Source organism: Panicum virgatum, chromosome 2N (assembly GCF_016808335.1).
Source record: "Panicum virgatum strain AP13 chromosome 2N, P.virgatum_v5, whole genome shotgun sequence".
Lineage (NCBI taxonomy): Eukaryota > Viridiplantae > Streptophyta > Magnoliopsida > Poales > Poaceae > Panicum > Panicum virgatum.
Genome location: NC_053146.1, coordinates 21,191,351 through 21,313,794, shown reverse-complemented (window position 1 = coordinate 21,313,794; position 122,444 = coordinate 21,191,351). Strand labels below are relative to the sequence as shown.

Below are 122,444 nucleotides of genomic sequence, written 5' to 3'. Positions count from 1 at the left end.
GACTGCTCGCTCCCTGAACGACTCCTTCGTCTACTTCCCGGCGTAACCGCTCGTGCGAACGACTACTTCGTCTACTTCCCGGCGTAACCGTTCGTGGGACTGCACTGCGAACATCTTCCTGCATCGACATAGTTCGGCTACTTCGAGCAAGACCAGTCGAATAGCATGTCTATTCCAGCTGGTAACGGCGCAACCGGTGCCTCCAGCACTGGTCCCGCCTTGGGGTACTTACTAAACCTACTCTGGTTTAATTCTTTGTTCATGCTTATTAGTGAGAATAACATGAACACATGCACATATCTTGTACACACATTATCACTCATCTATATCATGAAATTGATATTAATATTTGGAATTAAAATATACCAAAAATTGCCTAGATATCTAACAATCCAAAAACCTAATTGTGTTAATAGGCTTTCGGTATCTAGCTTTGCTGCATCAATCAAACCACCACCTTTTGATGGTTCAAATTACAAATGTTGGCAAGAGCGGCTTATACTGTGGTTAACACTATCGAGAGTGATCCATGTGAAAGAGGGTAAGTCTGAACAATTCTCTCCAGAGGAAGGGAGTGCGTTCGATGAGGCTGATATTCTCTTTCGAGGCTTGATCATTAGTGTTCTCGGTGATAACCTGGTGGATTCTTATATCCGGCTGCCAACTGGCAAAGCATTGTGGGATGCTCTTGAGGCTCAATATGGAGTATCTGACGCCGGGAGTGAGTTGTATATCATGGAGCAGTTCCTTGAGTACAGGATGGTCGAAGACCGTTCTGTAGTGGAACAAGCTCATGAAATACATACTCTGGCAAAAGATCTCAAATTGCAGCAAAGAGTCCCCATGTGTGTTACCCAATAAGTTTGTGGCCGGAGGTATAATCTCTAAGCTGCCACCTTCTTGGAGGGACTTTGCTACTTCTCTAAAAGACAAGAGACAGGAGTTCACAATAGATGGACTCATAGGGACTCTTGATGTTGAGGAGAAGGCGAGAGCAAAGGACATACGTGGGAAAGGAGTTGTTGGTGCTTCAAGTGCCAATCTTGTTCAGAAGAACAACTCCCACAAGAACAAGAAAAAGCCACCGCAGAACCAACCAAAGACTAAGAAGACAACCACTTTTAAGAAGAAGAAGAAGACGGGAGCTTGCTATGTGTGCGCTAGTACGGATCACTTTGCTGCAAAGTGTCCGAACCGCAAAGGCAACGACTCCGCCAACATGGTTATTAGCGAGCCTGGAGGAACTTCGGGGTACGGTAATTTATTACCTACTGTTCTTTCAGTCTTTGGTTCACCCGAGTGGTGGGTTGACACTGGTGCTAATATTCATGTTTGTGCTGATGCTTCTTTGTTCTCTTCTTACCAGATCGGCGGGACTTCCTCCTTGCTGATGGGGAACGGATCACATGCGCGTGTTCTTGGTGTTGGTACGGTAAATCTGAAGTTTACTTCGGGGAAGACCGTGCAGCTGAAGAACGTGCAGCATGTCCCCACCATCAAGAAGAATTTAGTCAAGCGGCTCTCTACTGTGTAGAGATGGTTTCAAATTAGTCTTTGAGTCTAATAAATGTATCTTGTCTAAGTTTGGTACTTTTGTTGGAAAAGGTTATGAAAGCGGAGGCTTGTTCCGTCTTTCTTTGTCAGATGTTTGTAATAAAATTGCATACAATGTTATTAACGTTGATGAAACAAATGTTTGGCATTCGAGGCTTTGTCACGTTAATTTTGGTTGTATGATGCGCTTAGCTAATTTGAGCTTAATTCCAAAGTTCACTTTTGTCAAAAATTCTAAGTGTCATGTATGTGTTGAATCAAAACAAACTCGTAAGCCTCATAAGACCGCGGAGGCAAGGAGCTTGGCACCCTTAGAATTAATTCATTCCGATTTGTGCGAAATGAATGGAGTGTTGACAAAAGGTGGTAAAAAATATTTCATGACTTTGATTGATGATAGTACTAGATTTTGTTACATCTATTTGTTGAAGTCAAAAGATGAAGCTTTACACTACTTTAAAATCTATAAAGCTGAAGTAGAAAACCAACTTGAGAGAAAGATCAAAAGAGTTAGGTCAGATCGTGGTGGCGAGTATTTCTCAAATTAATTTACTTTATTCTGCGAGGAATATGGTATTATTCATGAAAGGACGCCTCCCTATTCACCTCAGTCAAATGGGGTTGCCGAAAGAAAGAACCGCACTCTAACGGATTTGGTTAACGCCATGTTAGATACAGCGGGACTTTCCAAGGAATGGTGGGGTGAGGCTATATTGACTGCATGTCATGTCCTAAACCGTGTTCCTACAAAGAATAAAGAGATAACTCCATTCGAGGAATGGGAGAAGAAAAGGCCAACACTGTCATACTTACGTACATGGGGTTGTTTGGCAAAAGTGAGTGTGCCAATAACTAAGAAACGTAAGCTTGGACCTAAAACTGTGGATTGTATCTTTCTAGGTTATGCTATTCACAGCGTTGGATATAGATTTTTAATAGTGAAATCTGGAGTACCTGACATGCATGTTGGTACTATAATGGAGTCCAGAGATGCTACATTTTTTTGAAAACATTTTTCCCATGAGAGATGAAATAAGTTCATCTAGGCAAGAGTTCATCGAGGATGATGGCTCTGCTGAGCCGATAGAACACAATGAACATACACTTGTAGAAAATCCTGAGGAGGATAACAATGATGCTCCGAGAAAGAGCAAGAGACAAAGGACTGTAAAGTCTTTTGGTGATGATTTCATTGTATACCTCATAGATGATACACCCAGAACCATTGAAGAGGCATATTCATCTCCTGATGCTGACTATTGGAAGGAAGCAGTAAGGAGTGAGATGGATTCTATTATGTCTAATGGAACCTGGGAGGTCGTTGAACGTCCTTATGGATGTAAACCGGTTGGATGCAAGTGGGTGTTCAAGAAAAAACTTAGGCCAGATGGTACTATTGAAAAGTACAAGGCTAGGCTTGTGGCCAAGGGTTATACCCAAAAAGAAGGAGAAGATTTCTTTGACACTTATTCACCAGTTGCCCGATTGACCACAATTCGAGTGTTACTTTCCCTGGCAGCCTCATATGGTCTTCTCGTTCATCAGATGGACGTTAAGACGGTTTTCCTCAATGGAGAGTTAGAAGAGGAGATCTATATGGATCAGCCGGATGGGTTTGTATCAAAGGGTCAAGAAGGAATGGTTTGTAAGTTGTTAAAATCTTTATATAGTCTCAAGCAAGCGCCTAAGCAGTGGCATGAAAAGTTTGATAGAACTTTGACCTCTGCCGGCTTTGTTGTGAACGAAGCTGACAGATGTGTGTACTATCGCTATGGTGGGGCTGAAGGAGTGATTTTGTGCTTGTATGTGAATGACATACTGATCTTTGGCACTAGCCTTAATGTGATTAAGGAAGTCAAAGAGTTTTTATCTCAAAATTTTGAGATGAAGGATCTGGGAGAAGCTGATGTTATCCTTAATATAAAACTGGTAAAAGAGATCAATGGTGGGGTGATTCTTACACAGTCTCACTATGTGGAGAAGGTGTTAAGTCGCTTTGGTTATAGCGACTATAAACCTGTCTCAACACCATATGATGTCAGTTTAATTCTTAGAAAGAACAAAAGGATAATGCGAGATCAGCTGAGATATTCTCAGATCATTGGTTCATTAATGTATTTACCGAGCGCTACAAGACCTGACATCTTGTTTGCTGTAAGCAAACTGAGCTGGTTTGTTTCAAACCCGGGAGATGATCATTGGAAGGCTCTTGAAAGAGTAATGCGCTATCTGAAGGGGACAATGAACTATAGAATTCACTACACCGGGTACCCAAGGGTACTAGAAGGGTATAGTGATTCAAATTGGATTTCTGATGCTGATGAGATAAAGGCCACAAGTGGATATGTGTTTACACTTGATGGTGGAGCTGTTTCCTGGAAGTCTTGCAAGCAGACCATCTTAACGAGGTCAACTATGGAAGCAGAACTCACAGCATTAGATACCGCCACTGTTGAGGCTGAGTGGCTTCGTGAGCTCCTTATGGACTTGCCGATAGTTGAAAAACCGTTACCGGCAATCCTAATGAACTGTGACAATCAAACGGTAATTGTCAAGGTGAATAGTTCAAAGGATAATATGAAGTCATCTAGACATGTGAAAAGGCGGTTGAAATCTGTCAGAAAATTGAGAAACTCCGGAGTTATAGCCCTGGACTATGTTCAGACGGCTAAAAATCTAGCAGATCAGTTTACAAAGGGTCTTTCACGAAATGTGATAGACAATGCATCTATGGAATTGGGCTTGAGACCCACGTGAGTCATTCTATAGTGGAAACCTGTCCTATGTGATCGGAGATCCCGTGAATTAGGATGGTGAAACAAACTAAAGTCTGACTGTGAGAAGAGAACCTTTGTGAAAAGGGCTCATTCCGTGTATAAGGTGCATTTCTCTTCTAATCTGTATGGCAGGTTGGTCTATACCTTAATGTGTGCCAGGTGGTTTCTTTTAAACAAATGAGTTGTTTTCTTGAAACAAAGATGTTGTCCTACAGAACATCTGAAAGGAACACACCTATATGAGTTTGACCACTGGTCATGGTCTATGAGAATTGGGTATTCTCTAGAAACTCATGAAGGGCCTGGAGTATGACTTATAAGCTCCAAACCGCGGGGATGCTTTTGCAGCCTAGTACCAGTGTAGGGCTCTGGTCAAACTTGTTTGCATAAAACTGGCAATTCAAGGCATAGTCCATTGCACAGTTGTGAATAAGTGTAGCCTTTGTCCTAGATGGAAGTTCAACTTAACAGTCTCTGTCGAATACTGGTATATCAATGAGGGAATGAGGGTATTTCTAGTGTGGCTTGAATTTCTTGGTGGGGATTCTTGGAGTAATGGGCTTGGCCCATTACTTCTAAAGCATTAAAAGAATTTAAAGCCCACTATTAATGCTAGGGAATCAATGCTTAATTCCGTACCGGGAATTGAGGAGGATCTCAACCGACTTAAAAGGTGGACTTCGTGTACACCACTTGTGAAGCCGGTAAGAGGAGGACGGTGAACCACACGCGTGCGCGCGCTCGCTCACCTCGCCGAGCCGGGCCGGGCCGGGCCGTGGCCGTGGCCGAGGCCGAGGCCGAGGCTGAGACGCGGCGCGGCGCGGCGCGGGCGGACGGACGGTGCGGTGCGCGTGCACGTGCACGGCCGGACGTGACGTGCAGGTGCCGGTGCGGTGCGGTGCGGTGCGACGTGATGTGCTGAGATGAGAAGGATGTTTTGCAGTAAAGAGTATTAAAACAGAGGGTTAATGTCGTCACTAATGACCGGACATTGAAGGCTCTTTACGACGTCCAGGTTCGTTGAACCTGAGGCACATTAACTGCCGCTCATCAAAGCCATTCATGATGTCCAGGTTCATTGAACCTGAGGCATATCGTGCCTATATAAACCAGCACCCTCTCCTCTCATCCTCACTCATCTCAAGCACTCATCCAGGTACTCCTCTTCAGGAGACCTCTCCCTTCTCCCTCAGCTGCTTTCTGCCTTCCCCACCGCTAGCACTGCGCGCACAGGTCTAGCGAGAGCAGGGCCTCCGGAACCTCTGCTCGCTGAAGGTCCTGCACGGGACGCGGGCAATTAGGTTTTTGGGGAGCGTCTTGACGCGACTGCTCGCTCCCTGAACGACTCCTTCGTCTACTTCCCGGCGTAACCGCTCGTGCGAACGACTACTTCGTCTACTTCCCGGCGTAACCGTTCGTGGGACTGCACTGCGAACATCTTTCTGCATCGACATAGTTCGGCTACTTCGAGCAAGACCAGTCGAATAGCATGTCTATTCCAGCTGGTAACGGCGCAACCGGTGCCTCCGGCATTGGTCCCGCCTTGGGGTACTTACTAAACCTACTCTGGTTTAATTCTTTGTTCATGCTTATTAGTGAGAATAACATGAACACATGCACATATCTTGTACACACATTATCACTCATCTATATCATGAAATTGATATTAATATTTGGAATTAAAATATACCGAAAATTGCCTAGATATATAACACAATAGCTATCTGTTGTGCTGCTGGAAATGAAAGAAACCTAAGGTTGAGGGTATACAGCTTTGAGTGGATCAGATTTTATAGAAGAAAAAACTTAAGGTAAAGTTTTTTCCTGGTTTCTGCTTGATCGAGATAGAAGATGGTAGCAGTAAGCAGTGTGCTACTGGATAAGAACAGAGCCAAGCAAAGAGCCAGGTTGCTTCTTGCTAAGTGCTACATGGGTCTCTTAGAAAATATCATAATAATGCTTTGGCAGAGTAGGGCAGGTGCATTCTCTTATGGGAGTGACCATCTGTGAGCTAGATATTAGTTGCATCTCTACTTTTGATTGCATAATGACCTGTTTTGCTTCCGAGGCCTATTAGAAGGGAGGCGATTATAAATAAATATTTAAATATATGCCTCTGATCTGATGTAATAACTAAGACATGGTCTAATCATCGATCCCAGGGGTTACGTCTCCCAGTGTCAGGGCGGGGCCAGGGTTCGGGGATTTTCTCGGTCGGGGAAGTCGAGGCTTCTTCTTAAGCTAATACTGGTGGGGCGGTCTTTCCCCACCCGGCCGAGTTTTTTTTAATCATCGATGCTCATATAAGTCCAATGTTCTTTTGCGGATCATGAATTTCATATATAACTCCAATGTTCTTTTGCGGATCATGAATTTCTTTGCAACAGCTGAACATGTCTGGCCATGCCGAGAGAAACACACGCTGCGAGATCTGTTCCTTATCCATTGCTACAAGTAATGGATAACTAGACCCATTTATAAATAGCAGTTTAAATTGATCATCCATGGCTGGTTTGCACTCTGATAGTGCAACCACCTGGATCAAAGATTGATAACTAGACCCATTTATAATAGCAGTTTAAATTGATCAAAGTTGCCTATATTTTTTATGGATATTTTGTTGTGCACTCACGTAGTTTTTCTTACCTTTTTCTTAAAAGCATTTTGCATATCACTATTCAACTTACTGTCTGCTAATTATGGCATAAAAATTAAAATTTTACCTCATGGTAACAAATGGGAAATTTCTGGAAGAATTCAATGCATGCTGCTTGTTTGTATGCTTTTGATAAGTTCTTTTGATTAGTTATTGATTATGTAATAATTGTTTATTTTTTTAATAGAATTATGTGGTGCTGCACTTAAATATATTTATTTTTTTAACCCATAGCGTTAGCACTTAAATAATAAATGCATAGTTTTGTGTGTTTAATAATAACTTATGCCTATTTATAGTTTTTGAAGACGCTTGATAAATATAAAATTATTCTTTACTAAGTTTTTAGTAACACGTGTGTGCTGCACCCTACTAGAAAAATTCAATTTTTTTTTTAGATTTTGATGATATGTGGAGATAATTGTACAAGATTTTGAAAGCTTAAGGATTTTAGTTACCATCCCCCTCCTCTGTATTCAGGTGTTGCTAACAGGCCACTTAAAAATAACCCCACTGTCATTCTTTTCTATATCTACAAATCTGCTATGGCACAGCTTGATGGTCGATGTTGTATCTGTAGTAATTTAGATTGGTCCAGCGGATTACAGGTTGCTTAATCTGTGTGGAACAATAGAATAAGGATACCAAGTTCGTTTTTTGTTTTTTCCACTGATATCATAATTTTTGCTTTTCTATAACACAATACTCTTCATGTATCATAGAGCCCTAGCACCTTGTACCCATTATGAAGATGAGAGATGTAAACTATTCATCGAGCGGACACCCATGACCATATTATTATGTCAACTAATTTCATTGCTGACTAGTACAATTTTATCAAATATTAATCATTTATTTGTTTACTCGTATATATATGCAATATGTATTTTTTTTCAAATCATACACTTACTGGATGATTGGCGGCATCTGAACAAACTTCAATCTCTTTGATCAATGCTGGAGGATACCTATAGGGTCAGCACTAGATGGTGATTTAGTATTATTATTGATTATTGATATTTGTTTAAAAATATTCATGCTACGTCATCAACACTTATAGTTTTTTTATTGCAGATGTTAGATTAGCATACACACAGATATTGTCTTGCATGATGGCATCAAATTTGCGGTTGGGGCTCGAGCTGAGGAGCTAAACAGAGTTATATGATGTACCACACTCAAGTTCTGAAGATTAAAATTCTACAGCAAAATATATGCACGAGTTCATAACTAGCAGCTCGAGTCTTTTAGGAATATAAAAACTAAGGAATATTTGTAAAAGTCCATTTAGTTTATATAGAGTGATTGGTCCAGTATCAATAAACAAGGTTAATTTCTTTAGTAGTCATTTCTTGTAATGAAATTATTTTTAAAAATAATTTTCTACGTGCTTGTTACTACCTTATACATATCATTTACCTATTTTTTTATAATTATATGCTTTTTCCATATTTTGAATATTTTATCTATTTTCACCACTACTGAGACCTCGTTACTTGTTGTCACCAAATATAGTTTCTAAAAATATTTGTGGTAGCTAAAATTTAGTGTGGTTATTTTTTTTCGCAACATTGTTTTTTGAACACGTGCGGCACGCACGTGCACCCTACTAGTCCATAAAATATTCCTCTACCAAAGCATCCGTTGTGCTTTCTCTACTTAAGAATATCTCAAAGCCTCAACATGTGCAATTTGGAGACAGTGGTCTATCCAGTGTGTACAATCAAGCCGAGAGAAATACTTCGGTTTGAGCAATCACATATCACTAGACCATTCGTCATTAAGAAATTTTCCTAGACTTTTCCAATTCAAACTTCCTTATGTTTATGCCATCATGAAGCCGTTACTATAAAAGTTTATGAAATAGGAGCTATATAACTTTTTCATAGAAAGATAATGATTTAGAGGAGAAAAGTGGAAACATTAGTCATTGACATTGTTGCCTTATAGTACTAACATTTACCAATACTGGCTAAAATTAAATAAATTAGGGAGACCGAATATAGTTTGTGTAAGGTTCCACTTCAAGTGAGATAGCTTTCAAATTGGCAGTGAGCTCATAAAACCTTCACACAGATAGCTTTGATAGTTCCTATTACTTGTACTAGATGATAATTTATTATAGGCATATAATCAGACCACATCAGCAAGCACAAGGTATCCTAATCTATACTATAAAGATCCAAAAAAATTGAAATTAGCATTACCAAGACTAACATACTTTTACCCCTCACAAACCACTTCTTTAGACCCACGTATCAGCAAAAAAAAAAGTTCGACCAAGGCTAAGGCTTGCTCCAACCATTCCCCCGTCCAACTCTCCCTATATGTACTTTCTACTATATTTTACTACCTCACTCCAAAAGATTCCTCCCACTATAACTCCTTCTCTCCAACCATTCCCCCATATCTATTCCCCCTATATACTATCACTCATTAACTAACTATTTATTTAACATTTTTGAATTTTAAAAAATCATACAGTATTTATACTGTCATAATACACATTATCATCATGTTATGGGGCTCAAACAGAATTAATATCGCGAAAAAACGGTGTGATTAGAGATATAGGGGGAGTTGGAACTCACCCTACATACGGGGGGAGTTTCAACTCCCCCCGTATATAGGGGGAGCTTTGGGGGGAACCGTTGGATCGGATTTCCCCCCAAACCTCCCCTATGTGGGGTGGGGGACGCATAGGTGGCTCCGTTGGAGCTAGCCTAAGACTACCTCCAACGGTTCTCTGTAAGAGTCCCCCCACCCTACGTAGGGGGAGTTTTAGGGGGAAATCCGCTCCAACGGTTCCCCCCAAAGCTCCCCCTATATACGGGGGGAGTTGAAACTCCCTCTATATATAGGGTGAGTTCCAACTCCCCCTATATCTCTAATCACATTGTTTCTTCGTGATATTAATCCGTTTGAGCCCCGTAACATGATGATAATGTGTAGTATGACAATATAAATATTGCATGATTTTTTTAAATTCAAAAACGTTAAATAAATAGTTAGTTAATGAGTGATAGTATATAGGGGGAATGGATATAGGGGGAATGGTTGGAGAGAAGGAGTTATAGGGAGAGGAATCTTTTGGAGGAAAATAGTAAAATATAGTAAATAGTATGTTTGGGGAGGAGTTGGATGGGGGAAATGGTCGGAGATAGCCTAACAACGGACACATTTCGTCCGGCCCGCCAGTTAATTTCTACTCCGTGCGCCTAATTTTTTTTTGCACCGCGCCGTCCTGTACCCTCCCTCCGTACCCGCCCGCTCATTGGTTGTCCAGCCCAAACGCGGCGCCCAAATTTCAGCGTGATTGCCGCCCAAACGCGTTGCTGGACGCCCCGCCAATCACGCGATGACGCGCTGCTCCCCTCCCTTCCCCTACACGGCGCCCCTCCTCTCTCCTTCCCCGATTCCCCTCCCTTCCCCTTCCCCGCAGCTGCTCCCCTCCCCAGGCGCCCATACCCTCCCCCGGCGCTCCTCCCCCGCCGGCGGCATCACGGAGGCCCACGACGAGCGGCGGCATGCCGCGCGGGGGGAAGCGGCGCGAGGGGCCGGGGGGTCGCGGCACGAGGGAAGGTGGGGCGCCCGTGGCGGCGGTGCGCCCCGGCGGCGAGCGGCGAGGCCGCTGCGCGAGGAGAGGCGCGAGGCCGCAGTGTGTGCGGCGCGAGGAGAGGCGACACGGCGGCGAGCGTTGGGCCGCTGCGCGAGGGCCTCTAAGGTCCACTCCTTCCCCGCGCCGCCATCGACGTCCGCTCCCGCCAATGGGTGCCTGTCCTCCGACCCCGAGACGCCGGTGCGAGCGTTTCTCGACGGCGGGTGCGTGCGGGTGCTGCCGTGCTGGCCATCAACGGCTACAGTGCGGGCGCCGAGGACGCTCTCCTGGCGGTTGCAGCGCTCACGAGGCTCGAGCCCGGGCGGTAGCAAGCCGGGACCCCGTCACGCGCGTCACCGTCTTCTTCGACTTCGCCACGGCGCCGGCGCGGGGGGCTTGCTGGCCGTGATGCTGTCCTTAGAGGCCCCACGGGCGGCCGCGGTATTCAGCCCATGAGGCGCTCGCGTTCGTGGCCGTGAGCATTGGGAGGAAGTGCTGGGGCGGCCGGCGCGGGCGGTGGGCGAAGCTGCTCCGCGGCGAGCGGACGCTCCGGCGCGTGTTCAACGATGTGATGCTCAGGGACACCATGGCGTCACTTCTCGTGCCCTGCTACGACCTCGCCACAGCCGCGCCCTCCGACGCTGCACCGGCCAGGCGTCACGGTGCCCATATCTCAGGTCCGACCCTGCCCCCTACTAATTGTGCTGGATTAGCTCATGAAATTGCCCCAAAATTAATAGTAGTAGGTTCGTGTGTTGTTTAATTTTAGTTTACAAATACTCCATTCTTGACTTCACTAATCTTTGTGCTTCTCCCACTGTGATTATGAGATTGTGATCAGATGAGTGGAGGTTCTTCAATTCCACACCTTACAGTATCAAACACAACTAAATCTGTCTTGCTTCGTTTGTCAATCTCAGAGGATGGAGAGAATGCCATGAAGAAGGTGCGCTACACAACAACGAGCAGTTGGATCTGGTGAAGGAGGAGATTGGTGTGTCGTCATTGTTCAGTCACCCCAACCTATTGCCGCTTCTTGATAATGCCTCAATAGCCGAGGTAATCTGTTCTGCTTTTTTTTTTTTACTTTGCATAGAAGTGAACTTTGTTTCAATATTGTGCACCATTCTTTTCTCCTCCGATGCATATGCTTGATATTATGTTAGAAATGGATTACAAATAACTGCTGCTGTACCCCCCAAGTGGCTAATTGCATCTCTTTGTGGTTCTGTATTTGTTCATATAAATTTCAGCCCATGCTTCTCCAAGGTCACTCTCTTGATATTTAGTGTGGAGAGGAGGACACCGGGGTACCCCTCTCCACGCGCCACCTCTCCGCCCCCAGGTCTGCGCGTAGTGCCTAGCTGCGCCCTGCTTGAGATATGTTCATCTCCGATGTCCTCCTCTGCTTGCTTTCTTAGATCACTAAGTAATCTATGCCAAGATATGGATTGATTCTAACATGCACACTAGATGTTTTACAGAATGTTTATGAGAGATGGGAGATTATTTTTCCCCTAATATGCCTTATTTCTTTCAACCTAGAAACTGTTGACATATTTTATTCGTGGACAGTGAGGTTGCCTATGCATGATAAGAAAAAGGAGGTCAGTTGAGTTTGAGCTTTATTTCTATTTGCCTAATGTTCTTGGTAATTTGAGCTCACCTGATAGCCAATTTTTATTTTAGAAGAATCAATAGGCTCGTCTCTCACTGTGCTCGTAAAAGCTTACATATAATCTTCTCTTGCACATATTGTTCTGTTTCATTGGATATATAGAATCAATAACAACTATTCAATATATGAGATATTTAGTTTATTGACTCGTGATTGATCTTTATGTGTTAAAAGCTTACATATGCAAACTCACTCTCTTGATATATTACTGCCTCTGGCTTTACTATTTATATCTTACATTAGCATATACTGAATTTTCTCATAGGTTAAAGAAATGCCAGAACCAAGATCTCGAGGAGCAAGTAACTCAAACAGTCGAGGCACTAGAAGTGGCGCCGACCGTGCTGGACGAAACAGTTCAATTCAGTCCGGATCCAGTGGCACTGGTAAGATTTTTTTCTCCCAAAATTCATGAGCTTTTAAATTTGGTCACTCAGTTTATTGTTTTCCATTTTCAGCACAACCAGACTATATGGCTTCAAGATCATCGATATTGGGGCCTGCTGTGGCAGCATCCAATTCAACTCGGAAGCAAACGGTTCCAAGGTAACAAATATTCAGGAACTTGAGGTTTCAGGTTCATATGGTTGTTTTCTAAGTATTACAGATAGCTAATCTGTATGCGTTTCATTTTTGTAGTTTGTCTGCAAACAAAGATGGGGTTCCTAATGGATCAGTTGAACCAGCACAATCATCATCTGGATTTCAGCACACTTGGTGTGGGGTGCCAGGTCTTCTGGCAAGATGGCAACAACAAACATATCATATGTGGTCAAACCCCATCTTTGTCTAGCTCTGTAAACCGGAACTCAATCTGCAAGCACAGCCCTACCAACAGCATTTGACTAGGGATTTCTTGCTCTCCCAGACCCTATTGTACAGCTACCGGTAGCATTCTAACCATGTTTAAGCTCTTTTCAGATCATCATCCGTATTGAACATACAGCCATACACAGCAATTATGCACTATTTCAGTTCAGTAGCCTATTAACTTCTTTCTGTACAGTTCAATCGTCCTCTTCATGAAGATATACCAATCCCTTCTGTGTACAGTTCAATCGTCCTCTTCATGAAGATATACCAATAACTGGAAACAAGTTGAATTAATCTGCTGGTAACATGCTTCTCACCATTCTGAGTTCCTTCATTTACACATAGTTCTTAGTATTATATGGCTTATGACTGATATGCTGTCACTTAGATGAACAGACACACCGACGTCAGGACATTCTAGCATGCTGTCACTCGCAGATGCTGAACCTGATTAGGGAGGTGATTTTCGACGCAGATTGCAACTTTGTCATGGCTAGCGGTTGGAAAACTGCAGTGTGCCTACACATTCAGGTACCCTTGATCCCTCTGTTTTGTTTTCCATCAGCAATTAATCTCCATGGGATGATGCATTGAGAAGCAGATTTCTTTTGTAGTTTTGTTTGCTAATTGATTCCCAATGTCATTCTCACCGTCACCTATGACCTAAGTGTAGATAAAAGTTCTTGGATAATGCTATGATAAGTAATTTAAAAATTAGAGAACTAATTTGCAATTGGATCATCATTTGCTTATTGCCCAATAAATCCAGTCTGCAATTTGATAACTAATGAGGTAAGGACCGTGTCTGCACTCTGTAATGCTGTTTTAAATTTCTCAGTCTAATATCTTTTTTTTAACAAACAGACAATAACACATCCACCAATGTGCAAGTGATGAGACAAACCTACTTGAAGGGAACTTGTTCGAAGTGTAAATAACCACCTTCATTCAGTGAAGGTGAGAGATTTGTGCCACTTTAAAAATACGAAGTGTAAATAACCACCTCGAATTAGGACGCCATGGAACTCTCAAAGGATGTCAGGTTACAAAGGATATGCCACTTTAAAAATACGGAGTTGACTAGATTAGTTACCTTTCCTAAAGCAATCAGTGACTGCAGTCTATGTTTTTTTTTATTTCTGTACCCAGTTATGTGTTTCCTTGGGGACTTCCAGAGGGTCAAGAACGTGTAGAATTGAGATAAGGTCTGGAGCTACTGCCAAGACAAAATATTAGATTACAGAATGCTTACTAAGTTACTATTTAATTATAGTTAATGGTGGGATAAGCGTTGGATCCCAGTATTCCAGTATGACCCCTTTATTATGTTTGGCAGCCTGCCAGCTTATGTATGGTGCTTTTTTGTTGCCACTAATAGATGATGGCTGTAATTTGAATTGGAGATGGCACTTCATTGTACTTTCAGCTTCTTTTCAGACTCACTCGAAAATGTTACATATTAGTAGGATTGGATATATATAATCTTTCTGCAAATTACAATGGAAGGAAACACTGGTCTATGAAAGCAAGGAATTTATGGAGTTTTTGAAGTACACTGGGGCGAGAGAGGAGCACGACAAGCACAAAGAGCTGTTCACTAAGCTCTGTACCTAATGAATGACAACTGCATTTGAGTCTTGAGATGTGCGGATTCACCTGTTGCCAAGTTTAAGAGCTGCTAAATTGTGAATGCACTGATTTTTTAATTTATTTCTCCATGTAAAGCTATCAAAATTCTATTCGTATTTGTATTTTAGGAAGAGGATGTTCCTTCAAGATGAAGGTGATGATATATAGAGGGAGGTGACGATGACTATGAGAAAATATAGATGATTGGAATGCCTTTTGCAGCATCTGATGGAGGACAGCATTAGTATGCATGGTGTTGGATAACTATGAAGGAAATATCAATTGCTTCTGGCTACTTTTTTGTGAAAGTATATTAGAATTTCCATATTGTTTGCTACATATAGATACTTGGATATAAACAGAAGATATAAACATGCATGTAGCTTGCTCTCTATGTTTTGGGAAAGAAATAAGATACATGGGAAAAACTCATTTGGTAGTTGATTTAGAGCCTTTTAAGATATGGTAATTGATTGCCTCTATATTTAGGAAATAAATAAAAATAAACAATTTATTAGTAATTGAATAATTGAGCAACTCTATTTTTTATGGGTCAATCAATAGGGCGTTACCATATGAATCATGATTGAGAGGGGCTTAGTTCCGTATGAGATATTGATCGTATTTTAAAAATTCCTTAATTACAATGTGTACATCTTTGCTACAAAAATAAAACTATTATCTATTAACTTTTTATCAATGTAAATTTTGTTTAATGAATTTTTAAAACATGTGCGTGCCACACATGGGCATCTGCTAGTTTATAATATCGTGCATGAATAATGTATTTTTCTAGACAAATACATATAGCCATATGTAATTCATGTTTGCAGAGAAAATTTTCAAAACTGTGACCATCTAAGTTTCAAAAGTTTAATTATTGGATTTTATACAAAGCGTCAAGCAATTGGGTTAACAATGGTTAAGCTAAGTGAGAGTTGTCCGTATGGTAGTGGTGCTAGCATAGTCGCAAGTATCTTGCTACTTGTTCTGAGAAAGTAGCTAGCATACAGGACCACAATTATATTAGCCAAATGGAATCTGATCATTTTTTAACCGGGGGATGGGATTAAAGCTACCTAATTAAGCCCGCCCTGCTTCCGTGTAAGGACCAGTTTGCAGTCCATGAAAGATTTGAAGCGTGTATGATAATAAAGTTGTTTATACTAAAGTGTTCAATTCAAAATGAGAACAAAATGCCTCAAGCAAGTACCATTATTCGGGGATGACCAACTTCAAAATTTCTTGGAGCTCTTGCTGTGTGCCAAACAGGGTCCTCCTTTCCTGCCTCATATTTGGATGGACAAAGCTTTGCGGACAATATATAACCAATATAACCAATAACCATAAACTACAAATGAAAGTAAACCTCTTTTTGTCCGAAACAAATAAACAAAAGTCAGAAATATTATAACTTCTACATGTTGGTAGTAATAGTCAAATTTGAAAGTTCGATCAAAAGAAACACATTTTTAAACAACCAGGATGAGAGTACGTACCGTGCAAAGAGCAAGGTGGAGCAAGAAAGTGGGTGTAAAAAGACAAAGCAAAATGTGTGTGTAAACCCCACCTATAACACCCCTACATCACCATGCAATGCATCAATCCATGCGATCATGCAAGCAGCCCTGATCTCCAACATCCTCCTTCCTACCTTGGGTGCCTATCTAGTTAGAAATTGCTAAGTCAGACGACTCATGTATGTGATACTATATACGTAACGAGTACCAAGTATCGAGTAGTATATCTATGTGATGTATACACAAAAATCAATTGGTTAGACAGATAACATTTAGAGTATTAGTTATTACCATTTGCATTGATTGCAACTTAACTTATTTCTTAAACCTTTCAACTGTATAATAGTGTAACTTGTTCAGCTAAAGAACTGCAGCAGTGGTCCATACCCATACAGGGAGAGAAAAAGTTGAAAGATGCATGCACATGTATAACCAGTCCTTTTAATTTGTCGAAGTTCTACCTCCCCCCTCCCCATCATGCTTTGTATTCACCAAGAGGTAGGGTGTGCCTAGCCATTTATATTTTTTAAGTGTACATGACACATACAACACTGATGCAAGAGCGACGATTTGGTATGCAACAAGTACAACCACACTGTACCCACCCCAAATCTCACCTTCCTATAGCCACTTATATCCTGCTTGCAACTCTAATTCCCTTCCTTTTTCATCACTGATCGACTTCAGCAGCAGCAACCAATTTCGGCTCATCAACAAGATCGAAAAGCTTGGAGATCAAGAGGAGGGGCTGGTCTCTGCTTCTTGCTCCTTTCCCGTTCTACCTCGAATCGGATCGAGTCGATCTGTAGACTCGGATCGTGATTAGGTACGAATTCCCCTATCTTTTCCAAATCTAGTCAAACTTATTCCAGTTCCTCTTTCCCCTCCTACAATTGTTCATGAAATAGATCAAGCACTAACACCGAGCTGGATCGATCTGGCTTACTAGTACATATGCAGATCGAGAGACATGCATGAAATTAACTTGTTTCTCTTAGTTTCTGTGAATGAAGAATAGACCAAGAAGCAACTAATTTTTCATCGGCCTGATTGCGCGCTGCAAGAATTTATCAGGAGAAGGAAGACGAAGAAGCAAGAAATAGCAGTACCTAGAAGCTGGCCAACCAGTGGTGGAACGAAGGGCGGCTGGGCCTCCCTGTACCCACGGAGGTGCCGCCGCTTTCCTCCTCAAGCCTCGACAAGGAGAACCAGCCGAGCAGCCAAGACATGGTGGCGCCCTGCCAGGACGGCGAGCAGAGTCAGAGCGGCACAGGTGGCCACGGCGACGACCGCGAGAACTTCAACGGCGAGCCCAAGGAGGGCGCGGTGGTGCCCGACAACCGGCGCCCACGCGGCCGGCCCCCGGGGTCCAAGAACAAGCCTAAGCCGCCCATCTTCGTCACCCGGGACAGCCCCAACGCGCTGCGCAGCCACGTCATGGAGGTCGCCGGCGGAGCCGACATCGCGGAGTCCATCGCCCACTTCGCGCGCCGCCGGCAGCGCGGTGTCTGCGTGCTCAGCGGCGCGGGGACCGTGGCCGACGTCGCCCTGCGCCAGCCGGCCGCGCCCGGCGCCGTCGTGGCCCTCCGGGGCCGCTTCGAGATTCTCTCCCTCACCGGCACGTTCCTCCCGGGCCCCTCCCCGCCGGGGGCCACCGGCCTAACCGTTTACCTCGCCGGCGGGCAAGGGCAGGTGGTCGGAGGCATCGTGGTCGGCTCGCTCACGGCCGCTGGGCCTGTCATGGTGATGGCGTCCACGTTTGCGAACGCGACCTACGAGAGGCTGCCGCTGGACGAAGGAGCTGAGGAGGCCATAGAAGGCCGGCCTGGCGGCGGTGTCGCTCCAATGATGGGCGGTGGGCTGCCCGATCCATCGGCGATGCCAATGTACGGAGGCGTGGCACACAACCTGCTCCTGCCTGGAGGTGGCCAGCCCGGCCATGGCGCCGAAGGGAGTACATGGCCGCAGGCACGCCCGCTGTACTAGAGGATCGGCAGTGATCGTTGCATCGCCATGGCTGGCTAGCTTCAAGCGATCTATGAAGGCCATGTTTGCAACTTGCAAGCATGGAGCAGCTAGCCCTACATCACAATAAGGTTCAGGACATGCATGTTCAATTTCAGCATATGGCCGGAGTATATGTAGCTAGCTGGTAAGTACTGCATTGTTTGTCATATATCTTGCATGGTAAGAAACTGTCTGATTGTATGGTATATATATATACCTGAACCTTTATCTATCGCATTATGACTTCGATTCAAATCTCTTGCTGATTTGATTTGATCATATATACTTCATTAAAACACTACTAAAAAACAAGCCTTAGGTCCACCCCAAAGTATCAGTATGAAGATGAACCGGTACCTATGCTGGATGGAATTTATGGATGAGCCTTAGGTACCGGTTGGTATTATCAACCGGTACATAAGGCTCACCATAAGTACCGGGTGGTAACTTTTACATTGGTACCGGGTGGTACCACCAACCGGTACTAATAGACGAGCCTTAGGTACCGGTTGATATTACCAACCGGTACCTTAGAAGCCTTAGGTACCAATTTGTATTACCAACCGGTACCTTAGGCTCATACATGAGTTACTTTAAAAGGAAAATATCTCCTTCTCAATCAGAACTGCTGTGTAGTTGAGATGGTAAATGAGCAGCATGTGAGGCTTTTGCGTGATTTAAGAGGCCATAGGTACCGGTTATTTTACCCGGTACCAAAGGCTCGAGCATTTGGTACCACTTTCGGGGTACCGGTTCAAGAATCCGGTACCAAAGGGCATCTCCAACCGGTGCCTATGGCACTTTTTCTAGTAGTGAAAAATTCACTATCCATTTCTTGATTGAATTTTTGTATTCGATTTTTGTTACAAATGCATGATATTCACTTAGTTTTACTCAGTATCAGTGAATGCTTTCGCAACAATGCCATGTGCATTGACGCATTTGAAATATATTAAAAAAGTAATACATGTATTACCAAAATAATGTCCTTGTGTGATTTGTACTCGTCAATTTTTCATCCAAGCAAGCATTCGTGCAGTTTCAGCCAATATTTACTGATCATGTATGCCCTTGATTTGTTCACATGTATTGTTATTTTGTTACGATTTTGTACAGTAGAGTATTGTTCAGCTAGCCGTGTTCCATGGTATATGCCCATGTTCTCTTTGGTAGGCGCAATTTGTCAGGATACGCCAAACCCATACAGGAACATGCTTTTATATATTAGCAGTTCTAAAAAAAAATCAGCGTTTATCAATCTGAATATGTTTGTCAGTTTCTCTAAGTTAGGAGATTGTTTTCCATTTAGAGAGGAGGGGGGGGGGGGGGGGGGGGACTAGACAGCAATGTGAACAGTGCCATGCATGCATGCAAGATCGTACTGATGTTTATCCTATTTTACTGTGTATTTGTTTTGCTATTATGAAGAACATATTCATAGCACATATATGTTTTATACATCAATAATGGTGAAAGTTCTACAGTGTGGAGATCAAACGTACATGAGAACGTAACTATTTATGCATACATGTTAGCTTACAGGATCTAGTGCGGTTCGGTTATTTAGCCTTCTGGATTTGTCAATGCGAATTTAAAGGATTAACATAAAGTTTCTACCTATTATACTGTTAATATATGAAAATTCAATCAGCGCATTTGTTTGCATCAAACACACAAGAACCCCATGTGCCACCAATTTGATACTCTTTCCATGCATGATTTTAAATAGGGAAGCATCTAATTTACACCCTCAAAGTATCACAAAAGTTTGATTTTCAACCTTCAATTATAAAACCAGATAATGAGGGCCATCCAATTGTAGAAATCGGATAAGTTTAGCCTTTACGTGGTTTCAATGGTGGTTTTGTATTTTTTAAAGTCTAACTAGATCTAAAAAATTAAAACTAATTCATTTAATTCAGAAAAAATATGAAATGGGTACAAAGTTTTTTTCCTAAAAATGTAATATATCTATTATTGATCTATTTAAATCTTATTTATTAAAAAACAATAGGCATAACTACAAGCAAACAAATACTAGGAACATAAAAAAATAGATCTGAATACCTGAGTAGTAGAGTGCCAATAAATAGGTTAAATTTTTAGAAACTTTTTGTACTAGTTTCATATTTTCAGATGTAAAATGAATCACTTATGAGTTTTTAGTTTAAATTTGAATATTTTTAAGTTTCATAAAATGAAAAGGCACTTTTGGAACCATCCCAAAGGGCTAAGCTTATCTGGTTTCCCTAGTTGGATGGTCTCCTTTATCCGGTTTTGTTGTTGAAGGTTGAAAATCAAACTTTTTGTGATAGTTTGAAGGTGTAAGCTGGACTTTTTTCCTTTTTAAATATATGAAGTTTAGAATAATTTAATTACTTCAATTTCAAATAATTAGCTTGTCACAAACATCATGTACTTAAAAGCAGAAGGGGTAATATACAGGTGGCAAGGCCATCTGTGTTTGTTCTTGAGACAAGGATTGGGCAGCTTGGAGGCTGACCTCAACCAAAGCCTGACCTACGCCTGCCTTCTCGTACCAGTAACTGACCTATGCCTGCCTTCTCGTACATGAATGTAAGGATAGATCTACTACTCCTTAGTGCATGCTTGAACTAAAAACTAGTACTAGTATGTATATTCCCTTCTTTCTTTCATGGTAGAACAAGTAGCTAATATAATATTGTGTGTGTGTGTGTTCGGGTCGAACAAATTTGGCCCCTCATCCGATCTTGCTAGATCTAGAAGACCGTAACAGTCGGTCAAAATACATCAAATAATGTACAATGGGGTATGGTGGTCCATTCACCATTGTCGATTTCGCCAATCTTTACATTCAATTTATTGACTAGTCTAAAATTTTAGCTAGATGAAAGCATGCGTACGTGCACGCAGAATAAGGTTTAGTTGCACAATCCAAGAACCATCAAAAGCAAAGTTGGTCAGTGGTGCCTAAACGACGACTGCTGCTCGGGCCCAATACAGACCTTATTCGACAACCGGTATATATAACGCTGTATCTAGGCGGGGTTACAGTGAGTGATTCTAGATTGCATTTCGCCAAGAGATTATCTGATATAAACTCAAAAACTGAGAGCTAAATGGCGAAAACATCCAGGTGGGGCTTAGTGGCTAAATTTGCAAGTCCATGAAAATGTTCCACACCTCTTCATTTTCAGGCCCCTTCACATGCCAACAGCCAGGGATATGATCGTTATGAAGGTCCAATTTATTGGCATATCGGCCCCCGAGCCACAGGACAGCAGCACCACCTCATCTGGGCTGGGGCATTGATGGTAGTTTCTATCCCAGGTCAGTTTCAGTAGGAGTTTTATGGGTACAGTTATCTAGACTGAGAACTAGATAACTGTGCCAGATGAGTTTCATGGTAATGAAACTCTCCTCACATCCTATGAAACTTCATTCTTTTCTTTTCTTGCCATATCAGCAAAATTGATGATATTTAATGTCATGAAACTCTCATTAAGACTGGTTTTATAGTGACAACTCAACAGTTTAATGATGTGGCAATGAAGTTATTATAGAGAGAGTATGAAAAGAAGAAATCCTTTCCTCCCTGAGAAACGACATCCTCACGCGATACAAGACACGAGGAAATGACCAAAACGCCATTGGGAGGACTCGACCAGTTTCTATCCTCTTCCTCCTGGATCTTGTGCGTCGCCGCCGCCTCTCCACCCGCGATGGATCCCTCAGCTCCCGCGCGCGCCGCCGCCCATGCCCGTTTCCCACGCGCGCCATTGCCCACGCTGCCGCCCGTGCTTCCTTCCCGCACGGCCACCGCTTCCCGCGCTTGCCCGCCAAACCCTATGCACGCGCAGCTGCGAGCGCATTGGCCCCGTGCTCGCTGCCCTCCTCTATCCAAACCCTCTGCAGCCTGTTCCCAAACCCTACCTCTCTTCAAATCCTCTGCAGCCCTATTCTTCTCCCATGCCTCGGTCTCCTGTCCTCACTTGATTGGTTTTTGCGACCATAAATCCTCTTCGGCCATCCTCCTGACGTTACAGGCTGAAACGAACATGGCACCATTTATGCCATTTCGAGTGATTTTGGTGATCGAATGACAACACAACACTTGGACTAATATGATTGTTAAGATGACCATTCTCAGGCTTTTAGGTTCAAGTGATGACAAAGAGAAAGAGAAGATAGGCGTAGCAAGGCCCGAAGGAGACGATGTCAAGAGCCCAGGAGAAGAATCTTCAGCACCGGTTCAACCGACGGTGCATCGGAGTATTGCGTCGGTGCAATGACGTCAGCGCCCAGGAGAAGATTCTTAAGCACCGGATGAACCGGTGATGCATCGGTACAAAGCATCGGTTCAACCGGTGATCACTGCGTCAGCTGTCAGGAGTTCAACGGCTACTTCGGGTTATGAGTGACCGGAAGAACCGACACTACCTCAGCCAGAGGCATCGGTTCTTCCGGTGATACGCAGATTTTCTGCTGACCATTGGAGCAACGGCTACAAGACTTGGTGGCCTATATATACGCCTCACCCCGGCCATTTGAAGCTTGCTGGAGTTGCTGGACATCCCACACACACCCAAGAACATCTCCAAGCCATACAAAACCATCAAGATCATATCCTTAGCCCTTAGCACACTTTGAGAGTGTTGTGTAAAGGTTAGCTCATAGTGAGTGTGATTGCAAGGCCTTGAGCCTTTGTGCTGTGGTTCTCTAGTGAACCAAAACAAGAGCTTGGTGCGCCGGCACCTTGGAGCGTGAAGCTCGCCGGCAACATCATCGACCCTCCGACTTGGTGTGGAGCGGCGACGACATCTTTGTGCAGGGGACTGTGGAGACCCCCATCCTTTGTGGAGAAGCTCCTTAGTGGAACCCGGGGCCAAGGTGACCGTGATTGTGTTCACGGAAAAGACTTGGTGGCCGAGTAGCAATACTCTTAGTGAGTGCTACAACAACGTGGATGTAGGTGTGTCCTTTGTGGCTAACCGAACCACGGGATAAACACCCGCGTCAAGAGTTTGCTATCTCCTATCCCGTTCTTTAAGCTTCCGCATTTATTACTTGCAACCTTTGTGCCTTTATTTTCATAGAGTAGTTTCTTGTTAGGAAAGGCTATAGGGTGCATAACTCTTTTGGGATAGGGGTTTCACACTAGAACAACCTAGTTACACATCTAGATAGCTTGTTTTAGTTTAAGTTTTGTGAAAACTAGTTGGAGCCATAGGTCTAAGTTTTTATTAGTGCCTAATTCACCCCCTCTCCCCTCTTAGGTTAGAGCACCCGATCCTTACACAGGCAAGGCAGGGCAGGCAAAAGCAGGGGTGCTCTCGCCGCCCTCACTACTCGATCTGCTTCGGCCTTCGTTGTTGCTCCCGCTATCCCTGCTCATGGATCCACTTCAGCTGCCATTAATCCTGACGGCCTGGCTGTAGCATCATCCCCACCAATCAAGCCACTGGTTTTCCAGGAGTGGTGGAAAAGTTCCTCTCAGATGGGCTCCAGTGAAGGGTATGTTTACTTGACATGAGATGTATAATGGAGTATAGAACTAGACAGTACTACTTGTGGTTTTTTAGCTGATTTCCAGTTGAACATAATAATCTGAAGTATAGACGATATGAATTTGGGCATGAGATTTTTGACTTGCTTGTTTACTGTTCTAGTGTTTCAGAAAATGTAGCCTTTCCAGGTGTCGCATATTGCTGTTAATATTGGTAGATAAATGTGTAGTACAGTAGCTAATAAACTTAAAGAATGGAAAACTAGAATTAGTGGCAGTGTGTTTATTGTTCAAAAATATAAGGCTTTGGCAGCGTAACCAATTTTAAAGTTGTAACCACCAGTAACTATTCAAGGCATTAAACATATCTATTTTCTTTAGGACATACCCACTAGGTGGGTTTACCAATTTGCTGCAGTCAAACACCACTCCAGAAAATTTCCATCTACTGGGAAATACAACTAGAAGAACTAGAGTTTCCCAGGTGAATGCAATGATCAAGAGAATGAGACAATAAATATTGATGTGGATGAAACCATCAACCATAGTAGGACTGAGAAGAGATTGAACTGGATGAAAGATGAAGACATTGGATTGGTAAGCATCCTTGCTTAGTTTGATTTTCTACTGTAGAAAAATCTTCTTCTTTATAAACTTGGAGTTGTTGTTTTCTAATTGTAGGCTTCTGCTTGGGTGCATAACTCAAAGGCCCGGTTGATGGAACTGATAGGAAGTCTGATCAATATTGGGCAGATATCACTAAAGAGAACAACAAAACCATAGAAGTCAGTCGTAGGAGAAACCGGAACCAACTCAAAATCCGTTGGGATCGTGTTAAGAAACCTGTAAGTGAGTTCCATGGTTGCTGGGTAAAAACCACCAAAGTATATAGAATTGGTATGAGTGATGACCAATTGATGGAAACGGCTGAAAAGATGTGTGCTTCTGAACATAGTGATAATGATTTCATGCTGAAGCATATATGGAAGGTTGTGCGAGGGGAAAGGAAGTGGTCTACCTATAATACAAAAAATGGAAGGGGAAAAAGAAAAAAAACAAGGGTGTAACTGCAACTAAAAGGTCAGCTGAAGTGGTGAATTTGGATGACACTCCTTTGTTGGTGTTGCTGAATCCAATAATGATATCAACGTGCTCAACTAATCACATTTGTTTGTCGAACAGCTGAGAGGAGAAGCTCCTAAGGTGCAATATTCTATCAATGGAAGTGAATACAATATCTGTTACTACCTAGCAGACGACATATATCCAGAGTGGCCTATTTTCGTGAAGTCTATACGTGAGCCACAGTCGGATAAACATAAACTTTTTGCACAACATCAAGAAGGGGCAAGGAAGGATGTTGAATGCGCCTTTGACATTTTGCAGTCTCGTTTTTGTATTTTGCATCAACCAGCATGTCTATTGGAGCAAGGGGATCTTGAGAATATCATGCTTGCTTGTATAATCCTCCACAATTTGATAATTGAAGATGAGAGGGATATAGAGCATGTTCCACTGATTTGAATGAGGAAGCCAACACATATACTGTTCAAGAAGCTACAATCTGATTTAATTGAACATATTTGGCTAAAGTTTGGGAATTCAAATAGGCAAAATAATTAGGTACATATCTAATAGTAGATTTTATGTACTATTAGATAAAAATGGATTTTAAGTTCGTTTTTTTCTATATTTATCTTTGTTATCTTTTTTTTGTTGAAATTCATTGTTTATTTTCACTTGTAGATTATGTTATCGAACCTGATGGCTTCTGATGGACATTTGCAACCTGATGGCTTTTGGAGGACTTCTGAACCTACCTGAGATGATGTTGTGCAATTGAGATGATGTCGTGCAACCTGATGATGTCACCTTATTATTTCATACTATAATATGTCATGAACTTTAGTTATTTTATTTCCCAACTATATGATCCTACCTTACTTTACTATGCATGTCATGAACTTTAGTTCTTCTGTTATGTTATGAACTATATGTATGAGAGATGATGGATGATGCTACCTATGTATGGTTCTCAAAAGTTTGTTGGGCAGTAGCAATTTGCTATTTCATTTGTTAGTGTGCTTTGCAAACATGTTGGCTACTATCATGCGGTCACGTTGGCTGCAGAAAAATTGCCACAGTTGATCTATCTCCTTTTTTGTGCTGCATTTAAGTTATTCTTTGTATGACCATTAATATAGAAACCATGGGTTGGGGAGGATGGTTTCTATTGACATTAATTACTCCTTTTCTTCTCTTGGAAACCACTCCTAAATACTGGCCATTGGGACTGCCCTTAGAGCAACTCCAACTCCAACAACCTCTGTACCCCTTCCTGGATCGGTAAATGTAGAGCAAAATCGGAAAAAATGAGCTCCAACAGAGCCGCCATCTTCCTCGTTATCTCTTCTAGCCCGCTATCTTGTCCTCGTCACTCTGCATCAATGCCGAGCTCGCGCGGCTTGGCATCGGCTTCTCCTGCACGCGCCCCCCACTTCCCGCCCCTCACCCTGCTGTGCCCCACTTCCCGTCCCACACCTTCCTCCCCCGCCCACAGCCCTCTCCATTCTTGCACCCAAAACTGACCAAATCACCACATCCAGGGTGAAATTTCACCGCCGCCCCTAGTCACCATGAATAAGATGGTTCATCCCCGTGCTACTGTAGGTGGGCGACCTGGATTTTATCAAGAAGCCGTTGCTTGGGGTTCTGCCAGCACTCATTTCGCGCAAGTAATCGAGGAACCGGAGGTGGCAGGAGCGGTTTTGGTCGGGGGTTGGATTGATGTGCCATCGTGTTCTTCCTCCCACAGGCGTCGATGGTTGAATGATGCAGGAGCCGTTGTCACATGAAGATGTGCCCATCGACAACCTGAACTCTGGTGAGTTGCTCGCAGCTTGGTGCCAGGTGCAGGTGTGAAGGTTACTACCATCCTATGCTTATTATCATGAGGTAGCTGTTCAGGATAATACCATGAGGTGTTCATAATCTTGTTTGTTGAGCAACAATTTTGTCTTGGGTTATGACTAGATGAAAGCATCTAGGCCCCTAATTCAAGTTTTGGTAATTAATGACAACGGTTTGTAGATTAACGATTTTATTTGAGATAATGAGCATAGGTTGATCCATGGATGAAAGGGATTTGACTGTGATCGTATGAAGTTTTGGAGATGATGTGCAAAGCTCGGGCTCAAGGCAAAGGTATCAAATAGGGCTTTTGCATTTTACCGGTCATAAGGCAATTAGTGGATGAGAAATGACCGGATTTGTTGGATGGATAGCCGTACTATCTAGAGGGGTCGTGTACTTGTGCTTGACGGGTCTTTAGTGCCATTTTGCTCAAAATGTCTTGATGCATGCATGAGGGCTAACGACACTTCGAAAAGATTTGAAAATGGATTCAAAACTTGTGGTGACTGACTAAGTGCGGACAGTCTGCCCCTAGGGCGCGGACGATCCGCCACACAATTTGAAAATGTACCAGAGAGGCTGTTTGGCTCTGGTGGGAATTAAAATTAGCTGGCGGACAGTCCGGCCCAGGCGGGCGGATGGTCTGCCACACTAATTAAAAGTGTACTAGAGACATGTTTCGTCTCTGGTGGAAAAGAGGGTTGAACGGCGGACGGTCCGCCCCTGGGGCACGGACGGTCCGCCGGTCATTTTAAGTTTTGTACCAGAGGCATTGCATCTCTGGTTGCGCTGAGTGTCTGAACGGCGGACGGTCCGCCTCTAGTGCGCGGACGGTCCGCCGGTCACTTAACATTTGTACCAGAGATGTTTTTCATCTCTGGTGGTGTGGAACATTGAACCGCGGACGATCCGCCCCTAGGGCGCGAATAGTCCGCCAGGGCTCCAACGGCTAGTTCTGACACACAATCAATGCACTCTGACTCACTAATTTATAAGGGCAGACAGTCCGGTTTTTGAACCGCGGTCGGTCTGCGATTTCGCAGAAAAGAGTGTAACTACTAGTTTTTGAGGGGATGTCTATATATACCCAATGCCTGGCCATTGGGAGGCTCTTTTGGCCATTTGGACTACATTCTTGACTCTTTAGAGCTGATCCATCTCTCTCTCACACATTCTTGCTTAGTGATTGCATCTTTGAGAGTGTGAGAGCATCCTAGTGCTTTGCATCTAGTGTTTGAGCTTTGTGGCACTAGGGAAACTTCAAGCAAGCGTCATCGATTTGTTACTCTTAGGAGTTTCCACTCCCTAGACGGCTTGGAGAAGTAGATTTCGCGGAGCACCTCCAAGGAGATTGTTGAGGAGCCCCGATTTCGGTTGTGAGAGGTCTTGTGCTCACCTCACCAGAGTGGTGAAGAGCAACTCTAGTGAAATCGAGGTGTGGAGCGGTTCCTTGATTCAAGCCGGCTCATGATCAAGAGAGTTCTTGATAGAGGATCGGTTGATTCTTGGAATCCACCTCAACATGGATTAGGGGTGACCGGCAAGTCATCGACAGCACGGGATAAATTCTTGTGTCAAGCTCGGTTATTTCTCTTACTCACTTTAATTCTTGCATTTACTTTAAAAAATTTACTTTACTAGAGCTTGAATTGTATCTTGTCACCCTGGGTTGCAAACCCAAATTAGAGATAGTAGTAGCATGACATAGGGCCTTCCTTTGTTACTAATTAAATTTCTCTAGTGTTGGTGTTTTTAGTTTTAAACCGCCTATTCACTCCCCCTCTAGTCGGTGTTCTTGATCCTACAAGTGGTACCAGAGCTAATTACTCCTTAAATTGCGGATTTAACCATTTTGGAGTAGAACAATGACTAGTGATAATAGTATTCATGTTGGAAAGCCACCCTTTTTTATGGGAATAATTATGATTATTGGAAGACTAGGATGTTGGCTCATCTTAAGGCTATGAGTAGAAAGTTGTGGAGAGTTGTGAATGACGGGCATGCCATCCTAGATGCAAAGAATTTGACCCCGGTAGATGAGGAAACTGAGGTGCTAAATGATCAAGGGGTGAATGAACTCTTTAGCGCTCTTGATGTGAGTGAATTCAATAGAGTTAAAAGTCTCACAAATGCAAATGATATATGGAAGAAGCTCATGGAAATTCATGAGGGCATATCAAGTGTGAAGGAGGCTAAATTATATGTGCTCAAGGGCAAGTTTAGTGAATTTGCCATGAAGAAGGATGAGAGTGTAGCCGAGATGTTCAACCGGCTAAATGATATTGTGAATGAGCTCAAGGGGCTTGGATTTGAGGTGCCGGATGCGGATTTCAATCACAAGTTTCTTAGAAGTCTTCCGGAAAGATATGACACCATTGTGACCTTGCTTGTGAGGTCAAATGTGAAGACCGCTACTCCCACACAAATATCGGGAGAAGTGCTTACTCATGACATGTTCAAGAAATCTCAAGATGAAGCTCATGGTGGAGAAATTGATGAGAAAAAGAAAAGTGTGGCTTTCAAGGCTCAAGATAGCAAAAATGAAGAAGAAAGTGGTTGTCAAGAAGAAGAATCAGATGAGGAGATGGCTCTCTTTGTCAAGAGGTTCAATAGAATGACGAGCAAGAAGAACTTTGGCAGGAGAGGACAATCATCAAGAAAAAATTCTTTTGTTGACAAGACATGCTTCCAATGTGGTGAAGTGGGTCATATCATCATAAATTGTCCAAACAAGAAAAATGACAAGAACAAGAAAGACAAGAAAAATAATGAGAATAAAAAGAAGAAGTTCATCAAGAAGAAGAAAAATGGTCAAGCCTATTTTGTTGAGTGGGATTCCGATACAAGCTCCGATGATGATGATGATGATGATGATGACAAGCCATCTAAGGGAGTTGCCGGGATCGCCATCAAGGAGGCTCCATCACTCTTCTCCATACCACATTGTCTTATGGCAAAGGGTGGTGCAAAGGTATTACAAGATGATGAACTTGAAGAATTTTTATATGATGATCTTGTAGATATGCTCAACGATGCCGGTGAACTTGTGATCAAGGAAAAGACAAAGTTGAAGGACTTGGAGTTGAAATATGATTCACTCCAAGCTTCCTATGAGGAGCTAAAGACCTCTCATGAGAATCTTAAGGAAACTCATGAGAAGCTTAAGGACAAGGCTAAGTTGAACATGGGGGCTAGTAGTGAAACTTGCAAATCATATTGTATATCTAGCTCTACTAACTCCTCATGTAGCACAAGTAATAAATCTTCTTGGGATAAGTCACTTGTCTTGGGGAATGAAAAATTGAAGAAAGAAGTGATTTGTTTGACCAATGATTTGAGCAAGTGCTATGATAGTAGAGCCAAATTCAATCATTGTTGGTCAAGCCAAAAGTTCACCTTGAATAGGCAAGGTCTAGGATATATTCCAAAGAAAGGCAAGAAGGCCTTTTATGAAACCAAGACCGTATTTGTGAAGAAAGATGGATGGCCATATTATGAAAAGTGCAAAAAAATGGGCCATAATGAGAAGAATTGCACCAACAATAAAGCCGTATCCTTTTATTCTAGCTATGTTCTTATGAAAGATTCTAAGGGTTGTGTTAGTGCTAAATATATTGGGTTACCTATATATGGTGCTAAAAAGAATGCCATTTGGGTGTCTAAAACTTTGGTCACTAACATCCAAGGACCCAAGAAAATTTGGGTACCTAAAAGAGTTACTTCTCTTTTGTAGGTGAATTATAAGGCCGGAGGAAGACATTGGGTGCTTGATAGTGGATGCACTCAGAGATCTAATGATGTTTTCCTCCCTTGATGATAATGTGGTTGGCTATAGTGATATTATCTTTGGCAATAATAGCCGAGGCAAGGTCAAAGGAATTGGTACAATTGCTATTTCAAGTGATCATTCTCTCTCAAAAGTTTTGCTAGTTGATTCTCTCAAGTTTAATCTCTTGTCGGTCACTCAACTTTGTGATTTTGGTTATAAGTGTAGTTTCACTAAAGATGATGTTGTAGTGACTAGTTTGGATGGAAATGATCATATCTTCACGGAATTTAGACATGAGGATGTTTATCTTGTGGATTTTGCTTCTAGAGAGGCAAATTTGTCTACTTGCTTGTTCTCACAATCATCTTTGGGTTGGTTATGGCATAGAAGACTTGATCATGTTGGTATGAAACAACTCAACCAACTCTTAAAATATGATTTAGTAGTTGTCTTGAAGAATGTGAAATTTGAAAAAGATAAGTTGTGTAGTGCATGTCAAGCCGGAAAGCAAGTTGCAAATGCTCATCCCACTAAGAGTGTTATGTCTACCGAGAGACCATTGGAATTATTGCATATGGATTTATTTGGTCCTACAATATGTAGAAGCATTGGAGGAAATTGCTATTGACTTGTGGTTGTGGATGATTATTCAAGATATGCATGGGTTTTTCTTCTTCATGACAAGGCCGATACATATGACATATTCAAGAAATTCATAGCAAGGGCCGAGAATGAATTTGAGCTCAAGGTGAAGAATGTAAGGAGTGACAATGGAAGTGAATTTAGAAACACAAGAGTTGAGGAATGTTGTGATAAAAAAAGAATCAAGCATGAATTCTCAACCAAGTACACTCCGGAGCAAAATGGTCTTGTTGAGAGGAAGAATAGAACCTCGATTGATATGGCAAGATCAATGCTCTTCGAGTACAATATTTCGGATAGTTTTTGGGCCGAAGCAATCAACACGGCTTGTCATTCTTTTAATAGATTATATTGCCATAGATTTCATAACAAGACCCCCATATGAATTGCTCATTGGAAGAAAGCCAAATATCTCATATTTTATAGTGTTTGGTTGCAAATGCTATATTCTCAAGAAGGGAACTCGGTTATCAAAGTTCTAAAGTAAATGTGATGATGGTTTTTTTCTTGGGTATTCATCTTGTAGCAAGGCTTATTGGGTCTACAACAAAACTCATAGTATTGTTGAAGAAGCATATGATGTGGAGTTTGATGAAACCAATGGGTCTCATAATGAACAAGAAAATCTTAATGATGTGAGAAATGATGGCTTGAGAAATACAATGAAAACTATGTCAATTGGTGATGTTAGACCAAGAGAAGAAGATGAGGATGAAGATGGTCCTTCTATTTCTATTAGAGTAAATCCTTCAACCTCTTTCCCAAATGATCAAGCACAACCAATTGTACAAGATTCAAGTAACAATGATTCTCAAGTACAAGATCAAGTGGGTTCTACTACTTCACCTTCCACATCAACTCAAGAACCTATTGTCCCTCAAAGGATTCATCATGTTCTTGCAAAGGATCACCCCGTGGATCAAATCATGGGTGATATTAGTAAGGGTGTCCAAACTCGATCTCGCATTGCTTCATTTTATGAACACTATTCTTTTGTATCTTTTCTTGAACCTAACCGTGTAGATGAAGCTTTGAGAGATCCGGATTGGGTGAATGCTATGCATGAAGAATTGAATAATTTCACCCGAAATCAAGTTTGGGATTTAGTGGAAAGGCCCAAGAATTACAATGTCATTGGTACTAAATGGGTCTTTAGAAACAAGCAAAATAAAGATAGAATTGTTGTGAGAAACAAGACAAGATTGGTGACTCAAGGCTTCACTCAAGTCGAAGGTTTGGATTTCGGTGAAACTTTTGCTCCCGTTGCTAGATTAGAAGCTATTAGAATTTTATTAGCTTATGCTTGCTCTCATAACATAAAACTTTATCAAATGGATGTGAAAAGTGCTTTCTTGAATGGCAAGATTAGTGAACTCGTATTTGTTGAGCAACTTCCCGGTTTTGAAGATCCTAAGAAGCCAAATCATGTATACAAGCTCTCTAAAGCTCTCTATGGTCTTAAGCAAGCTCCACGGGCTTGGTATGAAAGATTGAGGGATTTTCTTATTTCTAAGGGCTTCAAAATTGATAAGGTTGATACCACTTTGTTCAATAAAGCAATTGGTAAGGATTTATTTGTTTGTCAAATTTATGTTGATGATATTATCTTTGGTTCAACTTACCCAAATTTTTGTAAGGAATTTGGTGAAATGATGTCTAGAGAATTTGAGATGTCCATGATTAGTGAATTGAGTTTCTTTCTTGGACTTCAAATCAAGCAACTCAAGAAAGGCACATTTGTGTGTCAATCTAAAACTTTACGCTTCTATGATTGGTAGTTTGCTTTATTTGACCGCATCTAGGCCCGACATCATGTTTAGTATTTGCATGTGTGCACGATTTCAAGCTGCACCTAGAGAATGTCATTTGACCGCCGTCAAAAGGATCTTGATATACTTGAAATTCACTCCAAATATTGGTTTTATGGTATCCCAAGGGTGCTCATTTTGATTTAGTTTGTTTTTTGGATTTGGATTATGCGGGATGCAAGGTTGATAGAAAAAGCACTTCCGGTGGTTGTCAATTTTTTGGAAGGTCACTTGTTTCTCGGTCTTCAAAGAAGAAAAATTCCGTGGCTCTTTCAATCGCCGAAGCGAAATATATTTCGGTCGGAAGTTGGTGTGCACAATTATTATGGATGAAGCAAACTCTTCTTGATTTTGGTGTGAAGTTTGATGAAATTCTCTTATTGTGTGATAATGAAAGCGCCGTAAAAATTGCAACTAATCCGGTGCAACATTCAAGAACCAAGCATATTGATATGCATCATCATTTTCTTAGAGATCATGTGAACAAGGGTGATATCAAGATTGATGGAATTGGCACAGATGATCAATTAGTGGATATATTCACCAAGCCTTTGGGTGAATCTCGGTTTTGCAAGTTGAGAAATGAGCTAAATATCATTGACTTCTCAAATGTGGTTTGAAAACTAGCACATGTGGCATGTGGTTCTTCTATGCATTCTTTGTTTCAATTTTCTGAATTTTTTGGGAATTTTTGATCCATTTATGAGTTTTCTTGATTTTACTCGATTTATTTTTGATTTCTTGTTGATACACGCTCAATTGAGTCTATGGAAGGTATTTATGCTAGTTTTGAGATTTTTGGATTTTTATATGAGCAATGATCCCAAATTGAAGTTGGATTTGTGAAATGTGGCAAAATTCAGAGCTGTCAGAATTTTGGTAGCGCGGATGGTCCGTGGGTAAGAGGCGGACGGTCCGCCATCTATGAAGTTTGTCACCAGAAGCTCAAATCAACAGAAAAGGGTAAGCGTGGACAGTCCGCGTATGGACCGCGAACGGTCCACCCGGTGCACCGGTTAGCTTCGGATACACTGGTGATGTGCTCACTGAGCAAAGAGCGGACGGTCCGCCAAGGATCCGCGGATGGTCTGCCATTGTTGAGAAATTTTTTACCAGAGACAGTTTCAGTGGAAAATTAAGTCAGAAATTATAAAGGCGGACGGTTCGCCTGGAGGTCGCGGACGGTCCGCGCCTGCGCAGAATGGTGGGACCGGCCACCCGTGGACTTATATGCCCAAGTCCCTTTCCCTCTCCATCAAACCGACCACAAACATCCAAAAGCTCTCTCTCCTTCTCTCTCAAGCACGTGGGGGAGACATCAAGGTCAAGGACGTTTGTCGTGATTCCCGGACGGTCTGAGCGCATTCCCAGACCCTTCTCGTGATTCTCCATCATGTCCTCTCGGTATTTCGTTGATTCCTCTCCTTATGTTCTTGGATTTCATCATGAAAGAGGGGGTTTGGCGTGCTCTGATATGTTTTTGGACCATGGATTTGTGAAATCAATTGGGGGATCTTGTTGCTAGTGTTGAGGAGATGTTGTGGCAAAAATTTGGTTGGTAGATTTGCACTAGAACTCAAATTATGGATGAATCAAATTTTGGGCGATTTTCAGTTACTGTGCTTGAACAGATGGGTCGCGGACGGTCCGCCTGCTGACCGCGGACAGTCCGCGTTGGTATTTGAGTAAACCACGGATGGTCCGCGTCCAGCTAGCGGACGGTCCGCCAGAGACTGTTTCCTGTAGAATTGTGCTGAGTTGTGATGTTTGTTGCTTGGCTGAAGTGTTACACTTGCATAATTGTTTCTTATGATTCACTCTTGATCTCAGGCCGCCCCGGAAGGTTCTCAAAGCAACTACTTCAAAGATCAAGAAGGTTGTGACCTCCAAAAGACAAAGAGATGGTGACGACTCTGATGATGAGGACTATGCTCCTAACCCAAGTGACATGGCAGCTGCATCATCAGTTGGGGTGTTGGTGATGAGTCTTCAGAGGAAGATGTTGAGGGAGAAGAGGATGATGTCACTGATCTGATGGGGCTAGACCTTCCTAGCAGATAGTGGACGGCTGAGTCATATGCAAATGCAAGATCAGTGAATCAGCTCAACGTGCCTCGGGACACCAACATTCTCTACTTCAGAACTGAGGTACAACAAGATCCTTACTTTGGTCATCTAGTTAAGAAAATTGTATTCAAACATCAGACCATAGACTTAGCATATATGAGATCACAGCCACTCATGTCTGCACTTGTTGATAGATTTGAGCACATGGGTCTAGACAATTTCCTTCAGCATAGATGTGATTGGAATGAGACTGTTATTCGTCAGTTTTATGCCACTCTAAAGATTAGCATGGAAGAAGAAAGAATTTGGTGGACAACTGGCAAGAGAACATACTATGCTAGCTTTGCTCAGTTTGCTGCTGCAAATCAGTTGGACTATGATTTTATCACAAATGAGCAAAATATCTACATTGTGTTGGAGAACCCTCTAGATGAGAATGATTATCCTATTTATTATGAGCTTGCAAATGTTGAGATTGCCAGAATGTTTGGGGGCACATAAGGTCTTAGGCATCATCCTGCTGTCATAAACAAAATTGCTAGAGTCACTTTTATGCCTAAGAGTGGAAACAAGGACAAGATTAGAGGCCTCTACTGGAATGTGATCTCTCATATTATGAATGGAAATAGAATCAATATTATTGCTCTTATCATGGATCAGTTGGCAGACCTGAGGCTAAACCTTGAGATGAACCTCTACTTTGCACCTTACATCATGTCCATCATCAAGGCCAAGACCAGTTTCAGAGGGATCTGTGAGTGCAGGCACATTCCTTTTAGGCTTTTCAAGAATGACACAGGTTTTCTCTTGAGGCCCTTGACTCCCTTCCCAGGTGATGACATGGATGAGGAAGAACATGGGCATGATGATGATAATGGTGATGATGATGCTCACATGGGAGCAGCTGCATCACAGCATGCTATGCCACCTCCAGTGCAGCCATAGTGGGCACCTCCAGCTGGGTACTTCGATCCATATATTGCATCAATGCCGCAGGGTATGACTTCTCATATGGATGGTCTTGTGACTCAGATGCAGACTCAGATGAACTTAGGCTTCCAAAACATGCAGCAGCAGATGACACAGCACTTTCAGGAGACTATGTTCCAGCCTATGATGGCTTAAATGCAAGGAGTTCAGGAGAGTCTTCACTCAGACATAGTAGCTCTGGATTCTCGCTTTGAGGATATGCTGTCGTCTGAGCAATTTCAGCAGCTTGAGCAGAGGCAGCAGCAGCTAGAATAGAGATTTGACACTTTCAACACTGCTTTCACAGGCTTCTCAGACCACTTCTACTCAATTTTTCCAGCTGTAGTACCTCCTCCTGAGTTGTATCCTCACCAGCCTTTCTACCCACCGCCACCGCCTCCACCGCCGATGGATTGACCTTTTTGGCAATTGATGCCAAAGAGGGGGATGGACCTTGGAGTGCTTAGATCCAGGGGGAGCTCATGGACTTCGCATGGGGATGGACCGTTTGCTACTCGAGTTTCATTTGTGTTGAACTCTATTTGTCTTGCATTGCATGTTTATGATTTATTGTCTTGCATGGATTTGTGGTATGAACTTGAACTTGGCTTGTAATGTGTGATGAACTTCGTTGGCTTGTAATACTCTTATCGTGTTTATATTCATCCTTGTGGTTTGATGAGGTTGTGCTAATCATGTTAAAATTTCATATCATATATATCTTGTTGTATTGCCTCGATTTCCACTTGTAGATGAAACTCCGTCAAAAATTTTCAAATTTCATAAATATGTGCTCTTGGTATTCATTCAAATTCACAAGCACATATCAAGGGGGAGTTCTCTCTACTCATCGAACTTAGGTGAATTTATTCATATCTAATTCTGAAATTTTCAAGAAAAATGAGTAAGTTCCTTCAAAGTTCAATTCCAAGTCTACCTTATGCCTTTTGTATAAAGTTGACTTGAACTCTTTTTATCACTCCAAAATTAGTGTTGTCATCAATTACCAAAAAGGAGAGATTGAAAGCATCTAGGCCCCTAATTCGAGTTTTGGTAATTAATGACAACAGTTTGTGGATTAACGATTTCATTTGAGATAATGAGCATAGGTTGATCCATGGATGAAAGGGATTTGACTGTGATCGTATGAAGTTTTGGAGATGATGTGCAAAGCTCGGGCTCAAGGCAAAGGTATCAAATAGGGCTTTTGTATTTTACCGGTCATAAGGCGATTATTGGATGAGAAATGACCGGATTTGTAGGATAGATAGCTGTACTATCTAGAGGGGTCGTGTACTCATGCTTGACGGGTCTTTAGTGCCATTTTGCTCAAAATGTCTAGATGCATGCATGAGGGCTAACGACACTTCGAAAAGATTTGAAAATGGATTCAAAACTTGTGGTGACTGACTAAGTGTGGACAGTCCGCCCCTAGGGCGCGGACGGTCCGCCACACAATTTGAAAATGTACCAGAGAGGCTGTTTAGCTCTGGTGGGAGTTAAAATTGGCTGGCGGACAGTCCGACCCAGGCGGGCAGACGGTCCGCCACACTAATTAAAATTGTACCAGAGACATGTTTCGTCTCTGGTGGAAAAGAGGGTTGAACGGCGGACGGTCCACCCCTGGGGCGCGGATGGTCCACCGGTCATTTTAAGTTTTGTACCAGAGGCGTTGCATCTCTAGTTGCGCTGAGAGTCTGAATGGCGGACGGTCCGCCCCTGGGGCGCGGACGGTCCGCCGGTCACGTAACATTTGTACCAGAGACGTTTTTCGTCTCTGGTGGTGTGGAACATTGAACCGCGGACGGTCCGCCCCTAGGGTACGGACAGTCCGCTAGGGCTCCAACGGCTAGTTCTGACACACAATCATTGCACTCTGACTCACTGGTTTATAAGGGTGGACAGTCCGGTTTTTGAACCACGGACGGTCCGTGATTTCGCAGAAAAGAGTGTAACGGCTAGTTTTTTAGGCGATGCATATATATACCCAATGCCCGGCCATTGGGAGGCTCTCTTGGCCATTTGGACTACATTCTTGACTCTTTAGAGCTGAGCCATCCCTCTCTCACTCATTCTTGCATAGTGATTGCATCTTTAAGAGTGTGAGAGCATCCTAGTGCTTTGCATCTAGTGTTTGAGCTTTGTGGCACTAGGGAAACTTCAAGCAAGCGTCATCGATTTGTTACTCTTGGGAGTTGCCGCTCCCTAGATGGCTTGGGGAAGTGGATTTCGTGGAGCACCTCCAAGGAGATTGTTGAGGAGCCCTGATTTCGGTTGTGAGAGGTTTGTGCTCACATCACCAGAGTGTGGAAGAGCAACTCTAGTGGAATCGAGGTGTGGAGCGGTTTCTTGATTCAAGCCGGCTCAAGATTAAGAGAGTTCTTGATAGAGGAGCGGTTGATTCTTGGAATCCACCTCAACGTTGATTAGGGGTGACCGGCAAGTCATCGACACCACGGGATAAATTCTTGTGTCAAGCTCGGTTATTTCTCTTGCTCACTTTAATCCTTGCATTTACTTTGAGTAATTTACTTTACTAGAGCTTGAATTGTATCTTGTCACCCTAGGTTGCAAACTCAAATTAGAGATAGTAGTAGCATGACATAGGGCCTTCCTTTATTACTAATTAAATTTTTCTAGTGTTGGTGTTTTTAGTTTTAAATTGCCTATTCACCCCCTTCTAGTCGGTGTTCATGATCCTACACTAGAGCACCGCTACACCATGAGATAGCAGTTTCTTACTACTGTTAGGTACTTGCATGTCATGTATTGCTTTGTTGGTTCCAATTGTAGATCTTTGAATTTTGTTCATTTAGCAACTACATTATTGACTAGAAACTCTGAAAGTTTGTAGTAATTTCAATAATTTTGCTAGTAATTTTGTTACCATTCAGACACACTGCATTAAGGAAATCATTTAGTAATTTTGCTAGTAACTTTCACTAGTAAATTTGTTACCATTCAAACACATTCAAACTGCTCATTCAATTTGATCCATATCTCATCTCCCAGCATCACTTCAGGACTGATACAATCATTTAAAATTTTATTGTTGCTCTTACTTGGAGTGTTTGTTTCAGATCTCCAACTTGTAGCAACTTGATTATTAGTTTTTTCTATCACAGGTGGTATGTGTTCAAGATCTTTCACTGATGTCGTATTGAATGGTTTTGAAGAATCACAAGATCTCACACCTAATAGTGATCCACTCATCCGTCAAGCTCCTGCAACAGCCAAGATTTCTTAGGGAAGAACAAAAAATTTCAGTTCTGAGGAGGACATCCTTCTTGTTTCATCTTGGCTAAATGTGGGCATGGATGCTATAAGTGGAGTTGATCAATTACAGGGCACCTATTGGAGAAGAATACATGAATATTTCCATGCAAACAAGTCATTCGAGTCAACTCATATCGAAGTTTCTCTAATGAATAGTTGGTCCACTATACAACATGATGTGAATCTATTTTGTGGATATGTGTCCAGGATAGAGGATAGGAACCAGAGTGGTTCCAGAGTTGATGACAACGTATACACATTATCTCAGAGCTATTATCATTTGTCTCAGTTTAGCATTTCATGTTAATTATGGTTTTAATTGTGCAGATAGGAAATGCATGTGCACTGTTCAAGGCTGAAGACAAGAAGAAAAGGAACTTCACATTGATGCATTGCTGGAATATCCTAAAGGACAAGCACAAGTCTATGGACATGAGGAAGGAAATCGGATGTGCCAAAAAAACAAGAAACAAGAAACATAAGACAACACCAATTCAAATCCAAGTTCAGTAGAACCTGCTGCCCCTGATGCTGGTGGTGACATTGCTGAAGCATCATGAAGACCTGACGGAAAGAAGAAGGAGAAACAGAAGCTACGCCAAGGTAGAACCATCGAAGCGGTGGACTACCTACTGGCAAAGAAGAAAGAAGCTGACCTTGAGAAAGAGTTGAAGAAAGAAGAGAGGTGGAACAAAGCCTTTGCTCTGCAGGAAGAGAAGAAAAAATTGGAGAGAGAAAAGTTTGAGTTCCAGAGAGAGCACTAAGAGGACAAAATTATTGCTAGGGATTTGGGCACAATGGACTTTGATCAATGTTGGCGGTCCTTAGCCTAACAGAATAGATCCGCAAGCGTACGGATACCGATGTAGCTTTCACCTTGGAGTATTCCAGGGTATCGAATCCATGAGGAACGAGAAGTGTACTGGTAATGACTCTTGTTTATCTAGGGGGTATGACGGGAGTGAAGATGTCCGGATAAGATAGGTCGAAGTGTTCTAACATCGTCTTACTAACTACTCCTGTCAAGAATACTTGACGTATACTCTAGTTGCTTCGGCGGCCTAAGAGAAGGACTCATACTAGGATGAGAAGGGAGTCCAACATCTGTCGGCAACTTCTGCTATGAAAACACCCGAATGTGGTGGACTACAAAGAACGGATATGGCTATCACCACCTACCGCCTACCACTGCGGTTTGCGGTTCCGTGGGGTGGAACACAACCCAAGGTAACTTACCAAGTCAAGGTACCACACCTAAACTATCGAGTTACTTACTCCTATCTCACGTTAAGATAAAGAGCAACCTCAAATAAGTAGATCTTGCTACTTACGCAGACAAGGGATCCCGAAACTAGAGAGATCAAGTATTCAAGTACTAATAAAGTAAAGAAGAGAAAGAAATACAGATGAAAAAAGAGGAAATTACTCGAATCGAAGCTTCATTCCTCGGAGGCACAAAGTTAGACAGGGACCGACACTCCGGTCCTCTTCGGACTCTCACCTCGCATCTCACTCTATTTTCTAAAGATATGTGGAGTACTACGCTTCACCTTTGTCGGTACCGCAGGACTGGGGTACCCCCTCTTGCTGTGTCTAGGCAAGAGTCTTGTAGTTATCCTTAACTACGCCCTGACGGCCGAGCAGCCGGACCCCTGTGGTCTGGAGCCCTACTCTCCCAACAAACGGCCCCGGACCCGCTCCCCGCTTGGGGAGGGTCCTGTGACGCCACGTGTCCCGGAAGAGGTAGCCAAAATAGCTGGGGGCCCCGGACCACCCCGCTGGGTCCCGGACCCCCATATACTATCCGGACCCCTCAGCGGGATGGAACCGACACCCCGCCTGGGGCTGGTCCGGGGCCGCCACGTGTCCGCAGGTGCGGGCACGCACGCGGGGCCGCGTGACTCCCACTGGAAGACAAGCCTACCTACCGCATTCATTGCGGTAGGCGGAAGTGCGCTGTGCCACAGCAGAGCCCGAGGCGGCAATTGCCAGGTAGCACTGTTGGTCGCGTGTTACCAAGTTGCACAGTGCAGTCGCTGGCGCCGCCCACTCCGCGTATGTCAGTCTACTATGCCAGTTAGACACGACGGCTCGGCTTCGCCCTTTATGACGCCTACATGGTAGCCTCGACAGACTACGTCGCAAGCTACATTGCCCCAACGGGCGCCTCGCCGATGGGACAAATAAAGACTCCCCTCGGTCAGAGAGTCGACAGGGCGATGAAGCGTATCCAAGAAGAGATTCTCAACCGCTGTAGCACCATTAATGCCTTCTGCGCAGTATACTATGCATCCGCGTTGGACCCACCTGTCGGGGTCTCAACGCCTGTGTACGCGTCCCCTTGGGCTATAAAAGGGAGACGCCCGTTAGACTTAGGCAGGGGCTGAAGAAGTCCCGGCAGAGGCCAGTACCCAACCTGGGCAGAGGATAGCTTCATTCATACTAAGAACAATACATCTCACAGTGGATGTAGGGTATTACGCTCCGGCGGCCCGAACCACTCTAAACCCGAGTGTTCTTGCATTCTTGCCCCCAAGCTAGATCAGCCTAATCGCTTAGCGCTTTCCCGAGTACTCCCCCTCTGGAATTAGGCGGGTGCATTCCGCCACCCAGCTGTCGGTACCCTAAAAAGCCCACAACATTTGGCGCCGTCCGTGTGGAGAGGTGCAGGTGTTGGCTAGATCTCCAGGCTTCTGAGGCTGAGCTCATCCTCTGCAATGGCGACGAGAAGATGAAGAGAGGCATGGTGTCACCCATGCCGCATGCCACGGCACCGAGACGACGATGCCCTCGGTGCGGCGGCGCATGGCAGCGGCGCCTGCTGTGCGTCGCCACTGCGACACCTTAGAGCCGGCGCGGCGGCGCGCAACGGAGACACCCGCTGTGCGTCACCCTACAACACCTCTGCGTCGGCTCAAGGTTTTCTCTCAAGCAACCACCAGGGTTCCCCTGCGGCGGTATGGCGTCGGTTCAAGGCTTTCTCTCAATATGAAGCCTGGAGCCAACCGCTATGGCCCGGGGGAAGTTGACCGTCGACTCCTCCCTCGCCAGGACCGAGTCTCTCTCAGTGTTGCTGCAGACAGGACCCCGCCACCAGGCGTGGGGGCCCAACGCCAGCACCTAGGTCAAGCCGGCGAACAACCACCCTTCTCCACGCTCCGTGCTCGTCCAAACGAGCACCCAGCTCGTGATGAGCGGTCATTGGGCTGGCTTCCGACGGCAGACGGCGACGGCTGGGCCACTCCCATTCAAAGCCAAAGAATTTGTCTCCATGCTACCTAGGCATATGACAGTTCTTAGGCAGGGAAGGGCCCCCCGAGCTCCCGAGGTGATGCTGGATGATGCAGTTCAGGCACGTCCAGGATGCCTTCGTCTCCGACGGCTGTGGAGAACACAAAGGTGGTAGTTCCACTCCGACTAGGAATGTGCAGCCCTTACAGAAAACGGCTGTAGATAGGACTAAGAGAGTACATCCTTGTAATAACATGGCGCCTACGTGTGGTCCGGAGTGGTAAAGGTCCGCCCTTGTAAACCCGATCTCTGGCTTCATCGCACAAACAGGCAACGCCAGCAAGTGGTCCAGAGCGGTAGAGGTCCGGCCTCGTAATCCCGACCTCTGATGTACACCACGATAACCACAATAAAGGAGAATTGATTTCTCAGTCTTATCTGAACTTTACCTTGATTACACTTATCCGTTTTGGTTTAACCGTCTCTTTCTCCCAAACGGAGTCTTTTCTTTAGTTACTAACGATCCAAGTTGAGTTGCTGGCTTGTGGTCAGATGGGGACACCCCTTCTAGCTGGAAGGCAATTTGGACCCCTAGGGACCTGCTCAGGAGAAGTGGTGCTCGTATCCTGGGGTAGAGAAGCTCCGCGTAGCTTAGCCTGGTAATGTACCCTAAGCCTACGTACTTCACTACCCTGTTACGAATCCCCTAGTATCCGAGACTGCTGTCCCTAGAGGTCCCGGGCTCCTTTCTAGTATAAGGCCTAGTTTCCTACACCTTGCTGCAAGGTCCGGTGGCGTAATTCATGGGATCATCAATAATGACTCAAGTCCACTCCGGTGGACCGCTCCGGCGGAGACCGCTCGCCACGGTCGACTCAAGTCCACTCCGGTGGCCCGCTCCGGCGGAGACCGATCGCCACGGTCGACTCAAGTCCACTCCGGTGGCCTGCTCCGGCGGAGACCGCTCGCCACGGTCGACTCAAGTCCACTCCGGTGGCCCGCTCTGGCGGAGACCGCTCGATACGGTCGCCCAAGTCCACTCCGGTGGCCCGCTCCGGCGGAGACTGCTCGCTACGGTCGCTCAAAGTCCACTCCGGTGGCCCGCTCCGGCGGAGACCGCTCGCCACGGTCACCAGGAGCTAGGTCCGGGGAAGTGATTCTCGCTCCCTGAGCGGTCCGAGGTCCGTGTAGCCGCTTGGCTTGGTTCCGTACCCCAAACCTACACCTTCACCTCCCTATGGAGAGCGCTCTAGTACCTGAACCTGGCAACAGGTGTTCCGGCTTCCAAGGGGTCCGGAGCACCCGCTCTCGACATGAGCACACTGACACAGCCAAGTTGCGTGGAAACACATCATGATGGTGGCCCCACCCGCGGGTCATACCTCTCCCGAAGTGGGCCCGGGGGCCACTGTCGATACCCCAAGACTGGGGTACCCCCTCTTGCTGTGTCTAGGCAAGAGTCTCGTAGTTATCCTTAACTATGCCCTGACAGCCGAGCAGCCGGACCCCTGTGGTCCGGAGCCCTACTCTCCCGACAAACGGCCCCGAACCCGCTCCGCGCTTGGGGAGGGTCCGGTGACGCCACGTGTCCCGGAAGAGGTAGCCAAAACAGCTGGGGGCCCCGGACCTCCCAGGGAGTATCGGACCCCCCGCTGGGTCACGGACCCCCATATACTATCCGTACCCCTCAGCGGGATGGAACCGACACCCCGCCTGGGGCTGGTCCGGGGCCGCCACGTGTCCGCAGGTGCGGGCACGCGCGCGGGGCCGCATGGCTCCCACTGGAAGACTCGCCTACCTACCGCATTCATTGCGGTAGGCGGAAGTGCGCTGTGCCACAGCAGAGCCCGAGGCGGCAATTGCCAGGTAGCACTGTTGGTCGCGTGTTACCAAGGTGCACAGTGCAGTCGCTGGCGCCGCCCACTCCGCATATGTCATTCTACTACGCCGCAAGCTACATTGCCCCAACGGGCGCCTCGCCGATGGGACAAATAAAGACTCCCCTCGGTCAGAGAGTCGACAGGGCGATGAAGCATATCCGAGAAGAGATTCTCAACCGTTGTAGCACCATTAATGCCTTCTGTGCAGTATACTATACATCCGCGTTGGACCCACCTGTCGGGGTCTCAACGCCTGTGTACGCATCCCCTTGGGCTATAAAAGGGAGACGCCCGTTAGACTTAGGCAGGGGCGGAAGAAGTCCCGGCAGAGGCCAGTACCCAGCCTGGGCAGAGGATAGCTTCATTCATACTAAGAACAATACGTCTCATAGTGGATGTAGGGTATTACGCTCCGGCGGCCCGAACCACTCTAAACCCGAGTGTTCTTGCGTTCTTGCCCCCAAGCTAGATCAGCCTAATCGCTTAGCGCTTTCCCGAGTACTCTCCCTCTGGGATATGTGGGTGCATTCCGCCACCCGGCTGTGGGTACCCTAAAAAGCCCACAACAACCTTGGACTTGCTCCAATTCTTTGTGTCTTGAAGTAAAGGAGGGGGCAGGTATTTATAGCAGTTAGAGGTCAGATCTTGGGTGGTTGCTTAGCTTGGACGCAGGTAGGTCGGTGGACGTAGCATCCACGCGAAGTTGAGCCTGAGACGCAGCAGAGTGGGACCGGCCGCCCTCCCCTAGGCCGGCCGGCCTAGGATCCTCCGATATTCGAATATGCCCCCAAGATTCCTTCTTGCAACATCGGTTGAAGTAATCTCCAACTGGATTTGGTCCAAACGGCCAAAACGTGAGGCCAGTCGGCCTTCCCTAGGCCGGCCGGCCTAGGATTTCAGCAGTTCGGCCACCGCCTTCTCGTGGACGCTCCATGTGTTCCTGATGTCGGTGATGTGGGTAGTTTTCTGAAACACGTGGGCAAAGACCGTGAGGCCTTCACTTGTGTTACCTTCCATCCGATGGTTGGCATTGACTTCCCTTGTGTTTCTTTGCACGTAGGTGCAAATCCAATCCTTGGATGATCAGCCCAACATCGAGTGGTCATATCGGGAGCCCATCGGGAGGACATATGAGGCCTTTCGGTCTTACTTTCACTTCTGGCTTGCCTCCCAAGTGTCTGGGGGTCCATTGGTAAGTCCCCAAGGCTATGATGATGAGTGGCAAGTGTTTTGGGGAGGTGCCCGGCCCGGCAGGGCCGCGTCGGTGATTTTCCCGGAGGCATAACTTTTTCGTCCGGACTCCATATTAGGTGATCCAAGTGTCCATTTTGATCATCTCGAAGAGCTCTTCAACCTGGTGCTGTGCTTTTGCATTTGAGAATGTTTGAAATGGTGTCATATTGTATCCATGTTTCACCATCCTTGCATATGCTTCATTTAGCGTTGTTTCTTGAGTATTTTCAGCATAGTCCTGCAAAACATCCCAAACCACCAAAACTTGTGGAACTCATTAGTTTAAATAAACTCTATATCCCAAATACTTTAAGTTCCTTTATTATTTGCAATGGTTGGCGGCCATAATGGGCGTATAATAGCCGTCAACAATCAATAGCAGTATTATCAATATCTAGGTTTCTTATGCATTTAGTTCAGCATCGATTATGAAATTGTTTAGGTCATGTTTAAGTTCAGTCTATGTTTCTTGGTACTACTAAGTTCAGGTTCAGTTTTAGTTATGAACAAGAGTTGTGCTAAGTAATTTGTCGGTCAGACATGCCCTCAGTTGCTACCTTGTTGTATATGCAATGTCTGGTGACTCTGCATTCAATTTCAGTTGTTGAAGTTTGGGTACAATTTCAGTACTATTTTGTTGCTTGGATTGTAAAATTGATTTGATCTCTGCATGTAATGTTGTTGAATGAAATGGCAATGTCATTCTTTACCCAACTACTATGTCGGGCTGCCTATGTGTTCACATTTGGAGTTGTTGCCTGTCTATTCTCGGTTTGGAGCTGCTGGCTGTGTGTTCATAGTGTGGAGCAAGTTAGCAGTATACATGTTACTGATCATGTTGTACTACAAGTTGACAGTAGACATGTTACTAATCATGAGAAAATGTGCTCAGTATACTGATTATGTTGTACTGCAAGTTGACAATATACTTGTTACTGACATTAGCAAAAAAATGCAGTTGGCAAAAAAAATGCAGGGCAATAGAATAGCATTCCAGTCTAAAGAAAACAGTTGGCTTTCAAACCTGAACCTGAACCTATTATCAGTGGACACACAAAATGCAAAACAAATTCATAGCTCACATATATAGGTTCACATCTCACAAATTGCATAATTATAAGTTCACAGCTCACACATATATGTTCATAGGTCACACAAACTGCGAAATATATTCACAGCTCACACATATAAGTTCGCAGTTCCCTAAATAAACTATTCAATGGAGTATAAATCTAGATGGTTATGCCACAAGTGCTCTATCAGGTCTACCTTCACCTGAGTGTGGGTTTCCTTGTTCTTTATCTTTTTGTAATTCTGAATGAAGGTATCAAGCTCAGGTGTTTCATTATGGGAAACTGACACCCTTTCTCCCATGTCTTTATAGTCGCAAACGTGCCCATGTTGTCAAAGTTGTAATCATATTGTCCCCTATGCTCATCTCGTTCGTCCTCTACAATCATGTTATGCATTATGATGCAAGCCATCATAATATTATGGAGCTTGTCTTCATCCCACAACTGAGCTAGACCACGAACAATTGCAAAGCGAGATTGTAGAACTACAAATGCCCTTTCAACATCCTTTCGACACACTTCTTGTGCCTTTGCAAAATATTTGTTCTTATTACCTTGTGGCTCTGGAATGGTCTTAACAAAGGTTGCCCATGATGGATATATGCCATCTGCTAGATAATAACCCATTGAATAATCATGCCCATTGATGTTATAATTATCTTGTGGACTTCCCCCCCCCCCTCAGTAAGCCTTGCAAATATAGAAGATCTTTGAAGCACATTTTTGTCATTGTGTGAACCAGGCATGCAAAGAGTGCATGCCATATCCATAGATCTTTAGATGCAACTGCTTTCAGTATAATTGTAGGCTCAATTTTATATCCCCTATACATCCCATGCCATGCAGTAGGACAATTTTTTCAACTCCAATGCATACAATCTATGGAACCAAGCATATCAGGAAAGCATCTGCTCACTCCAATTCAAACCTAGTGGTATCCTGTTCATTAGGCATCCTCAAGTACTCAGGTCCAAAAACCTCAACAACAACTACTACATAGTTTCTCAAGGCTTCTGGAGCGGTGCTCTCACCAATACGAATGTACTCGTCCAAAGCATCAGCAAGTACTCCATAAGCTAACATACAAAAAGCTGCAACGACCTTCTACAAACAAGATACTCGTAGCACGCCGGCTGCATTCCTTTTCTGCACGAAATAGTCGTTATGTTCCTCAGCAACCTTCATTATACGAAGAAATACAAGCTGCCTCACCCGAAACCTATGTCACAAGGCAATTAAAAAATTAGCAATTCTATAATAGACGTACCATGATATTTAGATAAAAAATATAGATAATATGCGAATCTCCGTCTAAAAGTCTTTGCTTTGAATGTAGGATTATCTGAGAAATAGTTTTTATAAAGAAGATCATGGTACAATCAATGTTCAAAAAGGCGGAATTCCGCGGCCGACTAAGCGCGCTTACGCACTGGGCGGAGGGGTCCCGCCTGGCCTAGGGGGGTAGGCGGTCCCCTAGGCGCCCCATGGTGGCGGCGGAGGTCAGGATGGGCGGCGCCGGAGGAGGAGGTTGGGGGCAGGTGCGCGGAGGAGGAGGCCTGCGGTGGCGGAGGAGGCAGGGATGTCGCGCAGCGGCGGAGGAGGCAGGGGACGGGCGCGGCGGCGGCGGAGGAGGTTGAGGCAGGTGCGCGGAGGAGGAGGCAGGGGACGAACCTCGGCGGCGGCGGAGGCAGGGCGGCAGGGCAGAGGAGGCAAGGGCGAGCGGAGAGGACGACCGGGAGGTGTCGTCGCGTCGAACCAGGTGACGGGGAGACGACGGGTCACGGGTGGAAGATAAGGTGGGCTGGTGGGCTATTTGGGCTGTTTTGGATCTTTCTTTTCCATTCAAAGCCCACTAGTTCCTTATTTTTTTCTTTTCTTTTAGAGTATATGGTGAAGTATACGTATTATATTGTACTGCCTAGAAAAACGCCTTGAAACGCCTAATTCCGCTTAATCCCTAGGCGGTGGGTCACCACCTAGATACCGCCTAGCGTTTTTTTTAACATTGGGTACAATAGTCTTTCACGTTATTGTGGATACGAGGATGTTATTGTGGATACGAGGATGTAATGCGTGGGCTATGGTCGCTAGCTGGCTGTTTCGGATGAGATGAATGTTGCTGCTACAGCTAAGGGTAAATTAATATTGCCAGCGGAAGACCGCACGCATACAGCCCTAATGACCGTGGAAAGCAAACGAAGATGAGACTGCAGAGCAGAGGCTGCGGACACCTAACGTCTAACGAGGGCAATAATGCCGTCAATAGTCGTCATTCCTTCGTAGCTAAGAAAGAAGGATCGTCCCAAGGCACGACAAGAAAAAACGGACAGCACTCAACGCCCCAGACGAGAGAAGAGAAGACCGCAGGGCGATCTGAGCAAGACGACACAAGAGCGGCGAGGAAGACGACGACCAACGGCCGTGTCCGCTCCCGGTTAGCGCCGTGGAGGTGCAGGTGGGGAGTGACACCAACGCCCGTTGGCGCACGGAGTGGTTGGGTCGCCCTTGGCGTCGGGTGGGCCCACGTTGATTTCTTCAGCTGCTGACGGTGCAGGCAGGCCTCGCCTCGCCTCGCCGCGCAGCCCGTGGAGTCCAATTGTCCAAGCGTTGGAGGCAGGCAGGCACCTTCCCCCCGGCAAGTGGCAGCGCACGCCAGGCCTGGCAGCCGCGTGGCCGTGGACGACCAGCTCCCTACGGCCCTGGCTCCGTTCGGCTGGCACACTTCGGGCGGCAGCTGGGGTTCGGCTGGCCTCGGCAGCCGTTCGGGCTGCTAGCCTGCTACTGCTTGACTGCTTGTACGTTCAGAGCAGCTGGGGTTCGGCTGCTGCTCGGCTGCTTCTGCTGCAGCAGCTCCAGCCAAGAGCAGCTCAATGCAGCCAGCCCTCTTCCCAGCGTCCCCACTCCCCCAGTCATAGCACGGCCAGTTCGGCCACAGGGGGTGACGGTGACGCCGTCCCGTCCCCCACGGCCCGAGGCATCCATCCACCCACCCTCTATTTATAAAGGTCGCCGTCCTCCCCGCGATGCTCCACCAGTCCACCCGGTCACCGAGCCATCGTACCCCAGAAGCTTTCTCTCCCGTCCGCCGAGTGTGCCCGCACCAGCTGATCCGCCCTCGGTCGATCACCGCGAGCGGACCGGCCGGCCGGAGATGGGGTCCCGCTACGAGGTGGAGGTGACCGTGGGCTCGGCCCGGGACCTCAAGAACGTCAACTGGCGCCACGGCGACCTCCGGCCCTACGCCGTGGCCTGGGTCGACTCCGGCACGCGGTGCAGCACCCGCGTCGACCTCGACGGCGGCGAGAACCCCGCCTGGGACGAGAAGGTCCTCGTGCCGCTCCCGCCGGCCTCCCGCCTCGACGACGCCGTGCTCCACGTCGACGTCGTCCACGCCAACGCCGACGAGGGCGTCAAGCCGCTCGTCGGCTCCGCGCGCCTCCCGCTCCGCGACGTCCTCGACGAGGCCGGCCTCGGCGGGAAGGCCGCGCGGAACCTCCGCCTCAAGCGGCCCTCGGGAAGGCCCCAGGGCCGCCTCGACGTCCACGTCGCCGTCAAGGAGCCGGCCAGGTACTACGACCCCTACCCGGCGCCGGGGGGCTACGCGCAGACGGGCACCCGCGACCCCTACGGCCCAGGCCCCGGCGGGTACTACGGCGGCGGCTCCGGCGGCGGCGGCGGCTACGGCGGGGGCTACGGCTCGGGCGCCGCGTACGGCTCGGCCGGCTTCGGCGCCGCGCAGCCGTACGCCGCGGCGCCGCCCGCAGGGTACCCTTCGGCCTACGGCTCCGCGGCGCCGCCCCCGCAGCCGGCGTACGGCGCTCCCCCCGCTGCCTCGGCGGCGTACGGCGCCGCGGCACCGGCAGCGTACGGCGCCGCGGCACCCGCGTACGGCGCTGCCCCTGCCGCCGTCGCTGCCGACGGCAAGAAGAAGGACGGCAAGATGGGGATGGGGACGGGGCTGGCCGTGGGCGCGGCCGCGGGAGTGCTCGGCGGGCTCGCGCTGGCCGGCGGGGCGAGCTTCCTGGAGAACAAGATGGAGGAGCGCGTGGCGGAGAGGGTGGAGGACAACCTGGAGAGGGAGGACTCGTACGGCGGCGGCGGCGGCTACGGGGGCGGCTACGACGACTATGGCGGCGACGAGGACTACTGATCGGATCGGATCGGACCCGATCATCTGGTCGGCGGCTATGCTTACCATCCATCGTCTTGGTTTCCTAAACATGTCTGGATCGGCCAAAACAAACCCTGTTCTTCCATTTTCTTTCCTCCGTTGTGTTCTTTCATGTTGGCGTTGCTGTTCTGTTACTTGAGACTTGAGATTATTCTCCGTGTTGAGCACTGCAAGCAAAATGAATCGATCCGCCGCGCTTGATCAGACCCTTGGAATCATTTGCACGCACACCATTTCTTGACCACGGCGGATTCGCGAGAAGTATCTGTGTTGATCGATCTACCCTCCCCCATTTCTTAATGCCTGCTGGCTGCTGCTGCTGCTGACGAACCGTGGACGAGGAATCGACGACCCACCGGTCGTCTTCCTTCTTTGTGGTGGTGGCGGTGGGCCTCACTCCTCCGATCTCTTGCTATCCATTGGGATGGGATGGAGACATGGAGTGGAATAATAATCAGCGACACCGACCTCTCTCCTCGCCCTCGGCATATGCTTTTTGCTTGCTTCCTCCATGGGTTGGATTGATTGGATGGTACATCTCCAACAACCATGTCCTCATTGCAGGACGACAACCTTCGTATCTTTGCACATTGCTTGCGTTTTCGATCGCCTCTGCCAATGGCGATGAGATGAGAGAGAGGACGAGAAGGCGCGGTGCCGTGCTCATTTCCTCTTCAGTTTCAGACGAGGGGTCGTTGGTGAAAAAGTTTTGAATTTTGGTACTGTATCACATTTTGTTATTATTTGACAAATAATATCCAATCATGAACTGATTAGGCTCAAAATATTTATCTTGTGCTAATCAGTTAGACTGTGTAATTACTTATTTTTTTGAACTACATTTAATATTTTATATATGTGTCGAAAATTCGATGTGACAAGTACTATGCAATTTTTTTTTAAAACTAACCCTTCAGTGCGACGCAGGCAGCGAAGGAGGACAAAATAAATTGACAGACAGGCCAGTCAACGTGCCGCCAGTGCCAGGTAGGCTTTCCTTTCAGTTTTTTTCTTTTAGCATGTATCAGTGATTAATTATATATTTTTGCAAAACATTTGGGGCCAACATTTTATCTGGAAGTATTGAAGCAATATATTTAAACAGTTTAAATAGTTATTCAAAATGTTGAAACAGTATAGGAAAGTGGTGCGGCCGATGCAGTACCGCGGGCCTGACGCTGGTCGGCCAAGCGAGCTTTTTTTTTTTTTTTTGACTTTCAAGCTTGTTCTCTATATTCACCTGATCAATAAGATCACGAACCACAAGGTTCTTTACAAAACTCGGGAGGGGATCAGACCATATCACAGGTTGATCCGGGTCCCTTTGTAAACCAGAACAAGCCAGTTCATGAGCACATCCATTACAAGTACAAGAGACATGTGAGAAACTAAGAGTGACAAAATGCAGAGAAAGAAGCACACGAATCTCCCTAAACAGCACTCCCCCTAGTGCTTGATCAAATCTATCAGACGTAACAGCCACCACCAGGTTAACTGAATCTGTCTCAATGGCGACACGAGAGATCCCCACTTCCATTGCCGCCTTTAGTGCCTCCAAGCAGGCTTCCCCTTCGGCAAACAGTGCATCATGCACCCATTTCAGTCGACCTGAACCTGCCAACACCTCATGACTGTAGAAGACCAGTACATTACAATGGATAGCGCTAGTTGTTCTGTTAGTTTACCGAGTCTTCCTGTAACTACCCGGCTCTCCTGCTCGCGTTCCTAAACTCTAGGATCGGCAACTAGCCTTGAGATATATATGTATCCGGCACCCATGGTGAATAGAAGCTTGAGTATCCTCTCACATGTACTCTTACATGGTATCAGCTTTCTACGATGCCTTCTTCTCTTTGGCTGCTCTCCTCGTGTGTTCCTCATGGTGAGCTCCCACTCCTCCTCCGACACCACTGCCAACAACGGCAATCCATTCGCGCCCCTCTCCCCTGGTGCTCCACCGCCGGCTGCGACCATTGCCCTCCTCAACATCCATGGCCACGTTCCTGTCACCCTCGACATGAACGCGGCCAATTTCCGTCAGTAGCGTACGTTCTTCGACCTCACCTTCAAGAAGTTCACCCTCATGAGCCATATCGACGGCTCCCTCAACGCGATCCTCATGCGCCATGATCCGGAGTGGCTCCAGATTGATGCGTGCATCGTGTCGTGGCTCTACTCCACGGTGGCCAAGCCCATCATGGATCACGTCTACAAGCCGCAGGCCAACGCCTACGACATCTGGACCTCCATCACCAACCTCTACCTCGACAACAGTCTCCATCACGCAGTGCTCGCCCAACAGGAGTTCCACAACCTGTACCAGGGCGACCTTAGCATTGCAGAGTACTGCAGCCAAGTGAAGCAGCTCGCCGACACCCTCTACAACGTTGGCGTCGCCGTCACCGAGCCGGCTCTGGTCGTCAACATGTTGCGTGGCCTCAACCCCAAGTTCGGCCAGGCCATTGCCGTTCTGGGCGCCCAAAAGCCGCCCCCATCCTTCATCGAGACCTGCTCCTATCTCCAGAAGGAGGAGACGCGCATCGCGCACTCGCTGAAGATGGAGGCACAAACTGCCCTCCTTGCGGCTAGCATGACTCCTACCCCCGCCACGCCAACCTCGTCCACGCCGTCCTCTCCTCCTTCCAACGGTGGAGGCCAACGCCGCAAGAAGCACAAGGCCAACGACAAGTCGCGTGCCTCCGGTTCGAGCTCTCAACCGGCGTCGCGCCCTCCGGCTCCGGCAACGCCGACTGCACCGCAGTGGGCGTCCTCCTACAACCCATGGACCGGAGTTGTCCAGGCCTGCCCGCTCAACGCGTGGCGCCCCGGCGTTCCTGGCGTTCTCGGCATGCGTCCTGGCACTCCCCCGCCACAGGCACTGACGGTGCTTGGTGCAGCACCTGACGCCACCTTGCCACAAGTCCCACCAGGCCTGTTCTCTGCGCTCCACTGCATGCTGATGAACCAGGCCCACGGCGGCGAATGGTTCCTGGACACGGGAGCCACATCGCACATGGCCTCCTCCCCTAGTATTCTCTCCTCCTGCACTACTCTTCCTATTCCTCGTCATATGGTTGTCGGCAACGGCCAGACCTTCCCTGCTACATGTTCTGGTTCCACTGCGATTGCCACAGCTGCTTCTCCCGTTCACCTTACTAATGTTCTTATTGCTCCACATCTCATCAAGAACTTGATTTCCGTTCGTGCTTTAACTCGTGATAACCTGGTTTCTGTTGAATTTGATCCATGGGGCTTCTCTATCAAGGATATGCGCACCAGGATGGCTTTGCTCCGATGTGACTCCTCCGGTGAACTATATCCCCTCCACGTCAGGCCCTCCACTGCAAGCTCCAGCGCCCATCAGGCTCTCCTCGCAGCTCCTGACACCGAGCTCTGGCATTCCCGGCTTGGTCATCTGGGCTGTGACTCTTTGCATCTCATTTTGCATTCTTTTGGTTACTCTTGCTCCAAGTCTGCATCCCATACATGTCATGCTTGTCGCCTAGGAAAACATGTTCGGTTGCCTTTCTCTGAGTCCAATAGTGTCACTAGTTTTCCTTTCCAGCTTCTGCATTGTGATGTTTGGACAAGTCCAGTCTTCAGTAATTCAGGCTACAAGTTTATCTTGTGATTTTGGATGACTACTCCCACTATACTTGGACCTTTCCCTTACATCATAAATCAGATGTTCTTCCCATGCTGATCTCGTTTCATGCCTTCGTTCGCACACAATTCAGCCTCCCCATTCAGTGTTTTCAGACTGACAATGGCCGGGAGTTCGACAACTCTGCGTCTCGCGCTTTCTTTGCCACACATGGCATTGCCCCTGCGCCTGACTTGCCCCTATACATCTCAACAGAATGGTCGTGCTGAACGCGTGCTTCGAACCATCAACGATAGCGTGCGCACTCTGCTTTTCCATGCCTGCGTGTCTACGACGTTCTGGCCAGACGCTCTCCCACTGCCACCTATCTGCTGAACCGACGACCATGTCGCCCTCGCCAGCACCTCACCCCCTTCGAGATCCTGTTTGGTTCTACACCTGACTATGCACACCTCCGCATGTTTGGCTGCTTATGCTACCCGAACACCGCTGCGACTGCCGCGCACAAGCTCGCACCGCGTTCCATCGCATGTGTGTTCCTCGGATACCCGGATGATCAAAAGGGATACAAATGCTATGATTCGGTCTCTCGGCGTGTACTAACTCCCCGTTCGACATCGACTCCACCACCCGTGCCGCCGCCGGTGCATTCGCCGATCGTGGTCGAACGTCCCAGCGCACGATGTCATACCTGGTTCGGCCCCGGACTCGCGCTCTCCACCTGAGCCGGTGCAGCAACGCCACCCGATGGTCACCTGTGCACGAGACGACATCCGCGTTCCCAACCCGAAGTACGCCAACGCCGCCATCGCTGCACCACCTGCTCCTCCAACTTCCGTTCGAGCTGCCCTCCGTGACCCCGATTGGCTTGCCGCCATACGGGACGAGTACGACGCCCTGATCTCCAATGGCACTTGGACGTTGGTTCCTCGCCCTCCCGGTGCCAACGTCATTACGGGCAAATGGCTCTTCAAGAACAAGCTGCATCCCGACGGGTCTCTCGAGTGCCGGAAAGCTCGCTGGGTCATCCGTGGGTTCACCCAACGCGCCGGGGTGGACTTTTACCAAACTTTCTCCCCGGTGGTGAAGCCTGCCTCGATTCGCACTGTCCTTCATCTGGCGGCCTCTCGGCAGTGGCCAGTCCATCAGCTCGATGTGAAGAACGCGTTCTTGCACGGCGAGCTGGCGGAGCACGTCTACTGCTACCAGCCTGCTGGCTTCGTCGACGGTGACCAGACTATGTCTGCCAGCTTGTCAAGTCCCTGTACAGCCTCAAGCAGGCACCCCGCACCTGGTTTCAGCGCCTCGGCACACGACTACGCAAGATCGGCTTCACGGCGACCGGCTCGGACTCGTCATTGTTCGTCTACAAGCATGCGGGTGACCTTGTCTGTCTCCTCGTGTATGTGGACGACATCATCATCACGGCGTCCTCCGATGACTTGCTTTGACGCATCATCCAGCAGCTGCAGCATTCCTTTGCCCTCAAGGACCTTGGGACACTACGGTTCTTCCTCGGCGTACAAGTGAAGCGCGACACCTCAGGCTTCTTCTTGACCCAGGCGCAGTACACTGAGGAGATTCTCGAGCGTGCGGGCATGTCCAATTGCAAGCCAGCATCCACTCCAGTGGATACCAAGCCGAAGGTCTCCGCCCAAGATGGTGTTCCTGCCTCTGATGCTCTGTTCTACCTTAGCATGGAGGGTGCGTTGCAATACTTGACACTCACACATCCTGACATAGCATACGATGTGAATCAGGCATGTAGCCGAAGGTCTCTGCCCAAGATGGTGTTCCTGCCTCTGATGCTCTGTTCTATCGTAGCATCGCGGGTGCGTTGCAATACTTGACACTCACGCATCCTGACATAGCATACGCTGTGAATCAGGCGTGTTTGTACATGCACGCACCCAGCGATGCACACTGGGACCTTATCAAGTGGATTCTGCACTATCTATGTGGCACGATCAATGACAGCATCCACATCTCGGCTTCATCTTCATGCAGCCTCACTGCCTACTCGGACGCCGACTGGGCGGGCTGCCCGGACACTAGGCGGTTGACGTCGGGCTACTGCGTGTACCTGGGAGATTCACTGGTCTCGTGGTCGTCCAAAAGACAAACCACCGTGTCTAGGTCGAGTGCCGAAGCCGAATACAGGGCTGTGGCGAATGCTGCGGCCAAATGCTGCTGGATGCGCAATCTACTGCGGGAGCTTCATGTCCTCGTCGACAAGGCCATGGTGAACTACTGTGACAACATCTCGGCTGTGTACCTATCTGAGAATTCAGTTCATCATCGGTGCACAAAACATGTGGAGCTGGACATCCATTTTGTGAGGGAAAAGGTTCAACTTGGGCATATTCGAGTTCTACAGGTGCCGTCGCAACGCCAGTTCGTGGACATCATGACCAAGGGGCTTCCGACGCCGCTCTTCTAGGAGTTCAAGTCCAGTCTGTGCCTCATGCCACATGAAGCTTCGACTGAGGGGGGGTGTAGAAGACCAGTACTCTACAATGGATAGCGCTAGTTGTTCTGTTAGTTTACCGAGTTTTCCTGTAACCGCCCGGCTCTCCTGCTCACGTTCCTAAACTCTAGGATCGGCGGTTAACCTTGAGATGTATATGTATCCGGCACCCATGGTGAATAGAAGCTTGAGCATCATCGCACATACACTCTTACAGTGACCATTACAGTCCCTGATCACATAACCCCAGGCTCCATCCTTTTCTGCTTCTCGAAACGCTGCTTCCGTGTTAATTTTCAGCACATCCGGTGGAGGGGGCATCCACCTGCTTTTTGCTCTCCTGCCCTGATTTGCAGGACATGTTGTATGTTGGAATTTATGGGCCTAGCCCATTTATTTGCAATCAAAGAATTAAAAGCTCACTAATAAATGCTAGGGAATCAAGTGTTTAATACCGTATTGGTATTAGAGGAGGATCTCAACCGACTTAAATAGTGGACCTTGTGTACACACCTTGTGAAACCGGTAAGAGGATATTGGGGAACCACACGCGCGCGCGCTCGCTCACCTCGCTGAGCCGGGCCGTGGCCGTGGCCGTGGCCGTGGCGCGGTGCGATGTGATGGCTATTTTGCCGTTGACAGCAATTAATTGTGCGATTAAACGTGCAATTAAATCTATAATTAATGGCCATAACCGCATCACCTAAATGACTCTGATGGTGTCCAGGTTCAACGATCCTGAGCACCTGAGTCACTATATAAGAAGTTCCATTCCCCTCATCCATTCTGCACCAGAGCACTGAGGCAACTCGGCTCCTCTCTTCTCCCTCTCCAGTTGCAACAACTGAGTTCCCCAACGCTAATTTCTGCGCGCACAGAATTAGCGTGAGCAGGCCTCCGAAACCTTGCTCGCCTTGAGATCCTGCACGGGATAGGCGGGCAATCAGGTTTTTGGGTAACGCTTTAGCGTGACTGCTAAAAAATACGAAGGCTTTGCCCAATTGAACGACTACTTCCTGGTGGACGAGCCGAACGACTACGTCGACTACATTCTGGTGGCCGAACGACTACGTCGACTACATCTTGGTGACCGTTCGCGGGACTGCACTGCGAACTTCTTCCTGCACCGATTTAGTTCGACTACTTCGACTGAGGCCAACCGAGTAGATGTCTACTCCAGTTGGTAACAGCGAAGCCAATGCCTCCGACAACGGCCCCGCTTCAGGGTACTCCCTGAAACTTTGGTTATTTATATTGTTTATGCTTATATGTGTGATAAGTATAAACATGTTCACATGTTTTATTTTACTCCTTAAAGTCTTAGAAATATTGCTAGTTTATACATCTAATTTTGGAATTAAATTGTGCCAGAAATTGCCTAAATTTCTAACATTGTATTATTCTCCAACTGGTAAGAGCAATTGGCAAATAAGACAGCTCGGCGAGTAACTTCTTCTACTGACAGGGACCCTTCTCCAGCATTAGCTTTGTTGCGACACATCCACCAGGACCACAGCATACAGACGATAAGATGTCTTCTTTTCGGATTCTGCTTGAGTATTATTTCCACCACCCCTCAAGCAGAGTGCACAATGAGTAGTGTTTTGACACAGAATTGCGCCAACACACTCGAATGCGCTAGAACGCGCGACGATCGTCAAAACGATCAACACAGCGAGAACCCAGGGCGGACCAGTCTGACCGGTTTCACCGACCGGTCTGACCGGTGCAGGCAGAGAACTTGCGAAGACCTAGAACAGCAAGCTCGGGAGGGACCCCGTCGGAGTTCGTAATCGTAGGGTTGCTCTGAGGTCGGCAGGCCACTCAGAACGTCTTCAAACGCCGCCGGGACGAAGGAAGAAAGCAATCTAGGGTTGGAAAAGGCTAGGGTTTGAGAGATAAAAATAATGTGATTTTTTATATTGATTCGATTGGGAATAACCTCAATCGGCCTTAGCCTTTATATTTATAGGCCGGGGAAGACGTACCCCTTCACGAGTAGGATTATATGAGGACTCTTTACAAAAAAACTAATTCTACTCGGACTGTACAGACCTGACCGGTCCGGCCGGCCGGCCCGACCGGTCAGACCGGTCGGCCTCAGTATATGCCAAATTTGGCTGTCAACATATGCCCACCTGCTTTTTGTTGAGTTTCACAAGCCAAAAAGCAAGAACTATCCTGATGTACATATTTTACACAGAGCATACAAGTCCTAAAACAAAACTAAGGGCGATATATAATATCGGCCGTCTTTGTCTTCATGCACTTTGCCATATGCTAGGATAAAATTTCTTCAAGTACCTCCCATTGATAGCTCTAGGTAGACGCTCACCTTGCACCATCTCCATCATATATGAATTACCGGAGATAACCTTGATAATCTTGTGGGGACCCTCCCAACTTGGCGACCATTTTCTAAACTTGTTGCTTTTCATCCCAAGAGGCAAAATTGTCTTCCAAACTAGATCTCCAACCTAAAAAGATTTAAGTTTTACCTTTTTGTTGTAGGCTCTAGCCACCCGAAGCTTGTCCTTCTCAATTTCCTTCAAAGCCCTCAAACGCTTGTCGGTCACCTCATCAATATTATCCATCATCATATCATGATAATCAACAGCGGAGAGATCATTTTGTTTTGCTAATCTATATGCGTCCAGATTCACCTCAACGGGTAAAATGGCCTCTTGACCATACACAAGCTCAAAAGGAGTAACCTTATTAGCACCATGTCTAGATATACGATGAGCCCATAATGATTCGGATAACACTTCATGCCACCTCCTAGGATTTTCTTCTATCTTCTTCTTGACAAGTTTGATCAAAATCTTATTACTAGACTCGGCCTGCCCATTGGCCTGAGCATAGTATGGAGAGGAATTGAGTAATTTAATCTTGTAAGATTCGGCAAAGGCACGCACCTTTTTTGATATAAATAAAGTACCTTGATCCGTTGTCAAAGTTTGTGGAATGCCGAATCTATGAATAATATGCTCAGTAATAAACTCAATTACCTCTTTATGCGTCATATTCTTCAAAGGAACCGCTTCGGTCCATTTAGTGAAATAATCCGTAGCAACCAACACAAAGCGATGCCCCTTTGAAGATGGAGGATTAATTTGCCCAATGAAATTCAACCCCCAACCTCGGAACGGCCATGGTTTAATAATAGGATGCATCAACGCAGCAGGCACCAATTGCAAATCACCAAACCGCTGACATTCTTCACATCCTTTATAGTACTTGAAACAATCGGATAGCATGGTGGGCCAATAAAAACCGGCTCTTCTAAATATCCACTTCATCTTAGGAGCCGATTGATGAGTACCACAAATACCTTCATGAACCTCACCCATAGCAATCTGGGCCTGATCCGAGTCTAAACATTTGAGGAGCAAATCTTCGGCAGTTCGACGATAAAATTCTTCGTCAATTAAAACATACTTGAAAGCCAAACGACGAATATTTCTCTCTGCGCCACGACCAGGATCTCTCAAATACGACATAAGAGGAACCCTCCAATCCTGGGCTTCGGCCGAAATGATTGAATCATCTTTTTTGGCCGAATCAGAATTAACAGCTGCATCACCGGTCAGACCGGTCTGGGCGGTCAGACCGGTATCACCGACCGGTCGGATCGGTGTGTCCAGAACCAGAAACTCGGCTTTCGTTTGCATCGGCTTGCGAATGTTGAAATATTTTTTCGTAACATTATAACCAGATGCTTGCTGAGACAGAGCATTTGCCTTTTCATTTTCTTCCCTCGGTATATGTTTAATAATAAATTCATCGAAGGAGGAAATAATATCAAGGCATTTATGAAGATATGCATTTAGAGAACCATTATAACACTGGCATACCTTAGATACTTGCTGCACCACCAGAAGAGAATCTCCAAAGGCTTCAACATGCTTCACGCCCATGGATTGCAAGAATTCCAAACCAAATAGAAGAGCCTCATATTCAACTTGGTTATTTGTGCACTCTTCTTCCAATCGGTTTAAAAATTCAAAAACAGCACCATTCGGAGAAATAAGAACAGCACCAATCCCTTGACCATCATCACAAACCGATCCATCAAAGTATAACTTCCACGGTGTGCAAGTAATATAGCCGACCTCTAAACCATGCTTGTCATTAATCCGATGCTCAACAATAAAATCCACTACAATTTGGCCCCTCATAGATTTTAAAGGTTCACAAGCCAAATCATACTCAACCAATGCATAAGCCCACTTACCGATTCTACCACTCAAAATCGGTTTCTGTAACATATGTTTGATCACATCGGTTTGACATACTACTATGCAAGTACTAGATAATAGATAATGTCTCAACTTGGTACAAGCATAATAAAGAGACAAACATAACTTCTCAATAAATGTATACCTTGTCTCCGCATCAATAAGTCGTCGGATTAAATATGTAACAATATATTCCTTCCCTTCGGTCTCTTGAGTCAAAATAGCTCCAATAACCTTGTCTTCAGCAGCCACATAAAGTCTGAAAGGCACTCCTCTCCTAGGCGCTTTGAGTATGGGTGGTGAAGACAAATAAATCTTGATCTTCTGAAATGCTTCTTGTTGTTTTGCCCCCCAAGTAAATTCGGTTTCATATTTTAACCGAAGAATAGGAGTAAAAGCATCGATCTTCCCGGACAAGTTAGATATAAATCTTCTCAAGAAATTTACCTTACCCAAGAACTTCTGTAAATCCTTCTTGCATGTTGGGGCTTCAACCTTTTTCATGGCTTCAACTCTCTTAGGATCAATTTCTATTCCCTTCTCATGAATAATGAAGCCAAGAAACTTTCCAGCCGATACACCAAAAGCACATTTGAGTGGATTCATTTTCAAACCATACCGGCGCATCCTCTCAAGAGCAAGTCTCAAATTGGCTAAATGATGATCTAAACCGGCCGATTTAATGACAATATCATCAATGTACACTTCCAAGATAACACCAATCAAATCATGAAAGATTAAATTCATAGCTCTTTGATAAGTAGCACCCGCATTTTTCAAACCGAAAGTCATAACCACCCACTCAAACAAACCGACAAATCCTGGACATCTAAAGGCCGTTTTAGATATATCTTCTTCGGCCATAAATATTTGATTGTAACCGGCGTTACCATCAAGAAAACTAATGATACGATGTCCAGAAGCTTCATTAATCAACATATCGGCTATAGGCGTAGGATATTCATCCTTGGGAGTAGCTTTATTAAGATCTCTAAAATCAATGCATACTCTATTTTTTCCCGAATCCTTTTTCCCAACGGGCACAATATTAGAGATCCAATCAGCATAACAACAAGACCGAATAAATCCAGCATCAAGTAAACGATTAATTTCAGTTTTAATTCGGTCATAAATAATGGGATTGAAACGCCTAACCGGTTGTTTATAAGGTCTAAAACCGGCTTTAATTGGCAAACGATGCTCAACAAGATCACGACTCAAACCAGGCATTTCATAATACTCCCAAGCAAAACAATCAACATATTTTTTCAATAAATTAACCAAATCGGATTTATATTCAGTCGATAAATTTTTGTTTACAAAAGTCGGCCTAGGAATAGTTCCATCACCAATATCTACCTTCTCTAAAGGATCAGCCGATGTAAACCCTTGGCCCAACTTATCTAGATCACCAGAATCTTCAATGGCTTCACACATATCGTTCATACGTGCACGATATTGATCTAGCCTCTGCTGCAGCCATTCTGCGTTGGACCAGTCTGACCGGTCGGGGTGTCTGGTCTGACCGGTAGGCCCTGTGCGCCGAATGGGACAGGACCGGTCTGACCGGTCGGCACTGGCGGTCTGACCGGTCGCCTCTGGAATTTCTGTTGTACTCATCTGATTTACATTAAATGATTTAGCCGATTATTCATCGGCTTCAGCACAGCAGAAACAAAACCATCCTTAGTGCAACTGATCAAATCATAATCGGACAGATCCACGCCCGATAAACACTTGACGTTGTCGTGTGCACTAATGGAATCCGAATCGGCTAAAGCAACAAAGGATGAAGTGTCCCCATGGACAATCTCAACCTCATCGCCGATCCACTGAACAAGAAACTGATGCAAGGTAGAAGGAACACACTGATTTGCATGAATCCAATCCCTCCCAAGAATCAAATTGTAATTACCTTGCACTTCCGCGACGAAGAAAGCTGTAGCAAGCGTCTTACTTCCAATGGTGAGCTCCATGGAAGCAACACCTTTGGCGCTAAGGGGCTCACTCCCTCCAACACCACTGACGGTCATGTTCGTCTTGATCAGGTCTTCGTCTTGGCCACCGAGCTTCTTGTACAGCGAGTAGGGCATAAGATTTACAATGGCCCCACCATCTATTAGCATGCGAGTCACCGGCTTCCCGTTGATGTGTCCCCTAATATAAAGAGCCTTCAAATGATTGTCCTTTTCGCTTGGCTTCTGGAACACAACTTCACGGGATCCGAACTGAAGATGAGCCAAATCCTCCTCCGGAACCATGAAGTAATCCGAAGATAAGTGCACCACATTGATCTCCATATTGGTGCGCTCTGGAGACACTTCGTAGTCTACCAATTTCTCGTCTTCAGCTGTCGGAGGAACTGTTGGGGCTTCATCAACAGAAGGAACCGAAACGGGCGGCACCGATTTGACTGTTGCCTCTGCACTGGGCTCGACCGGTCTGACCGGTCGGCTATGGCGGTCCGACCGGTCTGTCTGGCTGGTCAACTACCTTAGCTTTCCACACCTTGCTTTGAGGGAACATAGGCCTGTATCTGTTGAATTCCTCATCCCTCATCTTCTCCTTCTCCTGTTCCTTCTTTTCTTTGTTGCGGAGGCGCTGCAATTTCCTTTTTTGAGTATGAGTTAATCCCGAAGGGCACCATCTAGGCTGATAGCACTTATCCGCTGTGCTTTTACTGCTACCAACCTCATGATCATTGGCCATGACCGGCTTTTGCGAAGGAACATCAACTGATGCATCTATCTCCATCGGTTTCTTGCCCGTATCTCTTATGGGCACTTCGATTTCACCGATTTGAATAACATCGGCTTTGGGCTTTTCTGAATCAACCACGGTCTTCTGCTCCCCCCTCTTTTCTTTGATGCGATACTCAAACCTTGGAACAGGAGCTTGACCCGGCTTCTGATGAGACAGGTCTGACCGGTCAGTGTGTACCAGTCTGACCGGTCAGTGTGTACCGGTCTGACCGGTGCAACCTGCTGCCCTGGATCGGATTGGCGTGGTCCCAATCGGTCATGCACTGGCATCCTGGAGTTTTCCCCTTGATAATGTAGAGGATAAGGCATCAGGAAACACTGCATCCATATCCCCCCATGCTCCCATGCCGGATTTGTTGCATTTGAAGCCGGTGGCATCCACGGCATGGTAGCATACATCTTCTGAGGAGGATATAACGTGACAACATCACCTCTGCGCCTGCTGGATTCCCTCCTTGGGGACGCTGGACGATCTTGACGCGGCGGTGAGCGCGGTCTCTTTTTTAACGGCCGATCGTTTTGAACAGCCTTTGTATACTTGTTCAACAACTGGTTGAAGGTGGGCTTTTTATTAGCAGTTCTTCCCTGCACCTTCACTTCGTTGGTCTTCCAAGTACCCACTTCCGGACGTTTCGGCTTGAAGGTCCGGGGACGGTCACCAGGGCAGTCTGACCGGTTGGAAGAACTGGTCTGACCGGTCGGACCGGTCTGACCGGTCGTGCCTGATCAGCAGACCGATTTTTTGATGGAGAACTTCCTTGCCCCCCGAGTCTGGGATTTCTAACAATGATCTTCAGAGTACTCTTGCCATCATCAGTTTTCTCTTTGATAACTTCTCGGGCAAGGATCTTGTCACTTGTGTTCATCGGTCTTGGATCACCGATGACAACATGCTTTCCCTTGGCTCCATCGGCTTGTTCCGGCCGAATGAGCACCTTTGGATTGTTCAATTCCAGCGTATGAACAGGGAAATGAGCTTTGTCAATCTGCATCTCAGAAAGTACCAATCGTCCTTCATTAATGGCCGATTGTCCCTGCCGGCGAAAAACATTACAATCATTAGTAGCATGAGATGTAGAGTTATGCCACTTACAATATGCATGTCGTTTAAGCTCGTCGGGAGATGGAATAGCATGCGATAATCGGATGTTACCATTCTTAAGCAATTCATCAAAAATCCGATCACACTTAGAAACATCAAAAGTAAATTTCGGCTCCTCCTGCCGATTCTTTTGAATCGGCTTGAGAGACGAAACCGAACCGGGTTTGGCCTTTGATGGCCAAACAAATTCGGCGGCATATACTTCCTTACTATCATCGTCCAAACCATCCGAATCATGATCAAGAATGTGTGTGTTGGACCGATGAGGCTTGAAAGTATCTTTGGCATTTTTAAGTTTAAATTCTAAACCCATGACTTTGACTTGCAAGAAATTCACGGTATGATATTCAAAGCCCTCAAGTTTCTCTTTCAAATAAGAACGTAAACCATTAAATGCCAAATCCGCCAAATCTTTTTCGGAAGTTGTCAAACTAAAACACCGATTTTTAATCTCTTTAAATCTTTTGAAATAATCCGAAGAAGATTCATCACGTCCTTGCCTAATCGATGTTAAATCCAACAATTTAGCTTCGGTTTCCCCACTAAAGAAGTGATCATGAAATTTACGCTCCAATTGAGCCCAATTGCGAATAGAGTTAGGAGCAAGTGAAGAAAACCAAGAGAAAGCTGTTCCAGTCAAAGATAAAGAAAATAAACGCACACGTAAAGCATCATTAAAACCAGCTTCCCCTAATTGCAATACATATTGACTAACGTGTTCCCAAGTTGTACGAGAATCATCACCATTAAATTTAGTAAACTCAGGAATACGCCAACCAGCAGGAAAAGGAGTGAAATCAAACTCAACGGGATAAGGTTTTTGATATAAATGTGTAGTACCCATATCCACCCCAAGCTTATTCTTAATCGCATTTGCCAGATCCTCTTTGAACTTAAGAAGATCGGCTTGATAGTGCTGGCTGGTATAGAACTCAGAGAACCGATGTGCATTAGGATTTCCATGCGCCATCGTCTGTAACGAAGTTGGGATCGGTCCTTGATTAGGTCCAGATCCCTGAGATACTCCCGCTACAGCAGTAGTGCGGGGCGGTGTATAAAGTGACAATTCATTAGTTCGGCTAGGGGCAGCCGAACCTGGAATTGTCTTGAGAGGCGTCGGCGACGGCACTGAGTAACCGGTCGTACCGGTCCGACCGGTGCTGTGTGCACGGTCGATGGTGGCGGGGTTTGCCCTGAAAACGAGTTTGGTGGCATACCATAGAGTGGTTCATATGTGAACTCAGGGGTAGCCGAACTCGGATCTGACATAGGTTGTTTACCTTCAAGCGCATCAACATCACTACTCAATTTAACTAACATGTCACCTGTGGCAGCTTGTGCAGCAATAATCTTTTGATCCATTAAAGATGACATCCTATCAAACATATCAGATGGAGAAAGGCTTACATTGGGGATCTCTTCAATCTTATCCTGGTTAAGCTTGAGAGACGGCAGCACGAACTCCTCCACTCTTTTGACGAGGCCACCACGATCCTTCTTGAAGCCCTTCAAGAATTGTGCCTTGACGTGCTCCTCCACAAGAAGGTAGGCCTTGCGTTCCTCCTCGGTGAGCTCCTCCATGGTAGCCGTGATGATGTTCTCCTTGTTGATTTCTGAAGAGCCCATCTTCTTTAGGGAGTAGATCAGATCGGTTTTAAAACCAGATTAATCTTTCCCCAGCGGAGTCGCCAAAAAGTGTGTTGACACATAATTGCGCCAACACACTCGAATGCGCTAGAACGCGCGACGATCGTCAAAACGATCAACACAGCGAGAACCCAGGGCGGACCGGTCTGACCGGTTTCGCCGACCGGTGCAGGCAGAGAACTCGCGAAGACCTAGAACAGCGAGCTCGGGAGGGACCCGTCGGAGCTCGTGATCGTAGGGTTGCTCTGAGGTCGTTAGGCCACTCAGAACGTCTTCAAACGCCGCCGGGGCGAAGGAAGAAAGCAATCTAGAGTTGGAAAATGCTAGGGTTTGAGAGATAAAAATAATGCGATTTTTTGTATTGATTCGATTGGGAATAACCTCAATCGGCCTTAGCCTTTATATTTATAGGCCGGGGAAGACGTACCCCTTCACGAGTAGGATTACATGAGGACTCTTTACAAAAAACCTAATTCTACTCGGACTGTACAGACCTGACCGGTCAGACCGGCCGGCCTCAGCATATGTCAAATTTGGCTGTCAACACAGTTGTAATCTCACATCCTCCAAATTAAGATTTTGCCAACATCTCTTCACCTGCTTGCATTTCAGAAAACAGTGACCCCCGTCCTCATCCAATCAGCCACACACAGGAGATCGTGTATCTATATCCATACCTCTTCTCGCGATATTCATGCGAAGTGGTAGACTGTTATGGGCAAACCGCCAAAAGAATTGTTTTATCTTAGGAATGCAGTCCAGTTTCCAGATCCTCCCCCATAAATTATCTGCTTCTTCAGAATCTGAACCACTTGACGAACCAGCCTGCTTTATCTTTGATTGTTCTCTTTTATCCTCCAGGACATGATAAGCGGATTTCACAGAGAAAATACCTCAATGATCATAATGCCATGCCACCATATCATCATAGTCCGATCTGATTGGAATAGATAGAATGTTCTTCGCATCCTCAGGCCAAAAAATCTCACATATGAGTTCCTCATCCCATGTGCCCGTGGCAGGTGAAATCAGATCAGACTCATAGGTCAGAACAATTCTTCCTCTGGGTGTAATCGGCCTCCTTGTGACCCTGTTTGGAATCCAAGGGTCACTCCAGATATTAATTTTTGTGCCATCTCCCACCCTCCAGATCAGACCTTCCTTCAGTACTGCTTCAATCCCTCATGCTAAACTCCTCCAGGAATATGAAATCCCTGGTTTTTCTTTTGCAGCCAACAAGTCCCCATTTGGGAAGCACTTAGCACGTAGAACCTGTGCACGTAGTTCCATGATCAGGCGCCAACCCTGTCTAGCTAACATAGCCAGGTCAAACAGATGCAGATCTCTGAAGCCCATTCCACCTTTCTTTTTCCTGCTGCACAACCGATCCCATGAGAGCCAATGCATCTTATTTTCATTTTCCTGTTGAGCCCACCAAAATTTGCAGACCATTCTTCCAATGTCATCACACAAAGATTTTGTCAAGTCAAAGCAAGACATAGCATACGATGGAATGGCTTGTGCTACTGCTTTTATCAACACATCCTTCCCTGCCCCGGATATGCATTTCTCCTTCCACCCTTGGATTCTGTTCCAAATTCTTTCCTTTAGATAAGCAAAAGTTTGTGCCTTGGATCTGCCCATGTATACAGGGAGTCCAAGATACTTTTCATTTCTCGCCTCTGATTCAATTTCGAGCTCTGCCATAAAGCGACTTTTTGTTTCAGCAGAAGTATTCTTGCTGAACATGACAGATGACTTGTCTTTGTTTATTGTCGGCCCCGAACAATCCTCATACAAAGAAAGAACATTTCGCACATGATCCACACTCCCGTCATCAATTTTGAAAAGAAGCAAGGAATCATCCGCAAACAATAGATGATTGATACTCGGTGCACCCTGACAAACATGAACAGCAACTGTTTCACCACACCTTTCAGCTTCATTCAGCATGCACGAGAAATCCTCCACACAAATCAAGAAGAGAGGTCTCAAACAAGTTGACTTAATTTGCTGGCCATAAGAAGATTGAATGCAGTTACAAACTAAGTTGACTTAATTCAGCAAATTAATTTACTTGCTCGTAAAAGTTGACTTAAGTTGACTTAAAAATGCTTGAGCATGATATACTTTGACCACAAATTAGAGGTCTCTAACAAAGACAGTTTGCAAAATCAACTTCAAAACCTCTGCGCTAGGAATCCTGACGAATCTTATGAGATCTTTGACCGCGTGATTTGAGGATAGTTATTGTAGCATCACTGTTGCCAATCATTAATTAATTACCGGCATTAGATTCATTGCGAAAAGTTACGTCCATCCCTAAAGAGGTTTTGCAAATAAACTTCATTTAGTACTCCATGCGTGTAAAATTCCTTTCTCGGCTTGCGTGTTCTAGGAATTCCAGAAGATAACCAAACAATGCCCTTGTGATGGAGAGGGCGGAGGAGTAATCGAGGAAGGACTCATATGGATACAGAGGCGGCGACGGCGACGGCGGCTACGAAAACTTTGGCGCCAACACAACTACAGTACTTATCGGATCGCACTACTATAGAGCTACTAGACATTCATCCCGTGCATTGATCCCAACCGCCCAATTGTATTTAGACCGTATTAGTCCCGGGCATATGGGTTAGAGGCTGTAAGAACTTTAGTTTCGATTAAAGCCTCCAATCGGACTAAAGTTCCTTTTTAGTCGAGGTTAATAATACTAACTAGTTGAATACTCCGCACGTTGCTGCAGAATTTTAGAGCAAAAATATTGAAGTTCAGTGTGCTGAAAAGATAGAGTTATGAAATTGCAGCTAAGTTTAGCATTGGAGATATATGACATGGTTGTATATAAGAAATGCTTAAATACTAAAGTTGATGTATATATAAGAAGTTCTAGTTGCTGAAACTGGTAAAAGAGGAACCATAATAGTTACGATAAGAACGCTTTAATGTTGAAATGGAAATGTATGCATTATTTTGTGAAGCAAGAGATTGGACTTTGCATTGACTCTCATGGATAAGTGAAGTTTATGCAAAAAAATTTTAAAAAAATTAAGTGTGGGCAACACAGTTGTGTAAATATGTTGATAATTTGAAAGAATATATTATGTTTAATGGTTTCATTGGACCAATGTAGATATTTGAATTGGTTATGGATTCTCCACCATCGTGATCCACATTACTGTAGTATAATAGAATGTTAGAAATGGGTGTGATAAAAATGAATGAGGGATGTTAGCACATACATTATTTTTTTGACGTTTTGTTGCTAATTCCGTCATATGACAATAATAAAACCAAGTAAAAAGATAAGAACTCTTAGTGGGTTGTGGAAGGTCAGGATATGGGGTTTCATTCAGATCTAATGGTGGAAATAAAATGATGATGTGGCTTCACCACATGCGAGAGAAATAGCTATTAATGACTCTTAGTGAGTTCCACTTACATAAGATATATAGATTTGGACTAAAGTGTTATCATTTACTTCCAGTTAGTGTTAGGATTAACGGGTCCTCAGCATGTTGGTTCAAAAGAAAAGTATTCATAAAAAATCACATGTGTTGTGTTTGAGTAGTTGGAGTTATAATAAAGTTATGTGTGAGGTAAGAGATCTTGGATTCAAATCCTATGAATAGTAGAGTTGGTGTTACTTTGCCCGTTTGCGAATATATTTTACGCCTTTCACCTTTTTAATTTCAGATTTTCAGTTACGGATGCGAATTCTCAGTTCCGAATTCAGGACTTTTATTTACGAGTACTCTGCATGTACATCTCATTAGTGTATCATTCAGTTAATTAATTTTTTAATTTTCAGTGCCTGCACCAAAACTAAGAAAATTAGCATGTATTTTTTACTCCCCTGCCCACCGCAATTGATTTGTTTACAAAACCAGCACCAAAACAAAGAAGATTAGCATGTTTTTATTTTTGTACAAAAGACTCTAGAAGGTCTTACATTTAGGTACAAATTTTAGACCCTTCAATGCCTTATATTTCAGAACAAAAAGAGTAGGCAATCCCAGTGCTGGAAACTATGCACCATTCCATAGCGATTACATAAAAAAAATGATCTATAGAAACTAATCTATACAATAGAGGTTTCTATATGCAATAAATGCTAGTCATTTTCCTCTCCTTGTCTCTTCCATCCTCCGAGCTCTCTCCACTTGTGACCTCAACCAAAGCACGTGCGCGCTGGCTGGCATACGAGCGCGGCGGTCTAGCGACCGCACGCAATGGCCAGTATGCGAGTGTGCGGCGCCAGCAGGCGAGTGCGGCAGCTCCGGCGAGCCCACACGGTGGCCGGCACGCGAGTGCACGGCATGGGTGAGCATCGACGATAAGCACTAGCTTTCCTATGGCGGGCCCTACATAGGTAGAAATGCTGGTTCTCCCCCCCATGCTGAAATGATCGTTTCTTGCTACCTCGGTTCAAGAGTAGAGGTGGTTTCCTTGTGAAGAAACGGTTTCCTCAAGAGTTTATCTCAAATGCTCATAATTTGAGATTTGGGTATTCAATATTTTCAAAGGACAGGAAAAAAATTGGCTGCCATAGTGCATTGCGCAATTCCTAGAGCCGCACGTCGCTCGCATCTCGTCCCAGGCAGTCGTCGCCCACCGTGCCACTAGAATTCGCTGCCGCCGGCCAGAAGCGGAAATGACGTGGCCAAGAGGGAAGGGGGGAATGGAATCGGGGTAGATAGGATGGGGACCTGATGCATGTCGGTGCCGATTGGGAGCCATGGCTGGACCGTCGCAATGAGAGTAGAGCATTTGAGCCCAAGAGGTAATATGAGATGGAAAAGTATATTTTGTGTTGTTAGATCATCTCTAAGATATACCTTAAAAGTTATTCTAGTTACAAAATTAGGATGTTTAGTGAAAAATCGGTTTCGAAAAATTCTCTAAAACCAATCCCTCAAGGTAGCAACATCCTAAATTATTTCTCTCCCTTCTAGATTTGTGAAACAAAAATCCACACCCTATCCCAAATTCTTGCCGTTTTAAAACCAGATCTTAGACCTTCATTCATCGAATTCATGGGTCTCATTTCTTATTGTGTCGTAGCTCAAACAATATGATATCCGTTATAAGGAAACTATTGTGGGAACGATAATAAAGGATATCCGGTATAAAAGACTACCATGGGGGCATGATAATGCATGGAGAAATAATATTTAGAGTGACCCTCTACGTAAGGATAGAGAGTTAGAGACAAGAATCCAATAATTATTTTAGAGATACGTAAGGATACAGAAAGTTAAAGACAAGAATCTAATAATTATTTTATAGATGCTCTTATTTTCTATTTTTTTGATATATATATATGTTGTATACTATGTATATAATTTTTTTGACTAAAAATTTTGGGTATTTAGTTGAATACGCATAAATCAGTACTAGGCCCGTCCCTGACTATGTCAGCATTTTGCCGAGTATTAATGTTCCATTGGGACTTCTGAGCTGCAACGAGGTCAGGAGAAAACAAACCTCTCAAAAACGATAATGGTGAAGAAACCAAGTACAGATAAATATATTTCATGTATTCTTAATATCTCAAGTTTTGCTTACAACATTTCTATATTTGTTTTGGTTTTGTTATACAATCACCTTGTTGGCACGTTCAACCAAACTGCTAAGTTTCTGGAGGCTAGGATCGAACTTATCAAAATCTTTGATTTAGACATGTGTAAAAGTATGTTCTCTCCAAAATGGATCACTATTTTGTTTGCAGTTATGTTTCTGATGGAACGTCTCCAGACAAGAAATTGCTAAAAGGTATGATGTCCTTCACCCTTGGATTGTTCCTACACTATTTAGATTTGCGTATAAATCATCCATAATCAAATCAAAACACTATTTTTTTTTCAGAAACGGAAGGAGAGAGGATGCAAAGAAACAGCTAGATCTGACAGGGGTAGATGAAGTGAGCTGATAATTTCATCGTCAAAGTTTGTTCAGTGTTCTTGTTAAGTTCGTGTTAAGTTCTTCTATTTCTTATTTCTAAAGGAAAATGGTTAATGATGTTTTGCAAATTGAGTAGTTAAGTTTAGAATTTATATGTTCAAAATATCAAATCAAAGAGATACAAGTCACAAAGTTCATTACATCATGCACTAAAGTATGTCTAGACCTTTATTCCCTTATTACATCACTGATGAAATACTAAGTTTTGTTAATGATGGAGTTCAATACTATTGAAAATAACAATGCATACTTGTGAGTAACTACGAGAAGATTAGAGAGTATGCATGAACCATGGTTGCCATGCTTTATGGTAAAGATGTGGAATACTCTAGAAACTATATTTGTATGGTTAGATAAGCATGAGAAATATTTTAGAGTTAGATATTTTGTAGGAAGAGTGTAGAAGATGGATACATTATCGGTGTTTTACCAGCACGCCTACCTAGAGATACCCTATGATAGTAGATTATTCGTAGGGGATCGTTGAGATCAGGAACACGGTAGTGCAAGCAACATGATGGTTTAGATAGGTTCGGACCGCGAGTTGTATAATACCCTACGTCCTGTTTGATGGTTTGTATTGCATGAGGGAATAAAATGAGATGTTTCTCTATCGGAGGGGTCCCGCCCGTGCTTATATTGCCTGAGGGGACAGGGTTACATGGAACCTTAGGTCGGTGTGGCGTCTAAAGTCTTTTCTGAGTACTACTTGAGTGGTTTTTATCTTTACCGACTAGTACAAGATATGTGGAGTAGTTAGATGACTTATGGGTATAGAACATACCCCCATGCTCCCATCCCATATCTCGTACAAGACTGCACCACATTAGGTATCCTGTGACCTGGGTCTGACACGCATGGCAAAACCATATAAGCCGTGGAGTTCTATAAATAGGGGTGCTTCCCTCCCCTTTTGCCATACTGCCGCCAGCATTGACCACTATGCCCTCTTTCTATTTTTTATTCACCTTGTTCGGCGATTGGTGGCTGATACTAATTTATTATGAGAGAAAAGTATTACTGACTGGCTAGTAGTTGCCGCTGATTGTTTGATTTAATATGAGAGAAAAGTATTGGTGGCTAGCCAGCCCAACAAGTTTTTAAATGGTTGCTGCTGATCCATCAAGGACGGTGAGTCGCGACCCACTGCCACTGGGACCGAGGGGGACCCATCCTTTTCTTATGGTGAGGGTGGGTCCCGCCCCTCCTATCGCTTGGTATCCATTGGATGGAATCAGGAAATAGGCAGCGAGACCGACCTCTCAGCACATGCTTGCTTGCTTAATTCCCACCCTCGATGAATCTTGGATGGTACATGTCCATTAACCCTGTCCTCATCAGTGTTAAAAAAAAACTTCATAGCAGAACAGCAGCTTTCATATCTTTGCTTGAGTGCCATTGGGCAATGGCACTGGGATGAGGGAGACGAGAAGGAGGCGCGGTGCCGTGCCCGTTTCCTTTTCAGTTTCAGACGACGGGTAAAAAGGATGAAAGGGAGTCCCTTGACAGCTCCAAAGCAGAACAATGCGCCCCGTCTGGGATCGGGCCGAAGTTGGCCAATCAGGCCCAGAAGATGTATCCTATTTGCCCATTTGGGCAAGCAAGGCCTGATAATCATGAGGTTATTGTCTTGTCTAATTTTTCATGTGTTTCGTATGCTCACGCTTTCCTAAGGATATATCAGAAATGATACGCCTTTTAGTTTGTCTTAATTAAAAAAAGAAAAATCTTAATTGAATGTTGTAGAGGCTGACGGCAGGGCCAACCCGCAAGGACGCAATGTATAGGTGGCGGAGCAAATCCGAGCTTTTTTTTTTTGTGTGAATGTTGCAAGCAGATGAGGCCTAGATGTTCTCCAATTATCCCATTGTCTTCCTCCGTCATAAGCAATAATACCAAAATACTATGACTTAATGAGTTGTATAGCACTTCTAATTGTTTATAGATGATATTGCCACTTTAAATTTAGGGCCGGTTTCACCAAAGCCGGTGAAGCTAAAAAAAACTGGTTTCCTTCGGCTTGTAGTTCACTTTAGCTCACTTGCAAAACAGCTTCAAACTACAGTGCCTCGATTTGCGCAAAATGGGTGAAGCTCAAGCTGAAATAAGCTCTTCCAAACAGACTTTTAGTAATATGATACAGTATACGGAGAGTAATTTAGAGCAAATATAATAAGTGTCCTACATATAGCCCGGTTATGTGGCACTTTTGCCTATATATTGGCTCTCAGTCCCCTTTTATACATGCTCAAAGCAAACAGAGTAAATGCTGATTAAGGAGAAAGAGATAGGATGTCCAATTAAATACTCCATCTGCTATAATAATTGTTGGTCGTTTTGGTAAATTTAAATATATTTTTTTGTTATGTATCTAGACATAACATATATATATATAAGTATATAGTAAAGAGTTTTGTTATTTATCTGTTGATAGATTTTTTCTTTACCAAATATGCTAGATTTCCATACAATTTCAATACGTCTGATTATACTTAGAATTTTTGCTAATAGTAAAAACACTTTATCTAAATTTACCAAAATCATGCTGCACAATTCCAGCTTTAAAATTCCACTGCGACAGGTTCTTTGGTTGGCTCTGCAGTCTGCACAGCTCTGTTCCTGACAACTCGGTCCGGTTTGGTTTCCTAGAATTCTAGGAAAACAACACTTTGACCGATAATTACTGTATTAAATAAAGATATTTTACAAAACTAACTTAGAACCTTGTGCTAGAAATCCTGATGAATTTAATGAGACCGCGTGATTAGATGATGATTACTGTAGGATAACTGTAGCCAATTATCGACTAATTACCGTCATTAGATTCGTCACGAAAAGTTATACTCAATTCTGAAAAGATTTTGCAAATATACTTCATTCTGAATTTTATGTATGGAAGATTTTTTTTCCTCATGTTGCGTGCTCTAAGGATTCCTTACAGAATCCAAACAAGGCCGATGGCTTTTGCCCTGGCCGTGCCCCGACGACGCACGAGGAGCGATCGAGGTCATGCGAGACCGGCGCGACATGGACGTCCGCTCCGCCTGCCGTGACGGATCGTGCGAGCCGGGCACGGAATTTTGGCCGGAGGTGGATCGCATTTGGACACAGATTATTCGCGCTGCTGCTTCACGTGGCGGCGCCCAGGCTGCACGAGCCGCCCGTGGACTCGGAATCGACAGTGACAGATGGGGGAAACTAGTTACCGGCCATCCCGTTCTCGCTGCTCATTGGATGGTCCGTTAGTGAGTGCGTCCGTGCTTGACCGACTCGCTCGCTCGCGCCGCGGTCAACCATGGAGTCAAAGGTTGGATCGGATCGGGTTGGGATTCGATGGGAGGACGGAGAAGCTAGCAAAGATCATCAGCTCAGCTGCCTTCCCACACCACCCATGGCGCGACGCGTCCCGCCGGGCCGGCCGGCCTGCGTCGTCTAGCTTCTCGCTCCATCCAAATCCATCGCCTGAAAATTTTGTTTTTCCTTCAATCCCAACGATTGATTCAACAGAAGGGAGATTAGGAAAAAGATGCAGCGGCAGCGGCAGCGGCAGCAGGATGAAGGCACGGTGAACGCCGCGGCCATCGTCCTGGCGGCCGCCGCGAGAACCACCACCGGCACAGGCCACCTGCACCTCCGCCGGCACCTCGACGACGACGACGACGACCACGCCAGCTGCGCCGACACGGTACGTTACTACGCCTGTTCTGCACTTCTGCTGTCCGCCGTCTTGCTCGTCCGATCGATCAGGGTACCTTCCAGCTACCAGCTGAGTTCCACAAATTTAAACAAGAACGCGTGCACGAGTCGCGACAGTGTAATTAGTGTTGTTTATTTTTTTTGATGGGTAATTAGTGTTGTTTATTGATTAAACAGTAGCATCCTAGCTCATCCATATAACAGAGAGAGGAAGCTAAAACAGAGTGTTCTGATGGAGTTGCCTGTGTGCTTCTGGACCCTGGAATGGATGATGGCATGCAGAGGACGACGCGATGGTGGTCGCGCCTAAGGGCGAAGCTCGCGTGCTTCCGGCCGCACGGCCACCCGCAGCGCATCGCCGACGCGTCGCCGGAGGCTGGCGCAGCCAGCGCCGAGCAGGCGGCGGCCGGTGCTGGCGGCTTATTCCACAACACCCGCCACGCGCCGCAGCCCGCGGTGGCCTTCGTGGCGCCGCCGCCGTCGCCCGCGTCGTCCGCGCTCACCTCCGGTTCGCCGTCGCCCGCGGTGCTCGTGAACGCCAACATCAGCAGCAGCTACAGCTCGCCCACCGCCTCCATCTTCGCCGTCGGCCCGTACGCCCGGGAGCCGCAGCAGCTGGTGTCGCCGCCGGCCTTCTCCGCGGGCCTCACCGAGCCGTCCACCGCGCCGCTCACACCCCCCGCGGAGCTCTCGTGTAGCCCCCACCTGCTGGCCACCGCGCCGTCCTCGCCGGAGGTCCCCTTCGCCCGCTTCCTCTGGCACCCCGTCGCGGCGGCAGACCACCACCAGCAGCACTTCTCGGGCGGCGGCGGCGGCGGCGCGGAGGGCCTCCTCAACGCGTACCAGCTGCAGCCGGGGAGCCCCATCCTCGTGTCGCCGGGATCAACCTCCTCGTCGCCGCCGTCCTGGACGGTGCGGGCGCGCAATGAGGGCGTGTCGCTTCTTGACGGTGGGCGCATCCCCATCACGGAGGAAGGTGGTGGCGACTGTGGCAGCGGCAGCGCGAGCCGGAACGACGACACACATGACGATGAAGCGGCCAAGAGCGGGGGCGAGTTTGTGTTCGGCAGTAATGCCGATGTGGCGGGCGGTGGTGAGGTCGCCGGCGGTGGATCCTTGGCCTTGGGAGACGTGACTGAGCAATGGCCCTTTCACCTTGCTCATTGTTGAACTCTGAATTCGGGTAGTGCAGTAGTACAGTACATTTACATGCTGCCGGCCATGGTGTTGGCGTCGTATTCAGCTGCAGATATGATGCCGTCGTCGCCCTGCACCGTCGGAAGCAGAGGGGGCACCGCCCACTGGCTGCCTCGCGTACGCCACCCTCTGCGCGGCGCCGCCGCCGCTGGCGCCGGGGCCCGTGCAGTCGTACTCGCCGAAGAGCACCGTCTGCTGCCTGGCGGGGTCGTTCCACCCCCCGGGCGCGACGACGCCGGCGAGATACGTCCTGGCGAAGACGACGGTGGCGTAGGCGCCCCACGGCCTGCCGAGCCACACCTGCCCCGTGCCCACGACGCTGCAGCGCACGAACGCGAAGCCCGTCCTGTCGGCGGGCGAGGCGCGGCCCTGCGCCGTGACGCTCCCCGTGACTGCGCCGCCCGCGGCGGCGCTGGCGACGGAGCTGATGGTGCAGCCGAGGTAGAGGGAGCGCGCGTCGCCGAAGATGAAGTCGATGGAGCCCTCGACGGACGTAGCACTCCCGGAACAGGTGGCGGCCCCGCTCGTCCAGCAGCGTGTCCTGCGACCCGTAGAAGCCGCACCAGTAGAAGGCCGCCTGGTCCCCCGCGACGCGCAGCGCCACCGCCTGGCCGCCGGCGTCGCCCGGCTCGGCGGGGCGGGCGGTGTTCTGGACGCTGAGGTTGTAGGCCACGAAGCCGTCGGCGAGGACGGCGAAGGTGGCGCTGGCGGAGGTGCCGCCGCTGGAGTTGGCGGTGCCGTTCCACGCGACGGTGGTCTCGAGGTTGCCGCGGCCCTGCACCGTGACGCCCGTCTTGCTGCTCCACACCGCCACCTTCTCCGCGTAGACGCCCGCGTCGACGGCGATCAGCGTGCGCGCCGCGGCGCCGTCCGGCACGGCGTCCACGGCCTTCTGCAGGCTGGTGAAGTTGGCGCAGCCCCTGCGGTCGACGGTGAGGACCAGGGACGCGTTGTGCAGGGACACGATCTTGGCCACCCACCTGGCGTGGTCGTCGCACGCCCGGCGCCGGTGGTGGTGCCGGCCCTCTTCCGCCGCCCCGGTGGAGGTGTCACTGTCAGGCGGCGGCTGCTGCTGCTGGAGGTAGAAGGATGTGGAGGCGAGCGGCAGGGCGACAAGAGCAGAGCAGATGGCCGAGGCTGCCCATAGCACCACCAATGGCTTAGCAGCAGCCCTTGCTGTTCTTCCTGTACGCCGCCGCCCAGCAAGCCTCATCTTCCTTTCCGATCCGTTCCCCTCCGTAGACTGCTGCAGAGTGGAGTTAGTGTGCTCCCCGATGGTGAGGACGACGGCACGATGACCAGAATGGAAGATGCAGATTGCTGCACACTGAATTGCATATTACCATCGTTTAGGATCAGTAGATCAGATTTCACTCCTTGAACATGAATGCAATGATGAGGCATGCGTAACGTAGGCCCTGTTTGGTTTACCTGTAGTACTACTAGCACACATTTCCCGAGAAAAGAATCTTCAATGCATGGAGTACTAAATGAAATTTATTTGCAAAACCTTTTCATGGATGGGTGTAACTTTTCACGACGAATCTAATGATAGTAATTAATTGATGATTGACTACAGTGATGCTACAGTAACCATCTTCGAATCGTGCGGTCAAAGACCTCATTAGGTTCGTCTCGCGAAGTAGAACACGGCTGTGGAATTAGTTTTATAAATTGTCTTTATTTAGTACCCCTAATTATTGGTCAAAGTTTTTGTGCTACTTGTGCTAGGGCAAACCAAACAGGGCCGTAATGTGAGCGCAAAGCTAAAACAGATTGTGAGGATCGGGTGCTCTGGTCTGGTGCAGACATAGTGCAGACAGACATGATGGACTGGACGGAGAGGAGGACGGTCGGCATTGCCAATCAGCAATAATGATGCATGGTAATTAGGAGTAGATTAACACAATACGCGTCACCCTACACTTGCTTGCTCAAATCATGCCCTGTTTAGTTCCCACCCGTAAACACAAAAACGCAAAATTTTGCGAAAGAATCTTGCTAATTTGAAATACTAACTGAAGTATATTTATAATTTTTTTTGTATGGATGGGCTGTAAATCGCGAGACGAATCTAATGAGCCTACTTAATACATGATTTGCAATAGTGATGCTACAGTAACCATCTGCTAATTATTAATTAATCATGAATTAATTAGCATCATTAGATTCGTCTCTCGGTTTACAACCTATCTGTGCAAAAAAATTTGTAAATAGACTTCATTTAGTATTTCAAATTGGTAAGATCCTTTTGCAAAAAAAAATTGAATTTTTTTGAAAAAGAACTAAACACGGCCTCACATTATGAGATATTCAAATGCTCCCCTCCCCTCCGTCAGAGGGACGGGACGGATCGCACCGGTCACCCTTCGCTATCAGGACTCAGGAGAGGCTCGCACCGGTGCATTTGACGAAGAGAGGCCCACAGGACAAAGCAAATGAGCAATAAGATCTTCGTCATTTCTAATAGGAATAAAAACGATTTAATTTCTTCAAAAGAAAATAAAACGATTGAAAAAAATGTCATTATCGTTTTCTTACTCCGAAACGACAGCATAATGCAAAAAAAGGGTACATTGAATGGAAAAAGTGTCGATATCAATCAATCCCGCGGTAACTCAAATCGAAAAGGGCTCTCCTCTACAAAATAGTGTCACCGAAAACTACGTACTTATCCGCAGTGGCGGATCCAGAAAAAAATTTAGGAGGGGTTGAAAAACACGCTACAACAACTTGTAGCTCTGTTAAAACACCCCACAAAAGAGAAATATAATAGTTTGAAGCAATATGATATTGAAACATCAATGACTGATGGAAATTTAAAAATACATCATGAAAAAATAAAAATGCAGTTTATCCATACCGAAAAGCCAAAGTACGAGACTAATAGACGACGGGCGTGACGGTGACACCCATTATTCATCCGAAGAAGCAATCTACAGAAATAGATACAATTGATTAGTCAAACATATATGAACCTTCAAATTATGAATTTAGAATATGACAGAGGGTACCATCAATTTTTTAGGCATTAACATACGACGGTTTTTCATCTCTTCAAACCTCTTTTTGATCTTTTCATTTTCAATCTTTCTAAATATCTCCTTCTCATTATAGCATATCATCAAGTCATTGAACCATTCATCACCCATTTTACTACGCAAATCTGTCTTTACAAGGGACATGGCTGAAAATATCCTCTCTACTGAAGCAGTTGCCACTGGTAGTATCAATGTTAGCTCAATGAGACGATAAACCAATTGATAAGATGTGTTCATCGTAGTCTTGACCATAATTTCAACAACTTTTCCAAGTTCAGAACATCCAAGGAACTCTTGAGTTCTTCTAGCACGGTTGACGAAGGATTTAAGTTGATTTGGCAAAAGAGTAAGCTCACCAATATCAAAATCCTCAGCATAAATTTCAGCAAGTCTCATAAGTTTATCCACATTGAAATTAGAGAAAGAGTTCCTTGGGTTAAAACAAGCCATATATACTAATAACTCTGAACTGATTTCACTAAATCGATGGTTCAACTCAGTCAAGATGGCATCAATGGCGACAAGAAAAATCTCAACATGATAGTAATGCATGTTTGTTACCTTTTGCTTCCTACGTCTAGATGTCCCTCCGATATTTATTTCCTCATCCATATCTGGCACTTCAATCTCATTCTTCTCACAGAAAGTTTTCACTTTTTTAAGTAATGGCTCCCATCTATTTTCTCTTAAATCCTGCAAACTATCTTTCACATCCGTTATCAAATGCATAGCTTCAACTATGTCTTGGTCTTTCCTTTGCAAAGCACTTGACAAAATATCTGTCATGCCCAACAATTCTATCATCAAATGCATGATGAACACAAAATCAAAGCTCTCCATTTTTCCAATTAAACCTAAAGCTCCTCCAGTACATGCTGGTTTAACAGAATCTTTCTTGACTATCTCAAGGACATCTATGATAGCCTCCCACATCACCAAAATGCGAAGCAAAGTTTTAAGATGTGAACCCCATCTGGTGTCTCCAGGTCTAGCTAGACCACTTTCCTGGTTTAAACCTCTTCCGGTCATAGTCTCACCATTCTCAATCTTTTCTAGCAACACATCATGATGCTTTGCAAGCAAAACATCCTTTCTCATACAAGATGCACCCACAGTGTTGACTATTAAAGGAACATAGTTAAAGAAATCTGCAATATCTGCACTAGAAGTTGAGACAGAAACAACCACTAGTTGCAATTGATGGGCAAAACAATGCACATAGAAAGCATAAGGATTCTCATCGCGAATCAATTTCTGCACCCCATTAAATTCACCTCTCATATTAGAAGCTCCATCATACCCTTGCCCACGAAGCATAGAGATTGATAACTTACGACTTGAAAGCATACGGACCAAAGCTTCTTTCAATGCAATAGCTGTACAACTCTCAACATGCTGAAGTCCAAGAAATCTCTCCATCACTTTTCCTTCATCATTCACAAACCTGCATGCCATATTTCATCGTGTGTTAGTAAAACTATAGAAATAGAGGTAATAACAAAAGCAAGAAAATACAACTACTAACCTTAGAATCACTGCCATTTGCTCCTTTATTGATACATCTCGAGACTCATCAATAAGCACTGAGAATTTTCTACCACGAATCTCATCCATAATGACACTCATGACTTCCTCTGCACAAGCTTTTGTAAGATCTTTCTGCACATAAGGAGATAATATTTGGCAATTTTTGTAACCTTTTTCATATGCCGCCTTCACTATCTCAACCTTATCTTTGTACCAATCAACCATTTCTCTAAATGTACCCTTGTTAAGCGAAGTAGAAGACTCATCATGTCCACAGAAAGCATCCCCTTGCATTATGAGAAATCTTGCAACATCTAAAGAAGTTGTCAAACGAATCTCATAGCGTTTTTCTTCCTCCTTACCCACTTGAACTAATTTTCTACCCACATTTGTCCTTTGGTTCATAAAGTCTTCACACTTTTGCCTAGCTTCTACATGAGTCTTGCAAACATTGTGCTTATTAAAAGTATCCTTAGCTTTCTTCCAATTCACATAACCTTGATGTGCAAAGACCGAACTACCAAATTTTTCAGGCTTTGACGAATTAAAGAAGAGATAGCAATACAAGCAATAAGCTGCACCTTTGTACTCACTATACTCTAGCCAATCAAATTCATCAAACCAAGTCTTCTGAAAAGATCTAAATTCACCACTCATCCATTTACGAGGAAATACAAGATCACGAGGTTGAGTTGGACCATTCAAAGCATATGCCTTCCTTACTTGATCTCTAATTTCAGGTTGATAATCATCAATAGGTTTGCGTTTTCCAGGATCCCCAATTAAATCTGAATGACTAAACTCTGCTCTAGATTTCTTTGGTTCAGATGTGCTCTCATTAGTGTGTGGAGTTGAAGCACTTGAACTTGAAAAATATGATTGTATAGTTCTTTTCGACATTCTGAAATTTGTTATACCAATCAAATTTTGAATCATTGAAAATGAAAATTGAATCATAGGTCTACTGAATCAAAAAAATTGAGAATAGAAACTAAATCATACCTGCCTGTTACCTGGCGCGGTGGCGCCGCCCCTGCCTGCCGCTGGGCGCCTGGGCGCAGGTCCCCGCGCAGCTGCGCGCAGGCAGACTTGCCGCGCGGGCTCTGGCGCCGCCCCTGCCGGCCGCCGCTGACGTAGCGCCGCGTGCCGCGCCGGGCAGTCCTGGCGCCGGGTGCCGCGTGCCGCGCGCGGGCTCGGGCCCCGTGCGGCCGTGCCCGTGGCCCCCCTGCCGCTGGGCGCTGGGCGCTGGGCTACTAGCCGCCGGGTGGCCTGCCGCTCGCCGCTGTGGCCTGTGGCCGCTGCCGCACGGCGCGGGCGCCCTGCGCAGTTGCCCGCCGTCCGCCTCTCCGCGGCTCCGCCTGGATCTGCGTCGCCTCTGCCTGTCGAGCAACGAGCCGCCGGCTGCCTGGACAGCCTGGTGGATGCACGATGTGGTTTAGATTTTTTGCTCTCTCTCGCTGGGCCTTGGGCAGTTGGGCTTAACATTTTAGTGGGCCGCCATAGTGTGTTTCTCCGTCCAATTCGTGAGCAGCGCGACTGCAGCTTGTCTTCCACCTCCAGCCCCCCTTCACATTGCATCCAGCCTCAAAAATTCATGGAGGGGCTCTAGGGGGGCTTCATGGCTCCGGTGGCGGTAGGGGAGGCTCAAGCCCCCCTGACCCACCGTTCCTTCCGCCCCTGCTTATCCGGAAGTACCATTCCATTTACATGTTTTTCACAGAAAACTTCTTCTATCGCAATCGATTTGCGGGTCCAGCCAATGATAACAATTAAAAAAAAACTCAATGTGTGATGCTTGGTGGGCCGTGTTCTCCAAAATGTAAACTTTAAACCAGCTTCAATGAAATTTCATCAAGGATTTCATGATATTAAATATCATTAATTTTGATGATATTGCAAGGAGAAGATAATAGAGTTTTATAGGATATGAAGAGAGTTTTATCACGATAAAATTTATCTGGCACAGTTACCTAATTTTTCGTCTAGCTAACTGTACAGTAAAACTGTGCATTAAGATTGATCTTAGGTTATAATTTAGCTCCCACTGTGCACTGAGATTGATCTTAGATTATAATTTAGCTCCCATTTTCCCCTAATGGATGCTGAAAACTCAATCTGTAACAGCTGTTTGCCTTGCAAAAAGCCCCATCAAATAAAATGACCCCGGTGACCCTAAAAAACAATTTTAAAAAAGAAAGCCCCCCTCTCTATCTCTCTTTCTCCTTTACATCGTCTTCCTCCCACGGCAGGCAGGACACACGCACTATCCTCATTTCTCCTCCACGAAACAGACCCTAGATCCACCGCTGTTTATGGGTTTCCTCGCTGCCTAACTATGACGACCGAAGCCTCTTGGAAGCCTTGACACTATCTCCCCACTCTTCCCTCTTCGATTAAGCGCTCTGTGTTCTCGTCGCCGTCGCGGCGCGTGGGTGGCCGCGATGGACCCGGGCCGCCCGCTGCCGGGGCGCGGGTCCTTCCTCTCCTCCTCCGTTCACGCCGCCGCGGCGCTCCTCCTCCTGCTCGTCCTCCTCGTCACGCTCCTCGGCCTCCCCATCTCCATCTCCCCGCGCGCCGCCCCCGCCCTCACCGACCAGAGGCCTCAGGAACCGACCTGCGACCCCGCCTCCCCGCTCGACTGCGCCGACCCGCGCCTCTTCCACCTCATGATGCGCAGCGCCATCGAGGCCTTCCCGGCCGTCCACTTCGCCCGCTTCGGCCGCCCCGTCCCCGGCGACCCCCCGTCCGCCTCCTGCGACATGGCCTGGCGCGCCCGCTCCGACTCCGACTCCCCCTCCAAGGCCACCACCAAGGACTACCGCCGCTTCGCCATCGCCCGCGACCCCCGCACGTGCGCCTACTCCGTCCTCTCCATCGGCGAGTACCACTCCGGCCCCAACGCCCGCAAGCCTCGTCGCGCCGCCACCAACGCCACCATCGCCCCTCCGCCCCCGCCCGCGCTCTCCCGCTCCCAGTTCGCCAGGGGCTCCTACCTCGCCTACGTCGGGGGCGGCGACCGCTGCAAGCCCATGCCGCACTACCTGCGCAGCCTCCTCTGCGCCCTCGCCGAGGCCCGCTACCTCAATCGCACCCTCGTCCTTGATCTCACCCTCTGCCTCGCTGCCTCCTACGCCGCAACTGGCACGGGAGGAATGCCTGAGGAGGGCAAGCGCCTTGCCTTCTACATCGACATCGACCACCTCCACTCCCAGGTCCCCATCATCGAGGAGGGCCAGTTCTGGGCAGACTGGGATAGGTGGGGAGTGCAGGGCCAGCTCCCGGCACGCCTCGTTGAGGACACCAGGCACGTACCTATCAAGTTCTCCAAGGTCAGGGACACCCTCATCGTCAGGAAATTCGGTGATGTGGAGCCAGGGAACTACTGGTACAATGTTTGCGAGGGCGAGGCCAAGGGCGTGCTCCGCCCAATGCGGCGGGTGGTACGCTGGGCACCGAGCTTGATGCACATTGTCGATGATATTGTCTCAAGGATGCAACCAGACTTTGATTCAGTCCATATTGATGCCAATGGTGAGGACCTTAGATGGAAGGTCGAGGAAGGTCTTGATGCAGGGCGGCAAGTGTATGTCGCAGGGCAGGGGGTCAGCAGTGCACTGGTGGAGGCACTCAAAGCAAAGCTCACTGTGCATCACCTGGATGAGTTTGAGGACCTGTGGGGGACAGACAGCAAGTGGTTCTTGGAGATGAGGAGGCTCAATGGTGGGGTTCCTGTGGAGTTTGATGGGTACATGCGCGAGGTCGTTGATAGGGAGGTCTTCCTTAGGGGGAAGAAGAAGGCAGAGGTGCTCCGGTGATTTGTTTTCTTCTCCCTAATAGATAGTTGCTATTTGTTGATACGTCCTGGATAAGTGGTTGAACATCATATGGCATGCTTTTGTCAAGCAAGTCTTGTAAACGCCATCATGTCTCAATTTAGTTCTCAGACTTGTCCGTAGATGTTTTATTTAGCTAGCCATTGTTATTTCTGTGGAAATTTCGGTAACAGTAAATGTATATAAAGTTTTGAGCTTCTGGCAGCACTGGTTCCATTCAACTGATCAGTTCCTTAAATCGATTCTGTAACAAGGATTTGTAATACTTTATTTTTTGATATTTAGTTCATTTCATAGCATCCTATGTTTAATTGCACAGTACACTTAAACAATGATTACCATTATTGATTCATTTGCATTTGTGTTTTGGCTTTGTGGGTATCTTTTCTTTGAGTTTGAGTGATGCACAGGCACAAGTACAGCTATGAATCCTCCTTCTGAAACATATGTCTTGCTACATATACGGAATATGGGTATCTTTTGGAGCATTTGTTTGCTTGATAAAGTTATATTAATATATGCTTCCTTCTTCATATAGGTTCCATAAAAGCAGGTGTGGACTGTTTTTTGAAAACTATATGCTCCCTTATAATCCGTAAGTGCTGTGGAAATAGAAATGTTTCATTGGAAATTCTGGATTTGATCTGCTTTTGGAGCAGTATCTTAGTTCATGAAGGGATTTTGCTGTTTTGCTTTCGTACAGCTCATATTTAGACCCGTGTTGCAGATCTGCATGCTATGGTACCCCTTACAATCAATGAGCAATTTACGTAGACTGTAAAGAGTAGTGCTCTCTATACATCCTTAAACTTTGATTGCTTAATGATTTTACTAATATTATAATGCTCTGATCAATTATCTGTTTCAGCATTGCAGCACTCGATCATGGAATGTACTCAGATAGTGTACCATGATGCTTTCTTAGGAGAAATACTGCTGCATCAGCAAACTCTTGATATTATTTGGGTTCCTTCGGTTGTCTTGTATTCTTGCCAGAACGCTAATATCCCTGCCAAACCTATCAAGAAGATATCAGAGACTCTTTTTTTCATAAGGATAGGATCAACATTGTGTCCCACAGAGACAATAAGATGATGATCATGTTCACGAATGATGCAGCGGCTCGGATTGCGTATGAGCAGTTAAACTTGCTGGCTGTGAATGGTCTCTCAGGATAGCTTGGATTTTAAGGTATGAACTCCATATGTTGAACTTGGATATGATGTAGCTGATCACTCGATTAAGATCTCAATCAAGGGTCTTCCATTTCATATGTGGAAAAATGATGCTGAGGAGATGTATCCTTATTGTGCTGTTAGTTTATTGCACATGAGACAATAACTAAGACAGATCTGTCAGCTTATAGGTGCTTTGGATGGAGTCAGCTGAGGACTGCAGTGCCAAGAACCACGTCTCTTAAAATCTTAAAGAAAGCAGTAAAAGAGATGTCTCTGTTCCTGCCCAAAATTTCAGAGTGTATTATGTCTATACATTGTTCATCTAGTCAGGTGGCCAGACCAGTGGTTGCAACAAGTTTGCAGATAGCCATGAATGTAATGCAGGAGAGATAAGGGATCTTGCAAACTCATATGAGGTGCATTCTATGAACCTAAGGCAATTCATTTTCTAGTTCCCAACAAAACTGATGCTACAATGATTAATAAAAAAAAGTGACAATGGCATCTCTCAGCACCATCTCCATGGCATTCAATCCGCGTGACTGGAGTATTGAAATATGTCAGCTGCAGAGTAACGCTAAACAATTTACCAACCCATCTATGCACAGAAAGAATTGCGAGCTTCCTACTGTGCCTTTGAGAATCCTGATGAGGCTGCAGAAGAGCATCCAGCAAATGAGAGCTACACATGTGCAGCACGGGGTCCGGCGATCCAAGTGTAAGGAACATACCAAGCAAGATAATGGCAGCTCTTTTTCCTTCGGGAATTGGAAATGTCAATGTAGAAACCAGCCTTGATTCAGTGGAGCTACGAACAAAGCAAATGTTTTAAGCTCTGCTGCCATCCCAGATTCAGAACCGATGGTATGTACAATATTATGTGCTCTAAAAATTCAAACATGATGTTAACTAAAAAGGGCGTACCCAGTGCGAGTGCTCCCACGTTATGTGGGGTCTGGGGAAGGGCCACGGGTGTTATCTAGCAGTCTTACCCTTGCAGTGCAAGGAGGCTGGTTTGAACCCAGGCTGCCAGGCCACAAGTGGAAAGCTCTACCACTGTGCCAGGCACGCCCTTCAAACATGATGTTAACTAAAATTATAAAAAAAACAGTTATGAATTTTGATTTTCATGCAGACAAGAACAGTTGGAAATGAACCACCACCTCTCTGTGATCTTCGACATCAACTTCCTCTAGGACGCAGACCTATTGCCTGGTAAAACTCTAGAAAACACCAACCAAAATGGTTTGGTTGGCTGTATAAAAACAAATAGTGTCTTACCGCTATATTTCACTTTCAGTTACATATCTCAAATGTGAAAACTGATGCATCTATAGCATGTCAGGTCACTAGCTGAATTTATGTGGCCATGCACCTCAGTTTATCCATGAATGACGAATCAATCAGAAATCAGTGATGGCAACATTGACTGAAAATACAGTCAGTCACCTGATGAAAGATGACCTCATTGAGATAAGTTGAGATAGAGATGTTGCAAACAAAATGGAACAATACATGAATGGTGCACATGCTGGTGTTTACTAATTGAGACATGACAGCAAGCAACACACAGCAGATCTAGAATCAAACAGGTACCAGTAGAGCAGGTATAAGTAAAGCAGAGCAAGCTGGAAATTGAAGGCACTCATGTACAAGTACCAAAACGCTGAGATGGATTGCAGGACACACAGACATTACTACCGGCCTGTGGTATGACCCAACTTTAATATGTATGATAGTAGGTGATCCATGCCTCAAACCTATTGTGTGCACAAGGAAACTCTAATTTCTGCCCTTGATACAGTAATGCACAATGCACAGTACAGACACCAAAAGAAATTTGCTTCCCTGCAGGGCCTGTATTGGTTTCGTAGAGTACTCAGTCCTGTTTCTGGTGAAAAAGGTGGCAGTAGTCATGTCCAGGGCATGAATTTCCTCAGCGATGTGCTATTTATTTCACTCTTTTTGCTGTCAAACTCCTAGCCACTGCTGACTGCTTTGGGAAGGGACTATTACGCCAAGCTATTCTTCATGGCAACTGAAAGATAGCTTGCTACTCCTTTGCTATACTAGCATGATTGAAATCTTACAGAAGCAGAAGGAAAAAAAAGTAAGAAAATTGAAAGATTTCTAACTGTCATGCCATTGGAAATATTTTTACCAAGATGAGAGTACATCAGTACAGTGTTATGGTGACAATGGACATTTAATGGTAACTATCCCGAAAGGTACAGAAAACCGTCTGCTCATTACTACACTGGTGAGAAATCTGATAGAATCACACAATTTCAGCTACTGCCAACAACTTCGATTATCAAAAAAAAAAAAAAAACTAGAGTTGAAAAACGAGATGGAAACTCCTCTGTTACATTGCTTTAGCACTGGCATAAGTTTCTTTGAGTAAGGGCGCACACTGGATTATAACACGAGCTCCAGAAGTGAGCCTGCAATTGTGAAATCATAGTTAATTCATCATAAGAAAAAGAAAATCATATACTACCTCACTGGACAAACTGCAAAGATTGGAAGTGTTACCGACCTTTCTTCAATCTTAACAGCTTTCTCTTTTTCGTCATGAAACGATACTACTCTTGAAGATTGTGGTGATTAATCGGTCATTCTTTTGCTTGTACTTGTCAAGATCTTGGATGAAGCTTCATTGCTACATTCTTGTTCACCATTGTTATGCCTGACATCTGTGGTTATGGTTACCAATGTCCCACTTTTGGGTTGCTAACATGGTGCCCTTTTGATTGTTTGTGAGATATTTTGACTTCTGTGCTCCAAATTATTCAAATTCCGTACGGAGGCTTCTTTATCAGAAACACTGCAACATATTTATTCTGTGGTCACAATCTATGCAGATGAGCTGTATGCAGAAAGCTAATTGCGTACAGAGAGCATGGTCAAGAAGACAGCCATTGAAACAGTGATGGGCATGAGGGGATGTGTTCATCTATAAGACTAACATTGTGCTAAACCTCAAGCCTGAATATCAGGTCATAAATGAGAAGAATGGCCATAAGTTTATCTCTTGCATCAGATTGAGCTAGTTCATCGAAAAGGATAGTGAAGGATGAGAAAAGGAACCAGGAAACATACCAGTATTGGTCATAAGATGAAGTGGGCTTAATATTTGTGGACATTACTTTGCCTGCCTCGCATCCCTTGCCTGCAGTTTGGAGCATGCTCCCACTGCAGTGACCGCAGTCTCCTGAGTCTGAAACTACTTTGGCTCCAGCAGCAGTTGCAGGACGCATGATAAGGGCACCAAGGGGAGACAAGACTGGAGATGATGGCAGCAGCTCAACATGTTGACTCAAGTACTGGGGCTTGTGCACTGTTCGCATGAAGCTGCAGGCAGGAAGATGCTGCCTTGCAGACATTGTCGACCCGCAAGCTACAAGCCGCATCAGCAGGTTGGCAGGGTTCAGCTTCGTTCCCAGTGACTGCATTGCTTCTTTGTCATCATCATCATCATCATTCTTTTCTAGGATCCTCTTAGCAGTGGCGCCTCTTCTGCCAAGAGCCTCGGCCCTTATGAGGGACTCCAAGGTCCCGTTCCTACTGGTGCTGGAGGAGAAAGATCTTGTACGTCCTGGATACTTATCGTCGGTAGTCACAGTTGCCTTGGTCGGTGTGCTATCAGTACTACAACCATCCTTCTTGTGAAGGTCCCTCCCTGTTGATGTTCCTTGGGTTTGTGTCACCTCGCTATGTGCTGTGATTACGGATGCCTCCAGCTTGTTGTAAAGCATGAGGCTTGACAGAGGAGTGGGTGAGCTTGTGCTACCTGAAGGAGAAGGTGTGCCTTCTGCTGTTCCTCTTGGCTTATTATGAGAGGAGGGGCTGCCTGAAGAGCTTGATCGTGCTGATGCTGCCTCCTCATCCCTGTCCCCACTGGTGCAAGAAGATGGTGATATAGACGACAGCTCTGGCTGTGGCTCTTGGTGAGGTGGAGGTGATGCTTCAACCTCAACCTCAATCGTGGGAGGAGATGGCAATGATGAATTAGTAGTCCAGTCCTCCCGGGAATGAGTTGTTGTCTCTTCATCAGGAGTTGGCTTGACGCAGTGGACCTTGCGGGTAATGGATGTGCTGACATTTGTGTGGTCATGATCTGAAACAACAAATAACAGGATGGAAGCATGCAATAGGTAAATAAATCCAGGAAGTCGTAGAAGAAGAGTAACTTGGGCCAAATATGCCATAATTGCAATGCATGATTTATAATATACCTGCAGATGGTGGTGCAGCTACAAGTGCAGCAGGTGGTGAGTGGTGGGAGAGCAAGAGGGAGCCCTTGAGGACATACTCGCTGCCCTGCGCGGGGCGCAACACATCGTCCTCCAACACATCATGCCACACAAATCCGGTTTTGTACCTCCTCCAATGACGCAGCACGTCGCGTATGTCAGTTGCCAGAAGCAAGCGAGCAAGGAAGAAAAAGATGATCTGGATGGCCAGTTACCTCTTGCAGGACCAGGAATACATGGCGGCCATGCCCTTCCCTCGCAGTGCATCCAGCCGGCAGATCACGTCTCTGAGGTAGAGGGCTTGGTTTGGGGAGGCGAGGCGCAGCTCCATCAGGTGTGGGTGCTCCAGGTGCCGTCCACTGCGGCACAGGTAGTATACCACGGTCACTGGCACGCCGCTGTGGCCTGGGCTGCCACGGCGCGGTGCCTTTGTTCCTTCCTCCGACGAGGACATGGCAGCTTTCCTGCCCTTCCCTTCACTAGACGATCCAAGCAATCTACAAGACTGCAGACGAGACGATGGCAATTGGCAAGTGCTTACCCGCTGGAACAGAAGAGTGCTAGCTAGCTGCAGCGGGGAAGAATGGCAATGAAGCTTCCCTTGCTTGCGTTTGGAAGAAGCAAGTGGTGATGAAGAACCTAGTGAAAGAGACGAGGTAGACCGAGACCATCCTGGAGCTGATACTTATATATATAAACGTGAGAACCAGCACTTCAGGTTGGCAAATCGTTTATTGATGATTGTTGCTGCCTGCCCGTTTTCTGCTTCCATCTCATAGAGGTGGTTCTGATTTGTTGTTTTCCATGTCCAGGAAGATGATTCGTTGCCCATTTCGTTTGGCGAGGCAGCAGCAGGCATGGATACGGGCGAGCTAGCTGTTGTGTTGCTGGTTGCTACCAGCACTCACATGGATCTCACTCGCATAGTCGCATCACAGCCTGCTGTCCTGTCCTCAGAGGCACGAGAAGGTAATAACAGGAGCAGTGAAGCGGAGCAAGGTACACAGTACAATACAGCTCGGTTGGTTGGGAGGCTACTCCATTGCATTTGCATCGCATACACTGCCTGTCCTGGATTATATTTACTTGCTGGGTGTTGAAAAGCAGGCTCAACGGGTAGACAGTAGCTTACTCCATACTGGGCATCATCCTCCATGCAGTGAGTCACAGCTGCTTTTCTCGAACGCCGCTGCCTTTGCATCCCCCCTCGTGCCTCGCTTTCTTGTTTCTTTTCTTCCTACCTTTTCGTTCACATGATATATGATCCGGTTTAGTATATAATATCAATGGTGCCATCTTATTCTCTCTCTTTTTAGAAGAAATAACCTATGGGCCGTGTTTGGTTTGGGCTGAAAAAAATTTCGCGAAAACTTTTTGCACATTTGATCACTAATTTAGAGTATTAAATAAAGTCTAATTACAAAACCACCCGCAGGATCCCTGGTAAATTTGCGAGACCAATCTAATAAGGCTTTTGACCGCACGATTAGAAGATGGTTACTATAGCATCACTGTAGCAAATCATAGATTAATTACCGTTATTAGATTGGTCTCGAAAAGTTACACCCATCCGTGAAAAAGTTTCGCAAATAAATTTCATTTAGTACTCCATGCATATATTCATATTTTTGTGAAATTTTTTTCCGTCCTCTCAACCAAACACGGCCATGCATTCGCAAGCTAACTTGCTCTTCCTTTGTCCCTGACACACGCAGCTGCGGACGTGGTGTTGAAGGAGCAGGCCTTACCAAAAGTTTTGGGTGTAAAGTATTGTAGCATTTTCGTTTGTATTTGGTAATTATTGTTCCGTCATGGGTTAACTATGCTCAAAAAATTCATCTCATAAATTATAGTTAAACTGGGTAATTAGTTATTTTATTTAGCTACATTTAATATTTTATGTATGTGTTTAAAGATTTGATGTGATGAAAATTTTTGTCAAGTTTTAGAATTTTGAGTGCATCTAAACAAATCAGAACCAAGAGCTGTTGGAATCCGAGCGATCTGAAGGCTGAAGCTGCTGCTACACCTGTCCGACCCTGCATAAAGACATGGCGGTTGGGGTCAGATTCCGACGAGCTCATGAGCTGTGTGATGCGTACGCATGCCGTGCAAGCAAGACGGACACTGATCAACCATACCCGTCGGAGGTTTGGTGCAGCAGCCTGGTACACTGCCACACTGGTGCTGCAAATGTGAGCGTAGGTAGCGAGGAACGTACGCTTTGCTTGCCTTGGATTTCACGTCTCTCTCTCTGTCTTTTTTTTTGAACGGTCTCTCTCTCTGTCTTGGCCGTGCAATGTTCTGCTTCAGTACCTTTATGGGCCTTGGTGGGCCGACTTAATCTTGGCGACCACCCCACAAATACATGGGCTTGGGAAGCGGGAAATGCATCCCTTCACTCTTCACCGAGGGCAATTACATTTGAGCCGTATCTCAAAAAAAAAAACATTTGTGCCGATTTATGGACGGTGGTCTCCTATAATTTTGAGATATTTAATAAATAAAATTTACAGCAAGTTACTTTTTTCCTCGTACTAATACCATATTCCTTATTTTGTGTATTGAAAATAGAAAATTTTGTTAGTTTGTATGGTTGGGAATGGTCTCATAATTCTAAACTTTTGCCCATGTGGCAGTTATTTCACGAAATAACCACTTTTATCTCACCTTCCTCTCTCTCTTCTATATTATTAAAAATTTAAAAACTACACAAAAAGAGCTCTCAATTTAGCTTAATTCGAGAGCCCTTCTGATTTCTGGAAGTACGAGGAGTGTTAGAAGTTGAAAAAGGAAAAGGAAAAAGTCTATATCACCCATAAACCCTAAACTCTAAACCCTAAAAACCCTAAACCATAGGAAAAAGTCTATATCACCCCCTCACCTATGACGGGTGGACTACATAACCCCCCAAACTATGAAACAGTCTATATAACCCCTTGAAGTTTCTAAAACCGGTCAAATTACTCCCTAAATCAGTTTTGAAAAATCATAGTAAATCACAGAAAAATCATAAAATAGAAAATCAAATTGTGTTAGACTCCAAATGAGTAGATCTACACAATGAACATATAATATGGTATGCTATAGTACAATTTTTTACAGCTATGAAGAAAAAACATAGATCTAAAGTTACAACAAAAAAATATACTAAAGTATACCATATTATATATTCATTGTGTAGATCTACTCATTTGGAGTCTAACACAATTGGAATTTCTATTTTATGATTTTTCTATGATTTATTATGATTTTTCAAAACTATTTTAGGGGTAATTTGAACGGTTTTGGAAAGTTCAAGGGGTGATATAGACCATTTCATAGTTTGGGGGTTATGTAGTCCACCCCCATAGGTGAGGGGGTGATATAGACTTTTTTCAAAAGAAAAATAAGTAAGAGAAGTTACAAATCAAAAGACACCTCTTCCTCTCTAGTGATGTATCAACTCTGGCACCTCCTTCTCCAGCGATGATGGATTCAACTCCAGCGAGCTCGCTTTGGTTAGGATTTTGAGTTCGGGTTGTTTTTGGGTAGGCTAGGGGATTGGAGTCTGCCAGGTCTAAAGAGGTGGCCAGGGTGGCCGTTGGACTGGCGGTGGTTGTGGGTTGTGGGTGGTGAGGCCGGCGGCAAAGTCACTGCAGGCGCGGGTGGTGCCGTGGTGGAGGATGGCTGTTGGGTGCTGCCGGCGGTAGGGGCATCTGGTGGAGCGGGAGGGGAAGGAGGTGGGGGAGGGGGAGGGAAGGGTAGGATAGACCGGTCTTTGCTGGCGTTAGATGCGACTCTGGTAAGGTGGGGGCTGGGCGGGGGCTTGTGCAGATTTGATCAAAGGAGAGGAGGGGAAATGGAAGGGTAATGGGTGGGGTGTGCTCTCAGCGTGGGAGGCGATGCCGGCAAGGGGGAAGGTTGGTGAAGGACGGGACGGGTGGCTTGCATAGAAGTCGCGATGGTGGGCGGTGGAAGGACGAGGGCAGAGGAATAAGATAGAAGTGTTTTTTTTTGTTGTAACCATAAAGGGGATGGGAGCGACCATGTTTATTTAGGGAGCCCTCTCCCTCTATCCTCTTTCTATTAAAAATTATATATTAATACGGTTTGAGGTAATCTATGAGATAGTTGATGTGTACCGACAAGATGATGTAGGCCCTTGACTTTGCATGCCGACAAGCTTACCTCTGGAAGCATTTGTACTCGTAACGACTCATTGAATTTAGGCTTTCGATTTCAAATCAGAAAATGGAGAAAACTGCGACTATATTACATTATTAGGTTAGGTTAAAAAAAATGGACAGGGAGACAGACGGGGTCGGGAAAGTCGCACTGAGCAAAGTGAGACTGTTTGGTTGCACACAAAAGTAGAAAAACAAAAGAAAATCTCACCGTCCAACCAATCTTGGCCTGCCGTATGACTTGTTGACTTGTCCACACACAGATCACTTTCTCTCGCAACCTCGGAAATTTGTTGGTTTCCTTTTCCACCCTCCGCCACTGCCAGAAAATGAAGAACAAGAAGGGATCTTTGCTTGGCGTAAGGAATCCATCACCCGAGATTCTGTCCACATCTCTCGTTTCCTCCGCTGCCTCCGCCTCCGCCTCCGCTGTCTGTCCCCGCAGCCGCGGCAGCCCCTCTGAAGATCGCCGCCACCTCTTCCGGCTGCGGGGGAGCGGAGGCTGAGCACAGGATGGGGGTGCCCAGCGACGAGGTGGTGCAAATCCGCCTCGCCGACGCCGCCGGGGACCCCGCCGTCGTCACCGTCAGCTGCCCCGACAAGACGGGCCTCGGCTGCGACCTCTGCCGGGTCGTCCTCCTCTTCGGCCTCAGCGTCGTCAAGGGGGACATGAGCACGGACGGGCGGTGGTGCTACATCGTCCTCTGGGTGCTGCCGCGGCGGGGGTGGCCCGTGCCCGTGCCGTGGGACCTCCTCAAGGACAGGCTGCTTCAGCTCTGCCCCGTCGCGGCGCCGTTCGGGTTCGACACCGCCGACCTCGCCGCTGCTGGCCTCCAGGACGCCGCGCCTCCCGCGCCACGGCTCTTCCTGCTCAAGCTCTACTGCTTCGACCGGATGGGCCTCTTGCATGGTAACAACACCACCTGCTACCGTAGATTCACTAAGATGATTGCCTGCATAATTCAGTAGGCTACCTGATTTTCTATCCTATGGAAAGTGCTACTAGCCTAAATTATTGGGGAAAGTGTTCCCCTCTTCAGCAGTCATCTTATCATTTTTTTTTTCTTTAAGGAACATCAGTCATCTTAGCAGACAACCAAAAATTACATTGACTGCCCGATCTCAGTTCTCAAATATCTTTTGACAAAACTGTCAAGTCTCTCATTGCTCAATAGCATGCATTTCTTTTCCATCTCGTTACTGAATACGTAGGAGATTCTAGGGATCCTTTTTTCTCTCATTATAACTCTGTAGTAAAACTGCTAGCTAAGGTAACTTCATATCCAGCGAATTTTACTTTTTATGTAACCAAGCGACAGCTAGTCTTGAAAGGGATATCTCATCAGTAGCTAGAAGAGGTCTAATTTGAATATTCATGGTGGGAATTCCTGTGTCCACAGATGTAACACGAGTGTTGTGCGACCTAGAGTTCACGATTCGGAGGGTGAAGGTCTCCACCACGCCTGATGGGACTGTCCTGGACCTTTTCTTCATCACAGACGCCAGGTCTCTTGTCTCCTAACACAACCTTCTCAGTGCCTCTGATGATCTTTTGGTTTTTCTGTTTCTTGATTCCAGAAACTATTACTCCATAATAATATGATGAAAATATACATTTTATCATCAAGCATCTTGGCTGAGATATCAAGAACTGTCCATTCCTCTTTTTTTTTCCTTTTCTTTTACATCATAGTGTGGTGCTGCCTTGTTTGTGGTTACTTGTTTCCACCTTGCAGAATATTATTAGCTCCATATCTCCTTTAGAAAGTAAACGAACACTCTGGAATGATTTTAGGGAGCTTCTGCACACAAAGAGCAGAAGAGAAGAAGCGTACGACAAACTTGAGAGTGTCTTAGGCGACTCCTTGGCAAGTTGTGAAATAGATCCTGCAACTGAAGACATGTTGTCTTGCCCCCAAGCATGTGCATCGTTGACGCCTGCTGTAATGGAACAGATGTTTAACACAGATCTCATAGAGGAGCAATCAATCGGCACAAGAGGTGACAATGCCATCTCCGTGACAACAGACAACTCTCTTAGCTCTGTCCACACTCTTATTCAGATTCAGTGTGGTGACCATAAGGGCCTGCTATATGACATCATGAGGACATTCAAGGACTGCAACATTCAGGTAACAATAGTTGAGGACATAATTCTTGCCATTTGTATTTCACCATCTTGAAAATGAAAATGATGGAGAAGCAAGTCCAATTTTCTTCTGTGTCAGATTTCCTATGGCCGATTCTATGCGACCCAAAATGGGCGGTGTGATGTGGATTTGTTCGTGGTTCAATCAGATGGGAAGAAGATCCTTGATCAGCAAAGGCAGAGATTACTTTGCTGTCGCCTAAGGATGGAGCTCCTCCGACCACTGCGTGTAGCATTGGTGAACCGGGGTCCTGACACAGAACTGCTGGTAGCAAACCCCGTTGAGGTTTCTGGCAAGGGTAGGCCATTGGTCTTCTACGACATCACCCTCGCTCTCAAGAATCTTCAAAAACGAATCTTCTTGGTATGGTACTATATGTTAGCTGATGTATCTCTACACATAGATATAGATAGGTGTTTGTTTAGTGTACATGTGCACAACAGGGCCTCCGTGCCTATATATGTACACCGCTACTCATTGGATTAATGAATCTGTTATTCTCCCTAAACTTCTATCTCACACTATATAATGTTTAAACTTCCATCTGACACTATATAATGTTTATAGTTGCACAGCTTTAACTATTATTACAATCATTGATGAATGTTCGTTTTCTGAGAGAGGCAACTATTGACAGCTGATGGAATAACATGATGTTTGTAGGCGGAGATCGGGAGGCATGTTGTGGAAGATAGGGAGTGGGAAGTCTACAGGGTGCACTTTGGTGAGGAGCATGATCTCTCCTCTACGATGCGGAGCAAGATTGTGGGAGGAGTCACCAGTATGCTGATGGGGTTGGAATGACACTGCTGCTGTGACTCTGAAACGTTGTCTTCAGTGATCTGCAGAAACTAACATAACTTGGTGTAGGTAAAATTAACGATCAGTGTACTTATTTCTAAAATGCAGCTTTTCTTAGTAAATCCAGAGATATTGTAGTAATTAAATCGTTGATAATTAAAGTGTTCTCTGTTTGTTGACTGGCACGCATGGTCCTAAACATACAACTTCCTGCGTGCACCAAGCCTCAGTTTGCCCCATCCAGCCATCCCCAATGTATAGACATACACACACACTGAAGCATGATCAAGAATTCTGTGTGAAAATATCACTCTCTGTGTTGGCCATACTTTCAGTTTCTTCTCATACGCTATTTGGAATGTAAACGCATTATCTCTATTCGATTCTATGAAAAATGCTACAACATGGAGCGGTGTATTTTTTATTATTGGAAAATCTGGAACTGTTTTCTTAGGGGTGTAAATTGGTTATCTTAGGAGCACCTGCAACTCTCTTTAGTTCAAATATTTGTACTATTTCTTCAAAATGAGATTTTATTTTAAAAAAGTAGCACAAATATTTAAACTAAGAAGGATTGGAAGTGCACCTAAGAGTCACCAATTCGCACTTCTATTTTCTTATGAAGTATAATGGATTTTTGCTCTTCCTTTCTCAATGGCATAAAGTCTTCCGATGTATCTGCTTGGTTTTATGAGATGGAGAAAGAAACTGTACTACTCCCCTCCGGTCGTAAAGGCTGAGGCTTCACACAACTAATACGAAATCTTGCTTTTGAGCAAATATCTCGATTGTAGATCTAGATCAACCTCTAGGCCCAGTTTGGGAGTCCAAAATCCCGCCGGGATCCCGGCCTTTTTCCCGGGACGGGCTCGCTGTTTTTTCATTTTTATATTTTAAAAAAAAATTAAAATTTCAAAAATATATGGCTGTTCAAAGAAAGTTTAAAAATGGGCCCCTGTCGCCCACGGGGTGGGCGACAGGCCTTTTTTGTAAAAAACAAATTTACGATCCGGTCCTCGGTCAGCGCGGCGCGGGGGCTGGGGGGTGGTCGCCCCCCCTCGGGCGACAGGGCCCCCTTTCTATATAAGCCCCCCACCCCCATTCCCTCCTCATTTGAGTTCAAAAATTCCACAAAAAATCCAGAAAAAAAGAGAGGAACTTCCACCAAAAATCCTGAAAAAAAGACGGGTGAGGAGAAGAGAAGCGGCGAAACCCTGCCGGATTACGCACTTGTGATCAGTAGGTAATTATATTTGAATCCATTGATATTGTATAGCAATTTAATATAATTAGTGCTATAGTAGAATAATTTAAGTACGAGTTCGAGGCTAGAATTAATTTTTGGATAGTGAAATATAGAATTGTAAATTTATAATGACAGTACCTTATTGATATTACAGCATAAGGCAATGGCTGCCTCCAATTCAGGAGGATTTTCATGGACCGAAGAAAAATCTAGTATAATACTTGATATCATGACACATCTTTTAATCAGTAAAAAGTTGGATCCATTAGCGGATGGTACGATAGAGATGGTGTTGTCCAAAATAGTAGAATTTAAAGATTTCACAATGTTTCGAGGTATTACAACGCAAGATTTAAAGGGACACCTGCTAGAACATCGGAATATATACACGAGAATATGTGAACTAGCGAATCATCCTAATATCATTGGATTCTTACAAAGTTCTTGTAAGATATGGATGCGGCCAGAGGTGTATGAGATGCACATTAAGGTAACTCTCATTCAGTTCTAATTCCATCCGTCATTTGGAATATATATTTATAAAATAGTAAAATTGTTTTTTAATTATATGCTAGGATTACCCCGAGGACACGGAGTTGATTAACAAATCGATACCAAATTTCCGTAAATTGGTATGTATCTTCGGTGGACTTATGCCGCAAACTAGGCGAAGGAGGTGGAGAAGATCTTCGGGTGATAGTACTTGGCCTCCACAAGAACAGATGACCGGAGGTTCGTCAAGTCATGCTGCAGCACCTCAAGCACCAAGTTGTGTTAACTGGGATGACGACATGGATGACTTCATGGCCCCCAAACCATGGCCTCAAACACATGATGTGTCCTCCCCCTGTACATAAACCTAGATCCAGAAAAGAGAGAAAGGGAAATGGAAGAGGTTCGTCAAGTCATGCTGCAGCACCTCAAGCACCAACTTGTGTTAACTGGGATGACGATATGGATGACTTTATGCCCCCCAAACCATGGCCTCCAACACATGATGTTCCTCCCCCTGTACATGAACCTAGATCCAGAAAAGAGAGAAAGGGAAAGGCAAGAGGTTCATCGAGCCATACTACACCAACTGCAGCACCACCATCTATCAACTGGGATGACGATCTAGATGATTTTATGCCATGATCTATAACATATGATGTTCATCGGTTTAAGATATATTCGCATTTAGTATTGTTAATATTGTATTATGCTTGTATGTATGTCTCGTACCTAACTTGCATTCACTGGACATGTACATAATGTCGAGTTTGAATCGTAGTTAGTCCTAATAAAGCATCGAAGCATAAACATACCATCTATCGTATGTAATGGAAAATACGAGAGTGATCAGAGGCGAATGTTGAAGTGTACAAATAAGCGGTCCACAGCTATCTCATTACAAATAAACATCAGAGATACAAACATCGGATATATCTAACCACCCCTAGGGCGTCGGACCCTCTTAGCCCTTTGCTGGGCACGGACATGGCCCTCGGAGTAGGTGTGACGATCCGGAGACCTCACCTGTCGCTCAGGACGCAAAAGGGGCTGCGGTGTCACCTGCGGTGTCACCTGTTGAGGATCCCAAGTGGTGCTCCTCCTAGCTGTGAATACCCCAAGACATCGGGGTCACCGTGCGCGCCAGGTGAGTCTGGAGTCAAGCTGTCGAGTTCGTCTAAGGTGACGTCCTCGTTATCTGGAACGAACGTACTTGAAACAAACCCTGCGTAACATATAAACGTAAACCAACATATGTTGCATGGTAAATTAGTGAGTGCATTGAGAGAGTGTTTTGTACCAGGTCGAAAGGAGGAAGAAGGTCCGGCGCCCGCATCGGGGTAGAATCCTACGCATAAAATGCGGATGTTAGCGTACGCTCGTGTCTTTCGTCATGACATGTAGAAACCGAAATACGAAACATAAACTAACCTGTGTAGGCCGGTATCTGTGGCCCCGGTACCATCCCTGGATACGGTCTGCCAACTGGTGGTGCCCCCTCTAAACATTCCAGTATGGCCGAACGCAGTAGCTGGATCGTATCCTGTTTGTGATATTAGTAAATATGTAGCAACACTTGATCTAATTTTAAAGAGATATCTACGTTACCTGCAGTTGTGTAGTGCTAAGACGTTGGCCGGTGCACGGTCGCCGGACACGGGAACGGCGACGAGGCCTAGGACGACCCGTGGCTGTCTTCATACTGCACATGGCTTCCCAAGTTGTGCGGTACTGAACGCAACTGGTCACGCTGCCTCGACCAAGCCTCTGTCTGCTCAAACTGGGTCATTGGGGATCCGGCACATACCCTCGTCATGTAAGTCGAGCAGTCTGTCTCCATCATGTTGTAAAGGCGAAACTGCATCCATTGAGTAAAGGAACAGTTAGTGACACATGAATTATTTTATGAATATATATATATATATATATATATATATATATATATATATATATATATATATATATATATATATATATATATATATATATATATATATATATATATATATATGCAAATATGATCAAGAGACTCACCGCGCCAGCTAGTGCCTCCACGTGGTGCCGGGCATAGCCATCCTGAGGCCTCGCCTGGTGTGTCTGCGGGTGAGTGTCAACATAAACCAGACGAGCCCGAGTCCGGAGTAAGTACCAGGTGAGGTAAGCCCTAAAGGAGCTGTCTATGCGTGGTCCTGTTGGATGGACCAAGTGCTCGTCTGTCTGTTCCCATTGGTCCACCCACGGCTGCATCTTGGTGAGCCAATCAGCAGAGCACGGCAAGCCACTCCTTGACAACCTACAAAAGTGGACCACGAAGAATCGTTAGATTCGACACGAATGTATGAGCCAAGTTCATTCATAATTACCTGTGGTCCTGGCGACTGACACGCTCCAACGCGGTGGGCACCGGAAACTCCTTGGCGTTGCCCAAACTGTCTCCTGACTCTCCAGGGGCAATATGCCTCAACCGCGATGTCGTAAACTAGGACGGCTGTAGTAAGCCACAGGCTCGCATTCGCAGAGTAGTGCGAAGACAGGCCTGCTGGTGCACGGGTAGCCACAGCCTCTGGGCTGTAAGGCTCCCAGACAACGTCCTCGGGCGTCAGCATGTCGAGCTCCGAAACAAACTCAGGATATGCGTGTCTAACCTGCTCATGCGCCCAGGACCTCTGCAGTCTGAATTAGTAAAATTAAAAGTGCGCTAATGCATCGTGTAACAATGAATAACAAAATTAGATTTATTGTGAACGTACCTGATGCTAGATCCAGAGAGTTCTCATAGTGGGCTTGTCGTCCTCCTCGTCGCCGTACATGGCCTCGTGGTAAGGCTCGTGGCTGACGATGGGCCGACCAACGGCTAGCCTCTCGTACGACCAAAGTTGCAGCAGTAGTGGGCACCCTGCCAGGATAGCGTTCCTATGTGTCTTCTTGCAGCCGTCGCAGTGTCCACGGTAAGTGGCTGCAAGTACCGCCTCACCCCAGCTGTTGGGCGGTACGTCCTCGTCCCCATCCGCAATCTCCCGTGCATACGGAAGGAGAATCCTATCGACCGAGTTGCCATTAGTGTTGTTGAACATGATGTAACCAAACAACCAAAGCAGGTACGCCTCCAGCGATCTGGTCACACTGTACTCGTCGGCATCCGCAGGCAACAGGGTAGGCTGCGTAAACAATTAAGATTAATGATTTTAACTGATAATGCAACATGTGAATTGTAACAATTAAACTTAAATATGCAATGAATACGTACTGTAAACTGTAGGAACCAGGTCTTCGAAGGACCTGCTGCTTGCGGGTGCGGGTTGATCGGACCTGCTACTTCCACGCAGTCAACCAGGGCAAAATGGGCCTCCAGGTCATCCTTCCACGAGGCCGCCACCACACGCGGACCTACAGCCTCCCCGACGATAGGGAGGCCGAGGAGGTAGGCCACGTCCTGCAGTGTAGGAGTCATCTCCCCACACGGGAGGTGGAACGTGTGTGTCTCTGGCCTCCATCTGTCAACGAGCGCCGTCAGGAGGGATCGGTCGAGCTGAACAAGCCCACCCTCGACAAGACGGCCCAGAGTCAGTAGACCGGACTCACGTAACCTGCAATAAACAAAATTGTTGAAACAAAGGAATACCGACGAATACATAAGTGATAAACAATAATATTTCATTACATACCTGTCAACCCAATCGTGGTGTATAGAGATCGCTTCCCCAGGTGGACGAGGACGTAGCACCTCTAGGGCTCGGTGCTCAATTGCTGCAAAGAAAGACATGTGGCTCGAGTCGATAACTGGGTCTAGCAAGGAGTCCATCTCCATACCTGTATTCAAAAATATATGAGAACACATAGGTACATATATGTTCCATAGAAACTGGACGCACGATATTTATACATTACAGATAGGTTCGATACAAACTGGATGCACGATTACTATATATTACAGATAGGTTCGATACAAACTGGATGCACGATATTTATACATTACAGATATGTTCCATACAAACTAGACGCACGATTACTACATATTACAGATAGGTTCGATACAAACTCCACGCACGATTAGTATATAGGTACAAACTGCACATTGGTGTATCATGACACCGAGTGCCTTCCACGAGCAATTCTCGCCGATGGTCGTCTGAACGTAAGAGGTGCTCCATCTCTGGGATTTCCGGAAGGACTGACGTCAGTAGCATCGTGAAGTGCATTCTGAGGACACTTCTTGTAGTTGTGACCCAATGCTCCACATTGGCTGCAACGCTTTTGTGCCTTGCTTGCTTCGGGCTCGTCCATACCATTCCGAATATGACGTGTCTGACGGCGGCCTTTGCCTTTCTTAGTGGCTGGATCAGGAATAAACATCTTATCCTCATTATCCTGAATGAAAGGTCCCACTATTCCAATCCCGTATACCTCATGTCCCCAGGTGGATACATCTGCTTCCTTGCTGAAGTAAGGTGTAACAAATACTCCTAGCTGCAACCTAGACTCTGCACATGCCGCAATGAGATGCGAGCATGGCAAATGCAATAACAAAGGCTTCATGCAGGAGCAGAAGGCTTTGCCATCTACTGTAATCAAACTGTCCTGTACCACCCTATCTCTACGGATACCACGACCAGTTCTATCCTTGCATAGAACCTCAAATCTATACTCCATTATACCTGTCGATATGACGCGTTGTAGTTTTGCCTTTTCTATCTTCTGTTGCATATATTGTGTCATTCTTGTGCAAAACTGAATTTGGGGGTTGCTGATGTTTATGCTTGAAGCCATGTAACGCTCTCTGAAATACTTCATGCACCCATACATGATGAACTCAACAATTCCCACAAGAGGAAAGGCACGACAATGCCGCATAACCATATTGAAATACTCTGCATGGTTCGTTGTCTGAATACCATATCGCACTCCGTTAGTATCATAAAGGAATGACCATTTCTCCTTAGGTGCACCTCGAATCCAGTGTGAAAATGGCTTCTCAATTGAATTTGTAGCCTCTGCAGCCTGACTCGTACTGGTTCCTGATGCCCTTACCTTCACTTGCTATGCAGTCAACTGATCAAGCATCTGCCATAAAGCATTGAATTTTCTCTGTTGATTTTGGATGCACAACCTCTTAAACATATTCTTAAGATCTTTGTTCTTGAAGTGGTCATAGAAGTTTGCACCCATATGCATAATGCACCACCTGTTGTGGACATCAGGCCATAATGGAGGTGTTGTCGCAGTTCCGCGTTGCAATTTCATTATTGATTGTAGCAGACCTGCATGCCTATCACTAATAAGGCACACATCTGGACGTGCAGCAACAACATGAACCTTCACTCGTTTAAGGAACCAATACCAACTGTCTAAGTTCTCATTCTCAACAAATGCAAATGCGAGTGAAACTATTTGGTTGTTGCAATCTACCTCGATTGCGGTGAGTATCTGACCTTTATACATTCCACTCAGAAATGTGCCATCAATGCAGATCACCGGAAGACAACACTGAAATGCCCTAACACAGGCACCTAGGCAAAAGAAGGCTCGTTGCAGAATGCTTTGCCCCTAGTCACGGCTAGTACGAGGTATGTGTCATAAAAGCTTCCAGGATTTCTAGTAGCAACCTGGGATAACATACGAGGTAGGTTATCATATGATGCCTCGTATGTGCCGAACCGCATCTCGAACACCTTTTGTTTAGCCCGCCATGCCTTCAAATAACTAATGGTGTACTGGTAAGTCTGCTCAATGTGTCGAACAATCATTTTTGGCTCATAATTTAGGTTGTCCATAATCAACCCATATAGTTTCTTTGCAACAAAGTCGCATGATATATTGTGATGTGAGGGCTGAACTTCTGACAGCAAACAAGTGTGCTCTGTCACAATGGAACATTTCCAGTTTGACTTCCATTTTCCCTTGAATGCATGTACTCGCCATGGACATCCATCATTCACACACTTCACCTCATATTCTTTACTGCCAGACTTCACGACTCTAAATTCTCGCTTCAATGATATTGCCCATAGTCTCACAGCATCTTTTACGGCTTCAATGTTTGGATATGTTGCACCTTGCACTACCTCATTACCTCTGTACTCCCACTCCTGATTTCGTACGTCTTCTACGACATGATTGCCAAAACCATGCTCCTTCCACTCTTTCGACAATGAGTACTGCTCGTCATCAGATGAGCCCTCATATTCTTCCATCTCCATTGCGGCTTGGTCTTCTGCCTCCATCTCGTCCACGATGCTATGTATCCTCTCTCCCTCATCAGCAAAGCCCTGTGGTCCGATGTTTTGGTTCTCTATCTCTTCTGACTCATCTTCCTCAACATAGTTAGTCTCTCTTCGAATACTCGGAGTTGCTTGATCTGCACCATGTCGGATTTCATTTTGTGTCTTCTCCCGAGTTTGAACAAGAATGGGCAGAGGCCACCCACGCTCTAGAGCTGCTTGCATGTACTTCTGCCAGTCATCAGTGCTGTGTATCATCATCAATTCCCATAAATCACTTTCTACTTCCCAATTAACAAGAGAATGGACGGTCATCACATGTGTCTCCGGATCAACACAGAACCCACGCTGCAGCCACTTATATATGGAACCAAAACTCCTATCCAGAGGTTTATCTATGACGCTAGATGTGCACTTAAAGGCAGAAAGGTCTACTCCATTTGGCCCATACAAAGCATTGTAGTCACCAAAAAATACTTGAAACTGCATCTTGCTCGACATATCTGTATATCACAGAATACTTATTGAGTTATACTCTTTACTTCACTACCTTATTCAATAATCCGTAAAAACTAAGTATGAATTTCAACTACAACATTTAAGTATTCATAACTACGTGATGACACTCAAATTCTATACTGCATATGCGAAATTCTATTCTAAATCGTAATTAATTTATAAATACGTCTCTAATAGTACTGCAATTGTAATAATAAATGCGTAGTCTTAATTTCCTAAACTAATAATAAACGTGTATCCTTAAACTCCTACTTAAATTGGTTCTACTATAGCACTAATTAAATTTAATTACTCTACAATATCAATGGAAAAATACATAAGTTAAATATAATTACCTGCAGATCACAAGTGCGCAATCCGGCAGGACTTTGCCGCTTCCCTTCTCCTCACCCCTCTCTTTTTTTCTGGATTTTTGGTGGAATTTTTGGGCTAAAATGAGAAGGAATGGGGGTGGGGGGCTTATATAGAGGGGGGACCCTGTCGCTCGGGGGGGGGGGGGGGGGCGACAGGCCCCCCTATCGCCCGTTGTGGGGGTGACCGCCCCCCCTCCCCCGCCGAGCCCCCGCACCGCACTGACCGACCGAGGACCGGATCGTAAATTTTTTTTTACAAAAAAGGCCTGTCGCCCACCCCATGGGCGACAGGGGCCATTTTTGAAATTTCTTGGAACGGCCATATATTTTTGAAATTTTAATTTTTTTAAATATAAAAATGAAAAAAAAAGCGACGGGCTCCCTCCTGGAATTGTGGCCCGGGCCAAATTACCTCGCCATTTGGAAGTCCGTGCTGCAGGGTTAGGAAGCCCGAGCCTCCTATTTTCCCCGGGGCGTTTCTTCCCCATCTCGACAGCTCGGGCGCGGCTTCCCCGTCCGCGTCGCGAGGGCCGCGACGGGAGGGAAACAACGTAGCGCCACCTCCGGCGTTCGTCCTGCGCCTCCGCCTCCGAGCTCCGGGGACGGCGCAGCCGAGCAAGGAGCCGTGCAAGAAAGAGGTGTGCAACATCCAGGTCTGTCTCTGTTGGCCCAAAACCAGAAGAGTTGGCTCAATCGGGCGCACACCCGGAGGAAGTCCTACTATACCCCAAAAGCTAGCCCAAGAGAGTCTCTCCCCTACTTTTAAGTTGGTTCAACTCTCCCCCACAACTAATGTGGGATTAATCCTAACAATCTCGGCACAAGAGATTGCGGACCCAGCCCTGATACCAATTGTTGGCCCAAAACCAGGAGAGTTGGCCCAACCGGGCGCACACCCGGAGGAATTCCTGCTACACCCCAAAAGCTAGCCCAAGAAGTGAGAGACTCCCCCCACTTTTAAGTTGGTTCAACTCTCCCCCACAACTAATGTGGGACTAATCCTAATAGTCTCTCCAAGAACATGTTCGACTCCAGGAAGTAGGTACACCTTTTGAAGAATCTGATTGCTTCGTGAGTCCATGGATATTTCTCCATTTAGTTCACATGAATTGGTGGCGGCTTGAGGTATTTGGCCCGGATGCCGGCGCGCTGTTCAGGTTTTAGGAACGGGGAGACCTAGGGACCAACTGGTTTAGGGGGTTAGGAAGAACTCGTGCTACGGTGGTCTTGGTAAATTTGTTCTTTCCATTATGCTCTTCTTTTTATAGTACTTTGATGTTGCACCTCAGTGCACAAGGTGGAAGCATTCAATTAAGTCATTAGTAGTTTCACTGCTTCTAAACACCAAAATATTCATAATGTTGTCCTGAAATTTATATTGATCTCAGCACACTTTGTCTGCCTTTATTTCATTATTCATTTTGTCAGATTGGATGAAGCCTTAGTTGTAATAGTTGAATTAACGATTCAGGAAGTGTCAAAATTTGGTGAATGTTCTCATTTACTCTGTCTTAGTACTCAAGGAAACCTTGCTAATGTTAGCTTGGTAAATTTCAGGTACGGAGATGGTGAGCCAACTGACAATGCCGCTAGGTTCTACAAATGGTTCACGGAGGCAAATGAGAGGGGAGTCTGGTTGAGTGATCTTGAGTATGCTGTGTTTGGTCCGGGCAATCGACAGTACGAGCATTTCAACAAGGTACTCACAAATACAACTTATCAGATCATTTTAATATATGTGTTTCCCCAGTTGTAAAATCTTGTTATGCTGGCATTCATTTTGTTGATCTCTTGGATCTGCTACAGATAGCCAGGGGCGGATACAGGAGGGGGGCTAGGGGGGCTCAAGCCCCCTAAGCTCCCCTAATTACACGTAAAACACTGTAGCAAGACCTCCAAATCACCATTAAATCTTCACACAAATCAACATCTCTATTGTTTCAGCCCCCCCTTGCCTCCAATTCCTGCATCCGCCACTGCAGATAGCCATTGTAGTTGACGACCTCCTAACTGAACAAGGTATGCACATGAGTCATGACTATTGTATGTCTTTTTCATTAGTCAAGCTGTTCAGCTGACCTTAGGTGCTTCATGTTTGCCTAGGTGGAAAACGCCTTGTTCCAGTTGGCCTCGGAGACGATGATCAATGCATTGAGGATGACTTCAATGCATGGTATGTCTTATTAGTTTATCTCAAGCTGAAAATTTGTCATTTGACTGCTTTGGTGTTATTTATGGTGCTCTACCTGAACTCTATTGTTTCCTCAGGAAAGAAGCTCTCTGGCCAGAGTTGGATCGTTTACTTCGTGATGAAAATGATGTCTCCACAGGCACTACTTACATAGCTGCTATTCCTGAATACCGGGTTGAATTCATCAAGCCTGAGCAGGCAGTTCATTTGGAGAGAAACTTCAGCCTTGCAAATGGTCATGCTGTCCATGATGCCCGGCATCCTTGCCGGTAAGAATCTCCCTATTTTCCCTACATTTGCAGTAAGGGCAGAAAACCCCAAGATTTTCTGTAGTATCAAGAACAAGCCATACCTAGAGTCAAGCAGCACTGCTCCAAGCCATACCTAGGTACAATGCTTTTGATGCTTATTTTTGTTGATTGGAGTGCTTCCTACTGTTGTGCCCCATGATATGAAATGTGTAACAAGCATGACACTTCATACTGTTTTGCTGCATATTCTTGTACTAACCATTTCTTTGGTGTTAGTTGTAGAGGACTTGGCGGTAGCAACACATGATCAGAGAAAAGTGAAGTGACCTCCATTATTAGCATCGGAGAAACGTTCAAGATCATAGCTAGATTTTATTCCTCCTGTCTGTCAATTTTTAATATACATGCCCTACTATTTGTCCATTTTTTATGCTATAGGCATCTATCACTACTCCAGCGCCCCCATCACCGCCGGTTCGAAGTGAGCATCACCGCCGGTTTGGGGGGGGGCGTTGGATTTAAGTCGTTGGTGATAGGAGGGGTCATCACCGCCGGTTCATAAACCGTTGGTGATGAGTGCTCATCACCGCCGGTTTGTGGATGGAACCGGCGGTGAAGACCATTTTCCCATCAAAAAAAATATATTCATATAATAATATTGCACCATTTGTACATCATATATAATATATGATTATAGAAGCAAAATTCAATCACATGAGCTCATACATCGAGATTAAATGAAAGAGTTCATACATTAAAATTAAAACAAAGAGTTCATACATCAAGCCTAGTTTTGAGCGTCTCTGTAGCAAACTTAATAACAAGCTGCCCATTACTCTCTGGTTGGGCAATACTTGATATGATTGTAGAAATTAACAATATGACTTATTACATGGAAATTGGACAGAACATACAAGACTTCAAATTTCAGAAGAGCATGCAAAATGTCTACAAGACATGAGACAATCACATTTGTAAAAAGATAGAAATACATGCACAGCAACCTTAGCCGAAGAACAAAATGCAAGTCTGAGAGAGCTGCAACTATTTTACCACAAAGGGATCATGTTGGAGGATATCCAGAGCCACATCATCCCTGTTAATTGTAAATGAAACACCATTAGCATGAGACATTTATAGATTGGATGAATAGACCATGTAAAGGTACGATCACAGGAACAGAATGCTATCCACATACTATATTAGTTCCTTGTGAGTTGTGAGTAAAAGTAAATTATTCTAGCTTAAACTGATAGACGTATTATTTGTAAAAAAATATAAATAAAACAAAACACTAAGTGATACCCGGACACTTTTATCGCATTCCATTGAGGTCATCCCTAAGATTGATGTCAGTCAGATTCAACCCACCTTCAAGTAGTCTTTATTACTTTACACTCAGCATCTCTTCAAGTAGTAGTAGATAATATTCAAAATTACTGCCCATAGACAAAAAAAACTTGTCACCATGAGCAACATGCAAATAAGCTGACATTTAATTTTATGGTGGCTTTTAGAACCTTCACCTTCTGAATTATATACTTACATGACGAGCTTAGTAGCGTGGGCTTGTCACCCAAGCGGGGGCTTGTCACCTTCTTTACATGTGTTCTCTCAGAAAAAAAATATACCCTTTCATGCACCACCCTTCGTCTCTTGTGATATACTAACTGTGTAAATGTAAAGATTTTAGATAACTAACTGTGCCGTAGATAAATGAAATCTTTGTGATATAATGAAGATATCCGCACACTAATGCTGTTACTCTATAATGATTTTTTCAGAGAAAAGATGTATTATACCAACAAATATAAAACTGCTCTGGTGCAGCTTTTCAGCCTAATAGGCAAAAATCTTGTGAGGCATTCTGCCGAACATCTTGCAGGTTGGCTGTGTTCATGTTACCTGGGCTCGGTGCGACAACTCCTCGGGGGCTCAGGGCAGGGGCGTGCCTCTGCACCGGGACGGCACGCCGCTCCTAGCTCCCGCTCCGCAATGCGCTGCACGCAGCCGGCTGCTGCTCGCCGCCGCCGCTGCTTGCCGCCGCCGCTGCGCTGAGTCGCGACGCACCGTGCAGCGCCGCACCGCTCCTCGCCACCACTCCGCGCAACACTGCACGCGGCCGGCCGCTGCTCCCCACGGCCGCCACGCTGCGCAGCGCCGTGCGCCGTCGCGTCCGCATCCCGCGCAGCACGGGAGGAGAGGCAGGGACGGGATCCATGCGCCGCGCGGGACAGGAGGAGAGGATGGGGCCCGTGGAGGAAGAAGGAAGAGATGGGGAGGGGATGGCCGGAGGGGAGGGGAGGGAAGGGAGGAGGAGACGGAAAAGGGAGGGAGGAGATGGATGAGGAAGAGGGACACTGACGGGAGAGGGACAAGATAAAGAAAAAAAATTGTATCACCGCCGGCACCTAAAATGATCCGGCAGTGATGTCTAATCATCACCGCTGATTCGTGTTACGACCCGACGGTGATGTTCGAAAATTTATCACCGCCGGTTCGTAATACGACCCGGCGGTGATGATTGGTCATCACCGCCGGATTCATTTCGAACCGGCGGTGATAGATCGTTTGCAATGACCATATCTGTAGTAGTGTATGGTTATTGGTGTTTGAGCTAGAGGACTATAATTTAAATATCAGTGCAGATTTTAGCTTACAGTAGACAGATCACGTGTTTATTTGGAGTTTCATAATATTGGGCATGTGCAGTTTACAGCTTGGTGCAGATCACATGTCTATGTAACCTGCATATTCAGAATATTGGTGCAGATTTACAACGAAAGCTCATAATCCACATAGTCATATTATGTACAATCCTGTGTACTTTGGTCTTGCTTTCAAATAGCGACAGGGAAAGGGTTGCTTCCAAATGGCGGCAGGGAAGGGGACAGGCAAGGGGGAACGGCTCCCCAGGGATTGGACCTGCCAATTAAATCCCCGCGTGGGGTTTGCTACCCCGGGCAAATATGGCCTTGGTTGCCAAACTAGCCCTTTTTTCTCGAACGCGCAGGAGAACTGCGCATCAATATATTAATCAGAAAAAAGGGGGAAAAGAAACCCCGGAGTGTTACAGAATTAAGGGCCTGCAACCCGCCCTTATACAAAACAGGTTTTTATCAAAAGAAATAAACTAGACCAAGCAAAACCCATGATCCGAACCACCTAAGAGGCAGGGGCTGCCAGGGCGAGGAGGTGAGAAACCCCTCGAGCTCCAGCGACCGACCACTGATGCATCTGTTCTTGGATGGTTGCAACAACATAGGGTAGGTTTGGAGTGACTCCATCAAACACACAGCTATTGCGGTGCTTCCAAATGGACCAGGCTCCTAGGATGATGATGGAATTAAGTCCTTTCTGCACTTGACCAGTAACCCTGTTACTCGCATTAGTCCACCAGTCCTCAAAGGAAAGATCCACAGGTTGTAGTGCAAGTGCTTGCAAGCCAAGGCCTTGTAGGACAGCAAACCAGACTTGTCGGCTGAAGACACAAGAGATTAGCAAGTGATCAATTGTTTCTCCAGATTGGTCACAAAGAGGACATGCTGCAGGGTGATTTAATCCCTTTCTTGCTAGTCTGTCAGTTGTCCAGCACTTCTTGTGTGCTACTGTCCATAAGAAAAATCTGCATTTGCCCGAGGCCCAGCTTTTCCAAATTCTTTCCCAACCATTAAACTGAATGGATCCGATGAAAAAGGCTTCATATGCAGATTTTGTGGAGAAGTTGCCAGAGGTAGAGAATTGCCATATGTGAGTGTCTTCGATTTCTGGCTGCAGTTCAAATCCTTGAAGAAGGTACCAAAGCTGCAAATATTCTAGGAGAACATTCACTGTGAGAGCTCCTTTGATATCCGTAACCCAACTTCTATTTTCAAGAGCAGCATAGACTGTTCTTTTTCTTCCTCTAGCAGTGATAGCTCTAAACAAATGTGGAAGGAGCTTTTCTAGGCTCTGGTGAGCCAACCATCTATCAAACCAGAAGAGTGAGTTCTTTCCATTCCCTACTACGGTCACAACAGCAGCAGCAAAGAAAGCCTGAACTTGGTAAGGAGCTTTGACTGGAAAGAAGGACCATGGTTTATTAGGCTCCGTCTTCTGCAGCCAGAGCCATTTCAATCTTAGGGCCCAACCTAAAAACTGAAGGTGAGAAATTCCCAGGCCGCCCAGGTAGTATGGTCTAGTGACTTTAGGCCAAGCCAGCAAACAGTGTCCTCCTCTCACATCTTTTCTTCCCCGCCACAAGAAACCCCTTCTAATCTTATCAATAGCTTTCAGAGCTTGAGCGGGGAGGTCCAAAGCCATCAGCAAATAAACCATCATAGAAGTAAGGACAAATTGTACTAAAATGCATCTGCCAGCTCTTGAGAGAAGATCAGCCTTCCAGCTTGGAAGTTTGTCGGCAATTCTATCAATAATAGGCTGAACCTGAGCTCTTGTCAGTTTGTGGGGGGAGAGAGGTACTCCAAGGTACTTACAAGGGAATTCTGAAATCTGGCAGGGAAGGAGATTTAGCAGGATTTCTCTATCTTCATTCAGACATTGAATAGGATGAACACTACTTTTTTGCACATTTGTTTTAAGTCCAGAGGCTGCCCCAAAAAGATCCAGAATGTCAAGGGTGATTCTTATATCACTGGCACTAGGCTGCAAGAAAATAACCACATCATCTGCGTACAAGGAAATACGGTGATGTAGCGCTCGTCTGGCTAAAGGTTGCAGGAGTTCTTCCCTAGAAGCCTTCTCAATTAAACGACACAATATATCCATCACAATTATAAAAAGCATTGGTGAGAGTGGATCACCTTGCCGCAGACCACATCGATGTATAATCTTTTCCCCGGGAGAGCCATTCAAGAGGACTTGAGTTGAAGAGGAGGCAAGCAGACCACTTATCATGTCACGCCAAATGGGACCAAATCCCAGGCTTTGCAGCACCTCCAAGAGAAAGGGCCAGGAGACCGAATCAAATGCTTTCATGATATCCAACTTTAGAAGAATACGAGGTTGTTTCTGCTGGTGAAGATATTTTGTGGTATGCTGCACTAACATGAAATTATCCAATATGAAGCGGCCCTTTATGAATGCACTCTGATTAGGTGTGATCATCTGATCCAGCCGGCCAGCTAGCCTATTAGCAAGAAGTTTAGTAATGAGCTTGGCAAAAGAATGGACGAGGCTGATTGGTCTGTAATCTCTGATATTTGTCGCATAATTTCCTGCTCAAAACAGCAGAAACTGCAGCCATAATATCCACTTTAATTATTGGCCAGCACACCTTATAGAACTTCCCAATGAATCCATTCGGTCCTGGAGCCTTGTTTGAGGGAAGAGAACAGATTGTTTTCCAAACTTCTTCCTCAGAGAAAGGGCTCTCTAGTTCAGACAAGTCAAAGCTTGGCATATTCAGCTCTTCCAAATTTACTGTTACCTCTCGGTCAGGGCTTTCCCCCAGAAGAGAACTATAGAAGCTGAAAATATTATTTTCCTTTTCCTCGTGCTTGGTTAGCAAAAGGCCATCATCTGTCAGGAGCTTACTTATGAAGTTTTTCCTCTTCCGGTGTCCAGCGAAGGAATGAAAAAGGGCCGAGCTGGCGTCCCCCTCACTAAGCCAGGTAATACGTGACCTGCTACGGGCAATGGTGCGCTGTAGTGATGAGAGGGCTAGAGAGTAGGGTTTAAGTTTGTTTCACAGTCATAGCTCCATGATAGAGAGATTACGATTGTCTTGTGCAATCTCTAACTGGTGTAAGATCTCCCTGGCAAGTTCCAGCTGTGAATTGACATGTCCTACTTTTTTCTGGCTCCAACTTTGGAGACTTCTAACGGTTGCTTGGAACTTTTTGGCCAGGGTGTCGAACGGGCAGGAAGTCGCTTGAACAGAGGACCAGGCAACCTCGACTGCCTCTTGAAAACCATCAAGAGTTGGCCAAAATTCTGGGAAATGAAATCTAGCTTTGGCAGATTGCACATCATTCAACCCCAAGAGTAATGGACAGTGGTCAGAGCCATCAGATGCACTGCTTTGCAGGAGACAATTTGGGAAAAGTTGTTCCCATTCAGCTGAGTAGAAAACTCTATCAAGCTTGACAAGTGTAGGACTGTCCTGCTGATTGGACCAGGTAAATTTTCGCCCTTTCAAAGGTAGTTCTTTCAGTTCCAGTTCATTAATCACACGACAAAATCTGCCCATCATTGCTCTATTGAGATTCCCATTATTTTTATCTTCAGCACTTGTGATGAGATTAAAGTCCCCAAGAACTGTCCATGGTCCCTGGCAAGCAGATCGCACACAACGCAGTTCTTGCATAAAGAGGATTTTGTTATCATCTCCTTGGGGCCCGTACACACAAGTCAGCCACCAGGGTTGAATGTTGTTAGGAGAGAACTGAATGGAAAGGCTGTAATTAGCAATTCGAGTAGCACTGGCTGGGCCAAGTCCGTGACGCCAAGCTACCACAATTCCTCCGCTTGCACCAATAGCCGGCAAGTCAATCCAATTGGTGAAATCAGAACCCAGCATTGAAAGAATAGTGCCCATGGCATAGCTGACATTTTTGTTTCTTGTAAACAAACGATATCAACCCTTTTTTTTCGCGACTGTGCCTGGGCACGTTTTTCATTAAGAAGAGAAGAGAAGTGTTACAAAAGAGTCGGTTATAGAACCACAACCGACTCCAGAAAAACCCACAAAGACGATTACACGACCCCTATTGAGCGACCCGGAAGCCTACCTAATTTACAAAGCACCGACTCGAGGCACCTGAACCCTGCTTGAAACCAATCAGTAATCTCATCGTACACCCTCGTAAGTACATCATCGACTGTACGCACTCGTCGATCGAAGGTCCTGTCATTCCTCTCTTTCCAAAGCATCCAAGAAGTGAGAATTACCAGGCTGTCGAAACAACGGCGGTTGGCCTTAGGCAATTGTTTCCTCGCTGTGGACCACCAGGAAACAAAGAAAGTGTACTGGGCGTTCGGCGCCAAAGAAATTGTTTTCATCTGGTTGGTGATCCATGACCGCTGTTGGACAGCAGCTCGAAGGAAAACGCATGGGTTACAAGATGACGATTCCTGTGCGTTGTGTGCACAAATGTCGGAGACAGTGGATCACCTGGTAATTGCTTGCCCATTTACGAGAGAAGTTTGGTTTCGCTTGCTGCGTAGAACGATATCAACCCTTGAACATGAAACCAAATTTCTTACTGCATCTTGGCGTGCAATAGAATTGAGTCCACGTACATTCCAACATAAGATTCTTGACGGATTCATTTCCAACAAGGTGGGTGAAATACGACCTCTTGATAATCAGTGGGAAGATCTCAGTGCTTCCAGCTCTTCCTCATCAGGGGCTGCCCACCCGAAAAGAGCAGCCAAAGCCGTAACATATGTGTCTGGTAGCTTGCAGGAAGAAGAAAAAAGCCTACTATACTCCTCCAGACTTTGCTGATCAATGCCTTCTGTCTCCCCAATGAGGTCCAAAGCACGCATCACCTTTTTCTTTGCTCTTGAGGAAGGACCAGTACACGGGGTTTCTGGTCCAAAACCAGCGATACGGCGGCTGCGTCGCAGAGGAGCAGGAGCAGTGTCGTGGGAGCGCAGCCTATTGGCCCTTGGAGTGGGCAAGATTTTCACTGTCTTCTTTGTCATTCTGGTCAAGAAGCGTGCCCTCGGGGATGAGGGCGGGGAGCTGTGAGCTGGAGAAATTGTCGTTGAAGCATCATGCCGCCTCGGCCTCCGGGTGTAGACAATGAGATCATCGGAGAGGGTCCGCAGGGCGCAGGGGCAATCAACGAACAATCAGGTGGAGAAGGGGGGGCCACCTGGTCGTCAGACGGAGCGACTCCCGCCGCCGGGGGAGGGGGCGCCGCTGCCCCCGTCGTTGCCTCTGTGGAAGTCACAGGGGGCATGCCTTCTATGTGCGCTGGTTGCACGTCTTGCATGTGAGCAGGTTGTTCATCGAGGAGAGCGGCCACCACCAAACAATCGCGCCAAACACACTCGAATGCACTAGAACGCACAGGAGATCGTCAAAACGATCTGAACCAGCGATGCCTTGGCGGATCGGTCTGACCGGTTCCGCAGACCGGTCTGACCGGTGTGGAGCAGAGAACCGCGAAGACCTAGAAACGCGAGCTCGGGAGGGACCCCGTCGGAGCTTGCACGGCTAGGGTTGCTCTGAGGTCAACAGACCACTCAGAATGTCTTCAAACGTCGTCGAGACGAAAGAAAAAAGCAATCTAGGGTTGGAAAAGACTAGGGTTTGAGAGATAAAAAGTAATGCGATATTTTGATTGATTCGATTGGGAATACCTCAATTGGCCTTAGCCTTTATATTTATAGGCCGGGGAAGTCGTACCCCTCTCCAAGTCGGTTTATATAAGAATTTTCAAAATAAAACGAAGCCTACTCGGATTACAACTGGACAGACCGGTCTGACCGGTCGGCCTCTGAACTGTCAGAATTGGCTGTCAACATATGCCCCCTGCTTTTTGGTGAGTTTCACAAGCCAAAAAGTAAGAACTATCCTGATGACATGTTTTACACAGAGCATACAAGTCTAAAAAATAAAACTAAGGGCGATATTCAATACCGGTCATCTTCGTCCTCATGCACTTTGTCATACGCTAGGATAGAACTTCTTCAAGTACCTCCCATTGATAGCCCTTGGTAGATGCGCACCTTGCACCGTCTCCACCATATACGAATTACCAGAGATAACTTTGATAATCTTGTATGGACCCTCCCAACTTGGCGACCATTTGCCAAACTTGTTGCTTTTCATCCCAAGAGGCAAAATTGTCTTCCAAACCAGATCCCCAACCTGAAAAGATTTAAGTTTTACCCTTTTGTTGTAAGCTCTGGCCACCCGAAGCTTGTCTTTCTCAATCTATTTCAAAGCCTTTAAACACTTGTCGGTCACCTCATCAATATTATTCATCATCAAATCATGGTAATCAACAGCGGAGAGGTCATTTTGCTTTGCCAATCTATATGCGTCCAGATTTACCTCAACGGGTAAAACGGCCTCTTGACCATACACAAGCTCAAAAGGAGTAACCTTAGTAGCACCATGTCTAGATATACGATGAGCCCACAATGTTTCGGATAACACTTCATGCCACCTCTTAGGATTTTCTTCTATCTTCTTCTTGACAAGTTTGATCAAAATCTTATTACTAGACTGCCTGCCCATTGGACTGAGCATAGTATGGAGATGAGTTGAGCAACTTAATCTTATAAGATTCGGCAAAGGCACGCACCTCTTTTGATATAAATGAAGAACCTTGATCCATTGTCAAAGTTTGTGGAATGCCGAATCTATGAATAATATGCTCAGTAATAAACTCAATTACCTCCTTATGTGTCATATTCTTCAAAGGAACCGCTTCGGTCCATTTAGTGAAATAATCCGTAGCAACCAACACGAAGCGATGCCCTTTTGAAGATGGAGGATTAATTTGTCCAATGAAATCCAATCCCCAACCTCGGAACGGCCATGGCTTAATAATAGGATGCATTAACGCAGCAGGCACCAATTGCAAATCACCAAACCGCTGACATTCTTCACATTTTAAAATAATCGGATAGCATGGTGGGCCAATAAAAACCGGCCCTTCTAAGTAACTACTTTATTTTGGGAGCCGATTGATGAGTACCACAAATACCATCATGAACCTCACCCATAGCAACCCGGGCATGATCCGAGTCTAAACATTTGAGAAGCAAATCTTCGGCAGTTCGACGATAAAGCTCATCGTCAATTAAAACATACTTAAAAGCCAAACGCCGATTATTTCTCTCCGCTCCACGACCAGGATCTCTCAAATATGATATAAGAGGGACCCTCCAATCCTGAGCTTCGGCCGAGACAATTGAATCGTCTTTTTTGGCCGAATCAGAACCAACAGCTGCATTACCGGTCAGACCGGACCGGTCGGACCGGTGCACCCAGAACTAGACACTCGGCTTTTGTTTGCATCGGCTTGCGAATGTTGAAATATTTGTTCGTAACATTATAGCCAGATGCTTGCTGAGCCAGAGTATTTGCCTTTCCATTCTCTTCCCTCGGAATATGTTTGATAATAAATTCATCGAAAGAAGAAATAATATCGAGGCATTTATCAAGATATGCATTTAGAGAACCATTATAGCACTGGCATACCTTAGATACTTGCTGCACCACCAAAAGAGAATCTCCAAAGGCTTCAACATGCTTCACGCCCATGGATTGCAAGAATTCCAAGCCAAATAGAAGAGCCTCATGTTCAACTTGGTTATTTGTGCACTCTTTTTCCAATCGGTTTGAAAATTCAAAAACAGCACCATTCAGAGAAATAAGAATAGCACCAATCCCTTGACCATCATCACAAACCGATCCATCAAAGTACAACTTCCATGGTGTGCAAGTAATATAGCCGACTTCTAGATCATGCTTGTCAATTAATCCGATGCTCAACAATAAAATCCGCTACAATTTGGCCTCTCATAGATTTTAAATGTTCACAAGCCAAATCATATTCAACCAAAGCATAAGCCCACTTGCCGATTCTACCACTCAAAATTGGTTTTTGTAACATATGTTTGATCACATCGGTTTGACACACTACTATACAAGTACTAGATAGTAGATAATGCCTTAATTTGGTACAAGCATAATAAAGAGACAAACACAACTTCTCAATAAATGTATACCTCGTCTCCACATCAATAAGTCGTCGGCTTAAATATGTAATGATATACTCCTTCCCTTCGGTTTCTTGAGTCAAAACAGCCACAATAACCTTGTCTTCATCAGCCACATAAAGTCTGAAAGGTACTCCTCTCCTAGGTGCTTTGAGTACGGGTGGCGAAGACAAATAAATCTTGATCTTCTCAAACGCTTCTTGCTGTTTTGCCCCCCAAGTAAATTCGGTTTCATCTTTTAACCGAAGAATAGGAGTAAAAGCATCGATCTTCCCGGACAAGTTTGATATAAACATTCTCAAGAAATTTACCTTGCCCAAGAACTTCTATAAATCCTTCTTGCATGTAGGGGCTTCAACCTTCCTCATGGCTTCAATTCTTTTAGGATCAATCTCTATTCCCTTCTCATGAACAATGAAGCCAAGAAACTTTCCAGCCGATACACCAAAAGTACATTTGAGTGGATTCATCTTCAAACCATACCGGTGCATCCTCTCAAGAGCAAGTCTCAAATCGGCTAAATGATGATCCAAACCGGCCGATTTAATGACAATATCATCAATGTACACCTCCAAGATGACACCAAGAAAATCATGGAAGATTAAATTCATAGCTCTTTGATAAGTAGCACCCGCATTTTTCAAACCAAAAGTCATAACAACCCACTCAAACAAGCCGACAAATCCTGGACATCTAAAGGCCGTTTTAGATATATCTTCTTCGGCCATGAATATTTGATTGTAACCGGCGTTACCATCAAGAAAACTAATGACACGATGTCCGGAAGCCTCATTGATCAACATATCGGCTATAGGCATAGTATATTCATCCTTGGGAGTAGCTTTATTAAGATCTCTAAAATCAATGCACACTCTAATTTTCCCCGAATCCTTTTTCTCAACGGGCACAATATTAGAGATCCAATTAGCATAACGACAAGACCGAATAAATCCAACATCAAGTAAATGATTAATTTCAGTTTTAATTCGGTCATAAATAATGAGATTGAAATGCCTAACCAGTTGTTTATAAGGTCTAAAACCGGCTTTAATCGGTAAACGATGCTCAACAAGATCACGACTTAAACTGGGCATTTCATGATACTCCCAAGCAAAGCAATCAACATATTCCTTCAATAAATTAACCAAATTGGCTTTATATTCAGCCGATAAATTTTTGTTTACATAGATCGGCCTAGGGATAGTTCCATCACCAATGTCTACCTTTTCTAAAGGATCGGCCGATGCAAACCCTTGGCCCAGCTTGTCTAGATCATCAGAATCTTCAATGGCTTCACACATATCGTTCGTACGCGCCCGATACAGATCTAGCCTCTGCTGTAACCACTCTGTGTTGGACCGGTCTGACTGGTCGGGGTGTCCAGTCTGACTGGTCGGCTCTGTGCACCGAACGGGACTGGACCGGTCTGACCGGTCGGCACAAGCGGTCTAACCGGTCGCTTCTGGAGCTTCTGTTGTACTCATCTGATTTACATTAAATAATTTAGCCGATTATCCATCGGCTTTAGTATAGCAGAAACAAAACCATCCTTAATGCAACTAATCAAATCATAATCGGACAGATCCATGCCCGATAAACACTTGACGTTGTCGTGTGCACGAATAGAATCCGAATCGGCTAAAGCAACAAAGGATGAAGTGTCCCCATGGACAATCTCAACCTCATCGCCGATCCACTGAACAAGAAATTGATGCAAGGTAGAAGGAACACACCAATTTGCATGAATCCAATCCCTCCCAAGAATCAAATGTAGTTACCTTGCACCTCCGAGACGAAGAAAGCCATAGCAAGCGTCTTGCTCCCAATGGTGAGCTCCATGGAAGCAACTCCCTTGGCGCTAAGGGGCTCGCTCCCTCCAACACCACTAACCATCATGTTTGTCTTGATCAAGTCCTCATCTTGGCCACCGAGCTTCTTGTACAGCGAGTAGGGCATAAGATTTACAATGGCTCCACCATCCACTAGCATGCGAGTCACCGGCTTCCCGTTGATGTGTCCCCTCAGGTAAAGAGCCTTCAGATGGTTGTCCTTCTCGCTTGGCTTCTGGAACACAGCTTCACAGGGCCCAAACTGAAGATGAGCC

The 122,444-nt window shown here is 45.7% G+C and overlaps 7 protein-coding genes, 3 long non-coding RNA genes and 2 pseudogenes across 12 annotated transcripts; 8 read left to right on the top strand and 4 right to left on the bottom strand.

Moving 5' to 3' along the window:
- The first annotated feature begins 16,838 nt into the window (after window positions 1-16,838).
- LOC120660042 (AT-hook motif nuclear-localized protein 20-like) lies at window positions 16,839-18,541 on the top strand. The gene has a single exon (XM_039938367.1). The coding sequence runs from the start codon at window positions 17,453-17,455 to the stop codon at window positions 18,209-18,211; it is 759 nt and encodes a 252-aa protein (XP_039794301.1). The 5' UTR covers window positions 16,839-17,452; the 3' UTR covers window positions 18,212-18,541.
- A 4,976-nt stretch (window positions 18,542-23,517) lies between these two features.
- On the top strand, window positions 23,518-25,794 carry LOC120660043. Its single transcript, XR_005669324.1, has 4 exons — window positions 23,518-23,728; window positions 24,102-24,317; window positions 24,402-25,343; window positions 25,467-25,794. It is a non-coding gene; the product is annotated as an uncharacterized LOC120660043 (long non-coding RNA).
- A 13,224-nt stretch (window positions 25,795-39,018) lies between these two features.
- Window positions 39,019-40,099, top strand: LOC120659145 (annotated as a pseudogene).
- A 9,499-nt stretch (window positions 40,100-49,598) lies between these two features.
- On the top strand, window positions 49,599-50,958 carry LOC120660041 (protein SRC2 homolog). Its single transcript, XM_039938366.1, has one exon. It carries the CDS (start codon window positions 49,733-49,735, stop codon window positions 50,729-50,731), a length of 999 nt encoding a protein of 332 aa, XP_039794300.1. The 5' UTR covers window positions 49,599-49,732; the 3' UTR covers window positions 50,732-50,958.
- A 24,773-nt stretch (window positions 50,959-75,731) lies between these two features.
- Window positions 75,732-77,483, top strand: LOC120660040 (uncharacterized protein At1g76660-like). Its single transcript, XM_039938365.1, has 2 exons — window positions 75,732-76,224; window positions 76,413-77,483. The coding sequence occupies exon 2, from the start codon at window positions 76,500-76,502 to the stop codon at window positions 77,403-77,405; it is 906 nt and encodes a 301-aa protein (XP_039794299.1). The 5' UTR covers window positions 75,732-76,224; window positions 76,413-76,499; the 3' UTR covers window positions 77,406-77,483.
- LOC120660039 lies at window positions 77,454-78,840 on the bottom strand (annotated as a pseudogene).
- A 1,365-nt stretch (window positions 78,841-80,205) lies between these two features.
- LOC120660038 (zinc finger MYM-type protein 1-like) lies at window positions 80,206-82,939 on the bottom strand. 2 transcript variants are annotated; one of them, XM_039938362.1, is made up of 3 exons: window positions 81,999-82,939; window positions 80,447-81,917; window positions 80,206-80,368 (listed from the first exon to the last, which is right to left on the bottom strand). In XM_039938362.1, exons 1-3 carry the CDS (start codon window positions 82,934-82,936, stop codon window positions 80,348-80,350), a joined length of 2,430 nt encoding a protein of 809 aa, XP_039794296.1. In that variant the 5' UTR covers window positions 82,937-82,939; the 3' UTR covers window positions 80,206-80,347. The 2 variants fall into 2 exon arrangements, with proteins under 2 accessions (XP_039794296.1, XP_039794297.1); XM_039938363.1 differs by having other exon boundaries at window positions 81,035-81,917; window positions 81,999-82,933.
- A 1,247-nt stretch (window positions 82,940-84,186) lies between these two features.
- Window positions 84,187-86,181, top strand: LOC120660036. Its single transcript, XM_039938361.1, has one exon. The coding sequence runs from the start codon at window positions 84,442-84,444 to the stop codon at window positions 85,813-85,815; it is 1,374 nt and encodes a 457-aa protein (XP_039794295.1). The 5' UTR covers window positions 84,187-84,441; the 3' UTR covers window positions 85,816-86,181.
- Window positions 86,182-89,130: 2,949 nt separating this feature from the next.
- Window positions 89,131-91,758, bottom strand: LOC120660035. The gene is made up of 5 exons (XM_039938360.1): window positions 91,483-91,758; window positions 91,250-91,398; window positions 90,114-91,131; window positions 89,551-89,838; window positions 89,131-89,455 (listed from the first exon to the last, which is right to left on the bottom strand). The coding sequence occupies exons 1-4, from the start codon at window positions 91,719-91,721 to the stop codon at window positions 89,745-89,747; spliced, it is 1,500 nt and encodes a 499-aa protein (XP_039794294.1). The 5' UTR covers window positions 91,722-91,758; the 3' UTR covers window positions 89,131-89,455; window positions 89,551-89,744.
- A 4,047-nt stretch (window positions 91,759-95,805) lies between these two features.
- On the top strand, window positions 95,806-98,680 carry LOC120660034 (ACT domain-containing protein ACR10-like). Its single transcript, XM_039938359.1, has 5 exons — window positions 95,806-96,343; window positions 96,834-96,939; window positions 97,229-97,565; window positions 97,662-97,946; window positions 98,247-98,680. The coding sequence occupies exons 1-5, from the start codon at window positions 95,947-95,949 to the stop codon at window positions 98,385-98,387; spliced, it is 1,266 nt and encodes a 421-aa protein (XP_039794293.1). The 5' UTR covers window positions 95,806-95,946; the 3' UTR covers window positions 98,388-98,680.
- Window positions 98,681-109,249: 10,569 nt separating this feature from the next.
- Window positions 109,250-109,617, top strand: LOC120658770. Its single transcript, XR_005668835.1, has 2 exons — window positions 109,250-109,385; window positions 109,481-109,617. It is a non-coding gene; the product is annotated as an uncharacterized LOC120658770 (long non-coding RNA).
- Window positions 109,618-110,356: 739 nt separating this feature from the next.
- On the bottom strand, window positions 110,357-111,992 carry LOC120660033. Of its 2 annotated transcripts, XR_005669323.1 has the most exons (4): window positions 111,560-111,992; window positions 111,201-111,324; window positions 111,026-111,093; window positions 110,357-110,750 (listed from the first exon to the last, which is right to left on the bottom strand). It is a non-coding gene; the product is annotated as an uncharacterized LOC120660033 (long non-coding RNA). The 2 variants fall into 2 exon arrangements; XR_005669322.1 differs by having other exon boundaries at window positions 110,357-111,324.
- Between the last annotated feature and the right edge of the window lie 10,452 nt (window positions 111,993-122,444).

Coding starts and splice junctions, on each gene's coding strand:
- LOC120660042 (XM_039938367.1), top strand. CDS start 17,453: ATGGTGGCGCCCTGCCAGGACGGCGAGCAGAGTCAGAGCGGCACAGGT.
- LOC120660041 (XM_039938366.1), top strand. CDS start 49,733: ATGGGGTCCCGCTACGAGGTGGAGGTGACCGTGGGCTCGGCCCGGGAC.
- LOC120660040 (XM_039938365.1), top strand. CDS start 76,500: ATGGATGATGGCATGCAGAGGACGACGCGATGGTGGTCGCGCCTAAGG.
- LOC120660038 (XM_039938362.1), bottom strand. CDS start 82,936: ATGATTCAAAATTTGATTGGTATAACAAATTTCAGAATGTCGAAAAGA. Junction 81,918..81,998: donor CAAATGGCAGTGATTCTAAG/GTTAGTAGTTGT, acceptor TATGGCATGCAG/GTTTGTGAATGATGAAGGAA. Junction 80,369..80,446: donor TAATGCCTAAAAAATTGATG/GTACCCTCTGTC, acceptor CTATTTCTGTAG/ATTGCTTCTTCGGATGAATA.
- LOC120660036 (XM_039938361.1), top strand. CDS start 84,442: ATGGACCCGGGCCGCCCGCTGCCGGGGCGCGGGTCCTTCCTCTCCTCC.
- LOC120660035 (XM_039938360.1), bottom strand. CDS start 91,721: ATGTCCTCGTCGGAGGAAGGAACAAAGGCACCGCGCCGTGGCAGCCCA. Junction 91,399..91,482: donor TATTCCTGGTCCTGCAAGAG/GTAACTGGCCAT, acceptor GCGTCATTGGAG/GAGGTACAAAACCGGATTTG. Junction 89,839..90,113: donor TCATCTTATGACCAATACTG/GTATGTTTCCTG, acceptor AATATGTTGCAG/TGTTTCTGATAAAGAAGCCT.
- LOC120660034 (XM_039938359.1), top strand. CDS start 95,947: ATGGGGGTGCCCAGCGACGAGGTGGTGCAAATCCGCCTCGCCGACGCC. Junction 96,344..96,833: donor CCGGATGGGCCTCTTGCATG/GTAACAACACCA, acceptor CTGTGTCCACAG/ATGTAACACGAGTGTTGTGC. Junction 97,947..98,246: donor TTCAAAAACGAATCTTCTTG/GTATGGTACTAT, acceptor TGATGTTTGTAG/GCGGAGATCGGGAGGCATGT.